The sequence below is a fragment of the Passer domesticus genome, chromosome 11, assembly GCF_036417665.1.
Source record: "Passer domesticus isolate bPasDom1 chromosome 11, bPasDom1.hap1, whole genome shotgun sequence".
Classification (NCBI taxonomy): Eukaryota; Metazoa; Chordata; class Aves; order Passeriformes; family Passeridae; genus Passer; species Passer domesticus.
In genome coordinates this window covers 2,543,247-2,687,425 of record NC_087484.1, presented here as the reverse complement: position 1 = coordinate 2,687,425, position 144,179 = coordinate 2,543,247, and the positions used below count along the sequence as shown (strand labels likewise).

The 144,179-nt window shown below is 43.3% G+C and overlaps 1 protein-coding gene and 4 long non-coding RNA genes across 15 annotated transcripts; 4 read left to right on the top strand and 1 right to left on the bottom strand.

Annotated features, from left to right (window-relative positions):
• The first annotated feature begins 21,456 nt into the window (after window positions 1–21,456).
• LOC135278387 (uncharacterized) lies at window positions 21,457–22,656 on the top strand. Its single transcript, XR_010345901.1, has 3 exons — window positions 21,457–21,690; window positions 22,279–22,330; window positions 22,430–22,656. It is a non-coding gene; the product is annotated as an uncharacterized LOC135278387 (long non-coding RNA).
• Window positions 22,657–61,259: 38,603 nt separating this feature from the next.
• Window positions 61,260–102,857, bottom strand: LOC135278594 (uncharacterized). The gene is made up of 4 exons (XR_010346047.1): window positions 102,763–102,857; window positions 69,634–69,829; window positions 67,126–67,354; window positions 61,260–64,983 (listed from the first exon to the last, which is right to left on the bottom strand). It is a non-coding gene; the product is annotated as an uncharacterized LOC135278594 (long non-coding RNA).
• LOC135278595 (uncharacterized) lies at window positions 66,555–69,255 on the top strand. The gene is made up of 2 exons (XR_010346048.1): window positions 66,555–66,859; window positions 68,753–69,255. It is a non-coding gene; the product is annotated as an uncharacterized LOC135278595 (long non-coding RNA).
• SLITRK3 (SLIT and NTRK like family member 3) lies at window positions 101,757–117,546 on the top strand. 11 transcript variants are annotated; one of them, XR_010346046.1, is made up of 4 exons: window positions 103,210–108,065; window positions 111,496–111,518; window positions 115,184–115,241; window positions 115,874–117,546. XR_010346046.1 is itself a non-coding variant. In XM_064385162.1 (2 exons), exon 2 carries the CDS (start codon window positions 105,024–105,026, stop codon window positions 107,856–107,858), a length of 2,835 nt encoding a protein of 944 aa, XP_064241232.1. In that variant the 5' UTR covers window positions 101,757–101,896; window positions 105,006–105,023; the 3' UTR covers window positions 107,859–117,546. The 11 variants fall into 11 exon arrangements, 3 of the variants coding, with proteins under 3 accessions (XP_064241232.1, XP_064241230.1, XP_064241231.1); XR_010346040.1 differs by lacking the exon at window positions 111,496–111,518; XR_010346045.1 differs by having other exon boundaries at window positions 103,210–111,518.
• Window positions 117,547–130,503: 12,957 nt separating this feature from the next.
• Window positions 130,504–142,068, top strand: LOC135278592 (uncharacterized). Its single transcript, XR_010346038.1, has 3 exons — window positions 130,504–130,885; window positions 140,829–140,954; window positions 141,813–142,068. It is a non-coding gene; the product is annotated as an uncharacterized LOC135278592 (long non-coding RNA).
• The last annotated feature ends 2,111 nt before the right edge of the window (window positions 142,069–144,179 follow it).

Below are 144,179 nucleotides of genomic sequence, written 5' to 3'. Positions count from 1 at the left end.
TCACACTTGATTGCTGTGCTGCACATGACATGAAAAGATTTGGTCATTTTTTGATAATCAGGTTTATCAGAATCCTGTGGGAGGATCTGCAGTCTCCAGTCCAATGTTGGTGAGTGCCAGAGATGCCAAAGGGCTCTGGCTTTGCATCTATGACACTCAGAGACAAAATTTGGGCTCAAAATAATTTCTGTGCTTCGTGCATCCTCTCCTGACATGGAGAGGATTGGAAGTCCAAAGGCCTCCACTCTCTTGCACTGTTTAGCCAAAAGATTCCTGAAAGCATAGTGGAGTCAGTGGATAAAAACACCACGACAAACCCATCAATATTCTCCAAAGTTTTATAACACTCTTCTAAAATAGAAAATAATAATAAATAAAGAAAATTAATTAGCTGATGGGCCAGATGAGGAATACCACATAAATATGTCTGTTTAAATCTCAGGGCTTGGACAGCAGTTGTTTCTGCTGCAAAATACAATCGTACGTCACCCCATGACATTTTGAAGAGAGTGGGATGGAAAGCAGCCTCTCTGCTTGTGCCAGACTTTATTTCATGTGGGCCCATTTCTGAGGGTGCTGACGATGGATTAAGCAGTGTTGACAGATAAATACTGATGTTTTATTTTCGTGGAGATTAGAGAGTGGCATGCTCAAAAGTCTGGTGGAGTAGATTACTTAATACACTATTACTTCTCACGGATTTTGATTATTATTTGGATTTTCCAGAGTCATCATCTTGTGTCTGCTGTTCTCACCCTCCTGTCAGCTCTGGCAAAAACTGATAGCCAGGTGATTTGTCTGAATAAAATAAGTTTTTCCCTTCTTAGAGTATCGTTTTGCTCCAGCCTCGTGCTTATGAAAAGCTGAGGAGTTTGGGTTGTGGTTTTGGGCCATGGAAGCTGTTCTGGACATTTTCAAGAATGTGTAGTGAAGAGGGACTATTTACAAGAGTACATTGTGCTTTTTTTATGGAATAGTTTGGGTTGGAAGGGACCTTTACATCCCTCAAGTCCAACCCCCTGCAATGAACACCTTCAAATACAGCAGGTTCTCACTAGCATCACCATTGACTTTTGTTTGGGTTTTCCCTTTCTGACCCTGCCTGAACAGAGAAAAAAATCATGCCAAAATATTGTGATAAAAGTGTTTGCCGTGTTCTCTTTGGTGGGAATGCTCACATTCTGAAGAAACTCTCCAGCTGAGATCCAGCCTTCAGCCAAATGGATAAACATTGGTAATATTTTTATCTGGTTAAGGAAATATTGATATAAATTTCCATAGGGAAAAAGAGAAAGCTCTGAATCTGTGCTTGTGTCTTTGTTGTCATCACAAAAACAATTCTCCTTCCAAATCTGGGGGAAGCAAGGCTGTGCATCCACCTCTGTGTAACAGGCCCAGGATCTCACAGGTGGCTGTGGAGGTATTTTGCTGTTTTACTTTTCCTGAGCTCAGTGAAGTTGATGGTTTGTGGCGATATTGTCCCTGCCATCCAAGACTTAGTATTCAAGGATTGTGCAGAAGGACTTGCCTCCAAACCAGGAAGATATAGAGAGCCAAAAAAATTGTAAATACAATAGCAGATGGTTTATGTCAGCTTGACAGCATTGTTTTTGGCCAGCACTCAAAGCTACAAACTTCTGAGCTGGAAGTTTGAGCTTTTGTTTGAAGCTGGGAGAGGAGGCTCAGGAATGCTCCAAAGCTGATCCGCACGGCTGTCCATGAAGTCAGAACAGTGCTCCAGGCAGGTCAGGGCCAGAAAAAGGTCAAGAACAACCCAACAAAGCAAAATCTAGTCACCCACAGTGATGGGAGTGATTCTGAAAATTAAATAATGGTGTGCAAAATAAAAGGAGTGGGCTGATCATGCAGAAATGCCCTGAGAGCCTTCATTTGCACAGATCTTTTGAGGCAGGATGGTAAGAGACTCCAACTCTAATCACACTTTTGCAGAGATGATTTTCCCTTGCTCCCACAGGATTAAAATACTTCAGACAGGCAACAAGTGTGAGTTGCTGGGGTTGGAAGTTTTTACAAGCACAGCCGTGAGCGCGTTAGATCGTTATGATTTATTGATGACCTGTCTGATGGAGACCTGAATTTCTGACATTTCAGCTTGCCACAAATATAAAAACTAAACCCAGAATGCTCAAAAAGAACATAGGTCAAGGGAAAACAACCCCCTTTACCAGCTGTCTGCACGGGCAGGTCTTGTAAAGGCATTAAAGGGCTCTGAATCAGGCCCATGCCAGCAATTCAAATTTACGGGTGGTTGTTACTGCAGCAGCAACAAACACAGCCTGGCTTTACTTGGTTTTGCACATCATTCATGCACAGACTGAAAAATGCCCCTGAAATTCCTCAGCTGGCACAGGAGCACCATCTCTCCCTTCCCTTCAGAAAGACAAGGCCATTAGAAACTAATGGGGCCTTCAGGAATTGGAGTTTCCCCCCATCCTCCATGTGCTCCTTCATCCCCCCACCAAAGGGGATTTTCTCTGCTCTGCAAACTCGTAATGCTCTTGTAAGTGACATTTTGCTGCCCAGCTGAAGCAAGCTACCTCAAGGAAAAGTGAAGACAGAAAATGGGATTTTATTTTCTTTTCCTTGTGCAAGTCCATCAGAGCAGTCCAGCAAAAACCTGGGATGAGGATCCATCAAGTTCCCCACACAGGAGGAACTTTGAAGGTACCTCAGGGAGTTTTTAACAAACATCTGCTTAAATTTATCATGTATACAACTCACCAGGAACTGAGCAGCATTTTCAGGCTGCAGTGAAATCCATTGTTTTCCCAGGGAAGCAAAATGGTATTAGAGTTCCTAACTGGGCCCAATATCAGCTTTGAGCAAGATAATCTCCAAACCTTTCTCCAAAGTCCATTCTAGAGCTTGATTTGTACTTCACTCCTCTCTGGTGAGCAGTGAGGTTCTGAACTCTGAGCTAATACCAATTAAGAGGCATGGTCATCAGGGGAGCAAAGAATTAAAAACAAATTGAGCTTTTCCAAGCAGAAATTTTTTCTTGGGTGAACCAGAAGAAACCAAACTTGTCTTCCACTGCTCAGTAAGAGACCCCCTAAAATTCTGAGACACAAATCAGTAAAATTAACATTTGCAGGTCCACTGCATAAATGTAACATTATTTTCAATTTCAAGTGTAAATAAAGAACAAATTAGCTCGGACTGTTGGAAATAGGAATGTGTCTGGAATTGTTGCCATTGCCAGGGTTTACTGACCCCTGCTCTGGAGCTGGAGTGGGAAATGACTGCTCAGGCTGTTAGAATAAGTTCCACACTGCAGGATTTGGGAATTCATTGTGTTTCAATTAATTCCAGCTCTCTAAAAATCTCTTTTCTTGTTTGCTTTATCCTTTTATTCTTATTTTTATTTTTATCGTGAGCCAGCAATTAATTTTTTAATCAAGATTCAGATAGAGTGTCATTACAACTTCGGGTCTAATAATGAGCATTCTGTGATTCCCAGGGAAAGTGGGTGTTTGCTTGGCTTTTTGTTCTTTCCCATTCACACTTGCCAGGTTAATATTGTGTTTGCAGATTTGCATTTGGACCATATTAGTGTGCAATCTTGAAGTTAAAGACCCAGAATATTTTGAATTCCAGTAATCCTCAACACAATAGGCTTTCTCCTTCTACTTTAACTAATTATCTCTGCGCAGCACTCCAGGTGAATTTCAACACAAGCACTCTAATAATGTAATTAAAAATGTATAAAGGAATTAAAAATGAATTTAAAGGATATCCTGCAAAAACTTTCAAACCTGGACTAAATTAAATGACGAGACTTAAGTCCCTCTGTTTTAAAGGACCTGCAGTTGGTAGATTAGGAATGCTGGGGTACCACCAGGGCCTCACACAAAACAACATAAACTTCAAATTGAGCAGGAATAAGGGAATCTTCAAAGCTCCTGGGTCTCATTCCCTTAAAGACTCACCTGTGCTTTGCAAATAGAAATTTTGTGCCAAAAAAACTTGCAACTAACAATGACATTCCCTAATTAACAAGCCTTTGAAGGTGGTAAGGGAGAAGCTGAGTTCCTGGTCTGTGGAAGCTGTCCCTGCCCATGGCAGGGGGTAGAAGAAATTGGGTTTTAAGGTCCCCTCCAACCCAAACCATCCCATGATTCCATTATTCTGATTCCTGGAGCTGTGTGTGAGTCCTGGGGCAGGACAGGGTTCCTGATGTTCCGCGCCAGTTTTGGGGGGATTTTGGGTGTGTTCAGGCAGGGCCTGCTGGCTGAGGCTCTCTCTCATGCAGCCAGCAGGATGCAGAGATGCTGCATGCATGAGAGCAGCACCACCAAATCCAGCCCTGTCCAGCCCTCCCATCATTTCCAGCTCTCCTCCACACATGCTCCAGCCCAGGCATGCCCCAAGCGGAGTAAAAGCATCAACCATAAAATCATTAAATCATTAAGGCTGGAAAAGGCCTCCAAGACTCCTTAAGTCCAACCTTTTCCTTAATCCCCCCCTGCCCACTAAACCAGATCACCAAAATACTCAACTCAACGAGCCATTCACTTCAGAGATGGATTTGATGACCCTGGTGGGTCCTTTTCCACTCAGAATCTTCTGTGATCAGTGAGTTACTCTTCTTTTAACACTCCCAGGGATGGTGACTCCACCTCTGCCCTGAGGAGACTCCTCCAAAGCCTAGCCAGTCCTGCAGAGAGGAAATTAAGATTTAGTTCATCCTGCCATCCTCTCCTTTGGATTCCCAGAGGGAGAGCAGGCCCATCTCCAGCAGCCCTGGAGCTTCAGAGGAAAACTCCCCCCTTGTGCACGATCCCAGCTCCAGCAGAAGCACAGCTGGCACTGCAGGAGGGCTGAGCCCCCATGGGATGGGACTGTGCCACCACCCTGCCCACAGGGCTCAGCTCCTAAACTGACTCTGGCAGTGTTGTTTTGTATTACTGCATTTTTATTTTTTTCCCTAATAAGGAACTGTTATTCCTATTCCCATATCTTTGCTTGAGAGCCCCTTAATTTCAAAATTATAATAATTCAGAGGAGGGGGTTTACATTTCCCATTTCCTGCCTTCCTCTAGCAGACACCTGGCTTTTCAAACCGAGACACATCTGTACAGACTTCCAGGCAATTTTCAGGAGCCTGGCTCATCCTGTGTCCTGGGGATGGCTTTGGGAAGAGCAGGCAGAGCATCCCAGGCTCTGCACATCCATGGGTGCAGGCACAGAGGTCACTGGGACCTGGGGACACCTTTGGTCCATCAGGATCCTGGTACCTGACTCTGATTGCTGAGGACACCTGGCTGCACAGCAAAGGCTCTGCACAGCAAAATAATTAAATCAGGACAGGTCAGCTAAGCTAAAGTGTCTGTTTCTATAACCACAGCATTATCAAATGCATTCCTCAATAAACACATCAACCAGCCCCCCTGAAGGCTCCTTTAATCTGCAATAAATCAGACAAGTCTATTTTGGACAGAGCCCTAACAAGCTGTCTCTGAGTTGTGCCAGACTTCTGTCTCAGGGCTGTGCACTCCCCTTCAGTGCTGTGAGGGCCTGGTTTCTGAACTGGGGACAGTAAATGACCCAATGCAGCATCATCACAGAAAAACAAATGTGCAGGCACTGGAATGTACCAGGAGACTGGCAATGATCACAAGCAAACATCTGTAATAAAACATCACAGTCAAAATGCACTTGATGTGTGCATGGAGAACAACATGGGTAATACTGAATGATATTTATCACATTGGACATCTTCATTTTGCTGTTGTTTCTCCCTTCCTTCAGATATCTCTGTGCATCCAGCTATAAATGTTGTTTATTTTTTTCCCCAGTTTTCTTTTTTTTTTTTGCAGCAAGTTATTTACTCTTCCTTTTGAGAATTTTAATACATGAAATATCTCTATAAAAATCATATTCCTGAAAGCCTTGCAGAAGAAATAACCCAAGCATCATGAAAAATATCTCAAGTCCAGAAATTCCCTCTGAAGCCACTCAAGCTTTTTAAAAATAATGATAGAAATTGTAACACTGTATGGAAACACACACACACATACAAGTTGAAACTCTTTCTTTAAGCTGTTTGCTTCAATTTGTTTGCATTAGTTTACAAATCAGTGGTTATGAAGATTTTGGTTTTTTAGCTCAGGGTGGTATCCAAGTAAGGTTTTTCTACCCAAAGGCACCACAAGGAAAATGCTTTCCCCAGGCTCCCATGGCACCAAGGCCAGTCCTTCTCACCTCAGAAAAATGGGAGCAGAAACCCTGCTAAATTCAGGGCAAGTTCTCTCAAAACAAAAGTGTTTTGCCACCAACTCCTTCTTTTTGTCTCCTGGGGGTTTTATTCAGTGCAGGGTTCCCTACACAAACAAAATGCCAGGACTTTCCAAAGGAAAAAGCATTAAAAAACCTGTCAAAACAGGCTTTGGGCAAGAATTTTAAGAGGCAAGTGCTTAAAGCCAACAGCAACTAATGGACCTGTAGAGGGCAATTAATTACCCTGGACTGTGTTTGGATCCCAGTTTATTCAGGACCTGGACAGAGTCAGATCCTGATTTGTCTCCTTTTGTTTCTCCTCTCACCTCTGGTGCAGGCTCACAGAGTCTTGCTCCAGGGTCCTCCTCTGTTTTTGGGGTTGGGACCTGGTTGGATTAGGAACACTGAGATATATTTAATCACAATCTCCTTTGGAGCAAGAGGATTGAGGAATATACAGAGATACCAGCTTTAAAATCCTGCAAATCAATGTTCTGTAGTGGATCTGTTTGTGTGGAGGAGTCCCAGTGTGGACTCACAACTTGCTCTCTCTAACAGCATTCCTGGCCTGGATGTTGATAATTGGCCCTTCCCACACAGTTTTTCCTGCTTGTGCCTTTGGAATCTGTATATCTTCTTCTATACTTCCCATCTGTACCCCTGCATAAACAAAACAAAGTTAATTTAATAAACTGCAGGTCTTTCACCTGAGAGAATCCACCCCAGCAACACAAGAGGAGCCATTCCTCACCTTAAGTCCTCCCTGAGGAGAAAAATCCCACAAGCGCTCCTGGAACTCTCTGTCATCAGATAAAATGATCCTGTCTCAGACTCAATTTTGCATTTTCGCTGGGAAAGAGAGCTCCAGATGGAAAAGCATCGCTAAATTGCCTTTCTTGGAATAATGATTGGGATAATGAGGCCTGGCCTCACCTGGAGGAGAATGCCCCACTGCAGAGATGTCAGACAAGCAGCAGGGAGATCTTGGAGCAATTTTAGGTTATCTACACACAGACAGTGACCTTTGAAGGCTTTGCCCACCGGGGAGAAGTTATGGAGCTAAGCGAGCAGGGAGAACACGTGGACCTGGAGAATGATTTCCTCTGGAAACAGCTCATCCATTACTGGCAAAATAGACTCACCATGCTCCAGAACATAATTCTGAGCGTGTTCACAGCTGCTAGGGAAGCTAAAAGTCAGCCTGCCACACGTTAAAACAAAGTGTGACACAGCTCTCCATCAGGAAAAGGATGAACCTGCTTTGAAGATGCAGCACAGGGTGATTGGACAAGGTTTTACATAACCTTCTGTCCAGGTGGAAGACCTGGGATAAAACCTGGAAGACCAAAAGGGGGCTGTGCACTGAGGGTTTTCCTGAAAATTCTATGAGGGATCCCCCTGCCCTTGCCGTCTCTCATCTGATTTGGTGCAAAAATAACAATTTTTGCTTGTCTTGGTACAGATTTCTACCTTAAAGCCAACGACAAATGTTGATTAGTGGATGAGCTGAAAGGGAGGGAAATCCCACTAAGGCTCTGTCTCACCAAACTTCCCCCACTGACAGTGCAGACATCTGCATTTGAGCTGATCACTGAAATTAATGACTGCTAAGTGCTGCAACTTACAATTCCTTGACCTATTTTAAGTGTCTGGTTTAGGCTGACTGAACTGATCCTGCAAAAAAAAAAAAAAATGTTTCTTCCTGTCATCTCCAAAGGTGCTGATAACAGAACATGCTGTGATACAGCACATGCTGGAGCTTTACAGCCTTGTTACAGCACTCACCAGCCACAGACAGTTCAAGGTCAGGATTTTCCCAGAATATCTGTAAATTTCTCTAATTTCCTTGGTTTTAATGTACGTGTTCCTTGCTGATGTACATTTACAGCCTGCATCTGGGTGCAACAGATCATTTTTCTCCCATAAAAGTCTCATCTGCCCAAATATTTTTGACTATGTTAAATGGAAAAAAAAAAAAAAAGGTTTTTGAGGAAGATGTGCAGAATATTTCTGCAGTTAAAAAATAATTAGGCCTGCAAACGGATGCAGGGTGTAAGAAAGAATTTAAGGCATGTAAGATCTAGCAGTTAAATAATTTGTGTAAAAGTGCAGGAAATGAATTTGTGGAAAATTCTCCAAACTTGACCAAAAGGGAAGTGCTTAATCCAACATAAAAGAAAATATTTGGATGTTCTAGAAAAGACAAAGGAAGAATAGGTTCTTGCATTATGAGAAAACAAAATAATTCCGAGCATGAAATAGCAGAGAGACTTATGGGGTTATCAGAAATATCTCCACAGATATACAGAGGGTGGAGATGTGAAAAGCTGAGGTAGAGACAGACCTGAGAATGATCAGAAGTAGAAATGTAGGTGGGATCTCTGCTCTTAGCTGTGATCAAATCTGAGCAAAGGAGCAGCAGGCAAGAGCTGAGGCTGCAGGATCCAGCTCAGCCAAACAAGGAGGAAGGATAAACACAAAAAATAATCAGAGATGGAAGAAATCAGACTAAAGTAGAATTTCTAGGACCAAAAAATTAGAAAATTGTGAATATCTGTAATTTTTTCTTAATTTTTTTAATGTGCGTGTTGAATTTGAGAGTATAATTGCTGGATGAGATCTGAGGGGTTGGTGGCAGAATGATCCCAGCATGGAGAACTTCTTCCTTCTCAGAGAGAACTTCTTCCTTTCTCTCATGAAGCAGCATTTCATGGTTTCTCCTCCCTGCTCACAGAGAACTCAGAAGAGTCACGATTATGCAAAGATACAGCACTTGCTGCTTGCAACTTTTATTTGTACACCAGGCATCATTTGAACTTTATTGCTGCCATTTCCTTTCTATCTCTAATACCAGGTCTGCCCTCAAACCCCCCAGAATCCTTTAAAACACACAGTTCATTAGCTCTGTTTTGAAAAGCATTGTAAACACCAAAAATACATCTCAGACAGGGATGTCTGGAATTGATAATGAAATTATGGCTCGTTCTGGGGCAGAGGGAACCATAAACCAGATATTAATGTGGAACTTGAGCCCTTGCATCCTGCAATATGAGGAAAACTCTTGGATAAAGTGCCATTAACAGCATTAATGTGTGGTTTCCATTTTAATTTCTCTGTAGAAGATCCTCAGAGCCATTCTGTTTATCCCACATCAGGATGTTTTGCAATATTGTTTATCCCCCATTAGGATGTTTTTCCCTCTTTTCAGCTTTGGAAGCCCCGCAGTTTGGATTGGATTACAGCCCCAGAAGAGTGGTACCACCCTGGTGGAGCATCAGGAATTAATTTCTACCCCTTGCTGCATATTTTTCTGAAGGTTTCTACACACTGCTATGTGTTTGATACAAATGCTCCTGGATAGGGGTACAAGGGAGGCACAGAACTAATTTTGGCCATGCTGAGTGAGCAAACCAGGAGGGAATTCACTCATTACCTGAACACGTCATTTCCAAACTGCTGGTGCTTCACCTGTACAAAATGCAGCCTTTGTGCTTTGTCGTTTGGAGAACAAGTCTGAGACAAAATTCGCTTTAATTGCACTTGCTGCTAGTGAGGATTTTACTTTCTAATGTTCCTGGAGAAGTAGGAAAAGATTGGTAATATGGCCAAAGTGAAATTTATTTTTGGAGATGCATGAGCTATAGATATAAACTGTATATTTAAGATTGCACATTTGTGTCTGTTTATCTCCCCAGGTATCTGCACTAATGGGCTTTTAGGCCATGAAGTATTTATAATGAAATTTAACAAAGAGATGGAGATGACAGAGAGACTGAATTCCTGACATTTTTGTAAGAGCCAGAAGCTGCAGAAGAGGGAGGATTTTAGTGCTGGCTCTGATAATAAAGATAAGTTCACCCTTTATTGGACACCTGAGAATTCAGGTTGATACCCCTGGATACTGCTACAGCCCTTGGGCTGTGCTCCAGGAGAATTCCCACTCAGGAATGGTGGGATGGAGAATGGGACCCAGAGTGGCCTTGGCTGACTGAGGAATTTCTTTAAAGTCAAGCATTAAAGCAACTTTAAAATTCTACACACTTTATTGTGTTTGACTGTTTTCTGCCTTGAAGTAACCTCAAATAAACTGGTGAAATTAATACAATTTCAGTACTAGAATGATGTTCAAAGTCTGGCTGGAGCACTTTGGAGGATGCTGGTTGCTTTTCCATGCACTTTTCCAGTGGAGTGTGCCTACATTTCAGTGAGAAGTGGTCAATGTCCCTTTTCACATCAGCACATTCCCACAGACTCACCATAGGGCTGCCACAGAAAGAAGTGGCTGGTCTCTATCCATGTTATTTAGTGCTGTATTCCCAAATATTTTTTTCTCAGTTAATCAATGTGTCTTACAACAGTGTCAGACCAGCCCAAATGGACGTGTCTGGCTCTGTGGGATGAGCAGTCCATGAGCCTGGACTCCCGTTAGCCTCCCAGGAATACCCAAATTTTCCTGCAGGGTCTTGCCAAATGGGAGAAACAATTATCCTTGTTTGATCCTTTGGTTATTATCTTACTCTCTGCACAGAGTAATTAAATCAAAGGCATCGTCCAAATAAATAAATTTCACGAGGTTTTCTGGAAAATCTCTCATTAGAAAAATGAGTTTGGTTGTCTCAGCTCATATGGCATCGATCACTGCTCTGCTTAGCAAAATAAATACAACTTGGGCAAAGTTGGGATCAATCTCTGCCCAGAAAAGATAAATGAGGCAGCAGCAGGGAGAGCCACTGCGAGCACATTTAAGTAATAAGACCCAGCAGGACCTGCCATTGTTAGGGCAGACGCCCTGAAGTGTCTTAATGTGATTATAATGTGGCTTCCTGAAAGAAACCAATTATAACTATCTTAGATAAAACATTATTATCAATATTCTGTGGGGCGAACTGCAAGCCAAACAATTAAAATTTTATTTTTCAACTTCTTTGCACGGTTTTGAAAAGCGTTCCCAAAGACACTTTGCCAAAAGCACCTTTTTTCTGGGTGCTAATAGTGAAAAGTGGAGCTGGTCCCTGGGCTTAGCACAGGCACAGAGGTCAGCACAGCCCAGATTTAATTTCCAAACGCGCTGTTAAAAATTTGTATGTAAATTCTTTTTTGCTCGGTTAGCTGGCTAACAAATTGAATGTTCCTTCCTGATAGCTTAAAAAGAGATTGAATGTATTTTAAAGGATATTTAGAGCTTGTTTTCAAGATGCAAACCCTTACTTGAATATATTAATTTTGTTTCTGAAGGTGCACTTGTGTCCTATTCTGTACTGCCAGTGAGGGGGAAAATGGAGAAAGGTTGTGCATCACTTTCATTTAATGAACATTTATCTCACATAGAAATCTAATTTATTATATCTGAGGGTACAGCAGGTTCTTCCCTTGCCACAGACATTGTTTAACCTCCTCGTTAGTGACTTTGGAGGGGGCAAAATGCAACCTCAGCAGCTCTGCAGGTGACACAGGACTGGGAGGAGTGGCTGCCATCATCCAGCAGGGCCTGGGAATGCTGGACAAACCAGCTGGGGCCTCACAAAGTCCATCAAAGGTCCGGTGCTGACCTCTCCAGTATGAGAAAGGCAAGGACACACTGGAGCAGCTCCAGCAAAGGGCCATGAAGATGATTCAGGGACTGGAGCAAGAGGCTGAGTGAGCTGGGATGGGCCAAAGGTTCTTCTCAGGGGTGCCCAGAGTTGGCCAAGAGCCCCCAAGCACGAGGTGAAATAGGAAGCTGTGCTTCAGCCCAAGAGAAGGAGGTCAAGGCCAGGATCAGCCCAGGATCTGCCCAGCAAGGTGGTGGAGTTTCCATCCTTGGAGATTTTCAAAGCCCAGCCTTGCTCCATCAGGGATTGATCTCTAGAGGTGCCTTCAACCTCAGCCCCTCTGAGAACCTGATGCATCAAAGAACATGAACCCCCAGAGTGACCTCATTTCCACGGGAGTGACTGGAAAAATATTTCGTATGAAATGTTTTTTCCTCATGTCTGATGGCTTTGCACTCCGTGTTTGCAATGAAACAACAGCCTGTGACTTACTGAGTCTTCTGCTTCCCCTTGCAGTTTGTGTAGCTTTGCCGTTTTCTCCCTTCAAGGTTAATTTGGCCTATTTAAGATCTTGTCTATTTTGCAATACTTTTTTTATCTCTGTTGCTGAACAGATCATATATTCTTAAAAGAATAACAAAGTCAGGAATTCAATATCCACAAGCTTTATTCTGGTAATTTTGTTTAAACTTTATATTAAAACCTGTCACAAAAGATTTAAAAATGCATCTGTGAATCATTTTTAGTTGGATATTTACTCGACGTGTATATATTTAAAGATTTTTTCATTAAAGAAACCCAGGATGACTAAACTTGCTGGATTATTTTTTATTAATAAATTTTTAGAGCTTACATTCCACAAAATTGCTGGGAGCCTTAACTCCTCCATCACCACCAACAGGGACCAGCTGAGCATTCATTTTCCCAGCCTGTGCAGATAAATTCAATCCACACCTGCTATTTCAGGTATAAATATCTGAAACCAAGGATGTTCTTGAAGTTGGCAGGCTCACAGCAGCAAAATGAAGCTGACACGAGTTCCAAACGACCAATGATTTAAAATTTGGAGGAAATAATAAGACAACTTATTTGCAGAGCCCATGCAGGCTGCTGCTGAGGTTTTTCACAGCAGGTTACTTATCAGCCTAATAGAAATGCTGACATGCACAACCTTAACTCCTGGATCGCCCAGGCACGGCTCTAATCCAATTGATTTGTGGTTGTTTCCTTGGATGAAGACATAAAGTGGATGTGTTTTCCAAAATATCCTCACTTCTTCTTTAGGACAAAGAGGCTGTCCCAGAGGTACCCGTGATTACATGATTCAAAGGGATTTTTATGGTTTTTTGGTGCCTGGTAAGTGGCAGTGTGTCATATTTTACCCCAGCTGAACTGTAGCCCTGGGAGTAATGACACGATTTTCAGCTGGTAATACCCTGCCCTGACCTCTCAGCAAAGAAGGATCCCCAAATTTAAGCACTTTTTAAGTTTACACTGCAATAGCAGCATTTTTTTTTTATTAAACTATGTCAGATAATTATGCTGGCTTGAAATTTTCAATTATCAAAATTAGCACACAACGTTTGCAGCAATGGCTATGTCACACTGCATTTTCTCCTCAAGTCCTTGTTTTCCAAACTGCAAAAAAAAAAAATCTATATATTCAATTTCTTCCTTATTATTCAACTTCATCATGCTGAGAAAAAACAATCTGTTATATTGCAGAGTAAGAACAGAACAGAAGAGTAAATGTAACAATAACTTTATTTAAATATACAGGGTTTTGCTGTTACTAAGATTTGTTCATCAGTGCCTGCTGGGTGGGGCTTGGAGCAGCCTGGGACAGTGGAAAGTTCCCTGCCCATGGAAAGGGGTTGGGACAGGGTGATCTTTAAGCTTCCTTTCCAACCCAAACCAATCCATGATTTCGGGGATGTGAATGCAATTTTGGTGATGCTCTGTCAGTCTTGGCTTCATTCAAGCTCTCTTTCACCTGGGCTCTGGGCAGGCAGCTCTTCTTTTATCCTGGGGGAGAAGAGTGGTATCTCTACATTATTCCAATTATCCAGAGAGATTCTGGCTGCAGCACGTGGCCCCACGGATAATTTTTAGTAGATATTCAAATCAAAGTTTATAAAATCTATCTTTTAATTAGGAGTTCCTCCACCTTTCTTAGCCTGAGCTGTACCAACCAGCAACTGATCCTGCACCACAACCACCACAGGATTCCTCTTCCCTGCCCAGGAAGGCTGGGATGGGGAATTTTCAGCAAAACCACGAGGATTTCTTGTGGCAGACAGCCCCTCACAAACTGCTGCTGCTGGTGCTGAATTTTGGGCCAAGCCTTAACAGGATCTATAATTCCAATATCTGCAAAACACTGGATGCAGGAATTGGTATGGAAACATGGGCTGGGCAGGAGGGGTCGTGTCAGGAATTCATGATGAGAGTTTACTACCCAGGTAACAAAAAAATGCTGCTGTATTGAGTTCATGGTGTCATTTTGGGTTTCCTGAATTAAATGCACAATTTGAAGCCAAGAGATATTTTACAGGCGGCGTTGCTTTCCATAGCAAAGAGAGATTTTATAGTCGGTGTTAGTTTCTGTAGCAAACATTTATGGGAGTCTGAAACTTGATACACAAATATTTGAACATTTTCCCACATCCGTATGGTGAATCACTTATATAAATACATTCTGCAGCCTTAGCAAGTAAGGATCCATTTCAGTAAATCTCCCTTTTAGAAAATCTCTGTCGTTCTCTAATCAGCTTTCTCTTCTTAGTTTTCATCTATGTGTACGTTGGGAAGCTCAGCCAATAACGAGTTCAGGAATGCAACTCGAAAATTATTTTCCAAAATAATTTTAAAATATTCTTCATCAAAACCATACCAGAGTCATAATCAATTTGTCTTATGGACTTTTTTCATTAAGCTGATTTTTATATTTGTAAATTACATTCTTGTTTGCTTCCCCTTTGAAAAGGCTTGAAATGAGATGCTTAAGGGCAATCAATAATTTAAAGGTGCAAAAAATTGTTTCACTCATCACTTTTCTAGGAATAAGGTTATTAATTTCTTTTTTATTTAATTTGATTTTATTTTTGCAAGTGAAGCTTGTTAAAACTGATGGGTCTGGACTGACTGCAGCTCGGAGATGTTTCTGTTTGACAAGATCAGTGCTGAGGAGAGGATTGACATTCCAAGAGTTTGGGGATCAAAGGGAGGGAAGGCAATCACGTAAGCCCCAAATTGGATTGCTCTGGCATATTTTATTTATGTAAACATTGCTCAAGGAATCGAATCACTGGTGCTGAAACTCCTGACTCAAAGGGCTACCTTGCGGAAATAACAGCAGATTACAGGGTTGGCAAAGGATAAAACTCTACACCTGCTCATTTGGTGCCAGAGAGGGAAGGAAAGGAGTAATATTGCAGTTCTCCAAAGACAGAAGTCATCAGTGGAAAGAAATGCACCTCTCAATTACCACGAGCAAGTGTGATTTGCTCGGGGAGAGCACAGGGGTTTGCTGTGATCTCCTTGTCAGAATAATCACAATTTGCCCAGCCTTGTGACAAGGTGAGGGGATCCAGGCTCTAATTTAGAGCTGGTGGAGGAGGCAGCAAACGCCAGTGGATCTGACTGAAGAGCCTGGCAGCTGGAGCTGGGGGAGCTGCACCCACCTGGGACAGCTTCTGGGGCTGCCAACTCCCTCCACAACCAGCGTGGAATTTCTGCCACGTGCCCACAGCAGTCTCACCTCAAATAGATGGGAATCATCACAAACAGCTTGAAAATTACAAACTGGAGTTGTCTCCTTTAATGAGAAACTCAAAAGCCTGTAAGAAATTATGTGTTTTCCTGCCCTTGACAGCAATTTTTCCCACAGCACTGTTTATTATAAATGCTGTTTAGAAACACTGGGTTGTGGTTTTTTGGTTTTTTTTTGCACAGGTTACCCCAGAGCAGACATTCACTGATGGGACAGTGTCAGAGAAGCCCTGATCTCACAATCAGCTCAGTTCCTACAACATTCAATTTTAGGGCTTTCTGTTTCTGTTTGCTGCAGTGCTGCTGAATATCCTGGATAACAACACCTGATTATAGCTCCCATCAGAGGAACACAAGGAAATACAGCTTCATTTTGCTGTTGTAACTTGGCAATGGCACATTTCCGTTGATGGCAGATTTATCTTTCCAACAGAGATAAAATATCTCTGTCCTAGGTAGAGCCAACACCTTCACTGAGACCATGCATTTCCTTCTTGGATCTCTGATGCTTTCTGGATTAAAACCTGGAAGATTTTTGGTGATGGCCAATTCATTGCTTACACAAAGTTGTGTACAGACTGGCAGTGTTTCAAAAAACACCTAGGGCAGGGGGGAAGCAGATCTCAGTGCCCCAGATGTGTGTGCCACAAAATCAGGCTTCCAAATAAATCCCTGTATCCTTCAGTACCTCACAAATTATCTATTGGTGCCTGTAGGAGCCCTTGACCGGGTAAAGATTTTCTGATCTGTTGCAAGCCTCGATGTCCTCATCCTGTTTTTCTTCAGGATGGTCTCTCTGAAAATGTGGGTGTTGCTCAGATAAGATAATTTATCTATTTCCCTTTTTTTCTGTCATGGCCCATGGTACTACAAAGGGTTGCTGAGGACAGGACAAACAGGTCCCTGTTTGAGGGGATCCCTCTTTTTTTCCTTTTTCTGTCTCCCACACAAAAAGGAAAAGCACTGAATATGTACTAAAATGTTTCTAAAGGCAGGCTGGGGTGAAATTTCAGCATTTAGTCCATGCCACTGAGGCAGGGGAGGAGGAAACCTCTCCCTGTGCAGGGTGACAGTGCCAGGCAGGCAGTGGCAGGACGGTGTCACACATTAGGCTCTGGCTCTGACCCCTCCTGACAGTGCTGTAAGCTGCTGAGGAGTTTTCCCCTGGAATCTAAGCACCAATTTGTTGGAGGATCCATCAATGTCACCAAGGAATTGCAGAGCAGCAGCAGCCACGGTCAGCGCTGACCCTGCAGGATTCTGTTCTTGCTGCTGGTCGAGGCAGATGTCTCACACACCTCAGCTGGCAAAAAACAGCCTCCAGACCAGAAATCCTTCCTCAAATTCCCCATGGTAGTTCCCAATTTTTATACTTAGCTTTTTTAAACAATGTAATGTATTCACAGAGAATGAGTGAGCAGCAGGTTGGGCAGTCATTGGCCTGCACAATAGAAAAATCTGAATTAATTTCTCCGTTGAAAAAAAAAAAGGCAGAAGAAATGAGATAACAACAGGTTGTTTAATCTGCTCTGCTTGATTTGCAAATATCTGGGGTGAGGAGCTGTGCTTCAGGTGTAAATGCAGTGCTTTAACTCCTAGAGAAACTTGCCAATGTGACAGCACGGCGTCTCCCAGGGGACAGCAGTGCCAAAGGAAAATCCAGCACTGAAGTGATGGTTTGGAGCTTTTTCTGTCATTATCACAAGCAAGGAGCACAACCACTGTTTTTGTCAACAAGAAGTCATTTTTTTCTCAAGAGATTTTCAGGCTGTTTTTGCAGATTTGAGGTTTTGATAGTTCAAATAAAGTTTGATAAACACCAAGGAGGAGTTTTCCAGAAGAGAGCTAAACCAGCCTGGCTCTTCCACGTGTTCCTGTTGACTCCCAAAATCTGACCTGCCTTTCCCAATTCCTGATGGTTATTGATGTCTAAAAACTACAAAAAGCCTTCTTAAAATTATGTCTGGGAGCTTTGCATGAGAATAAAAGGATAGGTACCACTGTAAAGTGAAATAAACTCATTTTAATGGCTCAAGGGCCAGCTGAAGGCCTCCCTCTTGTTTTAGGACATTCCTTTATCAATTACCCATTCACCTTCACACCCAGATTTAACTTAATTTAACCTAAATATTCTAGATTAACCTCATAAAATGTGTAGCTTTCCTGCACTTTAAATATCTTTATTGCCAACAGTAATGCAGCCTCAAGTATTTAAACCCTGCAGGAGTAAATTTGGACAGTCAGCAACATCAATATATCGACTAATAGTTACATTTTAATAACACTGGATGCATTAATATTGTCTTTAGTGATAACAATGTGGCCAAGAATAACATTTTTATTCCTTGCATGCAGCTTGGGAGTGTATATATAACACCACTCTCTTTTCTGATCTTTTTTCAAAGCCAAGCTTGCAAAATCCAAATTACAGACCTGGGGAAGGCAGAAGAGAGTTTTCTAATTTCAAGGCAACACCTGCAAAATTAATTGCACAACCTAACATATTCTTTCTTTCAACAACATGGATATTTACCAGTGATTATAAGAGAAATATATAAACCTGAAGAGTGATAATCATATTCATACAATTTGTAGTTGCCTGCCCTTCCATCCATCCATCCATCCATCCATCCATCCATCCATCCATCCATCCATCCATCCCTCCTTTGTTAACTCATTTTCTTCTCTATTCTACAGCAGTTACCAGTGGCTAAGAAGAAAAAAATTCCCAGGCATTGCCAAGCAATTCAGGAAGGGTGGTCAACACATCTGAAACACATTTACCATCTGGTGATTTTTTTTTCACGTTAAAAAGATAGCAGATGAGGCAATTTGGAATGCATTTAATGCTTGAAATTAGGGAAAAGATAGGAAATATATATTCTTTTTTATTTCCATGAGGCTTAAAGTAAAAGCCTTGAATTGGGAACAAAGCACTGATGTGAACCTTGGGTTGGGACATTTCGAAGTTTACTCTGAGGCACAGGTTGGGTGATCCATGTGAGGGATAAAACAATGAAAAGGGAAAAATAGTAATGAAAGCAAAGATTGGTTTCTGTCAATCTCCTGCCAGGGGCCTGGGGCTGGAATTAGCAGGAAAATTCATCCTGGATCCTGTCCCCAAGTTCCAGACACACATCCATGGCACCTGCTCCTTGTTCCCACCCAAACCCAGGGTGTCTCTGCCCACGCTGAGTAACAAAACCAACCAAGCCAAACTCAATATTTTGTCACCTACAATGGCTGGAACGAGGAAAAGTGATGGACTTTCCCAAATAATGGCACCAAGAGCAGGAGCTCTGTGCGCAGCAATCTGGGGGACACAAACACCAACTCCAGCTCCAGGATTTTGGAGTGGAATAAATGCAGGATTCATTCTTTCACTCTGCTGCTCAGACTTTCTGGTTTGAGGCAAGCAGGGCTGGCAGTTTTGGGGCAATATCTCCTGAGTTAGGTGGCCTCAAGTCCTTCAGCCTCAGGGTCTGAGATCCAGCTGGATGCTCCCTGTCACTCATTCTCCCTCTGCATTCACCCACCTTCTTTCATCGGACAAAAAAGAGACTTTCTCATCCCTACAATGCAATATTGCCTTTCTCATTTTGCAAGATTTTCCCTAAAACCCAGGATTTACAGGATTCTGTAAATTAACAGGCAGGAGGCAACAGTTTCTGTACATTTTCTCTGCAGCTGAATTTCTTAAGGATTTCCCACCCCCCCCCCCCCCATATGTTAAAAAGTTTCCAGAAAAGTCTAGCTTAGCCCAAGCAATCTCTAATTAACGTGCAGTGGGTTAACTTCAAGTAATTCCAGGTTTAACAGTCCTGTGAGCAATGCTGAGAAATTACAGTGGAGTTTTTTCCAGTAGAAAAGTGAAATAATAGCTGCTCTATAAAACCCCCTCATCTCCACCACTTCCCACCTCATTTGTTTAAAGCCTGGTGGTTTTATGGCTTGTCTGCACCTCTCCTGGAATGGGACTAATAAGAGGAAAAGATGTGACTTGTCCACTGCTTCCAGCATAAAAAAAAATCCCCTCGTGTTCCTGCTACAACATCCACAACAGGCACATGCCTTTAAAAAATACAACAGCAAATTAATCAAGAGCAAACACGAGTCTCTTCTGCCTAAGGGGTCTGTGGGAGATGGTAAAGAATCAAAAAGAAGGCTACAGCTGATTTATATTTCTTTATGATGATCAAAGGCAAATGGACTCCAATTCAGCAAGGAATATAAATTCTGTGTGAAAACTCACTTTTTCTGCTGCATATAAAATTGAAAAGCCTTCTCCACTGAGCTACATCTAGTTTAAAATCCATTAGCTAATACTGCATGCCCTAAGGTTAAAAAAGGAGCAAAAATCCAATGGTGGACTAGACTTTGCAGAGAGTTTTTTATGTGTCCCCCAAGTTTTAGGTGTCTTTCTTGCTTCCTAGCTGGAGACTATTAGATTTGGAGAAATCTGACTTGTTTGAACAACTGTTGTTGTCCAAAACTTTCTTATACACAACCAGCTAATGAAGCGTTTTCCTCTGTTAAAAATAAATCAACATCCAAGAGAAACCCAAAGCCACCAAGCAAAAAACCCTTCCCTGAAATGTGTGGTGGCTTTGGTGACTTTTGGATGGTGGGAGAGCAGAGGGCAGCCCTGAGCCCCCACAGGATCCCAGCTGCTGGAATTTGGGGGTGGATCCATTGGCAGGATGGTGTGATCTTGTTCACTGGGACTCTTCACTGGGATGGAGATTTGGATCCTAGATTAAACAGCCTGGAACAGCCAGCTCAGCTCCAGAGAAGTCAGAGTTCTTTTTTAGACTTCAGTGATTTTATGATTTTTAGATTTTGGGGTAGTGGAAGTATGCTACTAAACCTGATGATTAGAGAAAAATAAAACTGGTGAAATGGAAAGGTGCATCCTCCTCCAGTGCTGGATGTTGGTTTGGTTTAAAACTTTTATGACCAGGAAAACAAAGCCAAAATATTCCATAAAAGTTTCTACAACACTTTGAAAAAGTAAAATAGTCTGTCCAATCTTTCACTATGTTACACTTCCTGTATCTCTTCTCTTCTCTTCTCTTCTCTTCTCTTCTCTTCTCTTCTCTTCTCTTCTCTTCTCTTCTCTTCTCTTCTCTTCTCTTCTCTTCTCTTCTCTTCTCTTCTCTTCTCTTCTCTTCTCTTCTCTTCTCTCTTCTCTTCTCTTCTCTTCTCTTCTCTTCTCTTCTCTTCTCTTCTCTTCTCTTCTCTTCTCTTCTCTTCTCTTCTCTTTTCTCGCTTCTCTCTTTTTTCCCTTTTTTTCTCTTTTCTCTTTTCCTCCATATTATATTTTCTACCCTTTGAATACTTTCCTGCTCTATTTAACCTTAAACATCCAAACACCGATATTTTCTACCAACACTTTTTTTCTAGGACCACAAAGTCCTTTCTCCTTGCCAGCTTTACACCTTGTGCTACCCTGCAGTGTCTTGCAAGGCATTGTTCTACTCCAAAATATTTCTGCAGATTTGAATGACATCATTTTTAGATGGTACAAAAGCTATTTGAAGGGGAATAGAAATCATAGGAATATTTTTATTTAGCTTTTAAGCTCTCTAGCAACAGAATTGCTCTTCTCTAATTTTGTTTCACCACTAAGGTGAAACCTTAATAATCCCACATAAAAAGATTATTTTGGTTTAGAAAGAAGAGGGTTGTGAGGTTGTATGAGGCAACCTGCCTGAATGGGATTCAAGTCTTGATTGTTTTTCCCTATACACTGAAGATTGTGTGTTTGAGAATTAAAAGTTTAGGCAATGCACTAAAGAAGAAATTATGCTGAATGAGGTCAAGGGACCTTCAGAATTAGAGCTTCACATTCTAAGATATGAATGTTTTTCATAAACTCTCCCCAATACTGTTGTCAGTCCATTCTTTCTAAGAGGGTGACATTATCAGAAATCACCGCACTGCCCTTATTCTGCTCCCACCAAAATCAATTGGTTTTTCATTTGGTTGGAAACAACCAAGGAAAATTCTGGGTGCTCCTGAAAAATCACATCTGCAACATCTCCGGGGGTTTCCAAGAATTTATCCGTGCATCAGAGACTTGGTTTGGTTTGAAACCTTCAAGCAAAGTGAAATCCTTCTAGTGGAAGGTTCCCTGCCCGTGGTGGAGGTTTGGAATGAGATGATCTTTGAAGTGCCCTCAAACCCAAACCATTCTGGGATTCTGTGAAATTTATGAGCACAAATTCATTACATGTTTAAAATTCCTGTGCAGGAAACCATGGAAGGCATCCAGGCTGGACAACCACAGCCTTCAGCTCCAGGGTTCAGTTGCCAATTGCACTGTGCATATTTAATCAAGTGCACTATTGTTTCCAGTGCCTCATTAAAATTCCTCAACTAATTAAAAAAAATCATAAATAACTCTTATAGAATTGTTCTGTCTCTGCCAAGAATAATTAAAACAATTTAGCAGAATGAACCTCCTAATTGTCCGTGTTCAGCATTCCTAATTCACCATAATGCTGGATGCTCCTGCAGGGAGCAAGCCACTGACAAATCTCTTGTATTTTATATTTTGCTGGATGAAACCTGGAGCACTTTGCTCACATCTTCTCTGACCTTACTGGGATTGTCTCACACAGTTTTTCAACAAATTAAACACTTTAGTTTTGCCCAATCTATGTTTATAACAGATCAATTTCTCCATGAGATGTTAGTTGGTTCATTTTTCCCTCTTTCATTTTTCATGCTTTAGGAACAATGAAAATGGGAACAGTGACTGGATGTGGAAAAACAACCTCCTTTAGGTAAAGTGTTACCTTAAAGATACAAATATCTCCAAAAATGGGATATTCAGAATGTTGCTCTGGCTTTCAAAAGGCAAGGTATTGTCTAATTTTTATCAGGAGCCGTGGAATGCAGATCCATGACTGCTTAGGACATGCAAAGGGCGGTGAAGGTGGAATCTGCCAAGGCCTTGGAGGAGCAAAAGCTGCAGGGTTGGTGACCAATTTCCAAAGAGAGAATTTCCTGTAAGACCAGAGCTACTTTAACTTCCTTTTAACCTGTGCCTTCTCAAATGGCCCCTGACAAGTCTGCAACTGTGCCTGTAAATAAAACATGAACCACCTGAGGTCGGGAGGAAAATTATTGATTGCAGGGACTTTGTGTCTGATCCTCTTCCTGCTCCTTTCCAACCCCTTCCAAAAATGGCTCAGGCCACAAATCCCAGGAGCAGGAGCTGTGGTCAGCAAAGGGAAACCACTCAAAGAGAAAAGTGTGGGAGAATTCACTGTCCTCTGAGGATTTTGGACACATTTCCTCCTTTTGTTTGCCCTACCCAGGGCAAAACTGCCTTCCCTGGCAATAATTCTGCTGTTCTCAAATAGCCTAAATATTATATTATTTTAAAAATCATACAAACCACATTTTAAAGAACACAGACCTTGACCATTTATAAACATTTTTTGCTTGTAGGCAGCAATTTATTGAATACCTAAGATTTAATTTAGGTTTTTTTCATTTCTAGCCTATTTTCTCTCCTTTTCAAGGGACATCTGAAAATTAGCAGACTTTATCAGTGCAATCTTTCAACAATTTCCAGGGTGCAGAAGAATCCCTTAGCAAAATTATAAGAAAAGACCACAAAATGTTATTTTGTATCTAGATCATAAAATCAGTTTTTCATTGGTTTCTGTTTTTATTGCCCTTTTTTAATGATGATTTGGACATTTCTGCCTAGAAACCCTTCAGCTTCCTCAAGGTAATTTGGCATCACATTTTGAGGAATACAAAGTGCGTTCAAGGGCATCATTTAGGAAAATGTCACGCAATCAAGAGTCATCAAGTCCATCTCTCTTCCCTAAGTCCTGATCAGCTAAATATCCTTCCTTGTTTATGGAACTCCTACTTCCCAAAAATTCTGTAATGCCTGAGCAGAATCATCTTCCCCATGATTAAATCTTGATACCTCTTGTCCTGACACAACAAACAAGGTTTTTTCCCTTCTTTTCAAAAGCATTAAAAATAGTGATTCAGCATGGTTGTTCTTTTAAACGTTTTTTAGTTTTTGCCTGCTTTAGGAAAGGGTAATGCAGATGATGAATGGGAACACTCAGTGGTAGAAGAGAAATGATTTGCACTTAGTGCTTGAAATGTGTGAGTCGTAGCACTGTATAAACACCAAAAAAAAAAAAAAAAGATGAAATATAAAACACTGAGCCAGTGTTGCTGCTTTAACCTCTATCAGACATGCCCCATATTTTTTGCTACTTGTGAAGCATTTGCAAACAGATTTTGCATTTGCACTAAGACCACCTTTGTTTTAAAACTGATAATACAAATTAATTAATTTAGAAAAAAATCTGACATTATGGCTTAAATCCTGAGTGTCATCTCATGATGGGAATGTTAGAATCTGGAGGAGCTTTAAGCTATTTATTTTTTTGATTCTGAAGTGCATCCTCAAGGTCAAGCAAAACTTTAACCTTGACCTGACAGCTCTACACCAGGCTTTAGATTGGAAATTGAGATGTTTAAATGGTTTTTAACCAAGAGAGAGGAGGTTTAGATGGGATATTGGGAAGGAATTCCTCCCTGGGAGGGTGGGGAGGCTCAGGATGAGAATTCCCAGAGAAGCTGGGTCTGCGGAGCATGGATCCCACTGTTGCTTGGATGAAAGATCCTGGAGAACATCTTGGAGAAGATAAAAGCAGCAGCAGCCTCCCATTCATTTCTGGCTGCTTCTTGGTCCCAATAAGATTCTGTGACTCTGGGGCCAGAGCTCAGAATCTCACTCATTTTTACCCTCATTTCCCTGTTTGGCACATTTTTTCTCCAAAACCCCAATCTGGTATTTTCTCAAGGCCTTTAACAGAGTGGATCAACCTGGGGAAAGGTTGTAGGGAGAGAATTTAATGGCTCAGCCTTCAAACTAGGCTGCTTTTGTGTTGGGAGGGGGAGATGCAGATGTGCACACAGATACAACTTCACAAAGGGATGTAATCACTAATCTTAACAGAAAACCAGGAATATTCCTAACAAAGCTCTTTCTGTGCCTCAGCTTTACTATCAGTGAAGAGAATTTTTTGTTAGCTGTGTTAAGTTTAATCCCCTAATGATTAAAATGTATTTTTTCCTTCTTCTACTTCTACTTCTTTTTTTTTTTAATTTTATTTGAAAATAGGCCTCTAATGCTTGCAAATTCTTGAACATTTATGGATAAACCCATGAATCTGCAAACACTTGCAGATTTCCCCTGACAGTTTGAATTCTTATATTAAAACTCATCTGGTAACTGCAAGTGTCAAAATTATTCCTTGTGTGCTGAATCAGCCTAACTTTGTCATTGCATCCAAGAGAAGTGGAAAATTAAAGTGAATTTCTCTGCTTCATAGCTTGATACATGAAAACCCACTTACAAATGAACAGCACATACAAAATTATAATTTTAAATTACATTCATTTGTGTCCTCTGGAGAGTTTTGTGTGTCACCAGGCAGGAAGACACAATCTTCCTCTGTAACCACCATTATTTATTGATATTTTTTAATACCTTGAAAAAAATAATACCTGTGGTGGTAGGTCCAGGAATCATGTTGAATGTTTTATTAAAATTTCTAATGAGAAATAGTGAAATATCAGAAAAGAGTGAAAGATGGGGAATTTCCTCTCAGGAATTTCCATGTGAATATTCGTGATTCCTCTCTCCCAAGTTGTTAAAATTCCTTAAAATCTGACGTGAGTGAAAGATATTAATGTACATTTAATTAATGCAAATCAAATGCTTTTGGGGAATCACAAAGCTCAAAACAGTCAAATATCAGATATTCCTTTATTTGTGCTTCTGACATGTTGTGTATATGTTAATCTTTTATTCCCTGAACCATTTCATCTCTTCTCCTTATCTCTTTTTCCCAGTCTCTCAGATGAATGTGGGTGAAATAAAAGGCATTTTAAAGCATTGTGAAGTTTCCACAATAATCTTCCTCTGACCATCCCTTGGGAACCCTTTTTTTGTTGGTGTGTTCAGCAGTAGGGATAGGAAAGGGGGGAAAAACCAAAATAAAACAATTTTCAGTGTTATTTTTGAGCTTCTTTTCCCTTCCCCACTCCCTGGAGCCAGCTTGTACTTTGCCCTCTCTGTTCTTTCTCACTTGGCCTGAATCTCCTGCCATTTATCTTGGGTTTCCACCAATGCAAGGAGGCTGCCCTCTAATTCCAGCAGATTTGCTTTTGACCCAAGAAAATTGGGAAATCTCTGCACCAGAACCCGGGGCTTGATGATATTTAGGAATATTATTAATTAGAATTATTAGAATGCCAGCCCACGTTCTTCTGATGTAGAACAGATATCCCTCTCTTGGACCAAGGGTACTCCTGTGATTTTAGGGGGGAAAAAATTCTTCCACACTCCTTTGTTATGATTTATTGACTGGTTGTTTGTGTGGAAAACATCTTGGAGAAGATTCTGACCATTCCATTTTTCTCTCTGTGCCTCAGGATAATCTCTGCTCCTTCCCTGCTGACCCCAGGCCTCAGAGAGAACATGGAGGCCTGAGTGCAGCACCCCAGGTCCCCCTGGGTGTTTCTTTTTCACAGCACTCCCAACCAGTGTGAAACACCAAACAGCTCTAAAACCTTGCTTTTCCTCAGGTGAACCATTCAGGATGAGCTCCTGCTGGGAAGGAATTGTGCTTTGGGCTCTCCTTCAAAACCTCCTTGTCGGCTTTGTCTCCAGGATGTGCTTTTACATCCCGGCAGCCCCGCCAGTGAGGAAGCTTTGTAGATACTCTGCTTCCACCAAGCAATCAAGGTTTTTGAGGCAACTTTCTGGGGGATGATTGCCTCAATTTCCTCTCCTCAGAGGCCCTGAGACGGTTCACTGAGTGCTCTCATTAAGGCCTAAAGAGCAGAGCAGCATGACACTGAATTCGGGTTTTTGCTTTGGTGTTTGGGTGTAGACACCAGGTTCTGCCTGCCAGAGCCACATTCCCAAAGCCCAGCTTTCAGCAGTCCTGGCAATGAGGTGGCTCTGGCCATCTGAGGGCAAAATTTCTCAAGAAGAGGTTTTACAGTCCTGAAAATTCCCAGGGCACTCCAGCTGAGATTGGAGGGAGGCTTGACTTCCAGCCAGAGGGGAAAAAAAGCCCTACAAACAAAAAATAACAACATTTTCCAAGTATTATGAAAGCAAAAGGACAGTGAAGAGACTGCATTAAGATGTTTTTAGAAGACCAATTCATGCTGCTTTATATCTCCCCTCATTTTAGTGCAGGCACACAGAGAACCTATTTTACCCATCTGGTTGAGTCACCCTCCCTTAAATTGGGCTCTTTTTTGCTTGTCTTGCCTGGAAGTTTAGAAGAGGAGACTCCATTTGCTTGAAAATGCCATTTAAATATGTAAGAGTTTTATCAGCAAAAGCCTTCATTATTGGAAAAACACAAATATGAGCCACTAAAGAGACTCGGAGCGAATGCAGGAGGCAGGAGGTGAGGATTACTGTTGCTGTGCTATCAGTGATGCTGAAAGCTGGGGAGCCTGGAGGAAATTTAAATCGTGTTCTATCTTTGGCAGCAGACGTGCTGGGTAGGGCTGGAGCAAAGGTGTGCAGCTTAAAAGCTCTACAAACCCGTGCAGAAATGAAACCACCTTTCCTCCTCCGTGTTTTATGGCTGCTTCTTTCCACTTAATTTTATAGCCTGGCAAGGAAGATAATTCCTTGGATCTTCCCTGTCATCTCAAACAAACATTTTGGTTTTGTTTAAACTCATCCTAATCTAACACCACTTACTCTGGGTTTTGCCTCAGGGCTTTAGAGGTGTTTAGTTTTTATTGTTCTCCTGTTGTAAGCAGAAGCACAAACACATCTTAGATCATGGCAGGTTGTGTTTGACTCAGATTCACACACCCGTGAATTAGTTTGGGGCATTACAAGGAGAAAAGTGAGATTTAGGGCAAAGGGATGAGCAGGAGCAGGGACTTTCTGTCCCCTCCCTCTGCAAGACCTCAAACAATTCCTTTAAAATCTGCAACTCATTTTCTCCTAACGAAAAAAAAATCAAACCAATTACACCTGCAGACTATAAAGATTCTATATTCCATTATTACCAATATTTAGATGTGATGTAGCATTAAACTTACAAATGGGATTTTTTTTCATAAAGTATAAATAATTATCATTGCTTTACTTCAACTACAACATCTGTTAGTTCAGTTTTGCTGGTATGTTTTGCTGCCTTTTAAGCTGCAGAGTCAGAGAAGAGAGCAATTAAATGATATAATGTGCTTTATTTCATAACCTGGGGTAATTTAATGAAGAGTAAGAAAAAGAAAAATGAAAGTTGAACATCAGGACAGGAGGTAAAGAAGTATTATAAAAAAATCCCTCAGGGTATCTCATCACTTGGGTGTCTTAAAACTAGTCAGGAAAATTGACTTTAATGTCTATTCTAGGAAAGAGCCCTGAGAGTTTGCACAGGCTGGGCTGGAATAATCTCATCCCTTTGTTTTCCTGTTGTTTGTTGTGTTGTTCCCTGAGACATGACCATGCAAGTTCTTTCTGTTTGAAACATGGAAAATATCTGTCTTTTTCCCAAACATAATTTCCACCCCCATTAAGCTGCTGTGAAGACCCCAAGGCATGAGCAAGCTCAAGGGGTGGCCTAAAGCCAGCAGAGAGTGGAGAAATCCTTCCCTGTCTCCATCCTGGGGAGAACATATTTCCCAACACTCTCCTGCTGGAGCCTGCTGACTTTCAGAATAATCAGAATTTGTCTGGAAAATATTTCTAACAAAAAGCTTTGTAATCACATCTCTGTCTTGGTCATAGCAAATGATACAACAGCAGCTGTTTCCTCCCAATTAATTGCATTTAATGGTGCCCAGACTGGGATGCAGAGGCAGCTCCTTCAGATGAAGATGTCAAAACTAATGGAGTGAACTATCTCAAGGTGTGATTAATTCCTGGGCAAATATTTTTCTTTATTAGGCCGCTAATTAGATTACTTTCCGAATTCTCAGTTAATAAAAATATTAATATTTGATATTTATCTACTGGCAGGCACTAATAGCTGGTGTGTTAAAGCCAGCTCTCGTGGAGCTGTATTTTATCTGGGTTTATGAGCTCAGAGCCTTGCTGCAGTCGGGGTGGGCACGGTGCTGATCTCAGCACTGCACTCTGTAGTAGTCATAACACCTCCTATTACTGCACCAGGGGGCCAGGGAAACCAGAGCCTGATAATGCTGGGTGTGCTCTTACACAGAGCTGTAGAGCTCTACAGTAACTGCTCTGAAGCCAGATGCAAAAAAAAAAAAAAAAAAAAAAAAAAAAAAAAAAAAAAAAAAAAAATTAGAGAATGTGTAAAAGTCCCCACTTTGCAGGGAAAATAAATCAGCTTGAAGGAAGGAATCAAAATTTACAGACCAACACTCTGGGGGGGAATTCTAACCTAGCAGTTTACTCAGAGTTGTATTTACAATGAGGTTCCTAATAGTATATGGTGCTGGAGAATTGTCTGGGTGCAAATAAGAACATGCAGATAAAATCCAGGGTGTCTGTGAACAATCCTGAATATCAGGATCTCCTTGGAGGTGCCCAAAGGGAGAAGTGGGCTGGCAGAGGTGAGGGCTGATTCAGGTTCTTAAACCTGGTTTAAATAGCAGTTTTTACTATTTTTAATAAAAATTATTAATTATCAAGGGAAATTAAATAGTAGGAAAATGGACAAATGGCACTTGCTTCTGTTGCTTGTGAAATGAGATGGCAAAATTCTTAAATTTTTAGAAGGTTAAAACCTTTTGCCTTTTATGTTTAAAAGCTGCAATGCAATAATTTTTTGTCACCTGTGTCATAAGTTATGTCAATACAATATTTTCACCAAATCCTTGTTCAGATGTTGTCACATCTGAGGAACCTGTGAGCCCATGGAGATGTCAGGAGAAGGTGCACCCTGGTTTGCCATCTCTTCCAGGTTTTCTGTGAGGCAACGTTGGAGCAATTTCCATGTGGGAATAGCCAGAGTTGGACATTTGCACTTTGTAAAATTTTTACTCTTGTAAAAGCCCCTGCAGGTATCACTGATGGTTTTGGGGCTTTTTAAAAGGCAAATATTTAGGTAGCACAAGGAATTCTCCCAGCTCTTCTGTGGATATTCTGATGAGAAAGCCAAAAAGTGTTTGATATTTCTCAAAATTCCTGGGAATGCCCTCATTGATCAGACCCACATCTGATCATCAATCAAGACCCACATCAATCCCATCAACCCAATCTGAGCTGAAAAGCAAAAGAGAAATTGAGGCAAACAGCACAAATGGAAGACCAGAAGTACTAAGGGTAGGGGTTTTTTAACACTGCCCTATTTAAGTTTATCTAGGAAAGTTTAACCTAAAAAAACAGTTCACTGAGCTGTCAGTAGAATAAATGTTTTAGTGTTGTTTAGGAATTTCAGAATTAGTGTCAGCAGCTAATAAACGCTGAATTACATGTACTGAAATCAAGCTCTGTATAACATATATGTCAACTTTTGGGAGAAAAATCTACTTTAGATGGAAATTTCTCCTGCCTAGAACTCTCCTGATCACATGGGTCTCATTAAAACACAATTTTTGGGCTAATTTGCAGCTTGTGTAGGTCACCACAGCCTCATTTTCTTTTTTTTTATTGATAATCTGCTTTAGCTCTGCATTTTCAACACAATAATACCACATCAACACAATACCCCATTACATTTCATTATTCACTTTGCTAGGAACGTTAAAGAGATGATAATTCATTAATAATTATTGTAACAGTACTAATTAATGTAACACCACCAGCTGCAACCAAACACGCTTTTTAAAATCTGGATAGAAGAGAATCTGGGTAAGAATTTTCCTGTTACAAGGAGTGGGGATGGAAATATTTTCACAAAAAATATTCTTTCGCAAAGGTTTGACACGAGTTTGATCTAAAGCAAAATGCTGGAAGAGCAAAGAAGACAAAGAATCTGACCAAGGTGGCAACCAGCCTTGGTGGTGGCAGTGGACCTATCCAAATATACCCTGGGCAAAGAAAGGGCTCATTAGCTCTGAAAGGGGGAAAAGAGAAAAGGGAAAAGAGAAAAGGGAAAAGATTGACTCATTTCAGCTCAAGCCAAGGCTGGGAATGTGTGTTGGTTTTCCTAGGTCAGCTGCTGGGCTGTGGGACATGGTAAAGTGCTGCTTTGTGAGAAATTAAAAATATTTAGATAGATAGATAGATAGATAGATAGATAGATAGATAGAGATATGATAATATTGCCTCACAAAAGGTAATGGAACATTTAAAATCAGACCATGAAGCTGCAAGAATGGCAGAAAATGCAAGTTGAACCTCCCATGGTGGCTGGGATTTAAATGCCATTCTTTAGGAGTTACTGGACAAGTGCAAATAATCCACAGCACATGTCAGTCTGGAATAATTAGCAGGATGAAAGCTGATTCTGTGGTGCAGGAAGCTGAGGTGGAACTAAAATCAGGTTTCAGTTGTCAGGTGGCAGACAATGAAAATAGTTCTGAGGACATTTTAATGATAAACATTTGGGCCAGGATGAGTGGGGTTGATTGATGGCTTCCCAATGGACCCTCCTCAAAACCTCCAGTAATTCCAACATGGTTTAAGAAATTAAGTCTGGCTCTGCTCTTGTGTCAAGATAAAAAAAGGATCACTACATTTCAATGAAATTTGGAATTTGTCCTTGGCAGAAAATTTTAATGGCTATTTTGGTTTTGAATCCAAGTAAAACATTGATAATGCCAACAAAATCAGGCTATAATATTAAGATAGAAAAATTCAAGATCTATCTCTTATAGGAACATTCTTCACCTTTTATTCTCTCATGGCATTTGTGCCAGGTGACAATGCAGTGCCCACAGCCACGGACCTGCCATCCTGTTATCTCTTACAAAACATGATAACCTTTATTCTGAATGAAATTCATTAAAATGCACAGTTTAGCATTTTTGAACATCATTTTCTATATCAAATTGTTGTCTGCCTGTGACAATGAGAGAGTGTAGCACTGTGACACCCTGATTGAGTTAAAAACCCCATATTTCAGTGTGCTAGACCAGCTGCATTGCTATGAAATAATTTTTTCCTTGATACTGAAAACAGTAGCTCAGCTCCCCGATTATGTCATAGCCTGGTGTGTTGTGTCATTCTGTACACTGAAGTTTTGACATTTTCCATGTCAGATTTTCAGCTGATGAGCCCACACAATCATTTGGAGTGGTTCTGATGTCAAAGTTTAGTGACCTGCTGGCATTTGAGCCCTTGACCATTTCCTTCCATCCACAATAACCTCATTATGCCTCTCTTCAATCACCCAGAGAGGAAGGTAAAGCAAGGACCACATTTGCTGATAGAGCAGCCTGCTTTCCGTGGAGTTTTGGAATGATTTGATTTTGCACAAAGCTATATCCTCTCTGCACCTATCCATAATTAATGACAGTCAATTGCTCCTGGTTTTGTTCATGCCAAGGTTATTTTGGACAACACTTTGGTTCAAAAAGCTTCAGCAGAGTCCTGTAAACACTCACTGGGTCACTGATGACAAGATTGCTGTATAATTCTAATACATTATCTTCCAAGCTGTCCCCTGATGTCTCCTCTATGGCCCAAACACCGTTTACTTTGAGTGCCTCTATTTAGAGAAGGTCTCTGCTGTCCCAAAATTTAAACACATTCTACATGTATGGATTTAATTTATTCCCCTGATTGAAACTTTCCAATAAAAGCTGCTTTTTTGGTCACACAAATACCAGCACATCCAAAGTCAAATGAAGTTTGATGTGGGAGTTTCTGGATCGTCCACCAAACTCAGCCTGAGCTCGGGGACCACAGCCTGGGGGATCCCCATCCCTGAGGTATCAGGACTGGGCAGAGCTGTTGGAAAAAAGTCTCAGAGGCCCTTCCTGTGATGCCTCAGGTTTTGGCTTTTCTATGTTTCAGGTTCTGGGCTGCTTTAGTGTGCAGTTCTGAGCTCCACATCAGGGCATGGTGAGCTCTGTGCACAGAGCAGGGACACAAAACAATTCCTGCTCCAGCTGGGCACCAAGGACAAATGATCCCAATCTCAGCCCAGGAGCACAAAGCCCGTGGGCTGCAGAGAGAAAAACAAGCAGGGTGGGACTGCAGGGGCTGCAGTGGGATTGGACACTGAACTGCAATGTGCACATGGAGCAGAGCTGAGCCCAGGGAGAGACCCCGGCAGCGCTCGTGCATTTTGGGACCATTTGGGTTCATCCTGGGGGCAGCCCTGGCTGGGCTCTGCTGCTGCCCAAGGGGGATCCATGGAGGAGATCCTTGGAATCCATCCCTGCTTTATTCTGGAGCTCTGGCCAGCCTCTGCTCTAGGCAGCCTGCACAAGGCATCACCTGCGTGAGGTTTGCAACCCTCCTGGAAAAGGGAGAGGGACACAAACACCCAGGAGAGTTTGGAGGGGTTTGAGAGCCAACCCTCACATCCTGCACCATCACTGACCCCACTCCTGCCCCACCACCCTGCCCCGGTGCTTTTCTCCAAAAATGTGATATTTTCTTCATGTTGATACTTGGATGTACTAACAATTGGAATGACAGAGACCATGCCCTTTGTAGGGTGGGGCTAGAAAAATTGCATTAGGAATTAAATAATGTCAGGATAATTTCCTGAGTAAAGTGTTTTGTGCTGCCTGCATAAAAAAATCCCAAAGGGAGCTTATTAAGACAATATTTCTTTTTTTTTTAGCAGTAAGAATGTCTAGAAGCCGGAGTAGTTTATGGAAAATAGATTTTTTTTTTCTGAAGAAAAGGCTTTCAAATATGATTAAATAGACATGTACCAATATTGCTTTCAGGACAGGTGACCCTGGCTTGTGTTAGCAAGGACTGAATAGATGTGTCACATCTTTTCTTCCTTTTATTTACTCTATGACAGTTAATTTTCATTTTTATAATACCAACTTTGACACTTAAATCAATTCCTGTAGGTTGTATTTTGAACCTTTCCAATAAATTGAAAACTCAAATACACCTGATTTTCCCTGGCTGTACCATTAGTTTCCTGAAGTTGACTTGCAGGCTATTAGCTCAAGGGTGCTTTTATAATACAAAAAAGTGAAATTTTCTAAATTTTTAAGACTTTTAAAATGCAAGACAATAAATATAGCCAGGATTATTAGATTTTCAACAGGAAGAATTAGGAACTTGTTTATGTAACTAAGAAAATATAACTAAAAATGTATCTAATGGTTTAAAGAGTGGTTTAGTTAAAATATAATTGCGAAGTACAGAGGTATTTGCTATGACAGCTGCAAATGTCAATAAAATTTACAGACTATGCCTTTTCCTGAGTGACCCAGCCCATTCCAGGATCATGGAATCATTCAGGTTGGAAAAGACCTTCAAGGTGAGGTGCCACATCTGCTGGTTTTTGAACATTTCCATCATCTGTGTATGGACATTTAATGGCCAAATTCTTGCCACTGCTGTCCCCCATTATTGCCTGTTGAAATGCTTTTGACACCTCTGTGGATTCTTAGGGAACTTGCACAAATACTGTTGTATAAAAGCTTTTAAATATATTTTTAAATGTTATCAGTCTGCCAAATGCCCTTGCCCAGCAACTCACAGCTGACAACTCCATGGATTCCATTTCTGGTTTCGTGTCTTGTTTCCTTGGGCTGAGATCTCCCAGTGTGAGCCTTTTGCATTCCAAGTGAAATGGAAATAGAGATGCACAAATTCAGAGGAACTCTGAATAATTTCAACTTGCTACTGTTCCACCTGCATGTTTCAGTTACTGAGCCTTAGATAATAATGGAAACAGCACTAAGAATATTTTTTCATTGCTGAAGTGGAGAGAAAGGCTTGTCCTTTCCCCCGTTTCCAGCACAAAGGTCCCTGTCAATATCAGGTTGCTGCAGCACAGAACTGCAGGACCTGGGTGTAAGTGGGGATGGCAGGAACCCAGAGATGTTCCAGAGGATGTGCTGGGAATTGCATCTTTTGCTCTTTGCTTCTCCTTCAAATAAAAAAGAATATTTTCCCTTAATGGAACCTTGTCCTGTTTCCTCTGAGTTCTCTGCTCCTCAGTGCATCCCTACGAAAATAAAAGGATGTGCCCAGTCCTCCACCACCACTTCCAGCTGGAGGAAAGATTGTTCCTCTTCTGTTTCACACACAGATTTTTCAGGGACAACAAAATTAAACATATATTTCTTCATTTTTATCTCTGGATATAGGACTTGCTAATAAAAACCTTTTTTTTTTTTTTTTTAATCTTGCACACATAGTCATTTCCGTTCTGATTTATTGATCAGACTTGTTGTTAGGAAAATAAAAAAACAACCTTTTGCTTTTCCAAAAACACAGAGATAAATCCACTTGTATTACTAATATAATATTTTGCCAGTTGTATCTAATTATTTTATGAGAAAAAAGGTGATACAGTGTGTGGACAAAAAAAAAGTTCAAGATAAAAATTTTAAAGTTTTACTAAATGAAATGTATTCACTTTTTAAAAATTGAATATTAGACAATCTCAAAGTATTTAGAAGCCTGGAACAAGTGGAGGATTTCATTTCACAAGCTAACCTCCAGTTTTACTTTTGGCTCAAAAGGGTTTCAAATGTTTTTGTTAAAGGCAATCCAAAATTATTTCCCTCTATTTTTCAGAACTGGTAGCTAAATAAAAAATCAGCTCATACTATTCCAAGGTTATTTGAGGATTTCTTTGTGTTACTCTTGCGCTTCCAGTTTCATTCTCCTGGCTTGAGTAGCAGTTAATTATTTTCTCAAAAATCGAAGTAGACCTTAGCAACATGAAAGCAATAAAGAAATTCAATGGATTGCATTCGCTCAACAGGGTAAAAATTTCTGAAGCCTGAAAAGTTCCTGCCCTGGAGAGTGAAAGGCCACTAATAACCCCTTGTCCTTGAGAGCAGCCCTGAAAAGAAAGAGGCGAAAGCTCCACTTTGCTGTGAAGTGGGGTTTCATTTTCCAGCTCCTGTAGATATTGCAGCAGACACACGCAAGAAATGAAAGTGCTCCTGAGCCAGTTAACAAGGTCTTTGCAGAGGAAAGCACACACCCTTCATTATCCTGATGTGAGAGATCTTTATCCACTTCTTCTTCAGGGCTAGGAGTGAGACTTGAAGCCAAATAAAAATTAAGATTTGCTGGTGTGGTTGGGGTATAAAAGGCAAATTAAGAGTTGGTGTTTGTTTTGCAAGCTCCTGTTAAGGTTTATATCCTTTGTTGTAAATATTGTAATATTCAGCTGAAGTCTGGTCACGGGGAGGGTTGGGGGTCTTTCCCCATAAATTTAGTGAGCTGAAGATTGTCTTTATTCTGAGAAGTTTGTGATTCATTCCTAATGAAGGCTTTGCTTTGCTTGGCTCCCAGCCTAGGCTGAGGACTGGGAAATGACTTTGAATGAGCAGAAGTGCCATCCTGCATTTCACTAACTTACTACACCCTCCTTGATCCAGTGCCTTTTGTCATCTGGGGTCTCATCTTGAAGCCCTTACTAAGGGAAAATTCTCTCTGACTTCAAAGCTAAGCAAAGCCTTTATGAATAAATCACCTGAGGTTTTGGTGTCACTGATCACAGATGCAAACTTCCCAGCCCATGTGGGTTCAGGAGTGTGTTACCAAGCTTTGCTCTTGGCATCCCTAATTCCTGCTCCTGCTGGCTGTGTCTTCCCTAATTCTCCTTATCATCTCTGCTTGCCTTCTCCAGATTCAGCAAACTCGCAACAACCGGTTTAATCTCCGTATTTAAATATTTAAACCATTTGTCCTACCCAGGCTTTTCCTCTTATTATAAAAAATTACACTCACATAGGAAGTTAAAGAGAAAATAAATTCATTTAAGGGGTATTTTGCTTCTGTTGAAGCAGCATCTTGCTGTTGCTGACATGAATGAGTTTTATTGTCTGAGGTAGGAGGGAGATTCTTGTGGGTGTAATTGAGGGAGCCCAGGCAGTTTTCCCACTCAGAGCAGCTGAGGATGTTGTCCTCAGTTTTTAAGCCATGTGAAGCACTATTAGTGCCTGATGGAAATAACAAAGGGGATAATCAGGTGTGGGGTTGTAGACACGGGTAGAAAAGTCCAATGAGCTTTTTATGAAAGATTTCTTCAGATGTATTAATAGCAAAAGCAAATCACTTCATTAGAAGTGTTATTGCAGCAACTATCACACACCCTTCCTGAGCTGTTACAGTGCAATTATTTGAAGGCAAAAGCAAAGAGCTGCAAATTAACAAACTTCAATTATTGTTTTTAAACTTCAAGACTTTCTTCTTTCTTCTCTGAGAAACAAAGCAAATTTTAGAGAAGCTGACAGATCATCTTCCCCACACTCCAAAATCAAAGCTGCTATCATTTGCAATATCTAGAAAATGCAAGTGATACACAGACTTTTTTTTAATGTTTCTCCCATCAACAGTAACTTTCAAATTTCCAGTTTAGCAGATTTCTGTTTTCCTCTCAATTAACTCTGGCTTTTTCCAAGAAATTCATTTTTATTCCTTTGAAACTGAGGATGGATGTGTGTGTGCCTGGCCTTGAGAAGACGAGCCCAACATCAAAGTTCAGCCCCTGACCATGCCTCAGATTATTTTATGCGAATTAAAGTCTTCCCTTAGTCAGCTCTGTGAAAGAGGTTGCTGATAATTTTTCTTCGCCATGTTTTATCTCTTTCATCCAGTGCATGAGATTGGCTGTCAGGATATGTCCCATTAAGAAGCAGAGCACCCAGCACAAGAGAGCCTAAATTGCCATTCACACTTTCCAAAGCAGAAATATGAAGGGATTCAGCATTAGATTAATAAATATAATGTGTCCCAAAATGAGGGAAATCATCTCCACCGTAAGCATCTTTATTTTCCTTGGGAAACTTCACAGACACATTCAGAGTAGCTGATGAGCAATAGAAGCAGTGCTAAAAGACCAATAAAATACATGAAAATCAACACAGACAGATGCCAGCAGGTCACCTTAGATGGTTTTGTGTAAATTAAAAAGAAATATGAAACAATTTACAGCTGGCCCTTCTGCGAGACAGTTCTTTGGAAAATTGATTAGTAATCTCACAGGCTACCCTTTTCTTTGCCTTAGTATTTTACAGCTTGCACCATCCATCTGCCACCCAAGCATATAAGATCAGCAGCTACACAAATCAGTAGCTGGATCAGATCACAGCCTATTTGCTCTTTTCAAACAAGAAATGCAGAAAAATTCGGAAATTTGGGGTTCTGGGGTGGTGCTGGATTCCAGGACAGGCAGCACAAGGACTGATGTGCTTTTCTAAAGTACAACACCCTTTGCACAGCAATGTCCCAAGGTCTGAGAACTCAATATATTAAAAAATTACTGAGTTCCAGTTGCAAGCAAAGTATAAAATAAACTCTAATAGAGGCAATTTCCACTGTGAAATGTGAGCAAGCACATGTAAACAGTGATAGAAGTGCAGGCTTGGGTTTGTCTGAAATGAGATTCCTGAGGGCTCAATCCTGACCTTTCCTGGTTAAACAGATCCTGTCCTGACCATATTTATAAATATATTCACGGAATATATATTCATACTATTTATGTGCTCAGAGAATGATCTTCCTGTCTCAGAGACAGATTATCTGGCAGTGTTGCCACCCTTCCTCCCAGCCAGAAAAACCCAACCAAGCTGTCAGAGCACACAAGTCAACATTCTAAAATATTAATACCATTTTTATAAGTAATTGCTAATTAAAAACAACATATATCCACTGCCTGGTGTATTTAAACACTCTTAATTCTTGAGTGTGCAGAGTGCTGGACTTCTCACCTTCAGCCCTGTCCTGATCCTCCCAAAATCTGCAGGAGATGGGGCTGAGCTGTGGCTGCATCTGACACGTTCTCAGCTGAGTCCTAATCTGAGCTTGTGCAGAGCAACCTCCTGCAGCCTTCAATTACCTCTGCAGAACTCTGAAATTGGATCAGTGAGGGCTCTCCTGACGAGGAGAACATGAGGTGATTTTTATTGTACACAGCCAGCTCTGGAGTGCCAGGTTAGGCTGGAATCAGCTTTAATACTTATTTTTAATTATACCTTTGCAGCAAGGAGTGGAGATCGATAAAGCAGCCTCTTTTGTCTGAGATCCACAGGAGACAACGACCATCATTCCTCTAGGGAGCATTTCACGACCAAAAAATGGGGGAAAAATAGGTGTAAACCTGTGATTTCTCCTCTCAAAGAGGATGCAATGCATTTTCTCACTGCCCAGTAAATTTGGCTCATTTTTTAGCTATCACAAGTCCTATCACCACCTTTTATTTTCTGTCATGAGCAGAGTGGTTGAAGGAGTGACTTCAGAGCAGCCCCTCCTGCGTTTGCTTGAGGGGTGGCAGCAGCTGGGCTTGTACCTGCATTGGCCATTTGTCACCTTCATTCCACAAAAATCCCTCAGTGCCACACTGGAGAAACTCATCTGCATTCCAGGTGCACTCCTCTGAGCTGCCTTTTCTCATCCAACTGGGCATTTTCCACCCTGTTGTCAGGGGTTTATGGATTCAGCCACTTACAGGCTCTGGAAAGAGCTGGGCAGCAGAATCACCAAGTGCAGGGTGGTGGGAGATGCTGCTGCACCCTCTCCCAAGGGTCTGGGAATAAACTGAAATTACCCAGCAATTATCCACTCTTCCCTAGGGGAGGTGGGGGGAAATCCCTTTATTTCTATGAGAGCTCTGAAATGCTTTACTCATCACAACCTGTGATGCAAAGGCCTGGGAGGTACAGGAAGAGGTAACCCAGAGCCACAAGAGCAAACCTGCACACCTAAAAGAGGAGAATTCTTGGAGAATTAGAGCTGGCTATTTGTTCCTAATTATTCATCCTCTGATTTGCATTCTAAGGAACTGAATTACTGCAATACACGAAGGAAAAATGCTTCTTTGGTTGTGTTGTACTTAAAGCAGAAAACACCAAAATACTCTGTCCTGCTTTGCCCTCTCACAGTGGTGTTTGTCCATTTTTACTGATAATGAATAATAATTATTAATGTACTGGAAGGACTGTGAGCCAAACACTGAATTTTCCCTTAGAACTCTGCTTAACCTTGTAAATTTGGAGGACTTTTATCAGGTGACATTACCTGAAAGTCAGATTTCCTCACCTTTCCCCTCATGGATTTCAGTTCCCCCTTCGGTGTCTCCTTTTTGGGTGGCCTTTGCAGAACTTTTGGATTTCATGTCATTTTAAGCACAAGGCAGAGTCTAGCTGAGAAATATTTAATAAGAAATAGGCCTAAACAACAATTATGAATTTATCATAAGACTACCTGCAGCTTCAAATTTGAAAAGATCTTTCAGAAAATATTTTAAAATTTTCAAATATTAACCTTACATCATAATATAACTTCTATATTGATTTTTTGAAGGGTTCCCAGACATCTTCCTTATTCTTTCCCATATGCAAATTATTCTAAATACATAACACACTTTTTATTAAAAGATTGGGAGATTTTTCTGGAGCAGGGAATTTTATGCTCTGTGTGACCCACAGGGATCAGTGAAAAATCCTAAACATGCAGGGATTTCTTCTTTTCTGCCAACAGCTCTGTTTGTTTTCAGCCTGAAAGTGACAGCTGTACATCAGGAATTCTTTGTTTCAGGTATTTAACTCCTTCTTTTGCCTTCCTTCAATAGATTGTTGGAAAACCCATGGTATAAAACCCCATCTTTGGTTTAGATTCTTTCATGAATAAGATGCCCAAATGAACAGATCCTTTGTCAGTAAACCACGAAAACTCTCAGCAGTGCAGACACTTCCAGAAAAACTACTTCAGATTTATTTTGCCATCAATATCCCTCAAAACAATTTTAAAAACCCACACTTAAACTTTCAAATTAGTCTCTAATTGGAATAAAAGTCTTGATTGAGATTGCTAAAGAGAGACATTTTTCCCAAAGAAAATAGAATTACTGCTGCAATACTCAATGTTTGGGGATTTTCCTTTTTTTTATATAGTGAGCACTGCTCATTACATTTGGAAGTTTTTCCTTAGGCCAAGGTGATATTGGAAGATGCAGCTCAGCAGCATAAGGAAAAAAAATATATTTGTCTTTTTTTTTCCTAGGATAAGCAGAGGCCTGGATTTTTTTTTTTTTTTTTCTTTAGGGATAACAAAAACGACAAAAATTGATCCAAATGGAATTTTCTTATTTTCGGTTACACTATGTCAGACATTACCTTTTCCAATGGTTAATAAATCAAGGCCTACCTAAAATAAAAGCAGGCAAACAAAACTAAAAGCTCTTGGATGAGCTTACTTCACAGAAAATGTAATAAACACGTGAAATCTGATATACCACAAGCAAAATCAAGATTCATAATTTATTCATGGCTTCATCAATAGTTCCAAGAGACTCCCAGCACAGACAGATTTGTTATGCCACATTAATATTTTATTGGGTTTTATGGAAGGGAGGAAAAAAATGAACAAGGAGGATAAAATGATACAAATAACATTTAACAGACAAAAGAAGAAGAGGGGGGTTGGAATTACTGAGTTTGAGGAGAAATGAGAGGGAAATGGTCAAATTGCACTGGGTGGGGCTGGGTGCCAGCACACCAGGGGGTCAGACAGAACTCACTGAGCTTCATTCTCCTTCTTCAGCATCTAAGAAAGCCATCTGACAAATTTATATTCAGACAAGGGGTTGTTTAGGAAAAATGAATGGTCAGAGAGGAAAAAAGTGGTGAATCTGAACTTGGTTAGACTTTTTCTCAAGATAAATATCAAGTGAACGCCCAGAGCTGCAACCCAAAGTCCTGGAGCCCAAGGTTTTCCTTCTCTCTGCAGCATTCAAACCATAATTTCCTTGAAAATTGGGATTTTTCCTCAAAAGCACTCCCATCAAGGGCCCTGTCAAGGCCACGCCTGTCCTGCTCTCAGCACCTTCCAGCTGCAGCAGTTGTAGCTCAGCTGGTGACACTGCAGCAGAATATTCTGAAATATTCTCAATATGTCTCTACTCCTTGAAGAATCATGTCTCCTCCCAGCTTGGAATTAGCTTTTTTTCACTTTTTTTCTTTTTTTCCTTTTTTTTTTGGCAGAGAGCACGGTTGAGAAATGATGGATTATCATTTCTCATTTGGACTCCAAGTCCACGCAATGGCCAAAGGAAATAAGCAGTTTCTCTCGAGTGGCAGAAAGTGTATTGTTAAGGTGAAGGGAAAAAGCAGGAGACAAAATTAAAGTGATTTGTCCCAGATCCCACAGCCAGAGAGCTGAGCTGAGGCTTTGTGAGATGTTCACTCCCGACACCGACTGGGGGTGGACACAAGGAAAATCTTGAGAAATGGAGGCTTGGTGGAGTGAATTCAGCTTAAATCTGATTTTAAAGGCTGGGTTTGCTCCTGGTTTGTGGTCACATAAGGAATTATCCTGCTTGTGCCTGCAGTGCTGGGACCAGCACCAGGGCAGTGAAATCCCCCAAAAAGAAGGACTTCGAGGGGATGGAGCATGGCCAGGGAAAGGAATGGAGCTGGGAAGGGCAGGAGCACCAGAAGGGGCTGAGGGAGCTGGGAAGGGGCTCAGCCTGGAGAAAAGGGGGATCAGGGGGGACCCTGTGGCTCTGCACAGCTCCTGACAGGAGGGGAGAGCTGGGGGGATTTGGGATCTTATCCCAGGGAACGGGGACAGGAGGAGAGGGAACAGCCTCAGGCTGGGCCAGGGCAGGCTCAGGGTGGATTTTGGGAAAATTATTAATGAAAAGGGTTGTCCAGCCCAGGCACAGCTGCTCAGGGCAGTGGTGGAGTCCCCATCAGGGATTTAAGGTCCATCCCAACCCAGCCATCCCTGATTCTCTGAATGTGACCCACAGCACCCAATCTCACTGCAGAAAAGGCACCAAGGGAAACAGAGCTCGATTTCCTTGGATTCTCTGGGACACCAGAGCCATCCCATGATTTCCTGTACCTCTTGATCAATTCTCACAGCAGCTGTCCAGCTTTTTCTACTTTGGGGAGCTTCTGAACCAGTTCTTGGCTTCCCAGCCAAAGCTTTGCAGTTCAATTTCTCCCGGAGCACCAGAAAAAAAAGAAAGAGCAGTCATTTGCTGGAATCATGAGCAGCTAATTTGCTGAGTTTAGTGGCAGGAAGCCTGAAGATAATCAATCCAGTTCTTCTCTACATATATGAATGTAAGGCAGCGTGCTGAGGAGGGCAAATTACACTGCTCAAAACAAGATGAACAATCTTATCAGGTGAAACTCTGGATAAATCTTCACTGGCAGAACACTTTCCTCAGAGTATCTCCAGGTTCTAGGGAGACTTTTGAGTGGCTCACGTAGTCAGAACCAGCACAATTGGATAATTACTCTGATTTAGGATATGTTTATGTTTTTATCTAGAAGAGAGTTACATTTGCAGCACAGATTTCCAGATTGCTGCAGTTATTCCTCATCTGAGTTCAAGCAGTTGGACATAACTAAGTTTATATGGAAACATTTCACTGTTAAAAAATTCCTAATTCTTTACTGACTCTTCATTTTTCTCTATGTAAAAACTGTTTTTTTAACATTCTCTGGTACTTACTTGCATTAAATGTATTATAGCACAATAAAATCAATATATAATTGCAACATAGATAAATATAGATATAGATATAGATATAGATATAGATATAGATATAGATATAGATATAGATATAGATAAAATAACACAGATGAAATAAATATATAAATAACAACACAGATTTTGGCCTTCTGTGCAGCTAAGAACTCTCTTCTCTGTTTCATCCAGCCAGATCCACAGCAGATTGCTCAGATCCATCAGGCAGCAGAGGAAGTTTTCTCTACCCATCACATAGCTCAGACACTGAGACAGACAAAATAAATGTGAGCTGAGCTGGGCAATATAAAACTGCCTAAAATCCTTCTGGGGCTGTACAACTCCATAATTCTTCTGAGATTCACTGAGCAATCATTTCTCTCCTTCTTTCTCCTCTGAGGTGGGTTTAACTGACAGCACCAAAACTCATTGTCAGGAAGTAAAAAGGAGAAAACTCTACTGTGTGTTTTACTGCTGGGCTGTAGTTGGAGAACTTCACCAGCCCTGCTGTAAAATCCCCTCACTGGCTTCTGGGCAGTGAAATATGGACAGAAAAACAAACAAATACAGGAGTCACTTCCCCACAGATGACATTTAGGGCTGGGCTGGGGCTGTCAAGTGAAATCCTGAGCAGGGAATTGATTCACAGCTTCCCTCAAAATGCCAGAGAGCTGTGACTCTCCAAGGTCTGGAAAAAGAGGGTTTGAGGCAGTTTGTACTCCCTTGCTGTGTGAGGAGGTTTCTTCACAATTGTCCAGAAGCTTGTTGGGAATCCAGAAATATCCCATCTTTTGTTCTTTTGGAGCTCAGCCTTTGTACTCTGCTGTGAGCAGCAATTCATAAGAAAGCAAACAGACAAAGCAAAAACAATATCCTTTGTAAATTCCCCTGGCCAAGTTTTAGGCACCTACAAAGCAATGGCTTTATTTTTCCCACGCTGGGGATTTGTGTTCCGTGTTGGCACACAAAGCCAGGAGCACCAAAGGGAAGGTGAGATCCTCAGTTCAGGTGCTTGAATTGGGACAATTTTGCAATGTCAACACATGTTACTATTTTCACTGAAAGGGTCAAATGCTTTTTTAGAAATAAAACCTGAAATAAGCTTTGGTTGCAAAGTTTCAAATGAGCTCTTTTAAATTGAAAAACAAATGAAAAGGCTGCTCAGCCTCACCTTTTTGAGGGCATATGTGAGATCACAGCATTAGAGCACACTGAGAAAAATATTGTGGCCTACTGAACTTTGTGCAGAAAAACAGAAAGGAAAAGCAATATTATTCCAATTTATTGCACAAACACACCTGTGTGCACCCAAACCGAAGAGTAAAAACCAGTGTACCAACGTTATCCTCTCTAATTAGGGAATCGTGAATAATGCTGGCAATAAAAAAATGCCATAAAAGGGCAAGAAAATGGCATCTCTCATAATGAAAGATGTCTCCTTTGGGGTCACATTTAGCTTTTGTGGGCTGACAAAGGGATCAGTCTCCATGACATATTGTAAAGTGACTGTTCCTCTGATCCTGGAATGTCTTCTCCACTCACATACATATTTCTGGCTTGTTAGGGAGGCAGCCTGACAGTACAAAGGGCTGGATGTATGTCTGTGCATTGTAAGCAGAACTTGGAGATGCTCTGAGTCAGGGTTTTATAATCAGATGCCAGGGCTAAGTAACTGGTTATGTTCTACATCTTCCCCAAAATAATAAAAAGTCTGAAGCAGCTCTGGATGCAGGGAGGCTCTGCAAAGCTCTTTTGAGGTTTTTAAAATGCATGATTGGAAATATCTGCTGGGTTTTTTTGTCTTGTGTTCCTCAAAATCTGATCAAACGTTGAAGATGATCAAATTTCCATGGGGGAAGAAAGCACAAACTTCCGCCATTATCTCCTTTTCTGCTTCCTTATAAACCCAAACTGGATGGCATCCAATTTCTCCTCGCAACTGCCTCTGGAAATGAAAGAGAGCCTGAATAGAGGAGGAGATGAGCTGCTTTAAATGCTTTTTCATAGTTCTCACTGCTATGAAAGCTTCATTAAAAGCTGCAGCTTGCTTGTTTTCGAACTCTTCCGAAGTAATAAGCATATAATTGTGCTGGAAGCTGGAGAGGAGCGTGTCCCTGCAAGCCACTGCAGCAGCCTTTCCTTTCAAGGTCCTTCTGCATTTTCTTGGGGATCAGTCATTCCCATCTGAAGGAAATTTAGAAGAAATATTGTTTTTTTTTTTTAAAGAGGACATTGACGATTTGCAGTGTTGATATGTCAACAGAAATTACTTCCTCACGGACTGTTGACTCTCAGGGTGTCTTGTGAGGCATAGCAATTATTTTGCCTTTTTTTTTTTTGGTCTTCTTAACCCACATTCAAACTGTGTCAGGCACAGGCTCACTGCTGAGCCCTCTTATATTTATTTTGATTTCTTCAGATGGAGAAATGAAGAAGAAAATTTGTGCTACCAGCATTTTTTACAGTTTCTCCTAAAAAATTCAGCTGCAGTGCTGAGATCCACACATGTTCTGACTGATTCCATGGGATTTCTTCTGCTATCTCCTGTGGAGCAAAACCAACCTTGCTGCAGATGTTAATAAATGCTCTTTTGAAACAGCTGGAAGGGATTTTGGGAGCGTGGAGAGATGAATTTCATAACACCATGGGTGACAACAACATTCGAAGCCTTTAAATCACCCTCCACAATGAAATCCTTCAGTGGCAAAAATCCACTTCATGGATTCAACAAATTCAATCCAATATTTACTCATGAAATTCCACATTCAAAGTCCTGGGCTAGGGTGCAAGAAAACAGAGATTTCCACATTGATTGAGGCTGGATCAGAATCTTTTCTGATTTGTCCCAAAAATCACAGCCCCAAACATCCCAGGATGAAACCCAGTGTATAAGAAATACTGTATTGACAAAATTTTGGGTAATTCCCACTAAAAATGTAGGGAAAATTCTCAGAGTGAACTTAAATTAGCAAAAAAGTCTAATGGGAACACTGACAAAGCTATTTAGAAAGCCAGCTGTGGATTCTGTTAAAAGGAATTGACATTTATTTAGAATATACATTCCTGGGGAATATGTTTCCAAGCCATGCTTCATTGCCTTCTTCCAGTCTGCACAAATTTATTACCCAAAATAAAGACCACAGTGCCCAAAGAGTCACTTTGACTCCTTTCCATCTGGTTTCCAGTTTATTTCTAGGATTCCAGTGAAAATTCCCTCCCAGTTTACAATGAAACAGAATGGATTCATAAATCATAAAACACAAAACTATGACTTTTAATTTTTTTTTCCTCAGAGAATCTTGATAGCAGCATTTCCCAGCTTTCCCCAAGCTAACTCCACACCAGCATCTAGAAATAAGAAAGCATAATTACATTTGTTAATTTGCTTTTCACCAATTGCGAAAAATAACTCACAATAATAGAAGCAAAACTTATAGTGAGGCTGAAGATAACTCCAGTTCCCACTGAAACAGTGAAAATTTCCTGGCATATAAAATAAATATGAGTAAAACCAGTGGAAAGTCATTGCTTTACTTTATTTTACTCCTTCTTTTTAATCAGCGAAGATATTGCCACATAAAATTCCTTATTTTGGAATTTTATTCTCTGACTGAGAGGCTCTTCTGACAGAAATAATATTCCCAGCAAGTCAAACAACTTTAACCATTGTTTTTATTTTTACCCCATAGGTTGTACCATACCCCAGAGGAAAATGTCCCCTCAAGCCAAATCTTATTGGAGAGTTGAGCATGGAGGGTGATCCTAGAAGGAAATATTGAGTTCATTCTCCTCCCTCACCTTTTTTCCTCACAAATTCCTCATTTCCAAGCCATAAATACCCCGTGAGTTGCAACACTTGAGGTTCTAGGAGTAAATTCCAAATTTAGGACCTACTCAATCCACACTGCCCAGCCATGGAAGCCAACCCAGCTGGATGGGGAGCTTGGAAATGGACTCCTGAGCACAGATGTGGCTCTTTTCCTTTTTAAATTTCAAAATCCAGCGAGGAAATGAAGGAAATGTTTGCCTTGTTGTCTGTGTGCCACAATCTATGAGTTTTCATCAAAACCCTCCAGTATTTTCAGGTAGAGTCATCTGCAGACACTCCCAGAAGCAATTAACACAGCCTGGGTTTGTAAATGCTTCCTGCCCGAGTTTGTTTGTCCTGGGAGCTGTACAAATATTATTTGTAGGGTTCCTGGTAAAGCTGGGAATGCTTATCCCAGAATCCTGGAGCTGCCTGTGAGCTTGGGAAATGCTGTTTGGAGCCAGGATATTTTGCTGTCAGGCATCACTGGGGTGCAAGGTGAGTAAAGCTCTCACTTGACACTAAAAGGGGGAAGAGAGGAGAAGGATGCTCCAACTTTGAGTGGCTGAGATGTTTTTGTTCTTCTTCCTAGAAAAAATTCCACGAAGGAAAGAGCCTTGAAGTGCAGCCCATTCAGGGCTGGCCTGTGCAGAGGGACAGGGCTGGCTGTTAGAAATAAAACAAAAAGGAAAAAAACAACAGTGGAATTTTAGGCTTTTAGGGTTTAGGTGGAATTTTAGGGCATGTAAGTGTCCTCAGGCAGTGAAGGTCTTAACCCTTTCGTGCTGTCATAACCCTTCCCACAGAGACAGTGGCATCCACAGATTCAATATGAAAAAAGAAATCCAAGTGCTTCAAATCCTCCTAAGCAACAAAAATCAATTTAAAATATGTGACCCATTACCACAAGCTTACCAGCTTTTTTTTGTTTTTTAATTTTTCATTATGGGCAGCAATTTGCCAGTTGCTTTTCCTGCCTCTTGCAGCAGAGGAGGATGGGGTGCTGCAGAACCAGCACTTAGGCTTTGTGCTGAAATATTTATCAGTACAAGAAACAACGCACCACAATACTCTGGCTCTGTGTCACACTCATTTCACCCGTGCAGGTACAGCCTGTGGGCAGCTGTTACACCCCAGGAACAGATCAGCCAAAGAGTTGAGGGGCACTAATGCAAAGCTGCCCCTCAATTCTAATTCCCCTCCTAAAGAGGCTGGCTAGCACATTTTTGCCTTGTGCTCTGCATTTTTTGCTCTGTTTCGTGGGCTGAGCAGGAATTCGATGTGGCTACGTGTCACTTCAGGTGTTGGAGGTGCTTATTTGATTTATGTGTATTTTTGTGTAATGCTGGTGTTTCTGAGGAGCTTTTTTCATTTCATTTGTTGCCTTGCAAATTCATATGAATTAGGCAATTATATAAGTTACTATTTTGACCAGAGGGAGAAAGAAACGTGATAGGACAGAGCAGTACAGAAAACCAGGGCTTAGAAGTGGCCTCAGGCATATGAAGGTCTTAACCCTTTAAATGCTCTCATAACTCTTCTTTCAGTAGCAGTGGCATCCTCACTTGCAATATAAAATACACTGGAAAAAGAAATTCAAGTGCTTCAAATCCTCCTTGCTCCCACTTGTCAGTCATGGCTAATTTTCAGGATTATTGAGAGAAAAAATAAATTATTCTGTCCTGTATGTTTTCCTCACAAAGCTGCTGCATTGTGGGGCTTGTAGGAGAGCTCACTCCACAGCGCAGCAGGCAGAGCCAAAATCTGACTTTATTAAGATGAAATCATTGTCTGTAGGCAAAGCAAAGCCATGTGATATCTCCATCAGCGAGGCTTTCATATGCAGCTACTCAAAACCCTGGAATAAATGCAGCTGATTGAGGTGAGCCAGAGGCAATTCAGCCACCAGAGCCAAGCAAGAGGAGGATCAGAGAATGGAGCTCCCCTCATTAGCAGGGAGCTCCTCTGAGCTCAGGTCCAGCTGCCAGCGGGGAATGAGGAGATCCAGAAGTGGAAGGCGCTTTCTGAGCACTCAGTGTCCACAGGTCCAGCTCCCAGCTGGAATGTCTCAGCTTGGGGAGCTGAAAACAGCTGAGGGACAGTCAGGAAGTCCCAGGAGCTCCCAGTGAGGGACAGTGTCCCCAGGAAGTGACTGGCAGCTCAGCAAAGCAGATGAGACACTACAAAAATAAAAATGGAGACAAAGAGGGATGCAGGGAGAGCAGCTCATCATTCTCTTGTGAAATATCTCTGCTCCAGTTCCAATTAGCCAGGAGAGGAGCAGATTGCCATTTCATTTCAGACCTCCAGGCTGCGGGACAGAGCTGGGCCAATGTTTAAGCAAGACACCTGGCAAAGAATTTGAGAAAGGGAAGGGGCATCTCTGTGGCACACCTGCAGGTCGTGCAGATTAACCTCTCTGTGCCTCCCAGCACTTCCATTCAAAGATCATGGAATTATGGAATATCCTGAGTTGGAGAGGCTCCACCAGGGTCATCCAGTGCAGCCCCTGTCCCTGCACAGACACCCCAAAAATCCCACCCTGTACATCCCTGGGAATGTTGTCCAAACCCTCCTGGAGCTCTGGCAGCCCTGGGGCTGTGCCCTTCCCTGGGGAGCCTGGGCAGTGCCCAGCATCCTCTGGGGAAGAACTTTTTCCTGGTGAGAGAAAAAAGTACTTCCTTGTGGGAATGTTGGTGGATGGAAATGCTTCGCCAGTGAAATAACTTTTAGAGGTTCCTGCTCTGAGAGAGGTAAAGCCACTGGTGACCCTCACACAGCATGTGCTGAATTCCTGGTAACTCGTCCATGGGCTTCAGAACTCCAGCTTTGGGTCCCCAAAAATATCCAAAGCCAATCCTGAAAACTGAGCTCCAAACTACCCCTAATACACAGTTCTTGTGGAAGCCTTTGGATGAATGCAACCAGCAAAGCAGCACTTTGTAATATCCACTGCAGATTATAATGAATTCACTGTCAGGCCTCCTCTCCACTAATCCCTCCAGTCCCAGTCCACTCTAATCCAGTCTAACAGCTCCTTTTCTGGACACATGAAGCTCTTTTTAGCTGTGGTTATCTTCACATTACCAGATAATATTGGCTGAACCTCTCTTTTCTTCCCATATCCAAGATTTTGTCACTAAATGTAGAGAGTCGGAGTCCATTGTGTGATCCCCAGTGTCTCTTGTGTGCCCTGTCTGGGACAGTTTCCAAGCTGCAGCCATTCCAGATTTACCATGTCCAGTGACAAAAGGAATCCACATCCAGAAATCAGGCATTTCCAGGGTCTCTCTGCTGAGGTGATGACTGTGTGTGCCAAAGAGCCACATATCCCATCATGGTAAAAACAATTACAACAAAGAATGGAGTAAATCTAGTATTTAAAGATTTTTTTAATGGCAGAGGTCGTTGCATAGAGATTGGTGGGGACAATAAATTCCAATCCAGAGGATGGAAATGTGTCGAAAGCTCCAGGAAAATCTGCAAAACCAGGGTTAAAAAAATGCCATTTTTAATTACTATGGAAGATGGAGGCCAAATGATATAAATACAAGATGACAGGACAATAAACAACAGAATGAGAACCATGAAGTAATGAGGCAAAATATCCTGGCCAACATCACTGCAAAAACCAGTTTTAGATTGATAACCAGGATAATTTTAGTACCACAGCTATGGGTGGTCATTTGAAACCTATGATTTTTTTGATTGGATTGATGGGGACACTCTAAAGGAATTGTTGGTATTTTATGTGCTTTTAGAGAATTGGAAAAGCAGTTTATGGATTAGTTTGAAATAAAAAACTTATGGCAGATGAGTTCAGCTGCTCATCAGCTCCATGCACTCAATTATAATGCCCGCAGTGAGTTGTGTTTTATAATTTCCCTAATACATCAGAATTGGTTGATTTCCCTTCGTTTTCAGTGCTAATTTTGAGCTTTTATTGGATTATTGCAAAAATCAAAGCATCCAGACCCCACCATGTGTATGAAGTGATTTTATCCTCGCTGAAGATTTTAACATTGATTGGAAAAACTACATTTATTCTTCAGCATTAAATGCTTTTAAAAGTCTAATCTAAAAAGTGTGTCACTGACAACTGCACTATCTAATCCATATATTGGGTAGAGAACATCTGTGCATGTTTTCAACCAGAAAAAAACTTAGTTTTTTCCTTATTTTCTAATATTTCCATTAAAACTGTGCAGGGGATTGAGAGGCTCCTGTGGGATTTGGGTGTTGTAGTTTGGAAATGAGCTTCTTTTTATGATGAGAGATAAGAATAAAAAGCAGGTTTTTAGGGGGAAAGGAGAAGTATTTGCAAATCGTTGTGTCAGCTGGGTAGAAATCTTGCAAGGAACTTTGCTGTGCTGCTAATGATCTTTTTGGGGAGCTGAAAAGGAAAGGAACAGGAAGTTATTTCCTCCAACTGACAGTATTTTAGAATAGGTGCTGGTATAACCATGGGCAGAAAAATAGACTGATCAGGGAACAAGAGGATAATTGGCCAAAATCACCCAGCTGGGGCAACTCATCCCTTCAAGGGGCTGGAATATAAGACTTCTGGACTTGTACAGCTATTTCTATGTTAAAAGCTGTAATTTCCCTTGAAAAGGAGTGACAACTTCTCTGACTAAGCCCACTTTTATTTTCTCCACTGAGATTCTTCAGCCATTAGCCTTTTGTATTAACTTTTCATCAGTGAGGGCTTCTTCCTTAATTAGACCCAATATTTTGAAAAAAAAGTAAACCTGTTCCTCCATTTTTCCATGTCAGGATTAGAGTTTTGGCTTTAAAAATCGAGTTTTGTTGCATTATGACAATTCACCAAATATTTCTGAGAAGGTCTCTGTCTGTTAAGTGACTCTTTGACTCATTCTGGAGTAAGATCTCCAGTAGCAGAGATCTTCTAAAGAAGAGGCTTGAATAAACTTGTCTTTTTAGCTGCTTTTCTGTTGAGCAGCAGCCCTTAATCCTCTTTATCCAGCCCTTTTTAGAATGCAAGAATTCCATGGCTGACATGAAGACTTTAAATTCAAGCCCAATTTGAATCTTTGTGGATGCAGCAGGAACTGAGGAAAGGCGACGTGTCCAACCAAGACACGTCCCTTCCTCAGAGGGAGCAAAGGGTGACCAAAGATGTCAGTGACAAACAGGCAGATGTGATGGAATGATGTCAGGCAGGAATTCCATCCATATTGGAAAGGTGGTGCCTGCAGGACACACGAAGCATGAGCAGATGGAAGATGTCTCAGATCATGGAAGACCTTGGAATCAAATCCTACAATCACGGGATGGTTTGGGTTGGAAGGGACCTTCCAGGGTCACCCAGTGCCATCTTCAACTAGACCAGGTAGTTCCAAGCCCCACCAGCCTGACCTTGAATATTTGCAGGGATGAGGTATCTGCCACCTCCTTGGGCAGCCTGTGCCTGAGTTTTACCACCCTCATCTTTCTAAAATCATATCTGAATCGACTCTCTTCCAGTTTAAAATCATCGCCTCTTGTCTATCACAACAGGCCCTCCAAGCTTCTTGGGTAGAAGTTTAGAGGATGGTTCACTGTGTAAAAAAATTATATTGAAATCTAAATTCTATTAGTCCAGACTGTGAGCTTGCTAATTTTGCTTTATACCTCTGCAAGATTAATCTGTCTACAAAGTGGAGCCAAGTGACTTTTCAGATGCTGATAATCTATTTATTTATCCTCTTGACATAGAAACCAGAAAACCAGAGCCTCTGATAAATTTCTCTCTCACAGTGGTGATGGCTAATGGTCATTAATATTTTCTCCTCCAGCTGCACATGTGCTGGTCTTGAGAGGTTACTAAATGATTTTTCAGGGAACACTGAATGATTTTTCAGGAAACTGCAATATTCTTTACAGTTGTCATGCTTATACATAAGGATAAAGTGGCTAATCAAGCCTTTAATTTCGTGTATAACAGAGATACCCAATAGAACTCTATGAACAATGCAGGAAGTTATACTAAAAATGAAAAAATGGGTAATTTTAGTCATCTTGAGGTGAAAGTATTTCTATAATTAAACCTAACTCTGTAAGGTAAAAGATCACTGTAAATTCTTTTTAAAACATGCTTATTAATTCTTATTAATTAATAAATTAATTATTTCCTAATAGTCTTGCTTGTGTTTAATATTGCTATTATTATTACTATTATTGTTAACTCATTTGGCCCTTGGACAAAATTGTGATCCTTTCAAAACACACAAGAGACAGAAAATGTCTCTGTGGCTTTATGGAAATATAAAAGTAAGTAATCTGATCTATTCCTCTAAAATCTTGCTGCTCTCAAAAGACTTTTAAATCTATTTTACTTTCAGTCAATGCTGAACTTTGGTGTGACACATGAGTTTGCACCAATTCAGCTGAGTGGAAGGGAGAAGAGGAGGAGAGGATCAGCAGCAACCCAAAAAGACAAATTAAATAAGAATTGGTCATTTTGGGTAGAGCACCCATTGGGAGAGGTTGGCTGTGGAAGGGTTTACCTGCACTGAGCTGGGTTCAAAGTGAAACTCTGAGTGTCCCAAGTGTGTTTGATAACATCCACCAGGGGATGTGGGCATGGCACCAGCAGTGGGTGATTTTAACCTTGTAGAACACAATAATTAGCTCTCCCATTCCCTGTTGTCTTGGGCAAACAAATTGCTACCACCGTTTTCTGAGATCATGGAAAAATCCCTGCAAATAGAACATCTGCTTTTTGATTAAACACATGCAGAGATATTTCAGCGGATACCCATTAATCAAAGCTAAATTTTGTTTTACCTTATTTTTAGTTAGTCAGTTGTTACAAAGATCTAGGTTTTTTTCCTATTTATCAGTGATAAAAGAGGTACAGGGCTACAGTGTGGCTGGGGAAGGACCTGAAAACTATGAAGACATTATTTTCCTATATAATTCCCTCACTTGTAAAATTCATTTTGGTTTAATTTTCGAAATGGGTGAGCAGCTATTTGAGATAACACAGCCAGGACTGAGTGCCTCTAAACCCAGCACTTCCAGAGGTCCATCACTGCCAGCTTTATTAAGCTCAAAGCTGAGGAAAGAATGATTTGCTGCCTGCAGAGTCTATGGCAAAGCTGATTTGGGAGCCTTGGGAAGAGTCATATGAGGGAAGAGCTGAAGGAAAATTTTCTGTCTCCAGCTCTTCTGAGTTTTGGCAGAATTAGCTGAGGAGTCAAAGCTGGCAATGCTTTAAGTATGAAAGTGATAGAATGACCTAAAATGTAGGGTCAAAATGTGCTAATTAGGTAACAATTAATGTTGAGTGACCTCTAGTGGTGCTTTCCCACAGTTTATCCTCAAACGGGGATCCCTGACAGGACCTGGAGTTTGGGATCGATATTTAAGAGCCTCCTGCACCAATAGGATAAACAGTCTGTAAAAAATAGGGGTTGTTTTTCTGAGAAAAGTTTTGATAAATTGAAGAAGAAAATTTTTTTTTTTTTTAATAAATTGCTTTGTGCTAAAATCCTTTATTGTCACACCAGGCAGAGCAGCAAACTGGAACCCACCCCTCAACACAAGTTTTGATATAAAATTATTTTTTATTACCCCAACATTTGGGAAGACTCCAGCTGTCAGAGGTTCAACTGTGATTTTTTTCTTTGTGGTGATTCCATTCTCCATATTCCATTTTCCATATCCCACAGGAAGGCAGGATATTTATTTGCTAAGTGTCCATCACACACGCCAAAATCTGTGCAAACATGAGTGGCTCTGTTTCTTTCCTGAGCACCTCTCTCAGCATTCCCTGGGATTCTCCCACTGGCACTTGTGCCATCAAACCTCTCCTTCCAAAAACACACCTGGGTCCCCAGAGACGTGCCAAAGGATCTGCTGGAGGTGACCTCTTCTGATGAGAAATGAGAGCAGGTCCCTCACTACTTATGATTACAAAAAACCAAAAAATAACCCCATGTGGTGGTTCCTAAATGGGGAGAATGTGCCCAAATCTCTGGACCAACAGGTCCACCTGTTGGTGGACCCTCAGGTCTCACCTTCCATGTGAGATGTTCATATAGGTATTAATTCCTAAACATTTCAAAGTGATGTTGGGAGAGGCTGCAGCCAGACAGGCTGATCCCAAGGCCATCCTTGGAATTCCATGGACACCTGGAGTTTGTTCTGGTGAAAAGAAGGCTCAGGGAAGGTCTTATGGCTCTCAGCCTGACAGGAGGTTGCAGCCAGGTGGGGATCAGGCTTTTCTCCCAGGGAACAAGTGACAGGACAAGGGGAAATGGCCTCAAGTTAGGCCAGGGAAAGTGCAGGTGGATATTAGGAAAAAATTATTCGCTGAGTGGTTCAGCACTGGAGGAACAGGCTCCCCAGGGAAGTGGGAGGGTTCAAAACCTGGGAGAGTTCAAAAAACAAGTAGGTGTGGCATTTAAACTCAATACTTTTTAGTGGGTGTGGTGATATTTGTTCAATGGTGGAACAAATCTTGGAGATCTTTTCCAACATTAAGAATTCTATGGGATCACCTGGAATGGCCTCACAGCAGACAAACTTGCTCCCCAAAGAGACAAACAGATATTAAACCACAGGAAGGAAAAAGGATTTGCTCAGGATGACTTTGTGCAGTGACGGGGATGGTGGGCGTGATCCAACGTGGCAGCACCTAAGCACAAGCTTCAGTTAAATCCGGTAAATACGATTTTTTCAAATCTTCCAGAACACCAGTCAGGTAATAAATTAATCCCCTTAATTTTCCCTAAATTCTTACCTCGGGGTGAATTCTGAAGCGCACCCCGAGCAGAAATTCTCAACGTTTGTTCTGGATGAGCGATTAAAACAGTAAAACACCTGACGAGGGCCTCGGGCCTCGGGAGCGGCACGCGAGGAACCCAAAACTGTAAAGATTTACTGTGCTCACAGCTACAGCCCCACAGCCCCGTGAAAAGGCACAGTAAAATATACGAGTTAGTTCTGCTGAGCAGAGCTGCAGCCTTTAAATCTGCACAGGTTCTGCTTTCCAAAGACGTAAATAAAAGCTCCGATGGCTCCCTCAGAACGCACCAGGCCTCGCTGTGGCACAGGGCCTGTCCTGTAGGTGATCATTTCCATAACATGGAAAAAGTCACTTTTTATTTGCATGCCATTGATGCAGCAGCTGTTGATGAAGATTTACGGTGCAATCTCAGCTGGTGATGGTTTCCTTCACACCAAGATGGGAGTCCAAAGACACTGGTGGGATATATGACAGAATTATTTTGTCTAATGGAAAAAAACATTCCTTTTGATGGCAGTCCTAAATTATTGACGCCTTAAAGGCAAATCGTTTCGTATATTAAGGATTTGAAAATTTGGTGATTAGTAGAGTAAACCTTGAGTAGGGAGGGCAAAAAACCCCTGTGTTTAGTCCATTACTTAATTCAGCACTGAACTTGCAAGAATTTAATCCTCTCTCTATTTATTTCTTTCTCATGCATGTCCAGCTCCTTCTATGGGCTGAATATATTTGTTTCTTCCTTAATTAATATTCTTTTAGCTCTTTAATTTTGTGATACCCAATAGAACTCTATGAGCAACACAGGAAATTTTACTAAAAATCAAAAAAATTATAATTTTAATCACCTTGAGGTGAAAGTATTTCTGCAATTAAATCTAACTCTGTAAGATAAAAGGTCACACCATAAGGTCTTTTTAAAATATACTTACTAATTCTCAATTATTTCCCAGTAGCCTTGCTTGGGTTTAATATCACTATTATTACTATTATTAACTCATTTGGCCCTTGGACAAAGTTGTGATCCTTTCAAAACACACAAGAGACAGAAAATGTCTCTGTAACTTTATGGCAATATAAAAGTAAGTAATTTGATCTATTCCTCTAAAATCTTGCTGCTCTCAAAAGACTTTTTAATCTATTTTACTTTCAGTCAATGCTGAACTTTGGTGTGACACATGTGAGTTTGCACTTAATCCATTTTGTGGTGACCCGCTCCTTTATTGCTCTCTGCTCCAGCGTGGGAGAAAGATGGTTAAACACCATCAGGACCTAATGGAAACGCCTCAAATGAAATTTCATTTTTCAGAGCAAGGCAGGGCAGCTCTGAGAGCAAAATTTGTTTCTTGGCAAAGGAGAGAGAGCTGCTCTTTGGAGGCACTGACTGCAGGCAGAAAGAGGCACGAGGAACTTAGGCAAGGGTTTAACTTTAAAAAATCCATAATCTGAATCTCTTGGTTTCGCTTGGGTGATGATTTAAGTTTGCAATTGTGTGGCAGCCGATTCTCAGGTTTGTGTTAGGATCCAAAATGAGAGCTTTCAATTAAAAAATCTTCAGCTTTGGAACAGCTCCTTCTTAAGGTTGCCACTGTCTTCTCAGCCTGTTTTGTGGGGTTTGATGTCTGGTTTTTTTAACTCACAAAAAAAAAAAAAGCACTGAATAATGCTGTTTAAAATATTTTTTTAAAAGCTAGAAAAGATAAAAAGCAATTTATGAGACTTTCCAGACATATGAAAAGAATGGAAGATTTCAAAACCTTCTTATTATGAACAGTATTTTATGCAACTGCTGTTGAAAATACATTTATGCAAAGGAATTTTTACTGGTTAAATAAAAATACAATTTAAAGATTTATGCTGCAGTTGCAGTGCTCAGTCTTGGGTTTTCCAAAGGCAGCAAGATGGATTCTGAAGTCCTTATAAAGCCTCTGCAAAACATCATGTGCCTGCCACAAATTCCTGCTTAGAACAATTTAAGTTGCAAATAAGGAACCAGCCCAGAAATTCTGCATTTTTGGCTTGCTTTAAATGACTTGTCCTTGTTGTTATGGTAATTCTATGAAAAAGACTTTCAGAAATCAATTTGTTGTTTGTGTATAATTCCCCAGACTGAGAAAGAAGCTGCTGGGTGTTGGGTGGATGAAGGAACTGCCGCTGGTGAAGGTGTTGAGCTCAGTTTTTAAGCCTATTAAATGTGGCAGCATTTAAAAACCAATAATCTTGGTCACACCATGTTCACAGGCCAGGAGGGAGTGATGATGCTGAGGGCATGGATTGGATCATCCCAAAGGTTATCACACAGCATTTGTCTCAAAAATGAGGTGCACAAATCCCAGGAAGGGCCACTGGAGATTCTTGGTGTGGGAAATTGATTTGTAGAGAGATTGTAGAGTTTGACAGAGGGTTTACATAGTGTGTATTTGTATGTTAACTTTGAGATAAGAAATGTTGACTTAGAAAAGTTAGAGAATAGGATAGATATTGTTGTTGAGAGAGAAATGGAGTTAGAAAAATGTTTTAAAGGATGGTTTTGTAAATAAGATTAGATACTTTGGAGAAATAGAACTAGGAAACATGTATTGTAGCAGGACCCAAGAGGAGTAATTTTAGATTACTTGTTTTAAGGTATTTACAGGATATTAAAAGCTGATAAGCTAAGAAACTTTTATAGTGTTTTGCAATTAAGAAATAGTTGGCTTCTGATTGTGATGGTGTGAATTATGACACCTGTTTTGTCTCACTCTTCTCATAAAACTGAAAATAGAATAAAACTTTTTAAAACACATCTTACTTGCCTCATCTCTAGGTTAGAAAAAGGTATAATCCAGGTATAATAAACCAATATCAACATATCAACAATAAACGACCAATAGCTTCACTGGTAAAGCTGTTAAATTACAAAAATCAAACAAAACTTGGAGCCAGGTTGAGAAGCAGCACAATAATGCCAATGGCAAAGTTGGATTTACCAAGCCAAAAACTGTGCTGAAGGAAAAGCAGCAAGAATATTTGCACTTGTTAGAGGTATAATTGTAGAGAACACAGGCAAAGGCACCGTGGAAAAGCAATAACAGGTGTTGGAGGAGTGGGACTGATTGTACATGTGGAAGTCAGGGCAGGTGCTGCACTCTGTGTGCCCATTAAAGCCCCCAAAGCACAGGATTTACCTCAGAAATTGGCAGAGGCAATAGACTTTTCCAAAGTGTGCTTGTCCAAAGCCTGGCAGCACGGCAGGAATCAGAATTTTAAAAACACACTAATTCTGACTGAACTCACACATTCGTGCCTATTGAAGTAGGCGAGATTACCCTGGGGGGAGCCAGTTACCTGCAGGATTTCAAAGACGAATGGATTGAATCCTGCAGAGAATAAATAGTATTTTCTGGTTTTTGGATGACATACTAATACCTGGGAGGAATTCAGACGAGTATTTACAAAACCTTGAGGAAATTCCAACATGTTATAAAGGTATGCTTTAAAGCGAACAAAAATAAGATTGTAAGCATGAGATTTTTTTTTTTCCCAGCTTCCTAAAACCAAGTTCCTTGCCTAAGTTTCAGGAGTAAAGGCTTTAAAAAGGAAAATAAAAACTATGGAGCATGCATAAGTGCCTCAGTGTTATCCAATTTCTGTTGTTTTTATCCATGTGAAAGGTTTCTTATAGAAATTCCAAATTATCATTGCTAATTAGGTTGCTGTTTTCCTGATAAAGGAAACATAAAATAGATGTGGAACATTAAAATAATTTTTTTTTTAAGGAAAAAAACCCAAGAGATCTATAGCATCGTATAATTTGAGGTCATTCAGGAGAACCTTAATCCACAATTTCCTGAGGGAAAATGGGCTGTTGCTTCATAAGACTCTCGCACTTAAGGAAATTACCAGTGATGTGCCTTTTAGATCATTATCAAAATCTGAAAATATGTCTACATTTTTTAAAGAAAACTTGCACTCCCATTTAGGAATTAATAAATTCTAGGAACATCTCTTGAAAAGTATCTTGATGTAGATAGAAAACCATTGGTAAAAAAGAGGGGTGACTAATTTACATTTTTTTGGGGCAGCAGGCAGTTTTGAGGATCAATACTTTTATTGTTTTAAATATTGTAAAATTCCCTGTGGACCATAAAACAAGTGTCCATCACATCCCTCCTTCCAGTCACCAACAAATTCAGCTGGAGACAGAGAAGAAAAGGTGATTTGCTGAGGGGAGTCCTGGATTTCTGTGTGTTTTTGAACAGCATCATCACAGGAGATATTCAAGATCCAGCACTTCACTGAGCAGCGTTAGCTGGACAGGAGATGCTGTTTTCCAGGAGGAGCAGCTCCAAGGAGCTTGTGAACATTTTTACCAGCAAAATTATCCCAGTAGCATTGTGGAGAAATAAGAAGGACTGAAAGAAGAAGCTCTTGGTGCAAATTTTGATCAGGGCACCTGAGGCCTCTGGAGCCTGCAGGAACAAGGGCAGGACGTGTTTCTCCCACTCTCTTTGGACTGCACCTCCTGTGTGGGGTCACCTGGACTTGCAGCACTGTTTTTATGGAGGATTTCTCTGAAAATCTCTTGCAAGACCTTCTGGGGGAGACAGTGGCCCCAGGAGCACTCAGTGTGATTCTGCCTTGCTCCATCCAAGTGCAAGTCCCTTTGGTTTTGTCCATTCTCTCCCCAGACCCAAGAGAAATGGGGTACTCCATATTTGAGTACAAACTTGTGTCCTGTGTTCAGTAACAGGGAGGAAAAGAAAACATTATTGTCCTCAGTTAATTGCTTCTTTGTGACAGGCACACTTCAAAGGCACTTTAGTCTCAAGTGCATCTTAGCAGAGAAAAACCCATATTACCGCTTTGAACCCCCACTATTTCCAGCCACGGAGCTGAATGAATTCCACATAACAGAATCTCCACGTGTGGATGTGGAATGTGAAATTATTTCGGGGTTTGGTTGGGGTTAGGTTTTTTGGTTTGTTTTGTTTTTTAAAGTACTGTTTTAATGAGGTGTTTAGTTTAGCACATTTGGCTCCTCCAAATTACCTCAAGGGGATTCATATGTTAACGAACTCCACAGCTGTTGTTTGTGAAACCAGCCTAGCACAAGCAGAGCATGTTGTGCAAAGATTTAAATGCTCTGCTGGAGAGGTCACTGCACTCCTTTGTCTGCTGTCAGTTATTAATAATGAGCCTACTACTTAATTTTAAACACTGGGTTAATTTTTTTCAGCATCGAATTTCAGAAACGAAACCAGGTGGGTTTGGTTTGGGATACAACGCCTGGGTCGGCAGAGGGAAGCTGCAATCAAAGGATGACCTCATTTTTGATGAAACATTTCGGGGTGGGGATGATTGGTGATGAAGTTTCAGGCTTTGGAGGTGGCCTGAAGAGGCTGCATTGAGCAGAGAGAACGTTTGCAATGATAATTGTTTTATAAACATGCCCCGATATGCTTCAAAAGCTTTAATTCTGGATTTCTTAAATTAGGCTGGCTTTGCTCCTGGCAAGCAATAAACTGTTTTCATTTTAGATGTCACTTTACATTTAAGGAAATTAATAACTGGGAAAGAAAAAAAATCCCGTTTGCTAAGTAAGGGCAGACAATTGGTTTATTTCAAGTATCCTGTTAAAATCCACAGCTCTCCTCGCTGGGTTTTAAGGGCCAGAGTGACAGAATTTATATGCTAGAAGAGTAATCCCAGTTCTTACCATCTCATCAGAAGCAGGATGTGCTTTTCCTGGAGCCCACCTGGCCACAACCCAGAGCTGGAAAATCCAGTGGGCAGCAGGTTGTTCAGAAAACATGGGTTAGGGGCTGCTGCTTCCCAGCCTGCTCCCACATAGCACAGTCCATGGCATTTGGGCTCGTAGATCATTTCATCATTTCAATATTTCGGTTTGATTTCCTCCATGTGCTTTATTACTGAAAATAATAAATGATTTAATAATGAATCATTAACATCAGAGCAGCCTCTGCTGGCTGGTGGAGACAGAGCTCTGATGCACATCCCCACAGGGGATTTCATTTGGACGGACCAGGCTTTATTCCCTCCCTCAAAGGTATCAGCATTTAAGTGCAAGGAATGATATTTTGCCTGGAATTTAGGCAGAATACAAAATAGATGTCCAACGGGAGCATTGCCAGATTCGTGCACTCCATATTGGATGAGATCAGGGCTTCTGTCAAACAAATGCAAATGTGGTGTGACTTTCTTGCACACAAAGCAAGAATTTCATCTGAGCCTCCATGACATGGCTCTGAAAACATAATTAAGCTCAGACAGCAGAATAAAACCTTTGCCTTCCTCAAGATAGAGAGATTACTAATTATTGTAAAGTGGGTTTTTTTGGTAAGTCAAGTTTTTGGAAAGATTTGGCATTGCTAGAAGAGCCCTTCTAGAAAGAGAATAATCCATGTCAAGTGAAAATACAATAATGCTTTCCCCTATTCCTTGTTTTGCTATTTTGCAGAGGGAAAACTGAGGCACAGTGTCCCTGAGAGCCCGTTCTCCCAAGTTAAAAAGCTTGGGAACAACATGGGATCAGTGCAAGTTAATTTTTAAGATTATGGGATACTTTCCATCCGATGCCACCTGAGAGGGACGGTTGGGATGACATTTAATGTCACCTACAGTGGCTGCTCAGCAAATGGTCCTGTGTCCTCGAGGCAGGGGGGTGAACTCAGCCCTTCATTTAACACAGGCCATTGAAAACCAGCCATGCACAGGCTTCTCACTTAAGCAGATGAGCTGGATGCAAACGGATAAACAGGATTGCTGATATTGTGTTCACCCTCTCCCATTTGCAAGCCCCATTTCCAAATGTCCACTGAATGGGCGTAGATGGAAAGGGGGAGAATTTTGCATGATTTTTATTGCTAACTCTGAATAATGGAAGTGCAGCAAATGCAGCATTTGGGCCATTCTTCGGACCCTGTGAACATTCAGTTCAAAAATATTTGTAACACAGTGAATACGAGGCTGTTCCCTTGCTCAGCATGGAATTAGAATGACTGCCAGTTGGGAATGAAGTCACCTTCCATTTCAGGATCTTTCAGTGAAAAAGGACGAGTTTTCCTGTGGATCTGGATTTGTCATGTGTGTTCCTGAGGAAATGTTAAGATACTGAATATTTCAGGAAGGTGGAAGGCTTGGAAATACATTTACATTTACAATGCACCCCAGCCCAAACCTCCAGAGAACAGCCCTTGTCCCCACTGTGACTTCGCTGTCTTCCAGGACGTGTCAGGATTTCCATAGGGAGCTAGGACTGGGAATGGGTCAGCAGAAACCACAGCACCCCAATACCTCCCCTTGTTCATTTATGGATTCCCCACAATATGTATTAAAAGAGATCAGAAATTCAGGAGGGGATGGATGGATGGATGGATGGATGGATGGATGGATGGATGGATGGATGGATGGATGGACAGCAGGTACTTGAGGTTCACTGATATTCCTAAAAGTAGAATCCCCTGACCAATATTTAAGTAACAAAATGAGATGTTCCTTTAATGAGTAATTCCAATTTTCTAGATATTTCTCAGATATTTCTAATAACAAAAAAACCAAGAATCTAATGACATGTGAAGATGTAGCAGGTCCCATGGAGGGTAACTTTGTCAAGTCTTTTGGAAAGGAAGACAAATAGTGATAAAGATGCAGACTCACCTCACTTGTGGCCATTTCACAGAGCAACAACACACACAGACATCTCCCCATTGATAAAAACCCCATTTATATAACCCTTGTTAGCCCCCTTTAAATGCTCCCTGACACATCCCCACTGATGCAGTGCCATTTCTGATAACAGCCCAACTCTTTTCCTGTATCAAAATGCACTCATTGTGCAGCAATTCAAAGACACGGCTCTTCCTCTTTATGAGCTCTGAAAATATCTCATTAAGAGTTTCACAAATTACCACCATCACTTCTGCTGACGCGCTCGTTCGTCCTCGGATCCAAAAAAATGCGGTTGACAACTTTAATGGAACAAAGCAGGGCTTTCCCAGGCTGTGATTCAGCACTCAAACACCTCGGTGTCATCTTGAGCTTGGAGGTTTGATGGAGCCAAGGTGTGAGGTGCCACTTGAGACAAGCGAGGGAAGCGTGGGGATGTTTTTCCTCCCCTCTCTCGGATCTACCGTTTCAGCACTCTTCACCATCTGGTGGAACACTTCAGAGAAGAAAACAGTTCTGCAATATCTAATTTTGCCATGTTTTTGGAACATCATTATAATGATCTTTGTGTCATTTAAGTGTGATTACTCGTCCTCCAAGGCTTTTCCTGTTTACGCTTAAATAGTACTGGAGCATGGCCAGATACGCTTGAAATGAAATGGTACAAAATACTACATTTTTATCATAAAGGCTTAAAAGCAACATTTACAATTAGGGGACTCAGCCTGTACTTTGCATTCCGGTAGGTTTTTTTGTTTTGATCTCATTGTAGTAGTAGATAAATAAAATTAATTAAGCAAGCGTAATTGCCGGTTAAATTTTACAAAATCCCGAAGAAATGGAAGGCCTAATTCAAAGTGGCGGTAATGGTGTAAATAATTAAGTCAAATTGTTTTCATTTTCATGCTGCATATTGTTTCCTTCAGCATGTAATGGTACAAGGCAAAGTGAACGCAGTGCTCGAACTAGACAAATAATGGATAAATTTATTCATAAATACTTTGTGGATTGTAATTAGAAGTTCACTGCTGCAGTGTCTATAGCACCAGTCTATTTTTTCCTTCAGTTTCTGTAAATATTTGTCTGGGTAAATTTGTGCTTTGAAGAATGTAGAGAGAAGGAGAATACATCACAAAAAGTGTTGCAAAATCATCTTTGCTGCTTGGTTTGAGTGGCATCCAGGGTCCCAGCAGCATGCAAGTTCTGTGTCCTTAGCATGGCCCAGGTGGTCCTGTGCCTGCAGCAGGCTGAGGGAGGCTGGGAGCTGGGTGTGAGATGAGTTTCCCTTCTCTCACTGCTTGGTGCCCCAAATAGAGCATTTCCAGCCAGGAGATACAAATTACCTGGGGGATCCTGCCAAAAAACCCACTGGACGTCAGGGCTGCAGTAGAGATTGCCTGGGCATGGGGCTGGGCACACACAGAGATGGTGCAGAGTAAACACACTGTGGGAGGAGAATGGAATTGTTTCTCTTCAGGGCTGGGGAACTTCTCCTCAATGAATTCTAGGGAGAGAATAATCCTTGTTTTGATAATCCAGGCTGGGTGGAAGCTCAGAAGATCCTTTGGGAGTCAGTACTCGCTGACCCCCAAGTCAGTAATCTTATGATTACTCTTCTCTGCAATGGCCTGTAGGTCTGAACAAAAAAAAAAAAAAAAAAATCACAGTTTTTAATGTGCTAATGATGCCCAGAATGGCTCTGAACACAGGGCAGCAACCCTGACAGGAGCATTTGGGCACAGCTCCCCATCAGCAGCTCCTGGGTGAAACCCGTTGCTGTAACCAGCCCTCAGCTCGCTCTCAGCATAGCACAAATTTATTAAAACAGCAGTTTGGAAAATTCAGGGACACAGAGGGCGAAACCTACAGGATAAATCTGCCATCCAGCACACTCTCAATGCATTCCCATTGAGTAAAATCAGGGATTGCCTTAGGATTACCTGCACTCCCTAAGGTTTGAGGGACCTTATTCTGCCCCAGTGCATCCACCTGAGTACTGTGAGTGTTGCTAACCCATGGAATGAGTGGCAGAAGAGACTGTGGCACTGCTCAGAGCTGGCACGTGCCAACACCTCAACCACCCGAGCACAGAGTGCAGCACCAGGCACTGCAAACAAATCCCTGCAGAGCTCTGCACGGGGGTCAAAAAGACTCCTCGAGTGTGCTGGTTCTTCCAGCTGGAGGGAGAGCTGAAAAATACCGTGGAGCTTTTGTTCACCTCTCGCTGCAGTGGAGCAGAGCTTCTGCATAGCACTACTGGCCTCTGCTGCCAGCATGGAGAGGAGGAGAGGAGAGAAGAGAGGCTTCCCACACCTCTGCCTCTCCGGAGGGCCTCCTGATCCCTGACTACGAGCTGCAGGAAAACCAATCTTTCATCTTTACCTTATTTTCATGCTTACAAATAAAGGTCAAGGCTCCCGTGCTGTAGCTGGCACTGAACGAGCTTTGAACAACCACCCTGAAATGTGATTGTAATTAGTTTCCTTTCAATCTTGATGTGAACAGTGATCTTAAAATGCCAGGACTGTAGCAGTGCATATGATTAACAAGCACACAGAAAGGCAGTCTATGGAAAAATATGGATAGAAATGAACAAAATGCAAATGTTGCACTGCTTTAAATTTTATTATCCTCCCAGCTCTTCATAAAATACTGTAGACATCGTTTGATTATATTTTTAGTCTAGGGAATTAATTTTTAACTAGGGAACTCGTTTCTGTCTTATGATTACTCTTCTCTGCAATGGCCTGTAGGTCTGAACTAAAAAAAAATCAGTTTTTATTGTGCTAATGATGCCCAGAACTCAAATTAATCTCACTTAGGTGTGTGCCATGCCATGCAATATGTGCCAGAGCTGCAGGCAACCTGTGCATCTTTTCATACCAGTGATTTCTGCAGGAGCCAGGTGTGAAGTCTGGCCAGGGGTAAGGCTGTGTCCTCACAGTGTCACCACCTGGGAGACTCCTTGGAGGTGGCTGATTCTGTGCAACCAGTGGAGGGGAAGGAAAAACAGAGCCAGTGATATTTCCTGGTCACTCCTCTGACTTCACTTCATTGTCTCAAGAGTAACTCACAGCAGAGCCCAGGGGAGGGTGAAGAGGAGTTCTGAGCACTGTGCTCTGGTCACATCCACTCACAGCCCCTGGTCCAGCTCCTGTCTGCACCCAGGGATGGGTGGGAGCTGCTCCCAGGCAGGCAGAAATTCCCTCACCCAGCCAAAAAAGGACTTCAGGGCTGCTCCTCTGTTGGAGCAGAAGGAATGAGAAGGAGAGAGAAACAGAAAAAATTACATAGGTAATATTTTGCTTGAGAAACTACCAAGCTGTATTTTCTACCTGGAAAAAAAAAGGTGGCTTTTTTGCAGCTGCCAAGTAAATTCACTTTGTCAAAACACAGGTCTTCAAAAAAAAATAAAAATCAGAAGAATAGAGCTAGGAGGCCATGGTGGAGGCACAGAGGAGATAAAACAGAGAAGACTCTTCAGAGGAGGAATGTGTTTTAACACTCTGCAGGTAACTGTGGCTCTCCTACCCTTCAGGCTGACTTGTCCTGCAGCATCCTGACCCAGACATGCAGCAGTGTGTCAACCCTGACATTGTTCTGGGAGCCAAAACTGCACTCCAACACCTACCCAAACCATGTTTATTCTCTTCTCCAAACAATTTCAACTCAGATACTCCTGCTTTAGAGTAGCATGATACCCTGATACAGCTGAGAGAGCCCTCACTCAGAGTTTGTGGTACCCAACACCTTGAGAGCACAGCTCTTGCTCAGTTACCTCATCCCACTGCCTTGGGCTCTCACTCTCCACACTGAAATCCACTTCAAATGGAGTGCTGAAAATCCAATTGTTTGCTGTCAAAAAGTTTCCATTTTGTGATGAAAGATGTGACCTTTCTTTTCGGAGTGATTAGTAAACATGAGGTAAAATGCAGGAGCACGCCAGTGTTAACTTGATACTGCCACAGGCTCTGTGCATCAAATATTTCTGCTTTATTCTGAACATCCTGTTAATGAGAAAAATATTCAAATCAAAGAAATGTGTTTCCTTCAATTCTCTTCACAATGCAATTTAAAGCTTCAGAATAGCATGCTCAATTATGTCTGTCTTATTCCTAAGTTGGTGGGGGGAAGCATCAGAAAATTATTAAGTAAACCTCTTTAAACTGTTAAGCAACATCCAGTATTAATTTTTTAATCACTCCTTTATTATTTTTCATCATGTAAGAAATGAATAGCATGCTTACTCAAAGGATTTCTTTTACAAAACTCTTGGAACACCAAATTCAAAGTCAGGCAGACTCCAAAGGCACAATGCCTTGGGAGATGGGCAGAAACCTTTCCTTAAAAACTGCTGGAGAGGCTGCTGTGACCAGGAGCAAGGAGCAGCATTTTTTCACATGTTCTGGCACTTCATGGATGTCTGGTAGAGGCTCACCTCCAGACTGAGCAGCAGGGATGTGCCAGTGCTGCAGAGCCAGCAGCAGGTGGGGGCTCCTCGATGCTCAGCAGCTCCCCAGGGTGGGCGTGGGCCCTTTGGGCATTGGGTTTGTTTCACCCAGAGCTGGTACTTCCCCTCAGATAGGGATTTATTCATCCCAGCTCCCCTGGGCTGCTGGGCAAGCCTCCCACGCTGCCATCCCACACTGCATTCCAGGGAATCTCGCCAAACCAGGGCTTCCCCTCCTGGGGCTCCGCTGTGATTCCCTGTGGGGTCACCAGCCCACACCCAGCCCATGGACACGGCAGCAGGAGCTGAGATTGCTGAGGCACCCACCCAGCCATGCCCACATCTCCAGGAGACTGCCCTGAGGAGGCCAGGACACTCCTGAGGCTTCCAGGGAAGAGTGAACACCATCAGCACAAACCCAGTGAGAGCAGGGGCTCACCCAGGAGTGTTTTGGGGGCATGCAAAGCAGGTCTGCTTCCCAAATCTTCCAAGAGCCATGAGGAATTAATTTCTCAAATATAATACATGCTTCTAGTATCAGCTAAGATGGCACATACCAAAGGAAACAGATGGTCAGTGTTGTTGCTTTCTCCTTCTTTGCACGTGTTGAATTTTCCATATTGACTCTGCGTAGGTTGCATTATCCATAGGCTGGATTTTAGGAAAGGTTCTTCCCCAGAGGGTGCTGAGCACTGCCCAAGCTCCCCAGGGAATGGTCCCAGCCCTGAGGCTGCCAGAGCTCCAGGAGCATTTGGGCCACACTCTCAGGGATGCACAGGGTGGGATTGTTGGTGTGTCTGTGCAGGGCATGATCCCTGTGAGTCCCTTCCAACCCAGGATATTCCATGATTCTCTAATAGCTTTTTTCCCTCAGCATCCTTTGGGCAGAGTGCTGAGACCACCCACAGGAGGCTGGGGACATTTCAGCCGTGAAATGAGCCTGTGTATTCCCCAGGTGCACCCTCCATCATCAGCATTACTGCTGGCATTTACTGCCATGGCCATAAAATGCATCTGCACAGAGGTTGTGAACTGCTGATGGGACACTGAACCACGAATGCCTGACTGAGAAGAGTCTTGAAAATTCCCTCTGGAAGTCTGGGAGGACAAAGGACCATGGATGCTATGAACTGCTGACACAATAAAAACTTTTTTTTCTTTTCAGAATCCTGCAAACTATTGGTTGTCTTGTTCCTCATAAGAAGGAGAAGCTTCAAGTCCACGTGTAAATTTGTTCACACTTCAGCAGCCAGATTTTCCTGGACTACCTTCACCAGCATCCCTGAAACCCTCTTTAACACCTGGAATGAGGATCTCTCATCCTAATTTCTGCCAGGACAAATTGTGCCCAAACACACAGTTCTGCAGCTGTCTAAGTCTGGCCTAGGGGTTGGAAATTGCCATCCAGGTCAGGGCTGATAATTATAAAAATCCATCTATGGCAAGTTCTGCACCTCAGCTGCCTGGCTTATATCTGATTTTTTGTCTCCATGAACACGCACTTATTTCCTAAACCTTTTTTTTAGAAGTATTACCATAAAACAGTTCCTTCAAGAGCAATAACAAAATCCCATATTTTCAAGTCCATCAAAAAGATTTTGTCACACTGCAAAATAGAGGTGTCTTCAGAGATAAACCTCTTGCTCCCTAAAACAGTCCCTCTCTAAACATAAATACAGAGTCCAAACACCTTCTCATGTAGTTCACAATTCATCTCATATAAAAACTGTTTACAGCAATTCCATCAGCTGTCAGTTGACAGCACTTCTGTACCAAGTATGTGATTAATCCCTCATGTGAAAGTCATGAGTTATGCCAAAATAAATGACAACCAACCTGTCTCACTACTCACAGCAGGGAGGAAATGCTGAGAAAGAGGAGCTGGGCACAGCAAAACCGTCGGCAGGACGAGGACCAGGTACAGCACAAGAAACTTTCAGATTTCCTCTGGATGCTGTTCCTCAGTGAATTCAGATCCATCTGTCAGCCTCATTTGGGACCACGCTCCCTGATTCGAGCTGATGGCAAGGATCTGAGTCAAATAAGTGAATATTTTTGCTAAATGTTGTCTGTCACATCCTGTTAGTCCCGCTGGGCTCCCCGCCATACGATGTGGTGTAACGTCGCATGATGCAGCAGGGATGATTTCATGTGACATGACAGAGCAACATTGCTGCAGCTTTTGGAATAAACACCTGCTTTTAGCAGTTATTTCATCTGCTGGAAGTGGTTTCCTAAAACAGATAACCTGGGTCCTGTTACACTGCACTTTGCTCTTTGTATATCTCTGATACCTTCCATAATGCTTCAGTCATTTTCTTTTATTCCATAAGCTATGTTACCTTATAGGGTTGGGTTTTCATGGTTTTTCTTTTCAGAAGAAGTTAAAAATAAACTTTAAAAAACTGGGAGAAAAGGTACTCTAAACCATGATGGAGACACATGGAAAAAGTTCTTATTACGGAAGGAAAACACTGACTCTATTAACAGCAAAGAACATATTTACCCACAGGTAAAAATAATAACAGGAACAAAGTTTAGAAGACTTGTTTTTCCTTCAGAAACTTCAGCAGAATGTTATAAGTGAAATCTGGGTAAAAATCTTCTCTCCTTGGAGAAATACGGACACAGAAAAGGCAAACATTTAACTGTTGATTTTGTACTTGCAGATGTAGGTTTTATGAATGGGAACATTTGCAATTTAAAAAAAAAAGCCAAGGTTTGGGTCACCCTTTCTAGAATTCTGTTTCATTATCCTTGACCTGACTGACAGAAATATTAGCAGTGGGGAATAAAACTGCTGGTTTAGTTATTTAAAAACTGAAGTAATTTATTCATCTTGAATAGATTCTCTCCTTCCAAAAATCCTTCCATCTGCATGTGAATGCATGAGAGCTAATTAAATTGGCAGCCATGGCTCTGTACTTCTCATTTGGAGGACCTTCATCTCAAGCTAGAAGAGCTTCATCCTCCAGGACCTTGTTAGAGAAGAGGGAAAGGGAATCAAACACAAGTGCAAAGTTCAAAACAGGCATGGATTTCAGAAAAAAAAAACAAACCCAAAATAATTAAATTTGGGGCCCCAGTCTTCTCAAAGGGAATAAAACTGGTCCCATGAAGCTCCAGAGATGGTTTCTGTACGCTGGAGCTGGCAGAGTGATTTGGAATGTTCTTTGTGTACCTGGCACTTGTGATGGAAAAGCCACAAAGTCACTGGGCCCCTGTCAGGATTCCACCTGTCCTTCCTACCCCTTGTCCAGGACAAGATGCCACCTTGCTGCATGGCAGGTAGGCCTAGAATTAAATTTTGGAGAGGCATCACAAATCTTGCCCTTTGATAAGACAAGTGGAAATGGCCCCAAATTGCACCAGAGGAGAGGGGTGAGATATTGGGAAAAAAGTTTCTTTAGAAAAAGGGTTGTCCAGCCCCAGCACTGGTGGAATAACCACCCCTGGAAGGATTTAATAGATGTGTGGAAGTGGCATTTCAGGACTGGGTTCAGTGGTGGCCTTGGCAGTGCTGGACTTGGACTTCTTGATGGGTCTCTGCTAAAAAAATCCCTGATTCTGTAATTCCATGGTTCCATGAAACATGGGCTGCGCTTCTAGTCAGCAAGGAGGAGAGGGCCTTGAGCCCTGCAAGGAGGGAGGAAAAGGTTGATTATTGTAGCAAATGTGTACTCCCACGGGGACTGTGCTGCTGTGTCACCCTGTGGTGGCCCTGGGGACCCCAGGGTCCCTCCCTGAGCTCAGGCAGCCCTGGCAGGCAGCAGATCAGGGCTCCTCGCTGGAAACAGGAGCCACACTGGGATGCATTTTCTCCAAATGCAAAGCACCTTTTGACCTTCAGTAAAAATTAAACACTCGGAGGGATTGGGCAAAGCAGATTTTAATTTATAATAAATCAAGGCCGCCGTTGCCTCTCTCTGTACAAAGGCCCCGAAGAGCTCCCGTGCTACGCGAGCCCTGCGAGCTGGCAATGTATTTTAATGTATTTATTTGATGATGCATTCATTCTTTCATTCATTCATCTATTCAGTCATTCATTCAGACACTTGTTCATTCATCCCTGTCCCTTTGCAGGAAGAGAACATAAGCCAGCAGTGGCATACTTCTTCACTGTCCTGATTTACAGCCACGGCTCTGAGTTGGTATCAATAAATCTCTTTGGCCCTCCTCAATCCAGCATTATCCCTCATTAGTGACTGGGATTTTAAAAAAGGGATTAAAAATAATATCAGATTATAAATAGATGGGAAGATATGTGTATTGGTTGCAGTGGTTTGATTAAAGTGCTGGGTTGCTGATGGTTTTTTTCTCTTTTATTTAAGATCTCTGATATTCACAGCTCTCTGGACCTTGCAATTATTTTCACAAACAGTCCCTGATGTTTTATTAACTGTCCCAATAATTTTATCTATCAGTGATGGATAATAAGGTCCCCACTGCCCTCCCAGTGGTTGTTGATGTTGAGGGGAGCTCTGCTGATGCTGGCTCTCACCTCTACCTTCTTTGCCTGTGGGAGATTTTTGGTGTTTTCTGGCTCAGGGAAATATTTATTTAAAATTATTTAAAAATAACCTTTGTGGGGCCATCCCAGCTCTGGCTGTGAGACTGTGTGGGTTGTGTCTAGAATTGCTTCCCCATCACTGCTCTTCTCAGCCCAAACATGCACATTTTATCTGCTTCTCAGTATGCCTTAAACATGGGAATATTTTCTCTGAGGAGGGCTGAACTGAAGGGGAACTACTCTTCGAGTTGGGATTACTCACCCTCTAATAGCTGCTGGAACAATTTTTCTCCCATATCTCTGAAATACCCTTAATTAATCTTGCTGACAACTTGCAACATAATTGTGTCCCTAAACTGTTAACCTTGAAAAATATTTGACAGTGTATTACCATCTCAGAAACTTGTTATCACAGGGAATAGAGTAAATCCATAAATATCTGGGTTTCTCTCGAAAGTCACAGAATAATTCTTTGTTGTCAGTCTTTTTTTTTTTTTTTTTTTCTTGTCCCCTTAGTTTTATTTCTGACCTGGTGGTGGGAGATGCAGGAGAGAAAGAGGGCAGGTTAGGAAAAACAAACCAACAGCAGTCTGGAAGAAAAGGTGGTTATATATTATGCATAACATAGTGGTTTTTGTACAAAGGAGCTGTCCCTTGCATTTCTTCCTCATTTGCATGTCTTCAGGGCACCAGAGGACAGAGACACTGGATGGCACCAGCTGCCATCTGCAATCGGGTCACAACTGGTGCCTGGTAAACCAAACAGACAAAAACACAACCCTGCAGTCCAAGGAGTGCAGAGCCCGGGCTGGCCCATCCACACAGCTGCTGCTCCCCAAATATACAGCTCCTGCTGAAGCCTTCAGTTTTGGCTGTCATAGTTTCCAGATTCTGCACTGCCTTAGTGTGTGACTCTGAATCCACACCCAGTGCCAGCAGCTCTCCTCTCGGCTCAGGCACACAGAACAATCCTTTTCCATCCCAGAACCAAGGACACCGCTGCAGCTTCAGCCCCAAAAGTGCAAACAGCAGGGGATGGAGGAGAGAAATCTGGGAGAGTGGGAGTGCAGGACCTGGGGCTGGAATTGGACAATGAACCCAACATGGAAATGGACCAAAACTTATAAAAGGGTGAAAACTCCTGACTTGGGGTCCGTCTTGGATCCATCCTGGGTGTAGCCTCAGCCAGGCTCTTGTGCTGCCCAAGGTTCATCCTTTTAATAAATCCCTGCTTTATTCCTTTAACCCTGCCCAGCCTCTGTTCCAGGCAGCCTCTCCAGGCATCACTGCTTGGAGGGAATGACAAAGTCCCCCAGGCTGACACCGTGCCCAAGTGCCACATTCACTGGGGCTGGGACACCCAGAGGGGTGAGGCACCTGCCCTGCCCTGCCACCAGTGACCTCAGGAAAGCTACGGCACTCCTGGACACCTGGGTAACTTCAATTAAAATCATTAACAATTCTTCTGTTTGGTACAAGCTCGGGAGCTCTGTTCTGTTTAACAGCTGATGGTAACAGTGATGGGCCTCTCCCAGGCCTGTCTGCTGTTCTTACTACGCTGCCATTTGAAATCACCAGGCAAAAAAAAATAATCAGGAGCTTAAAAAAGCTAAAGCAGACAGGCTGTTTCAGATTATTTCAGTATGTGTGCTCGCTGCACCAGCCAAATGTTCCCGTTAAAGCCATAGACTGATTTTCCCCCTGAAAATCAGGTTATAAACAAAAGGATTAGACAGAGACCAACCCAGGCAGAGAATTTAGATCTGGGTTCAAATATGAGCTGGAAATGACGGAAACGCTTTGGTTTGAGGCCTTTTCTATTTTAATAATAGTTATTTCCAAATATATGTATCCTTTATGTATTTTTATATCAGGGATTAACTGTGTATCTTGGGAGAAAACAGAAAAGGAGATCATTATTTTACAATTCAGTTTGGAGGAGTTGGACAGTTGGGATCGGTAGGGAGAACAAGCACAGCTGCATTTCTTATAATTTTCCCATTAGAATATACTACTTTCCACACTGCTGCTCCCTCATTTTTGGTGTGTTTGTAGGTATTATTCCCATTTTTGGATCTAGCAGCCCAGAAACATGAAAAGAAGGAGTCTGGTTTTCACTAAAGGAACACTTTCTCACTTAATTCGAACACTCATTCAGTTTGTATTTGCTAATCTTCATATCAAATTTTTAACAAAACAAAAACATGCAGCTAAATGACATGTTTGCGATGTTGCAATGTGCATTCCCAAAAAAAGAAACTCAATATATATAATATATTTATAAAACAGTACCTAAAAGGGTTCCAAGAGAGATTTTGGGCAAGGGCCTGGAGGGACAGGACAAGGGGAAATGGTTTCCTATTGGCAAAGGGCAGGATTAAGGGATATCGGGAAGGAATTCTTCCCTGTGAGGGTGGGGAGGCCCTGGGATGGAATTCCCAGAGAAGCCGTGGCTGCCCCTGGATCCCTGGGAGTGTCCAAGGCCACTTGTATTCCCGGGACAGTGGAAGGTGTCCTTTATGAAGTGCTGGATTTCCTCCTCAAGGGAAAGATTTGTTTGGCTCACTCCTTTTCACACACAAGAACACTTAAAAAGAGGTTTTTACTTCTCACTAAACAAAAGTACTAAAAAGAAAAAGAAAAACCCCTGGAAAAGCTTTCCAGATGTTTTTACTCATTTAAATTAGCTTGTTCTAACGAGAGCAATTCCATCGGCAGCACCACACCAATCCAACCAATTTATTCACCCCAGGAACATCTTTATCCCAGGAATCTGTCACTCTGCAATTCCAGCTCCTTTGGGAGGGTTTAGGTTTTTGCACAGTTCTGTTTGTCCTACACGTGCCACAGCTGCCTATTGAAGCACCAGCAAAAGCAAAATCTTTGGGGAATTCCCAACAATGAAGTTGAAATCTCTTTCCTGGTTAGTATTCAGCCACACTGTAATACTTAGCAGACATTTTCCCTTCTCCCAGTTTTCAATAGGCTGCATTTATCAGCATGGAGTAGCAATCAACATGTATTTGCTCATGTATTTATAAAAGTCAGCTGTGTGCTTCCACGTTATTTCAATTCTGCCTTTAAAACCCCTTTGCTTTGTTTGTCTTCAGCAGGAAAATTCTGGGTAGATTTGATGTGTGTGTAGTTGGTGTGCAATAAATCCACGAGTATTAGCACAGGTATTTCATTAATAGCTAAAGTGAATTATTTATCTAGCCCCTTGTTCCATTCCCAGATTTATTTAATATTGGCATTATAGTATTAGATAAGCTATCTTTAAAAGAAAAAAAAAAGGATTGTTATTTGTGTCTCTGCACTTAAAATGACAGTTTCCTACTGGGAGATAAATTCTAATACCACTGGATTCTTGAGAAAATCATATATTCTGCAAAGCTCTGAAGGTGATCTGAGATAATTAAGCTGGGAATGGACAGCATTTCTAAAACTGTAAGGAAGAACCTTTCTGGATCAAAATGAGCAGAACAACCATGATTTACCCTCAGTGACCAAATCACTGATGTGATTGTTTTGTCCCTCCAGCCATATTTTTCCAAAGTAAAAAATGCAAAAAATGCCCTATCCTTGAGGAAAGCCTCGAGGAATTTGATTTTGAGAAGCCACAATTTGATTTTTTTAGTGCTGCTTTTCTCAACCACTTGATTGCAGCTCCAAAGGGTTTTGAAAGGCAATTAGAAGACACAAGGCTTTTAAAATCTTATTACCTACCAAAATAAAATAAAAAGGCCAGCTCCTACTCCCCCATTCCACTTATGCCACAATCCCCCAAAGTCCCACCACCAACCTTCCCAAACACACCCAACTGCACCACAGAATGGGGAATTATGGTCACAGACTGAGGGGAATTGATTTTACTGGAAATGGAAGGGGGTCTTAAGCAAATTATACAAGAAATAAAGGCCCACTTGGCTGAAAAGAGTGAAAAATATTGGAGTAGTCATGCACAAATGTGTAAATTATGCACTGATTTATCTCCACTCTTTATCTCATTGGGTTGTCTCATCAAATAGTTAAAATACTGACTATTCCAGACATTTATACCAAGCCACAAACTCTTTTTTTTTAAATAATATCCAGTTCAGAAGAGCACTTTGGCACTTGCCTGGACCCCACTGTCTCCAGCTTAATGGGCATTAAGTGTCCCAGTTGAGTTTCTGGAATAAAACCCATTGATCTGTGTCAGTCAGGATCCTGAAAACTGAAGACCTGAGGTTTCAAATCCCAATCTGCTCATATGCATTAAAATAAGCTGGAAGTCTTCACTGGACTTGGGCTCAGGCTCTGACAGCCCCAACTCCAGCTAAAATTAATTCAAGTAAACCTCAAAATAAAACTGAATATTTCCCTGGCAAGACAAAAAAACTGAGGTGATGATTATGATATTGTTGTTATTATTTTCATTTATCATTATTTTTGTTGTTATTATTGTTGTTGATATCATTGTTACATAATCCTTTCTCTCTGTTAAGTGGAATATCCATCCTGCAGCAGCAGTTGGGGATTTCTGTTTCACAAATCAAACCCCAAATGCAGTGAAATGGAGCTGGTGAGAGCTCAGGAAAATGATTCAGAGTTGAATGGATTCATTCAGGATGCTTTCCCTGTTTGCTGGCAATATGGAACACATGGAGATCAGCTGAGCTATAATTATAAGACAACATCAAGAATGGTCTAAAATTTCCTGTGGCAAACACCCCAAGGAAGGGAAAGATCCTTTTGGGGACCACAAGTAGGATAAATGGGATTAGAGGGGAAATGGGATTGGATATTAAGAATATTTTCCCAGCAGCACAATCAGCTAAACTGAAATAGTTCCCAGGGAAAGGAACAGAAATGGGGCTATTTGGGGTCTCTGATGTTGGAAACACAGAGTGGAGAACAATTTTACCTCTGCCCAGAGGTGTGGGGGCACCCTAGACCAACCTCACTGAATCCCTGGCCTTTCCAGCTGCCTGGGTTATTTGCAAGGAGTATGGATCAGATCCCTCATTCCTGCACTGTGATACCTCCATTCTCCATGGCAGATCACAGCAGGTGTGCAGAATTAATGAGACAACCATCATTAAATTTAAATTAATTTCTCTTTTTCAGATCTAGAAAATTCCCACACACCAAGTGGGGTTATAAAAACAAGAGTATATTTGTTAATGTTCCTCAAGAAATGCTTCTCCACAGAGGCCAGAGTCATAATTAAAACTACTTAAAACCAATCCCTCGAGATTTTTCCATACATGTTTCATGTCCCAAAGCAATTAGAAATATAAAGTTATTTAAAGTAAATCTGTCAGGAGGAAAACTGGACTGGTTTTCCTGCTCAGATCCCAGCGGGACAGACTGAGTCTGACTCCAACTGTGTCAGCTCCACAGCACAAAGGAAAACAGGGATGAGAAGGAGAGCTATGTGACACAGAGGTGGGCGAGCTGGAGGAGGAATCTCCCACTCGGCTGAGTTGTCCAGAGCCTAAGGAACAACAGAATTAAGTCTGGCCTTTATTAAATCCCCAGTCCTGGCTTTTAATAGGATCAGCCTGTGCTCTTGATTCCCAAAATCTGAATTCAGCCCTGTTGCTTTGTGTGGCTGTGCTCAGCCACAAACCCTGAGCCAAAGCCTTGCACTCCTTCCCCTGCCACTGCTGACAACTGAGATGATATTTCTTACTGGCTCTAACGATGCAACCCTCCCCAATTCCCTCGTTTGGGGCTGACTTCATTAGTGACTTCCCAGCACAGCGTTTTTCCGAGTCAATAATTACATTTCCATTTTAACAGCAGGATTGCGAACCTTGACATTGGGCTGTGTGGAAACAAGGCTTCAAAAATCCTGGGATATCTCACCACCTCAACCTGCATGTCCAGGGGGAGAAGCAAAATGCAGCTCTTCTTCATGAACCCGGCACCAGCCTCTGTAGAAGCCCAGGGAGATTTAACTTTGTCATGATCCCACAAAATTTTTCTTATTATTACATTCTTCTCTCTTGTCTCTCATCCTTCTGCCTCTCCAGACAAAGCAAAGTGTCCCCAGGACAGGAGCAACACAGAGGTACAGTGAAGAGCAGGTGTGATTTGGCACGGCCACATTTCTCCTGAGGTAAAGGAGAGCAGGAACAGTCCCAAATTCAGGTGAGATTAAGAAAAACCAGAGGCAGCAGAGACAAAAACTATGGAGTAACAAAGAATATGAGTTTTGTCTCTTGGAGACACAGCCACCAGCAGCCTTGAAGGTTTCCTGCTCAAATCAAAACTCCCACAATCTTCAAGTGAGGCCAAGGATAAAACGTCAGTCCCAGCAAATTACATTACTTCTGTTGTTATTAAATCTTAGCAAGTTTGAGATGTCTGAAGGCCCAATCCACACAGGTGTCTGTTTATAGGTATGAATAATAAATGCTAGATAATGTAAATTATGTATAGACCACCAATTCATCCCAGACAAAGTGAATTATTGAGCTTTGTACGAGCTTGGTACCAAGGCTTGGCAGTGCCTCGTCCTTGCACTGGAGGACGTTCCATGAGAATGGAGCTCCTCAGCTGGTCCAAAAGGACTGAAAGACGACTTATAGGGTAAAAAGAAACTTGAAAAAACCTTGAAAAAGGCTGGAGATTTGCTGCAATGCTGTATCCAAAGGAAAGTAAACACACATGGCTTCGTTACACAGCTCACTGCACCCAGCCAGGGAGATGCAATCCCTTTTCCCTGGCCACATTCTCCATCTCATCAGCGCTTTCTGTCCAGGAAAGCCAATAAAATAAGAATGTGTGTTGCCAAGGTGAAGCTTCAAGAGTTACAATTTTAAATTTCCTATTAGGGATAAGGTAAGATTTACAGGTGATATACTGATTTATAAATATGTTTAGACAGTGAGTATTTCTGGCTTTAGGCTGGAATCAGAAAGCTCAGTTTAAAGAAAGATTTTTAAAGGTTTTGTGGTACATAAAATAAATCCAACTTATACTTTCAAAGATCAGTCTGACTGTATAAAAGATGATGACAGCGACAGTGGGAAAAAATGTTTCTTATATCCACAATGCTCCATTATTTTCTCATTAGCTTGAGTTTTAAAGGGAATCATATTAGTGCCTCCAGAGGATGAGCTATATAAACAAGAGCTACAAATTTATCTGTGCATTAAAAGGAATGCTATGGTAACAGGTCTGATTGCTTTGGCTGCAGTTTCAAAACCTACAGGGTGTATTATCCCAAGATAATCTCACCCTTGGGTCCTTCTATATATTAGATCTCCTACCTCTAATCCTGGGAGACACAGCCTGGCTAATAATGCTCCCCCTGCCTTTGGTTTGTCACAGCTGAAACCTGCCTCTTCCACCTTCAGATAACACATTGCCTAAGCCATTTTATTTTGATCATTCAGAGTCATTGGTTTATGGCTGGAGAAGGTGTGAAGATTTATTTCCTTGGGCAGCAGGGAAGATTTCCTGCAGCTGGTGGAGCAGGGGCAGTGCCAGCCTGGGGGGCCAGTGATGGATAATCAGGGCATTGGGCACCCCAGGCTGGACTTGATGGCCTCCACAGAATTCACAGAAACACTGGGTTGGAAGAGACCTTCAAGACCATCGAGTCCAACCCAGCCCCAACACCTCAACTCAACCCTGGCACCCAGTGCCACATCCAGGCTTTGTTAAACACACCCAGGGATGGTGACCCACCACCTCCCCAGGCAGCCATTCCATAATTTTATCACTCTTTCTGTAAAAACTTTTTTCTAATATCCAACCTGTATTTCCCTTGACAAAGGAGCTCTCGACAGTTCATAGGCTCAGAATTCTCTGGATTGGCAGGGGCACACAAGGATCACCAAATCCAGCTCCTGGCTCTGCACAGCACCTCCCCATTAATCCCAGCATGTGACTGGGAGAGCTGTACAAACACTTCCTGAAGGTTGAGCTGCAAACCACCCGACACAAAATTCCTTTGGCCACATCTTGGCATTCCAAGCCTTGCTGGGGTTCCTCCCCACCCACCAGGGCACGGGCATGACTTTGGGCTGCTCAGGCTGTGCTGTCTTTCCACCCATCTGTGAGAAACTCACGTGGGGTTGGACTTCCGTCAAGAACTTGCATTTTTAAATCCTTTGTTTGAAGTCTTGTGGCTGTAGATTTACTGGATTCAGGATGATTTCAGCCTGCATCCATAGCTTTCAGGTCATCACAGCAATCCCTTTGAGAATCCCATCAAAGTGTGAACTGCAGGTGGGGAGGGATCCTCAGGCTGGTGGCTCTGTGGTGGGCCAGAGTTTGGAGACGTGCACGTGGATGAGGACACAGGATCCAGCTCTTGGCACTGCAGGTGAGGTGGTCTCTGAAAGGCTCAGATCCCCTAACACAAAAACCTGGGAAGCTGAAGGCATTATCCACTCTCCAGGCCCGAGCCTTTCAGCAGCCAAAGCCCTCTCAGAAGAACCTGACACCTCCCAGAAGCTGAAGGAAATCAACCTCTCAGCACATCCCCTCCAGGCTGAATCAGCCAACAGCTGCTTTTCCTGCTTTCTCCCACTCATCCACAGCTGCCCTCCCCGTGTTCCCTGCAGCACCATTATTCCTGTTAGTGATTTCCCTGGATGAGCTGCAGCACGCTGGCACTGGGGAGTGATTTACAGGTGATACTTTATAAAGAGAAAATTCTGCTGCTTTTCAACCTCTACAACAAATCCTGAGGGTTAGCAAAGACCCCCCAAGGTCTCAGGCAGCTCGGATGGCTTTTATATTCTCTTCCCAAGATAAATTGCTTCTGAGCATGCCTTCACCTGTCACTTCTGCTGAGACACTTGTGAGTGTCATAAACTCCTACATCTTCAAGCCAGCTGTTGAGAGGATCCCTATTATTATCACGACGTTGTCAGCGACAATAACAACAGTTAATAAGTGATGATAGGGACATAAATGTCTGGTTCCTGTGTACAGCTTGTCATTTGCAGTCAAATCTAACACTGCTAAAGGAGCCTTTGGAGTGAGTGCTGAAAAAAGGGATCTCTTCTGGGAGAGGGCTCTGTTAAAAAGGCATCCATGTTTAATTCCACTTAATCTTTTCCAACTTAAAGGCGCTCATAAAAAAATCAGCCTGAGCCTGTACACGTGTGCAGTAAGGATTTCTGAATTTAAGAGGCCTGCCCTAGCCTTCAGCAGGGTGACAATGGAGGCTTGGACACACTGGCTTGGGCAGTGGTACCCAAATCACACCTGGGGACAGAATCAGGAGTTTGGACTCTCAATTCAGAGGCAAACAACACAAAAAAAGGAGGTAATTTGTGCACACGTTGCCTCTGCTCTGAACACAAGATCACATTTTTGCAGGATTTTCTCATTGTGGCAAATTTGTTTTCTGGTTTGTATGTGTTAAAATCAGGGACTCGCTGATATTTGTCTCAGCAAATTGTTCATGGAGTGGTTTTTTGCACCTCTCATGCAGAAAAAAAATTAAAAGTGGGCCTGAAAAGGAGTTTCTTGTCACACCTGAGGGAGACACATCCCTGCACTCTGCCCTATCCTGCTCCTGGGCTTTACAGCTCTTCAAATATTTCCTCCTGGAAATCTCCCTCCCTTACAAACACTGTGTATATTTTGTCTCTTACAATGTGTTAAACAGCCCGTGTAAGAAAAGTGGATGAATGATTGATCCTGTACAGGGGAGGATGGGGGAACAGAGAGGGTATTCCATGGTGTGATGCAGCCAGCTCACATTTCAGTGGGATGCCAGGTGGAGGGAACCCCGTGGTTCCTGGCTCAGGGCACTTCAGGTGGATCTCAGGCACTTTTCTCTCTCACTGTGGTTACCTCACTCAGCTTTTGAGCCTAAGCTGATAAAAAAGCTTCTACAAATTATTTAAGTGAGAAGTTCAGCTCTGTCTTCAAATGGAAACTGAAATTCATTCCTTGTAAATCTAAGCCACGGGGAGATCCAGGTTTCCTGCTTCATTTTGATCTTTTGTAGGATTCATTGACTGTTTAATTTTTTCCGGTAAATTATTCCTTTTGGCTGGGAAGGGAGTCCTTTTTCTTCCACATCAGTCTGGATTTTCCCACCTCAGATAATCTCATCAGATAATTTCATTCCTGCATGACTTGAGTGCTTTGTACCTAAATATTGCCTCCAACTGACCACAGGTAGATGATCAAGCAAGGCAAAAAGTCAAGGAAAGCCATAATTCTGTCCACTTGGGGAAAAAAAAGCAACTGCAAGACATGGATCTTCCTCCTTTTGTATCTTTTTCTACCTTTTTAGAGTTCTTTTTTTGTGTGTGTGGATGAAGGTCGAAGCCCATTTTGTCCAACAGTGCAGACTTTTGTGCTTTGTTTTGTGTCAACTTCATGTTATCAGTTCTTTTCCTTTGATTGAAGTGGAACATCAAACTGAAAATCACTCCTTCATCTCTTACACTGTGAGTCAGGGAGAAAAATCTTTACACTTTTTAGGAAATAATTGGGCAGTGCTGCAACAGGACCTCCTGAGAAAATCGTGGTAACAGCCTGTCATGGGCTTTGAGAGCAGAAAGGAGAAAATTGTTTCATGAAAGCCTTTAAACAGTTGTATCTGCAGCCTTCAGGTGAGCGAATTTCATGTGGGCAGTGAGGAATAAATCAAGCTCTTACATAATTTTTTCAGTCTGTATTGTTCCTGTCCCGAGCTCTACAATTTTGCAGATCATTTTGAGCATTTCAAAACTTGAATCTTATTTTTAGCCCCTAAGATGTAGCTTCTACATAAATAGTTGTTGCTAATGTATTATAAACTAGGATTAGCTTAATTAGGGACTTCACAGGAAAGTAATGACTATTTAAGCCCTGAAAACAAGCTAATTATTTTGTATCACATTGTTGCTAACACTGTCTTCAGTTCTTCTTAAGGTGACTGTTCAAAAAGATGCATGGCAGACATGCTAATTAACAGACTTCTAGCCATCATGTTACCAGTTTTTGTAATATATTAAAATTCCTCCTTTATGTAACACTTCAGATATATTTTTATATATATATACGTGGCTGCTCAGGTTATTTGACAGCCCAATTCAGTGCTTTTTTGAGGTTACATCACCATCAAAGTTGCTGCCAGAGCTGCACAAGATCCAACAGTGATTTCCCCCCACCTCTGCTCTGCTGGAAAAGCCAATATTTTCAGTATTTCTGCCACAAATTTTCATAAATTCCTTCTATTTGTATTACTTCATCACAAGCCATTTGAAAATGTTAAATAAATCCAAATTAATAAGGAGAATTTGAGGATCTGAGCTCCCAAGGGGAAAGACCCCTTTAACAGCACTTAAAGCCCCTCTGGATCATCCCTTCCCAGTTGTCCTTTTCCTGCCTCTCCACCTGTTGGGGCTCATATTAAATACCAGGAGTCAGGGATAGGAAGCCCATAAAATCCCCATGTTTTACAGAATATAATGAAATTTAATTTATGGCAGCTTTCTGTAACTAGTGTTTGGAATAATATAGAATATCCACCATTTAATTCTTATTGTGGTTTCCCCCTTTTTTGCAGATGTTAGTTGTCTTTCCTTTAAAATAATATTTTATTTTTCAATTCTGTTCTCACCTTTCATATTCAGTATTTTTTTTTTTCACTGTGGCAGACTCTGCACATCCCATTCCTTCAACTTCCCATGCATTCCCACACATCATATCCATATCCCGAGCTCCCACTGGTGGGTTTGCAATTAGTGACTCAGTTTATCCTGCCACACCACCTCTCACAAAGAGACAACAAAGGGTTCCTGGTTAGAGCCCTGATTTCCATAAAAGAGCACTGGAACTGAAGCAGATGAATTCTCAGCTCTGCTTTTAACTGGCCCTGGCTCTGGCTCATCCTGAATTTCCCATGGTGTTAGCCAGTGGAAATCCTGCCTTGGAAAGAGAGTAAAATGGATAAATGCAGAGATAAATACAAAGGTGCATGGTTTCAGTAAATACAAATATCTCTGTTTCAGCCTGAGGAATGCAATCCCACAGATCCTGCTGCAGAGCAAGGGGCTGGCAGGACATGATCACACTGTGATCAAGCATCCAGGCCGTGAGTGCTGCTGGGTATTAAAACCCAAATTATTGACCTTCATCAGGCAGTGGCTGCTGTTGGGGATTGTCAAATCCAAATTATTGAGCTGGTGTCTTTCACAGGGTCCCTAGGAATGAAGGCCCTTCACTGAGGACAGAACATTCCAGCTCTGCAGTGTCCCTGCTCCCGCTTTTTCTCCCTCTGAAACTTCCCGTGGTGTCATCTGATCTAATCATGGCTTGGTAATGTTGGCTCCAGAAGAAATCTGCCATAGAAAATGAGAGCTCCCTACAATTCCTGCTGGAAATGCCCAAGAATTACAGCCCAGCCAGCACTGAGCAGCTCCAGCTCTGTGGAAAGGCTCTGAAGGGAGAGAAATTCCATTTTTATTTTCATCTCCTGTCAGGGGCGTCCTCAGGATTATCCCAAGCACTTGAAGGAGTATTAAAGGTAGTGGGGGGGTCACAAAGAATCTTTTTTTTTTTTCCTTCTCAGAGCCACAGCCAGGCAGCAGTGACACCTTCTGTGGCACAGTGGGCACAGGGACAGCCCTTCTTTGTACCCCGAGGGCAGTTCTTGAGGTAAATTTACCCTGAGCTCAATTCTTGAGGTAAATTTACTCTGAGCTCAATTCTTGAAGTAAATTTGAATTCTTGAGGTAAATTGAATTTACCCCCGAGCTCAATTCTTGCAGGTGAGAGCCCCTGGGCAGCCCTTGGTGAAGCTCTCAATGCAGGACTCTCCTGTTTTCCACTGACATTCCCATCAGATGAGTGTCACTGTCATTTATTGCTGTCATAACTGGATTATTCATTTGATGCTCAATATTTTGACCCTAAAGCAGATCTTCATGTCTTATAAATATCATCCCCAGCTCTGCACCCTGGGGAGCCCTGGCAGAGCACCTTGGCCATGGACCCTCCTCAGGTGTTTCCACTTGATGAAACAATTAATTTTTTTTTTGAGGTCTCTAATTGACATTGTGATCCCAAGAGCATAGTGGGAGTTAAATATTTCCTTTTTACAATTGCACATTTCACATGCTGGAAGCAATTCCTGGATTATATCCCCAGGACCATATTCTGCACCAGAACTGAAACTTTGTGATGGAAATTAATTACGTTTTTGGTATGTCTGAATTACAGATGATCAAAAGAAAAAAAATCAGTTAAAATGTGGTTTTTGGAGAAAAAAAAACAAGTGGTGCTGTGATCTCTTTTGTGAAAGAACTTCTCATGTCACCATAAAAGTTTGTTCTCTGCTAAAAGTCCTGCATGGCAAAACCATGGCTACAGAATGTGGCCTTTCAAAAAAATGTTACAGGAGATGAAAAATATCACATCAGCTTTCAGAAGAGAAATCTGAAAAGAACTTGGAAAAATAAAAGCATTTCCAAGTCAAATATTTGAGATGAAGTGTTACCCATGGGAGCTTTCTTCATAAATACATAAAAGCAGCTTTTGGGGAATGCCCATAATTGCTGCATTACATATTCCTGCACTTGGCAAACTGATGCTTGAGTTTGAAAATAAATCAATTTGGGCTTCTGCAAGCGAGAGGAAGAGGCAGAAAATATGTTTGTGTTGGGCTGCAGTAATTTTTGGAGTGCATCAGCAACTTTGGGGGCTTTAATAACTTCACTGAAAAGGGCTTTTGTCCCCGAGAACAAGTGCACCCCAAAAGCAGGACAAGGAGGACACGAGGGAGGCAATTCCACGGGGTGTGGATGTGCTGCCGAGCTCTGCCATGCCGTGGGGTATTTATAGATCTGTGGGGATGCTCTCCAGCTGAGCCAGGGTGGAACTGGGGCTGGGCACAGCCCGGAGGGGACACGCAGAGCTGATGGGAGGGGAAGGCAAGCAGAACAAAGGAGCCAGAGACAAGGTCAGGTCCTGTGGCCCTGAGGAGGAGCAGGTGTGGGCTGGGCAGCACTGAAAGAGCAGCTGGATAAAGGACAGGGAGCACTTCAGGAGTTACTTCAAAGGAAAGCTTCTCCTCTCATCCTACAAAAGGTTCAGCGTGCGCAGCCCTGAAAGGGAAGCGCTGGGAGCTGATGGATGGGGCCAGGAGCTGGGCAGGAGCTCCTGACCTGCCCCACTTCCCCCACACCTCCCTCCTGCTCCTGGAGCACCCACAGTGCTGCTCCTCCCCAGCTCAGCCCACCTGGGCTGCCCCAGTTTGGATATTCCCTATTCAGGGATATTCAGCTGCTCTGAAGGGTTGGGGTCATGTCAGCCCCAGCACTGCTTCCCCTCGGGAGCTGCAGCTGATATGGGTCATGTCTGGGCAGGTTTTGGGGGGTTGTGAGCTAATCCTGCTATTCTGGAAATATCCAAAGGGTTTACAAATGGATTCTGACCTGTCCTGTGAAAGGCTCTCGGAGTGCCCAATGTTTTCCCCATTAACCCAGCACATCTGAGGCATTTAAACTGCTTGGCAGACACAATTAATTGATCTTGCTGCTGTTCCTTCATTGGGTCACTCAGGCAAATTCCAAACAGAAAAAAATATAGTTCCCTGCAAGACTTTCAAATCCAATGCAATAGGTTTGGTTTTGTTTTTGTTTTTTTTTTTTTTTTATGATGTCCTGCCAGACTTTGCAATAATTCTGCCCTCCTCCTTCCAAATCTCCCCGGTTTTGCTAATTCCCTTCCAGGCTGGCGTGGCTCATCCTGGTGCAGGTGCCAGGAGTCTCTGACCATGTGCAATGTTAAGGTTTCTCATTAAATCTTCCAAAAATTAGATGCAGGGTCATACCTCAGTGAGAATTCTGGGAATCTTAAATAGAAATATTAAAAGCTACTGATAACAATAACTATTGACAACCAGCACAACTGATTGTATATTTGTTTACAGTTTTATACATATAGTGAACTTTCCAGCTCATTTATTGGCTTTAGTGACATGAATAACCGAGGGCATGATTTATAATGATTTGTCATCTGGTATTAGATTATAAAAAGTTTAATTAATTTTTCATTAGCCACAGTTAATGATGGGCTTGTTAAGCATCTCGAGGTGAAGCCAAGAGCTATTAGCTGTATTAAAGACCAGTTTCAATAAAATTACTCCTTTTATAATCCCCAGAATGAGCTATAATGTTATTTTCCCCTTTCAGAAAACTGGTTTAAGCTATATAGACATATCAAAATCTATACAGAAGACAAACTTTGAGGCAAACTGATCATATAATAACAATTATTGACCATTTTTCCACCAATTAAAATGAGATCAAATTTCTTGAGTATACTTAAAAATCAACACATTGGTTTATCATATAGCAAAGAACTGAATTAGAATGAGTGAGTATTTGCAGGAATCAGCTGCCACAGGACTTCTGCTTATTGTCTCAACTGTTTACCTAATTAAAAGATAAATTCGGGTTTGAAAATTTATTTGAAAATGTAATTTGATTGAAGAATCCCTTAGTTCTGCTCTGGGACCTGAGCTGGGTGTGCATGGCAGTGGTTGTTAGGGAAGGATCCGTGACTCAGAGAACTTGCAGAAGAATAAGAGATACCTGTGAGTAATCAACATGGAAAAATGTGTGGGGGAAAAAAAATGGAAATTTAAATTATTTTTCCTAGCAAGCTTTCTTTTGATTTCCAGAAAAAGGGAATACATTAAAACTGAAATTAAAATCTTAAAAATAAGTGTCTAAACATAGAGTGCTGCAAGGTGAACAGTCTTAAAGCTTATTTTAAACAGGTGGGAGGACCAGGCCTATGGAAATCACTGGGAAACGTGCACAGAAACTCCAAATCCTGTGGGTTCGGAGCTCAGAAACTTCAATTTTAGCAACCCTTGGCTATAATCTACATTTGCTAGAAATGTATTTAACTTCTGCAAACAGCTGTATGAGGGTATTGGGGTATGGCTCTGGCTGGAAATGCCCCTGGAAGGGCAGGGGGATGGGGCTTGGAGCACCCTGGGATGGTGGAAGGAGGATGATTGGATGGTGCCTTCCAATTCTCTGATGCTATTCCATGATCCTGTGATATTTCCTGAGATTGGGAACCTCCTCTGCACAGAGCTGTGCCTGTATCTGATGGAGTTCTGGGTGCTGAGAGCTTTAGACTTTCTGTGCTGACAGACTCTGGCCCCCCAGGAGAGGGGGTCACCTCCACCTGAGGCTGTGGAGAAGCTTCCAAAATTGACTGATAGTGCTGAGATTGTGGGTGTGGAGTTCGAGTGGAAGTGTGTGGTGTCACAGGGTGGAAAATTTAGAGTCTGGGGCTTAAGAATGTAGTAATATATAGAGAGCAGGATGGAGGTTTTAGGGTTGAGGCTTCCTCTTCTTCATGGGTTTGGGTAGCATTTTGTAATTGGACAGAAAAGTCCACTTTGTAGACTTCGAGTGATTATTTATTGGGTTAAAAGTTATTTTAGGTGTCATTTCTTGATTAGACAGTTTAGCCTTAAAAGACCTCTTAAAGAAAGATAGCCATTTTGCAGCTTGTTGGTAGAATGCTGTAGAACTCACGCCTTGTGATACAGAACAAAGACAAATAATGAAATACTTTCTCTAGTGCCTCAATCCCGACCTCGACAGAGGCAGGAAAAAGAAGCCGAGAACCAGCAGGTACCCAGCCATGGAATCATTTATTGGAATTAGATGGGCTTTAAGGTCCCTTCCACCCCAAGCCATTCTGGGACTGTGTGACACAAAGCAGACAAGCAGCAGTATGTGGAGGCTCGGTGACCTTCCTGGTGGCCCGGGCTTCCCCCGGGAGGATGCTGCTGGCAGGTGTGCTCAGCTCCATCCCCGACAGGCTTCACCGACAGCGAGAGCTTTAAAAGCTCAAAGACAAGTGTAAGACCCTCTCAATGTCTTGCCCGAGGCAATCTGTTTCCTTTCGCAGGGTTGTTCAGGAAACAGGGCTGCTCTCAGCACTTCCAGCGGCGCCGCTCGAGCAGGGCACGATTCTCACCCCAGATCCGTGCAGAGATCCCAGAAAATCTGGAGGCTGCTGCAGACCCATCCCAGCCATGTCTCCTGCACATTCCAGCCTCTCTGCCCTTCTCGGATCATGCAGAATTCCCAGAATCACTGGGTTGGAAGATACCTTCAAGGTCATCGAGTCCAACCCAGCCCCAACACCTCAGCTAAACCCTGGCCCCCAGTGTCACAACCAGGCTTTGTTAAACACACCCAGGGATGGTGACCCCACCACCTCCCTGGGCAGCCATTCCAGAACTTTATCACTCTTTCTGTAAAAACTTTTTCCTAATATCCAGCCTGAATTTCCCTTGGCACAGCTTGAGGCTGTGTGCTCTGGTTGTGTCAGTGCTGCCTGGAGAAAGAGCCCAGCCCCAGCTGAGCACAGCCAGCTGAGCTCTGCCAAGCCCACCCTGAGCCCTTCCTGATGCTCTGTGCAGATCCTTCACCTCTCCAGCATCTGTGTGACCAAAGCCCACCCCAAAACCAAGGGCAGGAGCCACACCTGGGTTCCTGGTAGAACTGGAGCCTGCAGGACCTCGGAACACCAGACACGGGGTCCCCTGTGGCAGAGCATCCCCATGCCTTCATGTTTCCAGAAGTCTCCTGGCCAGGACACGCCCTGCTTAGATTTGCTTCTGAGATAACCATCTTCAAATTATTCTGAAATGATTAAACGTATTCGCCCATCTTCCCTTTGATATTTTTGAGCTAATGAAAGCAATATATCAGTGTTTGGCCAATACAAACATGTAATCAGTGTAAATTAAAAAGCACAAAGCACGAGTGGAAAATACGGAGTCTGCTCCTCACAGCTTTTCAGCACACAGGTACCTTGGCACAGGTGAGTGGAAGGAGCAGAAGCTGAGGTGCACAAACTGCCCTGACCCTGGCCTGTCTCACCATCTCTGTACTCAGTGACACAGCCTCTAAAACCCTCCTTTACCTCAGGACCTTGCAGGAGTGGAGGTGTTGCTGAAACTCTGCAGGATTAGAGGAAAGTCTTGGTGACCTGTCTCATGAAAATTATAGGGTTTTATTGCTCCTGTTAGGAACAGTGGGTGTCTATCATTTGTTAATCAGTCTTTACTGAACACTACAGTGGAAAGGAAGAAATTGCAGATTTCACAGCTAAAAATAGGGGGAAATGTAGATGGAACATCCTGGGTCCTACTGAGCTCTCACAGACCTGGAAAGGGGATGTAGATGAAACGACCTCTGCAAAAGCAGCAGATCTTCACCCTCCATGTATCCTCTCCAAATTTCCCTGTACCTCTGCACCCCACAGCTCCCATGGGGAAGTTTTTTCTGGTGCAGACGAGTAAATTCCAACAGCTCTGGGGCTGCTGCAAAGAGAAATTGCTGAAGCTTGGTGGAAACAAATTCCAGCTGGTTCTAATGAAGTGGTGTTCTGTCCAACAACGCTGGGCAGGAGCTGTGCCCCTGTGCCCATGCAGGGAACAGAAGGATGCTACACGACAGCTTAGGACTTAGTGGATGGCACAGATGTCAGACACAAACTAGTACAATGTCCTCGGGGAGGGGGAAATCATTTTATGACCTATAAACCACATAAGAGAGCAAAATCAGAGGCCGTTGTGGGTGAAGATGGAGGAAATGTGCACAGCCTAATGTGCTGTCTGCATATTCTGAACCGGAGGACTGAATTTAGCAGCCCTGCCAAAATGCCAGCGAGGAGATTGGAAGCATGTCCCCCAGAGCTGGGGATGTGTTTGGCACTGCCCCTCTCACCCAACCCAGCAGCTGCTGTGCCCAGGGCCCCTGCTGGGGACAGGGCCACGGTGTGCCACGGCCAGCACCTCCCAGAACGTGCCAGGGCAGCGAGGCATGGGAGGAAAAACCCCGAGCAGCAGCAGCAGCAGTGCTGTGGGAATCTGTCACGGTGACACCGGCGGTACGGAGAGTCCTGCATGGTAATGATTGGTTTACAATAAAAATTACTTCAAATGCTGCATCAGAAAAAGGATGGTTCAGTCCATCAAATCGCTGTCAGCTGCAAATTAGGCTGCCCATCCCTAGGCAATGGAGAACATAATTGGCTTTGTCCATGGCTGGGTTTATTTTTATCTGTTCTGTTAAAGTCAGGCTCTTGCCTCACTCGCACTGGCACAAACAGAAAAAAAAGGCCTTGGTGCAGAAAGGCTTTTTTGCTCCTTCCACCTGCAATAAATGGGGCAAGTTACCCTTGGATTGCTAAAATTAGCCAAGGATTCTTTGAGGGACTACTTTGTGTCAGAGCCAGGTTACCTGCATGGGAGAAAGTAGGAACAAATGATATTTTGGTGAAAACAAATGGACTTCCAGGAGCCTTCGACAGAAAGCACCTTCCAAGCCAAGCAGCCAGGGCTCCAATCCAGTCCTCAGGGTTACACAAGAGAGGCTGGAGGAGGTGGGAACCTTCCCCAGTCCTGTGAGAATCACAGCACCTCCAAAACCTGCTCTGATTTCCTGCAGGCACGATGGAGATGCACACACCTCCCGCCTCCCTTCCCAGGACTGATCATCCCCACACCGCCAGGCATTCCTCCCAAAAGTGCTAATGTGGGACTGAAATAACCACCAGCACACTTCCCCGGGGCTGGAGGAGGAGCTCAAACCCCTCACTATTCCCAAAGTGCCAAGGATCCTGGTTTTTGCTGCTGGGAGCACCTGTGCCACAGGCTGGGCATGGAAGGAGTCTCCATCCCTGGCACCACTGCCAGACAGTCGAGACTTTCCAACTCCCCCTCAAATTCCTGCCTCTGTCTGTAAACCCCAAATATCCCTCTCTGCTCCCCTCCCCGTGCACAAATTGAAGACCATGCCCTTCCCTGGGTGGCTGAGCTTTGTGAACACATTTCCCTGACACTGCAGGGTACAGAGAGACTCCAAAAGGGAGAAAATCCACTGAAAAAAAATAAATATAGCTGACTAAGTAGGAGGGGGAACAATGTCTGTCATCTTAACCTGTCTGTCATCCTAACCCAGAGAATTCTCTGCTCTACTTACTTGGCTCTGCCTTTATCCCCCTCCAACTTCAGGGCATTTGAGCAGCACCTGGTTACCTGGGAAATCCTCTGCTGTGCTAAAGCCTTGTGAGAAATAAGAGAATGCAGGCAGAAGGAAGGTTTGGTTCAATTTCATGATGCACCAAGTACAAAAGATCTGTCTGGGAGTAACTCCTAGGATTGTGCTCATCAGCAAAGGCCAATAATTCAGAGTGACAACAAACTGGAGACCTCTCTAAGGTACAAATGGCTGGAAAGAATTAATAATTATTTACTGTCCACCTACTCCTCTAGGTTTGTGTCCCAGTTTGACCACCCTTGCCTTGCTGTATGTGCAGAAATTATGGCACTGCCAGGAGCTGCTGCTACTTGAAGTATGAAGCAAAGAATAAATAAAAAAAATGCTTAAGAAGATGCATTAAATAATGATCAAGGCTTATAAGGAGCTAGTGAAAGGTAACACAGTTGTTATTGTCATTATTGTTGTTGTAGTTGTTGTTCTTGGGGGTGGTGATGATGATGATGAGTGTTGTCGTTTGTCATTATTATTATTAAGTAATGATAATACTTATAAATTATAATACTTATTAAGTAGGTGAAAATCACACAAAACCAGAGGTTTGCATCTCATCCTGGGCTGGGATGCAGCTCTGTCACTAACCTGGAGCCTTTATATTATTTCTAATATAAATTATTACATTTATAATTTAAATATTTATATTTAAATATAAAATTATAAGACTTTATACTTTTACTATTATAAAATTATAATTTCATATAACTATTAAAATAATAATAATTTATATTATTCTAAAATAATTGAAATAATTCTGGCACACCAAAAATCCAGCTGTAGCCTCAGTAAATCCAGCATGCTGAGGAATCCCAGGCCAGGGGCTCTGTGCTCAGGGCTGCTGCAGATGGGCTGGGGTGGGTTTGCCCTGATAAGGCTCTCACGTGACGCTGCCTTTGGGTTGTCAGCGAAAGTCCTGCAGATTAGTGTCCCCTGAAATCTCCCTAAGCAGCTCTAATGCCCTCAAATGTGCTTGGGAAGGCTGCACGAGACAAAACATTAATTATTTGTGCAAAAATAGAATTTCTTTTTATGATTCCGATCACCGTGCGTTTCTCCGCCTGGGATGCGCCGCTGAGAGCTTCACTCCTTTCTCTAAAGTCTGGAAAGAAATTCAGAATGTGACCCTGCTCAAAACTGCAAAATGAAAAATCAGAAGCAAAAGATTTTTACCTTTCTGTGTAATTGAATCCAGCTGGCCTCCTCCTACCCTGCCTTGCAGCCATGTACAGATATGCAAATGGAGGGAAGGAAATGGTGCTGCTTGCATCTGCATTGCACACCAAAAAACCAGACAATGCCTCTGTTCTCACAGGCTTGCAGCAGTTTTGCCATTCTGCTGCTTTGTTTTTTTGATCCAGCTCAACAGTACAATGTATTTTTGTTATATGTTTAAAATGAAGGAATCACTCTCCACCTGGGTAATCCTGGTGTTCCTTTGACAATCTGAACACTTTAACTTCTACAGGGTTTTCAAGATGGAGAAGAGCAAGGAGAGGTGGGAATGGAGCCCTGGCAGGGAGTTCCAGAGGACCTCATGTCCCTTGTGTATTTAAACTGGAAAATTGTTCAGGTTTGAGGGACTCTTCAATGGCCTTCACGTAAGGCTGGCCCCAAATGGCTCCATCAGGAATGAATTCTTCCCAAAATAACCCTACTGCTTAAATGGCAAAATAAAAGATTACAGTTTAAACAGCACAATTTCACAACTTAACAATGCTATCTTTAAATATTAAATAAGCAAGAAAAAAGATTTTACACTAAATCCCACCTAAAGTCCTGAAGAAGTTGCTGAAGTTTATGGTTTAGTAGCTGGGATCCAACCCTAAAACCAGTTAGGGGATTATTTGGGGCAAATATCAAGCATCAGATATTGGATCTGCCTCTATGGCTTCTTCAGAAAAATAATGAAAATGGCCTGTTAAAATTAGTAACCTCTGGGAGAGCTATACTAAGAATTGAGCTGAATTTCTTAGGCCCTGATAAGGAGTTGTAGGTTTGAAGAGGGACAATCACAGGTAGATTCACACACTCTGGTCACGGGCTGGAAGCTTTTGTGTGTAATGTTTTTGTTTCTCCAGTACCCTCTATAGAGGGAATCCTTGGCACTCCCATTGCGTAAATTGCTACTATTATTATTATTATTATTATTATTATTATTATTATTATTATTATTAATCCTTATGTCAGAATGTTTCCATCTTCAGAGTAACCTCTGTGGGAAAGTGCAGAAGCTTGCTGGGAGGTGAAAACAGCTGCTGTAAACCTATTTTCATTGATTTTTTTTTTTCCTCCTAAAAGGGTTAACACAGTAAAACACAATTAGCCTTGAATTATCCTGGATTTGTTGGATGTTTAGCTTGAAACATTAACATCAGCTCGGCTGCAGTGGCATCATTTCACTTCAGCCTTTCGCTTCACCCCCTTGGTTTGGCTCAGCAAGGAGGGAAGGACAAATCAGACAGCACCAGCTCAGAAATATGCTCAGAATTCAGCAGCCTGATTGCTGCTGACCACCCAGAGGACAGCTGTGACACATATTTATGGGCTTGATTGTAAACCAATATCTGTTCCTTTCATTTATGAGCCCATTACATGTTTTATTTTGACAGTTCCACCGCCGTGTTCCCGCCGTCTTCTGGCCATAAACTGCTCACAGTGGGACGTGGAGCTTATTATTTGGTGTGTGGGCACTGAGAACCCCACAAGCTGATGAACTATGGACAATTTATTCATTGGATTTTAAGCCCAGGTAAATCAAGAGCTAAAAGGAAGCCTCGCTCACACTCCCTGGAACTGCAAACATTTGAAACTGTGAAAGTGGGAAGGAAGTTATGGATTTTACATTCAAACATTACACTCATGCCTAATATTTTATCTCTATCAGGAATCCCAGTGCTCAGAGCTTGCTGTAAATCTGCTTTTTTAAGATTTTTTTCCCAAAGTTCTGGTTTATGGAAGGTGACTTCCCAAGGAGCTGGTACTTCCCAGCTGCAGCCAACCAGGGGGAGATGGATGGTGCAGAAAGAGAGAAAATGAATGGAAAATAAAGACCCTAAACACAAAAACTTTGAAAACTTGAAGATGTGGACAAATAATTGAAGCATGCAGGTGTGCAAGCTTCTTCATGCCCAGAACATGAGTTAGCCATGTTGATCTAGAAACCTTCAATTCTTTCTTGTTACATTTTTTATGTCATTGCTTCTATTGGAATCTGGTTCCAAATCTGCTTTTTACTAGATTTTCCTCCTGTGTTTATTGACAGTATGTTTATTTTAAGGAGTGTAGTATATGGTCACAAACAATTTGTCCCTCAATATGAACAGACAGAGGATTGTGGGGTTGTGACCTCCTTAGCCAGTCTCTGCCATCTTCTCCATCAAATATATTTTATATCAATCTTTCTAGATCCAATTTAAGACCAATTTCTTGTTCTGTCTCTGATGTTGTTTGTAGAGACCAAAGTGTTCCCTTTATTTTTCAACATAATTTTGTATAATTCAAAAGTATTGTCATTTTCCTTCCACTCTTCCATTCAGAACTATCCTAATTTACTCTTTCCTGAGTGAGTCTGACTTCCTAGAACTCTGATTCTCTTTGTACATCCACATGTAATGACTCCCTGGATGCAGTGACCAAAAATGACAGTTCCTAAAGTTCCTGGTGAAAGAAATTTGGCAATTTTGTGAAATTGCCAAAAACCTCAGAATTTGAAAAAGAAAACCAGCAATTTTCTTCTTCAACAAAATTATACCAGAGAAGGAAACAGGGAACTCCTGCATGTAAGGTAGACAAGATATTTGATTTCTGATGGCAATTTCCAGAAGGATTCCTGGCTGGTGGGAAAGAGGGAGAGTTCTCTTCCAGAGGTCACTTAGAGCTGGAGGTTGAGGAGGACACTCAGGTACCTCAGCTCCTTCTGGCTCTCACCATTTCATAATTTTAGCATAAGAAAAATTATATCCTAAGTGCTTGCTAATGAGTTAATGCACCATGCACTGGAAACCCAAGTACTGCAGCGTTTGGTGTGAGGAGACAGCCACAAGTTCAGGCCCCAGATCTCTCTGGCCATTTTTAGAGGTGCATTAGTCCACAACTTCCATTAGGGATAAGTGAAATGGGAGTGAGTCAGCTCATCCTGAACTTCCCAGCTGAGCCCATTTTGGATGAAAGGTCACCTTCTGTCATTGGGAGCAAACACAAAATTGGGGCAAGACTTGCAAGAGCGTCATTGTCACCATCCCCTCCATGGCTGGTAAACTCCTGATTCTATGAGATTAAAATGATTTCATCTCACTGCCTCTGAGCAATCTGCTCTGTCTCCATGTCCTGACTGTCCTCAAAGAGGAATCCTGGAATCACAGACTGGTTTGGGTTGGAAGGGAGCTTCAAGATCTCCCAGTGATCTTTATGTCCCTGCCATGGCAGGGACACCTTCCACTGTTCCAGGCTGCTCCAATCCCTGTCCAGCCTGGCCTTGGACACTGCCAGGGATCCAGGGGCAGCCACAGCTGCTCTGGGAATTCTATTCCAGGGCCTCCCCACCCTCACAGGAAGGAATTCTTCCCAATATCCCATCCATCCCTACTCTGGGTCAGTGTGAAGCCATTCCCTATGTCCTGTCCTTCCATCCCTTCTCCGAAGTCTCTCTCCATGTTTCCTGCAGCTCCTCCAGGCCACACTGAGCTCACCCCAAAGCTTCTCCTCTCCAGGCTGGATAATCCCAATTCTCCAGCCTTTCCTCCCAGCAGAGCTGCTCCATCCCTCTGACCATCCTGGAGCCTCCTCTGAGCCATGCAAGGAGTGGTGCTGCCAGGGATCTTAGGAAAAGCAGGAGAGGGGGAAGTGGAGAAGTAACAGCAGTAAACAGAAAATTCTGGCACCACTGACTGAACGGAAGTGGCACCACTGACATCACTAAAAGTAGGCTCAAGTCTGATCTGAAAAGCAATTTAGAATATGAGCTTTTCTTTCCAAATGAGCAGTAAGTGCCTTCCTTCACCCAGAATTTGGTGCTTTCTATTACATTTTAAATTGATTGGCTTTATGGCCCAGTCCTGGGGAATTGCCCTAGCATGATCTCGTCTGGCTCGTGTTTCTAATTCTGGCAACTCTAAATCCAGATGCCCTGAAAATCCAGGCTGTTGCTTACAGCACATACTGGAGGTTAATCTCCATTTTTGTGTACCCAGGCAAAATCCAGCAATTGGAATGTATGGAAGATTAGCCCACAAGGTGAAAAGGAAAGGAAGCCAAAGAAGAAATTGCAATTGAAAATGTCCACTTGCAGAGTGTGGAGGTGTCAAAATAAACCACAACCATTACTCCACAACAAGAATTCAAACAGGTTTTTTTCATTATCTAAGATTTTTCTAATAGGAACAATGAAGTTGCCATCTGAAGGTGTGTTCTGTCATCAGGGTCTGTGGGCAATGGATGGAGAGATTCAGAAAACACGGTTCCAAGTCTGTGCTCTTCCTCTGTGTGGTCCATGTTCAGCCTCATTTAGGACATTAAAACCTCCACATGGGCTGCCAGGTGACAAGAAGCCTCTCTACTGAATATAAAGGGTTAAAAATGTTGCAGGACGTTGTTGTGATGGAGGAAAGGAGGTTGTGGACTATTCTCCCACGTACCAGGTGACAGAACAAGAAGAAACAGCTTTTAGTTGTGCCAGGAGAGGTTCAGATCAGGTTTTATGGAAAAAATTTTCACCAAAAGTGTTGTGAAGCACTGGAAGAGGCTGCTCAGGGAAGGGATGGCATCACCATTCCTGGAACTGATTTAAAAATGTCTTGATGTCCATTAGGGACATGGTTTAGTGCTGGGTTAATGGTTGGACTCGGTGATCTTAGAGACATTTTCCAAGCTAAGTGGCTCCGTGATTCTGGGATGTGGCTGCAGAACTGCCTTGTGAAGGATGGGAAGGGCTGGAGGAGCCCTCTCAGGGCTGGGGGCTGGCTCAGAGCTCTCAGTTTGGGTGGGACACATCACCCTGGGAGCATTATTTGGCCTTGGATCCGTGCATGAAACTCCAGCTGCTGCCAGAGGAAGCTGTGTGTGCCCACCCAGGGCTGTGAATCATGCCAGGAAGGGCTGAGGAGGAGCTCATGTATAAGTGGAGTGTGGAGGTTTTTTTGACACTGGCTATAATAAATATCAGCACATTTAGGAAAAAAAAAATTTGTGCGCTTAAAGGGAGAAAAGAAGTTACAGCTGAGTGTGGTTCACTAGAAGGAAATACCCAAGGCTGTTGAAACATTAGATAAAAAACTGATCTTGAAATGTCAGTGAGTATAACAACTGTCAATTTTGCCCAATAAAATCTCCCTTTTATTTAGCCTACTTTTCTCTTTTATTTTTAATAGCTACCATTAAAAATGCTGCACTTACAATTTGCTGGTATTTGCTGTTCTGTTTTAATGCTGTCTATTAGTCCTTCCCTCCTTTCCTTTTAATATTTACACATATCATCAAATGCTGGGCAAAATTTTTCTGCTGGAAAAAAAATAATGCCAGGAGTGTAAACCAATTACAATTAACTTGCTACTGAGGGCATGGCTGGGCTTTCTGTGCTGCTCCAGTGTCCCATTGAGTTTCAAGTAGCTGAGGACACTTTTATATTATAAATAATCCATGTTAATTTCATTAGGTGTATTTTTATTTCTTAACTTCATCAGAAAATAGCATAATTGTCATGAAAAAAAATCAAGTTATGCCTTAATAAATAACTATTAATGAGAGAGGGCTAAGAAAAAATTGTGGCCAGGAGCATCAGTTTGACATAAGCTACTCCAGCCTGAAGGATTCCAGCAGGAAAAGCCCGGTTTAAAATTCTTACACTTCCTCCATTTCATGTGCACCCAGCAATGCTTATGCAGCTCAGATAATCCGTGCCTGTACTTTATGTATGGCGTGGCAAATGCCAGCAGTGTATGGAAAACAGGATCCAGCCTGCAGCAGAGCAGCCAGAACGGGATGAAGGGAGCTCAGCAGCACCTGAGCCTTGGGCTGAGCTCTGCCAGTGCAAACAGGACCCTCCAGCAGTCAGGGAACCTCTGCAGTGGCTTGAGGGGGACAGCAGCACCCCCTGCACCCAAATGGGGACCCCTTGCAGTGACCCCCAACAGCAAGAGAGGTCGTGGTCACTAAAACACCCCTGGGACAATGTGACAGAGATTATTTAACAGAAATACTCTCTTCCAGAGAAGGGCTAGAGGTAAATTCCAGCTGATGGTTCTGTTTCTCTGCCCGTGTTTGATAAATTAATTAAGGAACACAGAGGGAATAAGAAAAGTGAAGCCTCATAAACTGCTTCACTAACTGCTGCACAGAGAAGACTCTCAATTCTCATTTTCCTCTATCAACATTTTCAAAAACACTAACATTTCTTCTTCTTGTTAAGTAATTTCTAGTATAGAATCCCAAGAATATTTGAAAGGGAGAGGGGAACTTGAATACTGAATATGAAGACACTGTGCAATATGGAAATCTCATGGGGACAAGGAGAGGGGTCATCAGGGCAGGGAAGGAGGTTAAGCTGAGCTTTGAGCCCAGTCTAATGGCATGAGCCTCTTGCAGCCCGTGCAGCTGGGAGTGTTTCTGCCCAGGGCCACTCTCTGTGTGATGGAGAGCTCAGCTCTGTGTCCTGCACAGCCCAGCACCCTGGCCTTCCCGAAATTCCAGGATTCCCATCTTCCACTGAGGAACACGGCAGGGAGAGCCATGGGATATTCCTTCTGAGCCCTGGGCCTGCTCCTGGAGCATGGGGCTGGCAGCTCTGCCAGCCAGGAGATCCCAGCAGGGATCAGGGATCCCAGCAGGGATCAGCACACCCTGCTGGACGTCCCCTGCCACCCTGGGCTTCCCACAGCTTCTCCTGCCCCAGAGCTGGCAGCTGGAGGCCATCCCTGGCTGCCCAGCAGGGCTTTTGGGCAGAACTGCAGCTGGAGCTGTGTCTGAACCCTCCCAGCACTCAGACCCAGCACCCCAAACTACTCCTGACCTTAACAACCCCAGCGAGCTCCCATTTGCAATTACAGCAGAGCTTCCCTCCCCCTTGCACTCTTTATTGCTTTTGCCCTTGCCATGGATTGCTGGGGACAGAGAGACTGTTAAAGCTCAGAATATTTCTTTCTGGACAGTCAGGGCGAGCTTTGGGAGAAAACTCCCTCTTTTCTCTCCACCCCTGGCACTTCTGCTGGGAAGGGGAGGGAAGGGCAGGGAGGGGAAGGGGATGGTTCCCACTGCAGGCTGCTGGAGCACTCCGTGCCTGCTGAGCAGCGACTGCAGCAGGGGAACGCTCTCCTCTGGTGGAAACAGAGCCTTGTAAGGATATTTCTGCAAGGTACAATAATTGCCCAAGCAGCCACCTTTAAGCTGGGTCTCTCTCCCTTATTCTCACGATAAGGAGGGGAAAGGTGCATTTCAGTGATGACAGCTGAGGCTGGCAAGAGGCAGCCAAAGGGCACCTGCCAGCTCCCACCCTGCTGACAGCACCCCCCCAGCTCCAGGATGGGCTTTGGCAAGGAGATGGCTCGCTTGCCAATAATAATAATTATCATTAATAACCGAGTGACGTCCTAATCTTGGTTACATCAGCCGTACCCTTCCCCGGAGCTGCTGCCAGTCACACTCACACCGGCCTCCGAGCAGAGACAAGTGCCGGGAGCTGCTGTGGCTGGAGGGAGGCGCAGGGGATGGCCCGCGGTGACTTCTGCCTGCTGGCTGCGGGGACAAGGGGACACGGCCTGGACAAACCCTGCGAGAGCCGCCTTTCTGTGTCGATTTGAGTCTCTCAGCCCTCTGGGGGGCATAAAGGATGGGAAGGGAGGTGCGGGGCCGTCCCCTCCCTCCTCCTCCCTCGGGGCATCCCGCGGGGCTGTCCCAGTGTCACAGCGGGGCAGGGGCACAGGGGTGTCCGTGTGTCCCGCGGCGGGATGTCCGTCCGTCCATCCCCGCAGCGCTCCCCGCTCCGCATCCCATGGCCATCCCTGCCCTCTGCCAGCCCCTCCGCACAACCCGACGGCAGCAGCCCAGGCGAGGAGAGCGAGCGATATTCGGGGGCATTTGGGGGAGATGCAAGGTCAGGGCTCCCCCCGACCCTGCCCCACGGCGGGCATCCATGGGGAAGGGGCGCTGCCCCCCAAACCCAGCGGGGTTTGCTGCCTCAGGTCTCTTTCCTGAGTTGCTGCCAAGCCCGCCGCGCGAGCTTGTTGCGAGAACAAACTGTTGTGATTCCCCCTTTGGGCCTTTTTCCCCGCCTCCCCCCCATTCCGAACGGGGGGTGTCAGTGCCGAACCCCATGTCGCTCCCGCGTCAGAAAATGAATGATGCAGCAATTTAATTAGGAGGGAGCGGTGCGTCCATATTGCACCGGTGGAGGAGAGCTCGGCAGCCGGGCGAAGATGCCGCGCGTCCGCGGGCGCGGAGGCTGCGCCCCTGCCCGCGCAGAGCGGCCCCGGGACCCCGCGGAGCCCCCGGCACCTCCCGCCCGCACCCGCGGCTCTGCCCCTGAACTTTTCTCTCCCGAGCCGCGGTTCCAGTTAAGTCTCTCCCGGCCGAGCCACCGCGGGGTGCGGGAGGGGGATCCGCGAGTTCCGCGGGGATCCGCGCGGATGCGTGCGCGGGACCGGGCGGGTGCGGACAGCGGGGATGCGCGGAGCAGCGCGGGGCTCGCCCCCTGCCCTGCCCGCAGCCCTTCCCTCGCGGCTGGCCGAGCCCCGGGGCAGGCAGAGCCCGCAGCCCCCCGAGCCCCCTGCGCGCCTCGCCCACCAAGTTTCACCCGCTGCGCCCCCTCCGCGGATGCGCCGCGCCCCGCGCAGCCCCGTTACCTGCGGCCCCTCCGCCTCCGCGCACACGCCGGGAGGATGCGGGAGGTGCCGGGAGTCTCCCCGAGGTGCTTGGCTCTGCGGGAAGCTGCGGGATCCCGGCGAGGCTCGGGGCGGGAGCGGCCCCGGGACGGGCGGGCAGCACCGAGCGGAGGAGGCGGTGGATGCTCGGCAGCGGGACCCCCGGGATGCTGGGACCCCCGGGATGCTGGGACCCCCGGGCTGCTCCCCGCCGCATCCCTCGGCTGGCACTCGCAGTCAGAGCAGCTTTGATTTCCTCCCGACTTGGGCTTTTTGTTCCCTGTTTTCCCCGTTTTTTTGCTTTTTTTTGGAAAGGGGAGTGGGGGGTGAGTGCAAATTCTGCCCCATCCCGGCGGCTTTTTTCCCTCTCTGATTCCTCTTTTTCCTCCCCCATCTGCCCGTTTCCCACTTCCCATCCTCTCCGCCAACCAGCCCCCTCCTTCCCTCTTAAAAAAAAAAAAAAAAAAAAAAAAGAGAGAAAAAAAAAGGATAGGAAAAAAAAAAAAAAGGCAAGGGAAAAAAATGTGTAGTCAGGGCTTCCCAAATGCGCGCCCCCGACCTGGAGCCGAGCGCGCCCCCTCCGTTTGTTCCCCTTCTTGAAGCTGATTTTCATGACGTGGAGGAGCCTGATCCAGGGCAGGAGCGGCAGCGCACACACACACACACACACGCACACACACACACACACACACACACACTCGCACACACGCGCACGGCCCCGCAGCGCCCCGCACCCCGCGCAGCGCCGCGCACGCAGCGCACCCGCGCTCGCCGCCGCGCCCGCTCCGCGCTGCCGCTGCTGCCCGGAGAAGGCGGCGGCGGCGCTGGAGCCTGCAGCAGCCCCTCTCCTCCCTCCTCCATTGAGTGTGCCAAACAGCAGCTCTGCATCCTAAAAAGGATCATTGAGGGGCTCATTGCATTCCCAGCACGTTTCAGGCTTGCTTCTTTTTTTTTTTTTTCCCTCTCCTTTTTTTTTTCTCTTTTTTTTTTCCTTTTGCCTCAGCTTCAGCAGGAGTAGAGAGAGAGGGAGAGAGAGCCACAGAGAGGGAGAGGCAGAGACAAACCAGCAATCTTTAAACTCGAGCTTTCTTTTTTTCCCCCTTCCTTTCTTTTGCCTTTTTTTTTTTTTTTTGGTAACGATGTGCTAAAATCTCTCCTGCAAACCGGTAAGTACAACCTTTCTGGATCCTTTTGTTTCCGCCTAGGGTCAAAGACACCCCCCTCTTCCAAAAAGAAGATATAATAATCCTCTTTATTTATTTTTTTTATTTTTATTACAGCCCTTGCAGAAGAGAAAGAACTTAAGTGGCTAATATTTTGCAAAGGAGACAGAGAGATTGATACTGCAATATAGCTCTCGTCTCTCTCCCTTCTCCCCAGTTAGATGCTGGTTTTAATTGCAGAGGGTATTTCTCTTTTCGTGCTTTCAACCATCTCCTCTTTCCCACAGGGGAGGGTTTCATTTGCAAGTTGATCCTAAGGATTTCTGTTCCTCTGGCATTTCTCTCCCTTAAATGCATCTTTCTGCTCTTAAGTTTACGGATGGGGGGCAATTTTTTCTAGTTCTTACACGAGGAAGGCAAAAAGGACCTTTTTATTGGGAGATTGAGACTAAAAGCAATGATCGCTCCGAATCATTCTAATGGGCATTTCAGGGATTCAAGGAAGGCTGCATCACCACTGCTATTATTCCCATCCTTAGCGTTTCCCTGTGCCCATACATTTAAAATATCTGGTGAAAGGAAGGGTGAAACCATATGTTGAAGGAGCTGCATCTCATTAGGGCAGTATTATTTTCATCTGATTGGAGAAGAATGGTGTCTTCATTCGGAATCGTGTATAGTAGGATAGAGAATTTATCGGCTGGTAAGTGTCAAGGTATTTTTTTTTTCTTCCACTTTCAGCTTTTTAACCGGGTCTCCTGCTTGGTCCTGGGGGCACAAAATGCCCTAATCCAAGGCAGGCTGAGCGTTTCAATCCTAGGTGCCTCTTCAGCTGTCACTTCCCTTTAGATCTGCTGATCGCATGGGCATGTGCTTTAGAAAGATTAATCATCTCTAAATGCTTTAATCAGCTAAAATGACTAATATGTGGTGTGTATTTATCTGATAATATACCAGTTGCATTAATTCACCGGCGCATTTGCGAGGGGAAGATTTCCTTCCCAATCGGGGTCGTTAACCATTTGCTCCGGTGAAGATGCCGTGGGGGTTTCTGAGGGGAGCCGTTCTGCCAGGGACATCAGCACAGCTCGCACATTCCCTGGAACTCGCGTGTGGAACACATCGAGCCGGGAGGGAGGGAGATCGGAGGGCGGAGGTTCAATAACTTTGGGAGTTTGCATGGATGAAGGATGTGGTGCGACACTGGGGAAATGTGCCCACACTTGGTGTGTTTTCCCCCCCGGAGTCGAGGCGGGCTGTGATGGCTCCCGGGCTAAAACTGCACCCGGGGATGAGATCCGGGCAGTTCCGAAGCCTGGGAAACGTGGAGAGACGCAACACGTTCGGTGTGCTCGTGGTGCCGTGTGGGGCTGCATGTGCTGTCCTCTTTATAGGTGGCATTTACCACGGGGAGGGGAGCGAGGCAGGCTGCTATCGCGTGATGGAGCCCTCTAACATCTCTCAAGTATAAATCAGGGCAAGGCTCGCCCAGCCGACACCCCTGGAGTTGGTTGGGAACGTCTGCCCAACAATTGCTGAACTTTCCAGGAGCCCGACATGAGTCCAGCAGGTAGGGGCTTAGGAAAAGGAGAGGGGCAGGGCAGGAATACTGAAATCTGTGTTTCTCTTCCCGTTGCAGTTTTGTAAACATCAACAAATGATGAAACCTTCCACGGCAGAGACGCTTCATAAAGGAAGGATGTTGTGGATAATTCTTCTAAGCACAATTGCTCTAGCATGGACTACACCTATTCCCTTGATAGAGGACTCGGAGGAACTGGATGAGCCCTGCTTTGATCCATGTTACTGTGAAGTGAAGGAGAGCCTTTTCCATATACATTGTGACAACAAGGGATTTATAAATATTAGTCAAATAACAGAGTCATGGTCGAGACCTTTTAAACTTTATCTGCAGAGGAATTCCATGAGGAAATTGTACACCAACAGTTTTCTTCACTTGAACAATGCTGTGTCTATTAACCTTGGGAACAATGCACTGCAGGACATTCAGACGGGGGCTTTTAACGGGCTCCGAGTTCTGAAGAGGTTGTATTTGCACGAAAACAAATTGGACATTTTCAGGAACGACACTTTCCTGGGTTTGGAAAGTCTGGAATATCTGCAGGCAGATTACAATGTCATTAAACGGATTGAAAGCGGGGCATTTCGAAACCTAAGCAAATTGAGGGTCCTTATCCTAAATGACAATCTTATCCCCATGCTTCCCACCAATTTATTTAAGTCTGTGTCCTTAACCCACTTGGACTTGCGGGGGAACCGCCTCAAAGTCCTTTCGTACCGCGGGATGTTGGACCACATTGGCAGGAGCCTGATGGAGATCCAGCTGGAGGAGAACCCGTGGAACTGTACGTGCGAGATTGTGCAGCTCAAGAGCTGGCTGGAGCGCATCCCCTACACCGCTCTGGTGGGGGACATCACCTGCGAGACCCCCTTCCACTTCCACGGGAAGGACCTGCGGGAAATCAAGAGAAGCAAGCTCTGCCCCATGCTGTCCGACTCCGAGGTGGAAGCCAGCCTGGGCATCCCTCAGCTGTCCTCCAGCAAGGAGAACGCGTGGCCTACGAAGCCTTCCTCCATGCTGTCCTCCTTCCATTTCACCGCTTCCTCCGTTGAGTACAAAACGTCCAACAAGCAGCCCAAGCCCACCAAGCAGCCCCGGGCGCCCCGGCCTCCCCCGACCCCCCGTGGCCTGTACCCCGGGCCCAACCAACCTCCCGTGGCTGCCTACCAGACCCGGCCCCCCATCCCCATCATCTGCCCCACCGGCTGCTCTTGCAGTTTGCACATCAACGACCTGGGCCTGACGGTCAACTGCAAGGAGCGGGGATTCCACAACATCTCCGAGCTCCTGCCCAGGCCCTTGAACGCCAAGAAGCTGTACCTGAGCGGGAATTTGATCCAGAAAATCTACCGCTCCGATTTCTGGAATTTTTCCTCCTTGGATCTCTTACACCTGGGGAACAACCGGATCTCCTACGTGCAGGACGGGGCGTTCATCAACCTGCCGAACCTCAAGAGCCTGTACCTGAACGGGAACGACATCGAGCGGCTCACCCCGGGCATGTTCCGGGGCCTGCAGAGTTTGCATTACCTGTACTTTGAGTACAACCTGATCAGGGAAATCCAGCCGGCGGCCTTCAGCCTCATGCCCAACCTGAAGCTCCTCTTCCTCAACGACAACCTGCTCCGCACGCTGCCCACCGACGCCTTCGCCGGCACCTCCCTGGCGCGCCTCAACCTGCGCAACAACCACTTCTTGGCGCTGCCGGTGGCCGGGGTGCTGGAGCACCTGCACGCCATCGTGCAGATCGACCTGAAGCTCAACCCCTGGGACTGCACCTGCGAGCTGGTGCCGCTGAAGCAGTGGCTGGAGGCGCTCAGCTCCGTCAGCGTGGTGGGCGAGGTGCTGTGCGCCAGCCCCGAGCCGCTGGCCCGCCGCGACCTGCGCTCGCTGGAGCTGGCCGCGCTGTGCCCCGCCGCCCTGCGCCCCGCCGCCGCCGCCGCCGCCTCGCCCCCCGCCGCCGCCCCGCCGCCGCCCGCCGCCACCGGCGCGGCCGCCTACGAGCTGCCCCCGGCCGCCGCGGCCGCGGCCGTGCCGCTCTCCGTGCTCATCCTCAGCCTCCTCGTCCTCTTCTTCTCCGCCGTGCTGGTGGCCGCCGGGCTCTTCGCCTTCGTGCTGCGCCGCCGCCGGCGGAAGCTGCCGTTCCGCGGCCCGCGGGCGGAGGCGGCGGACCTGGGCGCGGTGCCGCTGCGCTGCCCGCGGCTCTTCCCCGAGGGCGGCGGCGGCGGCGGCGGGGGCGGCGGCGGCGGCGGGGGGGGCCCCGGGGAGCGGTCCCCGGAGAAGGCGCCCCCGGCGGGCCACGTCTACGACTACATCCCGCACCCGGTGACCCAGATGTGCAACAACCCCATCTACAAGCCGCGGGAGGAGGAAGAGGCGGCGGGCGGCGGCGGCGGCGAGGCGGCCGAGCTGCTGCGGGGCGGCGGCGAGCGCGGCTTCGCCCACCCCGCCGCCCCCGCCGCCGCGCCGGAGCCGGGCAGCAGCTACCGCACCTTGCTGGAGAAGGAGCAGGAGTGGAGCCTGGCCGTGTCCAGCTCGCAGCTCAACACCATCGTGGCCGTGCACCCCCAGCACCCCGCGGGCGGAGGGCTGGCGGCGGGCGCCCTCGGGGCGGCGGCGGCGGGGGGAGCCCCGCGGGACCGCGACCGCCCGCCGCCCTGCGCCGTGGGGTTCGTGGACTGCCTGTACGGCACCGTGCCCAAGCTGAAGGAACTGCACGTCCACCCCCCCGGCATGCAATACCCGGACCTGCAGCAGGACGCCAGGCTGAAGGAGACCCTGCTCTTCGCGGCCGGCAAGGGCTTCCCGGACCACCAAACCCCCACAAGCGAATACCTCGAGTTAAGGGCCAAACTCCAAACCAAGCCGGATTACCTCGAAGTCCTGGAGAAGACCACGTACCGGTTCTGACCGCCGCCCCGCCGCCCGCCCGGCCCCGCCGCCCGCGAGCAGAGGATACAGCTGTGCGCTCTGCCCCGCCAGATGTGCGCGCTGCGGGGCAGGGCCCTTCTCAGATCAGTAATCGACGAAGTGCCTTCGCAGACTTTTGCCAGCAGATGTTAATCAATCATTATTTTTTATACTGAAACTGAGACTTTGACTGTGCCATGTCTAAAGGTATATTATTATTATTATTATATTATTATTATTATCGGGGATCTTTGTATTGATCCTGATCAAGTAAATTCTATGTGTGTCTCTTTCTCTCTTTTTTCTTTTCCCTGTTCTTTTGTTTTCTTTATTCTTGTTGTTTGTTTTGTTCGTTGGCTCTTTTTTTTTTCCTTTTTTTTTTCTTTTTCTTTGGCAGTAAACTTCCTTGATACTTTCCCTTGGAGGGGAGGGGGAGGGAAGATGGCATTTTCTGGCCTGCTTTATTCTTGCCCATCATGGCACAGATTCTGTACATTTATTTAAAAGAGGAAAAAAAAAATAATGCAAAGAAGCAAACGAGCGCAGTTTGCTGCATGCCTGGAAACTGCAAGAGGGAAGGGAGGGGAGGGTCTTGCTCGAATGTCTCACTCTTGTCTCTCTCCCTCCCTCGCACGCACACTCCTCACCCTCACCCTCCGCCAGCCCAGCCCCTGCAGGGGGGCTCGGGGGCCGCGGGGGGAATCCCGGGGGCAGTCCCGGGGGCTGGGGGAAGCCACCCGGAGCCGAGCAGCCCAAAGGATGTCACCACGTGGCGCACACACCTAGGGGATGCTCAGTGACACTTCATCATGACGCCATGGGTTTTTTTTTTTGTGTGTTGTTTTTTTTTTTTTTTTTTTTTTTTTGAGGACATCCGCACTTTCCTAATAAAAGCGACATGCAAATATACAGAGATAAAAAAAAAAAAGGAAAAAAAAAAAGCTAATGGGCACCTCTCACTAACAGCTTTGTAGGAAGCACTTTTAATGTTTTCTCTCATGCACCCATACACGCACACACGCACACACACACAAAGGTACAACAATGTGCATATATTTATTCTGTAATTTCAAGTGAATATAAATTGTAAAGGTAATGTTAAATCATTGTACAGTGATGCGTCTGGTATAGCTTTCCTAATAAAACGTTTTGAAAAAAATTACAGATATATATATATATATACAGCCCCATATATATATATATATATAGGAATACAAAGCTTGAACCTGAAACTTCAGCTTCCTCCACAGAGATTTCCTTCCCCCCCATAACCTTGAACGCTATTTTATTAATAACAGTTCGATGCACTGTGATGTTAACAGAGAAAAAAAAACAACCCTGTACAGCGTCTCTTGCCAAGATACCACCCGAGACTGCCACAAATCCGATTTGCGATCTGTATCCCTGCCGCACTGTCCTGACAGTTAAAAATATCGGGAAAACTGGGAGCGCATCCCGCCGGAGCGCTGCTTCCCGGCCTGCTGGAGGCACCGGGAGGCATCGCAGGGATGTTGCCGGTGCTGGCAGCGGGGTGAGCACTCAAAGAGCTCCCACCCCTCCGGATTAAACTGCATTTCCAGTTTGGAATGGGGGGATGCCATCTGGGAAAGCAAAGCATCCCAGCGGGCGCGCCGCTCCTTCTCCCGCTCCAGGTGCAACCGGAGGGAGACCAAAGACCATGGGATTTCCCTGCCCGGGCGGGTCCCGGTTGGTATCTTGTCCACTTTGGTGTCTTGTCCCCGGCGGTGTCCCTCTGTCCCGTGTCCCTCTGTCCCGTGTCCCTCTGTCCCGTGTCCCTCTGTCCCGCCGCTGTTGTGTCCCCGCGGCTCCCGGCCCCTCGCGGCCGCCAGGTGGCGCCCCAGCCCCAGCGCTGAGGGGCGGCGGCGGGGCCGGAGCGCCCGGGCTCGATCCGTGCTCGATTCATGCTCGATCCATGCTCGATCCCAGGGTTGATCCCGGGATTGATCCCGTACCCGGCCCTGGGCTCCATCCTGGATTCCATCCCGGGCTGGAGCCGCTCCCGACGCCGCTCCCTGTCCCCGTCCGCCCCGCCGAATGAACCCCACGGGCGCCTCACCCGGGGCGGGCGGGGCCGCCAAGGGCAGCCCCCTCAGCCGGGCGCTGCCCTGAGGGCACTCAGAGAGTGGGGTCAATCCAGAAATCCCCCATGTGTCCATCAGCACCATTTGTCTGAACAGCGGTCAGGGTGGTTTATCCGGGTGAATCGAGGTTATTCCCTCAAGGGTGCTGCTGGAAGCGCTCCTGCCGCTGTCCCGAGGGGACCGGGGTCTGTCGCCTCCTGGCAAAGGGTCACATTGCCAAGGTCACCCTCCCCACCATCTGCTCTTCCTTGGGGAACAGCTCGGTTTCACCCCGCACAATGTGTTTTAACAGAGATAAACCCATAAATAACTTGTTGTCCCCACAATGTCGCTATTTAGAGCTCTGGGCAGGATGCTCGTGGTGAGCTTTTTCTCTTGGAGAGTCATTTCCCCAGCCTTGGTAGCAGCTGTGTGTGTCTGGAGATGGAGGGACAGCTCCGAACCTCTGTAAATCTGGCATCACCCTCCATGCTATCAGTAAAATTATTACACATTGCAATTTCCCCTGTTGAGTTGAGATTGTGTTTCCTCACTGCTGCCTTCAGCTCTGACCCGTTGGGGTTTGCTCATTTGTTTGTTTTGTGAGTTTTTAATAGATAGTGGAAGAGCATGCACGTGCTAAGAGTATTAAACATGCAAGTGCAAAGGCCAGATCCTTCTTATCATAATTGTAATAATTACATTGATAAGCCTACATGCAAGTGATGCGTGGAGCTGTATAAATCAGGTTAAAGTACAACCCCCAGTGAGAGTGGTGCTGTATACATTTGGCAATGTCCTCGAAGCCCCAAGCGTTCATACTTGTATCCAAATAGAGTAAAGCCGGTTGCAAATAATGTTTATATTTTAATTAAACTGCAGAAAGGCAAGAGAACTTCATCCTTACTATAGGCAGTAATCTCACCTGTGGACGGTGAGCAGATCTATTTATTCAGTGGAAATAAATTTGTTCTATGAGAATGGAATTTTGTATTAAAAGAGATAATTTTTGGCTTACGTTGAGTTATTTTTCTTTCCTTGTGTAGGAAACTTCCTTTCCCTTGTGTACTGAGATGATTTGGGGATGATTTGCTCTGGAAGTGTTGACAATGTCTAAGTGTGATGTCTAAAGGGTGTTTTGATGAGTTTAGTTTGCTTTTTCATTGTGTTGAACTGAGGCTGAGTGGGTAGCAGCATTCCTTTCCCACCGCAGGAAAGAAAGTGGATCCATCAACTCTGACCTGCAGTGGGTAACACTGCATGCTCCAACCCAGGTTCCTCCTAATTAATATAGAGTATTAATGATAATTCTGTCTTTATCAGCAGTAGCATGGGTAGCATTAATGCTACTGGGAAGGAATCAAATAAAGTCAAATGCTCTGCAGTTGCATTAGAGCTGCTTGATGGGATGCTATGTGAAATAAATATTTTTTAGCTGACTTCATGGTTTAGCTGATTTCACCTGGTGTCAGCCTGAGCAGCTCAGCCTGTGGTAGTAAAACCTTCAGCAAGTGTTTGGTTTATTCCCTCACTGACCATTGAAATTCTTCCTACAGGTGGAAAAGAACAGCAAGGCCAGGTAAGCCCCAGTCCCAGCCAACAGCTGCACACAGGGAAATGGAAAGGATGATCCTGGTGCTCAATTATTGGTGCTTTTTTGTATTTTCTGGATATTGTCATTGACGTCACCATCACAGTGTACCCTAGGTTAAAAAATTTGTTTGGAAATGGCTTCATGGATCTCTTGAGTGTATCAACAGCGGTAGAAAGATGTCAAATGTTATGGTATGAGTAATAATGTGAATTTTGGAAAGTCTGTTGCCTACTGCTTTTGAGTGTTATTGGAGAGTGAGAATCTCATTTCTTAGGAGCTTCAGTGAACATGAGTTAAGCTGTGGCATTTCCAGATTTTGCCTTTCTAGACAAAACCACCTTTGAGTGTGGCAGCACAGCTGACTTGGTTTTAAGCTAGAAATGTGTGGGTTTGTCCAACTTGTTCTCGGAGAATTTTGAGAGGAGGGAAAGGTCCCTCCAAAATGTGAGGCTGTTCTCCTGAAGCACTTGGGTATGCCAGCAGCACTTGATGATCTCTGTGCTGCTTCCACTTGCTTCAAGTATCCACTTCACACGAAGAAGATGTGATGGTTTGGGTTGAGGTTTAACAGAAGTGTTCACGTGAAGAGCAGCATGTAGAATTTGGCCCTAAGTGTGGGAGTTCGTTGCTCAGGACATTGCTTTACCATGGGTGCGACTCCGGGCAGCGCTCCAGCCACCCCGGGGTGAACTTGTTCCTGGATTGCCCTTCTTCCAAAGGCACTCGCTTTTACAACGTGGATTTATGGACACTGGGAAATCAGGCTGCTCTGTGCTGCACATTCCTGTTTTCTGAGTTTTTCCAAGGCTTGGTTTTCAATCTGCAGCTGAGGTTCTCAGTGAATTTATGTATGTATGTATTTGTGTGTAACCAATTATGTATTTGTGTTGTACACAGTACAACACCGTTTTTCTCCATGGGGGAAATGCACATTGACCCAGGATGTAGCTCACAACAGCTCTTTGTACAAAAAATCCTATTTTTTAATTCTGGTGTGAGTGGAAATGGATTTTTTTTTTTTTCCAGTTCTTGAAATATTTCTGGTTTGATTGGGCAGTAGAAGGAATCAGAATGTGCTTGGAACAAACCCTTGAGTGGGAATGGAGCGGAGGCCCAATTCTGCTCCCTTGGAAGCCAATGTTGAGACACCACATTATGCTCAGTTTTAGTCAACAGACTTGAATGAAGAGCAAAATCTGATCTCAGAAAATTACAGCATCTATTAAGTGGATTCAAGTATTTTGAGACAAGTACTCCATGGGACTGTTTCAGAATGAAATGAGTAATGGTACAGAGGAAATGGGTTTGCCATCAATTCAGTGATTCTTTGACTGACCTCGCTCACAAATTAACTGAACAATCTTTAAGGCTTTAGATTTTAAAGACAAATTTGTTTATCTCTAATGTCATTGGTGACCAACTAGCCAGGAAGATTACTAATGTAACCATTGCAAATTATTTGGAAATAATTTATTAGTATTCCTTTTTCTCTTTGAGGGCAAGGATATGGAGGTCCCTTCCAACCCAGGGCATCTGTGTTTCTGTGATTGACAGGCTCTGACAACTGTATTTCCTACAACTTCTTTAAAATGCCTTTTCCTTGATCCTTGTAGTTTCCCAGTTGTAAAATTCTGTCCTTATCACATTTTTGTTTAGGGTGTTGGGGCAGTTTGGCAGATTTCTATGAAACTATTGACTTTGCTCAGAGAGCAAAGCACAGAGCACCCCAGGAGGCTGCTGGGGTGACACTTGTAGGTCACTTTTGATCCCTGTGGAAAGATACATAAACCTTTGGTTTTGTATTTGGAAACACTTCCCTGTGGTGGCATTTTCTCTGCTAAATTGTTCAGTATTGTGTTTTTCAGGATGGTGTCAGATGGATAATTTTTGTGGGAAGATGAGAGGAAAAGGCTCAAAGAGCAGAGCTGTAGGAATGCCCATATTCATGCTGGGTGGTCTCTGTAGGGTGGGTGCTGCATCAATCCTGATATTTTTGAATGTTAATGGTGTTGATCTGGAGTGTAGGGTTTTTAGGCATTATTTAGAGGTGTGGACTCTAATAGTGCAAGACTCAGCTGTTGGGTGCCTTAAAAAGAAGAGATACGAACAGAGGGCAGAGCAAATATAAAATATTCACAACCAAGTCCTATGTCCTATCCTGAATCTTTAATGTCCATTTACTTTACTTTTTCCACTAGAAATTTCTAAATCTCTCAAGAATATCCTATATGTTCTGTAAATCCTGAAGAGATATTTCAGGTTAGCCAAGGAGTGACTCTCTCTGTACTTGGGAATTCCAACAAATGCCACTGCCTGTGGAGGAATATGCTGCCCATGGCATGTGGCACAGTAATTTGGCTTGTCCTTGGAGCATGGTGCCAGGGAGGGAGGTTCTCTGCAGTCATCGGATTTTGCAGTAGGGCTTGAATGATTCCAAGCAGGAATTCCTGAATTGTGATAAATCGCTTTTGGAATGGGAAAGACTTCATTTGTGCTGCTACTTCTGGTGGCACTGCCATCCCTGCCGGTGGTGGTGACTCTTGGCACCATTCCTGAGGAGGGACTCCTGTGACAGTAACCTAAAAACCAACCAACCAACCAAACAAAAAGCTGAAGAAATGTTTGTGACTTTCTGTCCTACAGGGACCTTATCTGAAGTCAATGACATTCCCCAAATGTTACAGTGGCATTAATATACTGCTTATGGGGCTTTCATGCATTTTTTTTGTTGCTTTCCTTTGCCTTTCCAGAGACAGTAGGTGGATTACACCTTAAAGAATTATAGGAATGTATTTGTTGATCCTTTTTTCAGGCTGTACTTGTTTAAAACTAAGTCAGTCCCAGCAGTAACTGTCCTAAACTGAGTTTTATAGAAAGATACATAAACCTTTGGTTTTGCACTTGGTCTCTAAATTATGTGTTTAAATATATATATAAAATGTCCATTATCTGAATAACCCTTGAACTAAAGGCCATCTTTGAACTTTGGAGGCTTTGTAAATCAAAGTTTATTAATGGTTTGGTTTTATGGGTTTTTTTTTGTTCTGTGATTGTTCAGTTTGATTTTACCACTGGTACGACCAGAGAGAGGGAAACATTGCAGTGTGAAAATTCTTATAATAGGACTTTCATTCTTGTGCTTCTTTTCTTTGGAGAGTGAAGGAGCTCTGCTCCAAAGAGCGTAGGAATTGCCACTCAGAGCTGAAATGTCTTCACTCTGCTGTGTCCTGAGAGTGCCCAACACAGTCTGACTCACAGAGAGATGCCAGAAATCCCCATTAGTGAGATTTCAGGGTTGGATGGGACCAGCCAAGCTGCTCCACCTGAGAAATCCAGTCCTTAGGGTCCTACACCACTGGAGCCACTGGCCCCACGTGCACTGGGAGCACTGAGAAAATTCATGTTGTGTTGCTTAGGTGAAAAACAAGCTTTACAAAAATTAGGCATTGGTAATGGATGCTTTTCAGTGAAGTTTGTCTGTCTTTTTAGGGAACCCATCCAGATTTCTCTGGTGCTGTTAAATTGCCATGCAAGGGCAGGACTGATCAGTTGTCCCCAAAGCACTGCTGGAATAAATCTGTAGCTAAATGCATTCTTCTTAATCAGAGAGACATTTCCTGTGGCATCACTTCTGTTATGTTTTCTTGCAGTGACCCAAAAACCTGGCTGCTTTGGAAAGTGGATAGTATTGGCAAGCAAAGAAATATGGCAAGTAAAAAGTCTTTTTCAGATCCAGTTGATGTCAGTGTTTTCTTCAAAAAAAGGGCAAGTCACAGCCCTGAGGGGTCCTGAGGAGGAGTCAAGGAATTGATTAAGGCAGAGAGTAATTGTTCAGTCCATGCTTAATTCTCTCCTTCAGTTTTAAACCAATGAAGAATTGTGGATGGATCTAATTGAAGTAGATAATTATATACATATATATATATATATGTATTCCTCCTGTTAGCAGTGGGGGGCTGTGACACTGCAGCCAGGGAGGCTGATGGAAGGAAAGGCAATGGTTAATCTGTGACAAGTGGGAATTTTGCCAAGGCTGACAGTGAGAATGGCACCTGAAAGTCAAGTGCCTCTCACTGGCTTCGAGACAGCCAATAACAACATGAAATTCTTGTTGCAAACCCTTGTTTTAGAGCAGGTAACAAACAGCTCCCAGCCCCTATTTTTCCTGCCTTTAGCCCAAGCTCTCACCAGCCTGCAGGTCACTGGCATTCCTAGAATTACTTTTACCTGTCTGCATGCACAGATGGTCCTTGGGCTGAGGACACTCCCTGACCCCTCTGTTTGTGCCTGGAGTGGAGACCAACTGAAAACACAGTTCTCTCTGTTGGGTTTTTCTGTAGAGTGGTGTATTGCACCTCGAGACTTCCCTCTGCCCCGCCTGGAGTGCCCTCAGCTTGCTGGCAGCCTCGCCAGGTTGGCCGTGGTGGTGTCACAGGCCTTTGCCAACCAGAGCCAACCAGAGTCTGTCCAAGCCTTCAGAGCACAAAGCCCTGATAAGAAGGATCTCTAACAGGTACGCATCAGGGAGAAGGAGGAGATGTTCCTAAAATTAGTTGCTGTCAGCTCCAAGCAGGAGTGAGTGCCTCGTGTGTCACAGAAACGCTGAGTATGTGCTGTATATACTGTGTGTAAATCTAAGTATGTACCTATAATTACACTACGAAAGTGTAAAATTCAATCTTTGCAAACTTCTGGGAGATTCAGGAACATGGCTTGCTTTGGACTGTAATTAAAATGTGGGCATTTTGGTTAAAAATAGCTCCTTTCTGACCTACATTCTCGATGTAGGTCAGTGGAGGCACTTCTCAGACATATTAGCATTTTGGACACTTAATCTTAGCAGCATATTGCCTCTCCTAGAATAGGTTAGGGGAGGCAAGGCAGGAGGAATTGCTGCATCTCGAGTCACCCAGAGAGGTTGCCAAGTTTCTCAGGCACCAGAGAGGCAGAATAATGAGGATTATATTTAATTCGGGCTGGAGAGACAACCGTGGGGTGTTGAGCAGAGGCAGCTCAGATCATCTTGGCTCTGTGGGGGAGGGAGAATTTATAACTCTAGCTGGCTCCAAAGCAAGCTGTGTGTGCATTTGCGTGTGTATGTATATTTATATATATGTATATACAAATCTGGATGTGTATATAACACCCTGTGTATATATGTATGTATGTATGTATATGCCTACAGTGTACAAAATGTGTATCTATAGAAATGTATACATTTATATGAATTTCTATTTCTCTATATAAATAGTCATGCAACTAAGGGAAATCACATTTCCACTGCGTGTCCTTTTCTGTAACACCCCCCCAAAAAGAAGCTGCTTCCATTAATGTCATATTGGCACAAACAACTTAAATTTTCTTTTCTGTTTAGAAAGGAGTGGTGCTTAGTGGCTGAGCACAAGCCTGGAAGGTTTTTACTCTTCCAGAGGACTTCCAGTAAATCATGAGCTGCTCCAGAGCTGTTCCATATTTGTGAAATAAAGGGGTGGCCAAAATGACTCAGGGCTGGTTTTGTAGGGGTTGTTGAGTGTGCATTGGAAACCTCAGCTATGCTCTCAGAGTTTTGATGGTGAAATATCTGCACTGCTAATTACTCTGGTTGCTGTTAATTTCCTAGCAATTGGCTTGAACAGGGGAAAAAAATTTCCTGCTCTAAAGTAAGTTATCTGAAGTCTGATTATGTTGCCTCAGTGATGTATGGATTTCCATTTAGGGTCAGGATGTTGGGCTGTAAATCAAGAATCTGAGCTCAGTGAACATCTAGTTTGGGATGTGTCTTTTCTGTTCTAATTGATTTTAAATAATTTCAATTCATCATCAGAATGAGCTATACCTTAATTCATGATAAGCTCAAAGAATTTCTCATTCATATCAGGGTGAATTTTACACTTGACTTCGGTGGGGCTGAACGAGGTCAGAGCGTTTCATTCAGCACTGGCATAAAAACAATCTTGTAGTTGTGCAACTATTAATTCAAATTGTAATTTTGTAATAAAAGCAGCCTAAAAATGATTTGCTAGTTATGTATTCTATGGTTGTAGCACCTTTCTATGGATAAGATGTGTTGGAGTTGGTGTTGGTTTTGATTTTGTCTTGCTGATCCTTACTCTGCGTTTGGCCCCGAAGCCAGAAGCAGCTCAGCCTCTGGAATACCAGGCCATAACATGCTGCATTTGTACTGATCCCTCAGCATTCCTTGAGCTGTGTGCCCAGAGTGCTGCCTGATTGCTGAATTGCCACATGCATTGTGCAAATATTCCAAGAAATGTAGGTCAAGGGAGCGTGGATTTGTCATGGGGATTTTGGCTCCCTGTGACAGAGCCCTTGTCTGGTCCTGCAGAAAAACCTCCTTGTGCCTCCACCCTGACCATTCCCAGGCTGTCCTGGTCCTTGGAGCAGAGTGGAAATGTCCTTCTGCCATCATTTGGAAGCTGGGATGTGATTAGGAAAGAAAAAAGGGTGAATGGATTATTCCTTCCCAAACCCTTCACTTCCTTCAGGGAGAAGACAGAGAGACAAACATGAAATCATCGTGGAAATCAAAACAAACACCCAGAACATATGACATTGAGTGAAATGTTTCTCCTGAGCTTCTGGATTGTGCTTTGCCTTATTATTTCGTCTGGGGGAAACCAGCACTTTATGGGAAAGTGCTTCCCAATCTCTTTTGCATAAACGTTACAGTGAAACTTCTGTGATGTATAGCTGCCTGTTCAAGAAAATGGGTCATTTCCATACAAATGTCATATTTCTATGCAGAAAATATGCTGAATTCATACCCTATCTCCTAGTTAAAGCAATCCCTTTGCTGGTTTTGTGATTTCAGCATATTTGCCTGGCTGGAAACAGCCAGAAGAGGAGAAGAAAAAATTATTATTTTTTAATTAACTCATGCAGGCCTAATGTCAGACTAAGCACTTGAGTGCAGCATCTCTGGGGCACATACAGGAATATCATCCTCCGATGGCTAATTATTTTTTTTGATCAGGGTGAACCACAAAAGCTCAGAGAGCTGCTGCTTTGCTCAGAGTCTGGAGACTTGGGGAAAGAAGTTTTTCTGATGTGACTGTTAAAGAAGATGCCTGGATGTCCATGTCCTCAGGGGAGCAGCCCTTCACACAGGAACCCACAGGCTGAAGGCAGCAGGGGAGTGATGAGCTTTGCAAATCTCCTCACACTCTGCAGCAATCTCCTCCTCGCAGGATGAATTTCATCTAAAATGAACCTGAACTCCTGGCACTGCTGCTGAAAAGAAACAACAAACCCACCCTGCCTGTGGAAAGCTGAATTTTGCATGCCACTTTATATTTGGGAAAGGAACAGTGGATTTCAGGATGGGAGTTACAAACCGAGTGGATGCTAGAGATGGACAACCAAAGAAAAGCTGTGAGCCAAAGCCTGCAGTGCCTGGTGTAAATCCTCAGAGCCCCACTGCTCCCAGCACAGCCTTGCTGCTCAGGTGACATGAGCTGTTTGGTACCTGCTTCTGGAGCTTTCCAAACAGCCATTAGAATGTCTTGAAATAATTCAGATGAATCTACCCAACTTCTCAGCTCATGCGAGCTTCAGCCAGCAGAGTTCTTGGGCTGCCTCACTCTGCTGGAGGCATTTTTCTTCCTTTCACCCATGGGAATGTAAAGAAGTCACTGCTGTGGGATGGCCTTTGGTGGCAGAAGTGTCCCCAGGCCCCTGGCTAGGCTGTTAATTCACAAGGGGTTTTCAGGCTCCTGTTCAACCTCTGCACGAGCTTCTGCACCCACCTAAAAGCTGTTCCTGTCCTTGTGTGCTGGGAAAAATATCTCTAAGGAAATCTCCCTTTACCAAATCCTGCTTAAACCAAATAAAAATATTTCACAGTAATAATAAGTATAAAGTTCTATATAACACATTTTATTAATAAATCAGCAGGTATTGACCACCAAGGTCTTGTATGGAGTATAAGACACAGCTGCCAATTTTTCCTCTGACAAAATACTTTCCTCCTCCTCCCCCGGGGAATCTTTTAGGTGCAGACTCATCCAACTTTGATGAGACACAATTTGTTCCCAAAGCAGCAAATGGGAACGGAAAGGGATCCTAAGAGATTCGTGTCTCAAGGAGAGCAAAACATTCCCAGGAAAAGGCTTCTCCCACCTGGAGCTTTGGGGAATTGTGTTGTACCTAAACACCAAGATATTTAAAATTAATTAGAGCTTAACTGGAATTAAACTTCTGTTCCCAACTTCCTGTCTCCGTGGGGAAGACAGTGAAAATTTCTTTTCTCATAAAAATATTATGGGTAAAATGTGTGTTATTCAATTTCCAGATCCTCTATTTAATAGGACTTTGCAGCTATACAAAAAAGGGAAAAGTTTGTTACTGGTATTTCTTTCTATAGGAAGGGTTTTAAGAATTAAGTAAAAATTAAACAAACAAGAAATTACATTATTAATATCAAAATAATTATTGGCATATAAAATAGTGCACTATGGTAATAAATCACTGACAAATCTGGATAGAGATGTGTTAGGATTAAGTTCTGAACACTTAAGGCTATGGTTAAGTTCCTGAAGATTTTTCATCTTCAAAAATTCTCCAATGAAAAATGTCTGCTTTTAATTGGAAAACAAAATCCTCAGACTGACTTTTTTTATTAATATTTGGTACCTGAAAAAAATGTGACTCCTTGAATGTAACTTCAAACAAAAACCTTTTCAACGTTGTTTTCATCTTAAGAAAAACCCTACATTTTTCATCTGAAGGAAACTCTTTTGAAGCATAGAGAAGCTTTCTGAAAATAATACTAATTTAGAAGAAAGTATATTTTTAACAAAACTTTCTACTCATAGAAAGAGCAATTCTTTTTTTTTTTTTTCTCTTTTATTCCAAACTTTTCTGTGCTTTGGTTTGTGTCAGTTTTGTCTGTAGGGAAAAAATAGTACTGTGGAAAAAAAACATCTCAAGTATACAAAGGTTGTGTTTTTGGACTCAAAAATGTTTTCTAAAAGATATTACACATCTTAAACTTCAGTAATTGATTGCTTTAAGAGATAAATAAATGTTGTATCCCTGGAAGCGTCCAAGGCCAGGCTGGACAGGGCTTGGAGCAGCCTGGGACAGTGGAAGGTGTCCGTGCCATGGCAGGGGTGGAACTGGATGGGCTTTAAGGTCCCTTCCAACCCAAACCATCCTGCTATTCTGCTATTAAGGATATTCTGATATTAAGGATTCTCTGCTATTAAGGATAAACAGAGGAATGAAGAATTGAAGAGAAGAATAATTAAAGTGGTGATGGCAAAGGGTTTAAAATGTTTAAAAAACCCTAGGTTTCTACTGCCAGAAATGTGGGTGTAATCAACAGGGGTTTGGGAATGCCTAATCCTTTGGAATTAATATCCAATAATTTTCTCACTTCTGGTATTACATTAATCCAACTGCAAACTATGACTGAGTTCATGATCTTTGTTGCTGCCACCTTGTCATTACTAAAAGTAATATTTGTAGCAGATGAATAACTGAGAATAGGAGAACCTGGAGAAAAATTGCAATTACTTTTTCTTTTCAGGGACAGGCAACACCACACCCAAAAGCTGTTCTATGTATAATCAAATTAATAAAGTAACTGTAAAATTGAATTATTAATTATGGAGAGAATGGGGAAAGAGGCCAAATGTGTGTCTTTAGTTGGCCCTGTAATATTCAGCTATGTATGGGCAGGCCCTTGACTGGTAAACACCAGAAATAAGATATTTTTCTGAAGTTTGACTCTTTTACACATCCTCTTTTATTTCCACAGAAAAATGTCACTGCAATATGAGGAGGATGGTCTCAGTGGCCTAATTTATATTTATTTTCACTTTTGTGCTACAACTCTTGTCCTGAATAACCCAATGGTCCTTGAAGGAGGACAAACAAACAGGTTTTCATCTGTTTATTTGTGCGTGAAACAAAAAATGTGCAGAGAGGCTGGAGCTGTGTGTGTGCCTAGGACAGGGCTGGCAGCATGATGTTCATGGATAAAGGAATTCTCTCTGGCAATGTCAGAACACTCAAATTAGCCCCTGGGAAGACAAAGGCTGTGCTGTACACACCTGCAGCTGTGGGTAAACGAGAGAACAATGGCCATTGTTCAGTTGTTAATGCACTGAATTTCTGTCTTACCTTCATTATTGGCTGACTTTCAGTCCCTGTAATTAATGTGCCTGGAGTGGGTGGATCTCTTTACATTCGCTTGTTTCTTTTCACAGCTTAATCAGAGCAGGAGAAAAACTTAAAATTAAGATTCTCTGTGTTTTCCAAGTTTCCCAGTGCTGTGGTGAGTTGGTTGGAGAGAGCCCAAACAGGGAGATGAACTTCTGGAGATAAATTGGTATTTGATCCTGAAACTTTCCAGTTGCCTTTTTTTTGGGCTGGTTTCCAACTCTTCTTCCAATTCTTTGCGGCACCTTGTAAGGAAGAAAGGAAACTCCAATATTCAGGAAGTCCCAAACTGTGGAGCCATTCAGCTGATAGCCAGGGCATTTCCTAGGAAACTCTGCCAGGGCCTCACCACCCTCTGAATAAAGGATTTCTTCCCAATATCTGGCAAGATCTACCTTGAGTTTCTATAGGGTCAGGTGAGGGTAATTTAATGCAGAACTTACCTACAATGGTTTCCTAACATTAAAATGCAGCATTTTATTCTGCTTTAAGAGTGAAAATTGATCACAGTCAGCAGTACAAGAAGGGAAATAACAAAAGCTGTTTCTACAGTGGTTTCTTCAGTACAGAAAACCTACAGTGGCTGGTAGCCCACAGAATTCCATCCACAAGAGCACCCTAACAGAAAAATCAGGCTGTTTTTAGTGCTCCTGTTTGGCTTTAGGCAGACAGGGAGGATGCCAAGGCCAGTCTCAGAATCCGGTGAAAAATTGCTGTGGACGGAGACATTGAGTTCATATTTAGCAGTGCATGAGAAACATCCACATTCCATGGGATCAATCTCCTTGGATCACCTGGAGCTGCCTTACTGGAGAGAAGACCAGATAACAGAGAGAGCTCTTAGAATGTGTTGTAACAGAAGTATTAGAACACGTTTCTTGTAGTGTTTTACCTCAGTAACAAGAAGGGAGGAGTCTGCAAAGAACCTGTGGGCCCTGCCCTTGATGCAGCTCCTTCCCTTCCTTGCAAGCAACCTCAGCATCCTCAGCAGAAGCAACCTTAGCCACTGTCATGTTTGTTATGGCTCTACATATTTCACATTAAGTGTTATTTACTGTAACTCTGCCCATAAAGGACTAACAGCATTATTGGGAGCTGTCCTTTGCATGCCTGATGTCAGCTGCAGCTGCAGATCACATTTACAACTCCAAACACATGCAATGGAGAGTCATAAATTATACAGGAAACAACACAGAGTAATGAGAGACGTGTCAGCTCGAGTTTCTCACTGCGGAGGCAGCACTGTGGCAGGCAAGATTTATTTACTATTCCAGCCACTGGCTTTTTTGCAGTCAATAGCTCGTCACTTTTAGTCTGCAAATAGGCATAAAGATGTTTTGCAAGAAGGAAAACAAAAGACAGCAGAGCTGCTTGGACTCTGGGGTGAGTTACTGGAATTTTGGAGCTCCAGGTCTCACTCTGTACCAGCCAGTTGGGAAAACTCTGTAGTTCTTGCATGTCTCCCTCTCCTTATCTATTAGCACAAAAAAACACCAAATAATGTATGGAAAGCATAATGTGAAAGCTGGGAATTAGTCCCAACTTCCCTAAGGGGACATGCTGGTCCCCAAGAGACAGATCCAGGAATCCCATGGTCCTGAGTGCTGCCAAAGAGCAGGAACAGCAGTGGGGAGCAGAGAGGAGAAACTTGAGCAGGGACTGGTGACAGCAGCGCTGTGGTGGCTCTGCAGAAATGCAGGGAAATGTCCTCCAGTGAACGTGGTGAGAAAGAGGATAGGGATTTCTATTCAAACCAGCTGGACTGGGAAATAAATAGGGAACAATGTTCTGGATCTAATTTTTTGCCTATCTTTAGGGGTTTGCATTGTGTTGGGGTGCAATGGTCACACATGAAAAATTCCTGGCTTCCAGCCTAAAATTTATCAAGGTGAAAATATTTCCTTCCACCTCAGGTGCAGGTTTTACTTGGGCCAGTATTTCTGCATCAGCTTTCCCACCTTTTCCCACCCTATGGGATTTATCTGTGCAGCAGCTGAGGGGTTTTTAGTGGTTAAAGAGAAGGTCTGGGCCAGCACAGGCACCTGCAGAGCCATGGCACAGGGACAAGGATGGACATGGGGATGTGCCCCAGGGTTTGGGGACAAGGATGGACACAGGGATGTGCCCCAGGGTTTGGGGACAAGGATGGACATGAGGATCTGCTCCAAGGATGGGCACAGGGATGTGCCCCATGGCCTGGGGGTGCTCCATGGGGATCTGCTTTGCCCCAGCATGGTGGAAGGCGCTGCTCATCTGGGAGCGAGCAGATCCCATCCCTGTGAGTCAGGGCAGATCCGTGTCTGCAGGGAACACTGCTCAAGCCGAGTGCAACATGCATGTTTGGAGGCTAAACTTAGTCCTCAGTTACTGGGAATGTCAGCTTGCATCATCAGTAAACTCGGAATGGAATTAGGCCAGAAGGGATTATGGATAATGTGTTTTATTTTGAATATTTTATCCAGGCAAATCTGAACTGAAAAATCACAAGAATAGCCTTTAACAAGAGGAACAAAACCATAATGCATTGCCTCTTTTCGTGTTTATTTGGGAAAAAATAACCACCTAAGGCTGGGAAAGAATTCTTCTGATTGCTTTTCCAGGGCATGGTTCCTCCCATGACTTTGTGTGGGCACATCCCTGTGGACACAGAGCCCAGCAAAGCGAGCTGGCTGCTGCATAGAAATTCATGGAAACAGAAAGATCCTTTCAATGAAAGAAGTTTCTTTTCAGCTACTAAAGCAGTTTGCAACACTCAGAAAAAGCACTGAAATGATTTCCTCATGGACTCCCTCATCATTTTATCATGTTGTGTCAGATTGTGCATGTTGCTGAGGAAAAGCAAAAAAGCTCCCAAAAGTTATGTAGGCAAAAAATCCTTTAAATTCATTGCTGTCTTTTAAAGGCTAAAAGTCCAAAAAGTCAGGTTTCAGTTGGGTTTGTCTCTTTTGTAAGAGTATTTAGTATTATTCAGTGGACTTTCCCATCTGCTGGGCTGGAAAATCTCAGTAGAGAAGGTGGATTTGGGTGTGATCAGAAATTCCAGTGAGGGTAACTACAGTCAGAGGAAGGGCTGATGCTGCATCCATCATGAAAGCTTTATTTTAGCAGCTAGAATAGAAAACATGCTGTGATTCAAGGCATGTATTCAACAGAAAAATGTATAAACATACACAAAATAGGGAAGAAAAAATGAAATTTTAGTTCATGCAAAGTCCCTGCATTTGTTAATATTTTTATCTGAGTTTAAACAATAAATTGAGACAACTTGATTGACTTGACCTTGACTTGGAAATCCAGAATATTAAAGCTTCCAAGAAAATAATATCACATGTAAAATCTATGGAGTCCTTTGGAGCATTTGGATGCTCTAACTGTGTACAAGCTGTTGGATGTCACGAGTTTGTGCATTATTAATAAAAGTTGGAGCTTTGCATCTTCCCAGTTATAATTACTTCTCTAAATATCTCCAGGAAACAGAAGCATAAACTAGCAAGCATTTAAAAACCTTGGGTAAGCATCTTTTGGAGAAAGTGCCTATAAAATGACTCATGCTTCTGTTTACAGTTTGAAATTGGTTTTCAAGTCATAAAGTAAGTGCAAGGTTCCAAAACTGCCCAAATCAAGGCTGTGGCTGGGAGGTCACAAGTCTGAGTTGAGAGGATCTTGCTGACCTAGGGATGAAAATCTCCACCAAGATTGATGGATAACTCTTGGTTATTGATGAAGCTCAAAAAAAAAAAAAAGAAAGTATGAATCACCTGTTTCAGGAAAAGAAACTACATAAACTCCATATCAGCAGCAGCTTTTAAACAAATAAAAAGTCACCCCTTCAAAGTCACTCATTTTTACATGTGAACCATGTATAAAAGCCCCAGTGATTTAATTTCTATACACATGTCTATTATTAGATGTAAAACACACATTGCAATCATTTGTGAGATGTCCTCAGGACTTCCAGAGCTCTTGAACTCTTCTCCGGGATGATCAAAATCTGTTAAAAATATAGTCTGGCTCATGGTAACCACAGAGACACAAATTCTGCTCCTTGGCCTCTGATGAGATTTGTCATTGTTACGTGAACTCCCTGACTGAGGATTTTGTCTCCCTAAATAAAATCCTGTCTGGGGCTGATCATGTCCTGTTTTATTGCCTTCAGAACCATGCTGTGCACTCTGTATTTTCCTTAAAGGAAAATACTTATGGTGGTTTGACTCTTTCTTAAATATCACAATAGGGAAGTCAAACCGACTTAATTTCTTTTTTTAAATAGATTTATTTTTAATTCCATCAACACTTCTCTCCATTGGGTTGTATCCGGTACAACAGAATGGTGATACAGTCAATATAAAGTTGATAACAGCAATTCCTTTTTAATTTATAGAGATGTTGCAGACTTTGCTGAAACACCACCCTAACGAGCTGAGTTACTTTGATGTTCATTTTCAGGAGATGTGACTTTGATGCAGAGCTCTGAACTGTCAGGACAAAATTCCCAATGTGCAGGTCTGGGTTATAAACAAGAATTTGTTCCATCAGATGCTCACTCCATTTACAACCTTGTATTGTTGTTTAACATTTTTCCTGGGAATAAACAGATGTTCAGCTGTGGTTGGCCAGAAATAGAAAAGAGTTATGAGGAAATTGATCCTCCACTTGAAAATTATACTGAGGAAACACCAACAAAACTCCACCTTTTATGCAAGATAAGCGTGCCTAGAACAAAACACACACACAAAAAAAAATCCCAGATTTTAAATTAAAAATTTATTTTAACACAGACTTAAAATGTGGCAGTGATTTAACCTTGAATTTGGGCACATGGATTTCAGCGCACTTGGTGGAGATATCTTGGGTTTAATTATATGTTTAAAAAGCATATTCTGCATTTAAGTACCAACAATCATTTGCTTGAGAACTCTCTGAATTTTGTGTAAGTGCCACACAAGCACAAAAGTGAATGTAAATGAGGTTCTAAAGCACAAGATCAGATATTTCATTCAATGAAACACCCCAGGGGTGCAGAATTTGTGCAAGTACAGATGCATTGAGACAGGGATATGAGTGGGGCTTTTCCAGCTGCAGTGATGACTTTTGGGGGAACCCAAAAACACATAAAGGCTAAGCCTAAAGGATTTCTAAGTTTCCAGTTTCAAACTGAAGATGTAGATCTGGACAGAGAAGAGTAAAATGTCAGGCCAGACAGTCTAATTCTCCCAAAGTTGAATCTCCAGTGTCTCAGTCAGGGCTGGCTGTGCAGGGAGGACACAGGGAGTGCTCCTAACATTGAACAATAGCTGTATGATGCTTCCATATTGCAAACATTCCTTCTTCTTCCTTTTTAATCAGAAGATTAAATACATAAAGTTTTTGAAGAGACATCAAGAACTTAATCCTTTTGGAGCTGACAATATTTTCTTTTGCTAATATAAGACCCAACTATTTGCATTTTTCTCAATTATTTTATTCATTCTGGCAGGGTAAATGTCCCTAATAGCCACCCAGGAGTTATGCAATTTACAGAGTAGATCTCCAGCAATGTTCCAGCTAAACTGAGGATGATTTTCTGAACGCCAACAGTGCACACCTGAAAAACTGAACTGGCTCCTCATTTAGAGCAGGAGCTGACCAAGCAGCCACTTATTAAATCAACAGAAATAACTCTCCCACCCCGGGCTACAGACCATGCTGCTCTGTTTGCATCTGCTGTTTTCCCTTGTTTCCAAACGCCTCAAATGCCAGCTGAGGAGCAGACTTGATCCTGCTCCAAGCCTCCAAGCAGGGCTCCATTCCTCATTTTGCTCCCTGTAGCAATTCCTGCAGGGGAATTGTGGAATCCTTTGAACCCCTCAGGGAAATCCCCAGGGCCTTGCCCTGGAAGAATAAACCATAGAGCCTCCACCTAGGCTGAAGGAAAAGCCTTCCCCATGGAGCCTCTCAGCACTGATCCACCCCAGTTTGTGTTCCCCACATGTCCCAAATTCTGGTAGTTTCTCCTTTCCCTGTTTCCCCACTGGATGTGGTATCCCTGGTGGCTAGGACATTTTCCCTGTAGGGCAGTGGCCTTTGCCCTGCCCTTTGTGCCATCCCCGTGCCCTCTTGGCTGAGCTCTCTTGGCTGAGCTGGCTGTGCTGAGTGTGCTGTGTGCACTTGCCTGCTTTGCCTGAATGCCTCCCCAAGTGGCTTTTCCACAGGAAATAGGGAGCAGCTTCCACCATCTAAACCCCACGTTGCTGCAGGGAAGAGCCGGGATCCTGGCGCAATCCACACGCACGAGGAAACCCTTCCTGCTCCAGGAACTGCTGGAGAACTGCTCCACCAGAGCTGGGGGGGCCAGGACAGACAGCTCCTGGGTGTTGGGAAAGCCACCACCCTTGGGGAGGTGCTGGCATATTCCCGATTAAGGAGAAAATACACAGTTTAAAGGTATGGCACGGGCAGGTGCAGATCTGGAGGATAAAAATCCCATCCCAACCTGTGTGGCTGCTTAAGGCAGGTGATGGAAACTTCAAGAGCAAGCTGAAGGAATGATTTCAGATATCTCCAAGACTTCTCTCAATATTATTTGAGCTTTAAGCAAAGCATGTGTGGCCACACAGTCCTGGTTAAGTGTGGATAAAAGACAAAACCCCACCAAGAGGTTACCCCTGCTCAAACTGAAACTATCAGAGAATCCCAGGACGGTTTCGGTTGAAGGGAGCTTAAAGGGCATCCAGTGCCACCCCTGCAGCGACACTTTCCACTGTCCCAGGCTGCTCCAAACCCTGTCCAGCCTGGCCTTGGGCACTGCCAGGGATCCAGAGGCAGCCACAGCTTCTCTGGGAATGTGTGCCATGACATCCTCACCCTCACAGGGAACAGTTCCTTCCCAAACCTGACGTGGACCAAGGAGAATGACATTAAAAGAAAATCAACTGAAATGGGAGTAGTTGAGGAAAAGTTTTGTTGTTGTCTCCTGAATGGCAGATGAGAAAAACAGGAGGGTTTTTTTTCCCCATTATCCCAATGATTCTCCACCTCAGCTCTTGGAACGTGGAGGGTAAATTAAATTAATTTAAATTAATCAGGCACAGTTCCTCTCCTCTCTGACAGTGCATCTAACTAGCTTTGACTTTCACTCTTGGGGTAGGATTTATTTTGGAAAACTAGGAAAAAAATTGTCTGCATTATTCTTCAGACAGGAAAAATTACATGTTAAGAACCAGCAGTTCATTGTCTAAAAATAATTTACAATTACATAATGCTTTCCTCTTTCAGAGCAAGATTCATGGTAATTAGGCTTGTTAGCACCTTTTTTTTTTAGTTTAAATTTAGCTTAGTATTGGTCAAAAAGTTGTTCTGGTTCTTTGTCTGTGTGATTTGAAGAGGTGGCCTGGATCAATTTCCTTCTGTCCGAGTACCTGGAATGTCATCATCCCTTGGAGGTAACTGATGCCTTTGGGGAGGGATTGCCCAGGCTGGAGGTGGAAGCCACACCTGAACTTCCCTGCATTTCCAAACCATCCTTCCCAAGGCAGGGGTCAGGCAGGGGTCAGGCACGTGGTCCCTCTGCTGTGCTTTCTGTCACATGTAGATTCATTTGTTTCATTAAAGTAGTTTTGGGACAAACTACTGAATATTCAGATGTTTTAAAATGTTTGTATTTACCCTTGGAAGTGATGAGGTTGTGCAGTTCCCCCAGCAGCCAGAGTGTTCAGAGAGGATGTCAGGACAGGCTACAAGTCCTTTTAGTCCCAGGGCTAGACACAGGCTGGGGTTTGAGCTGAGCTAACCACCAGGAAATTCCATGTGCTGATTTCCCCTCACCCTGAGGAAGCCAATTTTTCACTTGTTCTCTTCACAGTGGATGGAAGAAAGGAAAGAGAAAGCAGCAACTGCAGGAAAAGAAGAGATCCATCAATGTCACCGTGGCAGGGCCAGGTCACTGCATTCCAGAGTGTGACACTACAAACTGGGGCTGCTCCCTGGGGAGTGAAAAGCAGCTCAGTGAAAGCTGTCAGCTGGGAGCTCCAGCACTGCGAGATGGAAGTGTGAGGAATATCTGAATCCTTACCTGGAGCAAATTGGAAATGTGAGCACAAGGGTAAGCCCTGTGTGTGAGAGGCAGGAACAGGGACAGGCAGGAGGTCGGTGACATCTCTCACTTAGTCTGAGGCACAGCAGGAGGTTTCTGACACTGGGCTGCTCCCGCAGAGACCCAGCAGCAGCAGCAAGGCCACAGAAAGCTGTGACAGCAGCCCTGGTGTCTCGGTTTGAAAAGCCAGGTGTCTGCCAAGGAAGGCAGGAGCATCCCTTGAAATGGAGAATGTAAACCCCCTCCCTCTGAATTATTATAATTTTTGAAATTAAAAGCCTCTCAGGAAAAGATGTGGGAATAGGAATAACAGTTCCTTATTAGGGAAAAAATAAAAATAAAATAAAAATACAGTAGTACAAAACAAACCATTGCCAGAGTTTAGGAGCTGAGCCCTGTGGGTCAGGGTGGTGGCACAGCCCCATCCCATGGGGGCTCAGCCCTCCTGCAGTGCCAGCTGTGCTTCTGCTGGAGCAGGGATCCTGCACAAGGCTGGGGTTTTCCTCTGGAGCTCCAGGGCTGCTGGAGATGGGCCTGCTCTTCCTCTGGGAATGCAGGGCAAGAGAAAGCTGCTCCTGTGGGAATGCAGTGGGCAAAGGCTGCTGTGCTGTCCCAGGCTCAGATTGTATCCAGGTAGGAATGCTTGGCTCCTCCCCTGGGCGGAGCATCTCCCCATGGGATGCTGGAATTTTCTCAGCCATGCAGGGACACTCAGTGGCCATGGACAGCGGAGATCTCCTGGAGGGAGGATTGGCTGTGGGAGAGATAAAGAAAAAACTGCCCCATGAACAGCAGAGAACTGCCCAGCTCTGACAGATGGGAATTGAATACACACACCCCAGCCACAGCTTGCATTGCCAACCCAAGACACCTGGAAATCAAGAAATCAAGAATCCATGGAGCAAAGGCACCATGGAGGAGTTGCAGCACAGGTGACAGGAACTACTTAGCTAATCATCTTCCCAGGAGGAGGGGAGCTATAAGCACAGGAGCCCAGGAAATAATCTCATTTGTGATGAGATTTCCAGCCCATGCAGCTGCAGCTCCTGGTTTGAATGGAGTATTTTAATTCCCAGTAGTTTTTTCCAACAACAACTCAGTAAGTAGCCAAACTAAATACTAAATATTTCCTTCTCCTTTCTTCTGTTTCTTGTTTAAGAAGACCATGGTACAGTTTGGGTTGGAAGGGACCTTAAAACTCATTTTTTCTGCCCTCAACACTTTCTCAGGGTGCTCTAAGCCCCATTCAACCTGACCTTGGACACTTCCAGGGATGCAGGAGCAGCCACAGCTTCTCTGTGCACAGACATTCCCACACTTAGCTAAAAAGGACCAATTTCTCTGTATTTAACTCAGTTTTATAAGGTTAAATGCCCTTAACCACAAGTTAAATGCAGTGGTAGCTGCCAGTGTGTATTGATCTGGCTGCTGAGATTAGTTTTAATTAGTTTTAATTAGTTTTAATCAGTTTGATTGCTGGTGCACAGTTCAGTGTTGATGGCTCTGGGTTGTTCTCTGAGCCAGCACAGCCCCCTTGGCTCAGCACTCCTTGCTCCACTCTGCCTCAGTAAAAAAAAGGAATTTAGGAAAAACCATGAGGTTTTCAGCAGTTTAAGGCTGGAGTCCATCTAAATATGCTCCCATATTTGAGCTGGGATTTCAGCAGCCACCAGTGGAGCTCTTGTGACAGTTCCTGCTGCTCTCACTGAGCTGCACCTCTGGTGACATCTCAGGGCTTGTGCCCAGGATCTGTTCTCCCACTGGACAAACAGGAAATTCACCCTGTTACCTCTGTCTTGCCTTTTCACATGTTCTGAGCATGTTAATGAGTTCCTTAGAGGTTGTGGTTAATTCACTTTTAACAAATCAACATCAGCTGGACGTTATTTCTAAAAGAGGTGAAAACATGCTAAAAAAAGCCCACAACCTTTTTTTTTGTTTCTTTTCCTTTTTAGGAATTTTAGTAACCTGTAGGAAACTCCATAGTTCATCTCAGGAGAAAATTGTTCTCTGTGTGTAAAGTGCTTTTCAAGGAATAAAAACCATTTCTCAGTGCTTGCCCACTGGTGTAATAATGCTGTAATCTGTGCTGGGTGAATTGTCCTGAATTGGAGATTTGCTTCACAGAGTTCTTAAAGGGTCTTTGATTTAAACCCTGAGATTAGGGGGCACGATTTCAAACCTGAATTATTTATAAGTGTTGATAATTGAATAAGTAAGTGGTGTAATTTATGGAGCTTTCAAAGCTGTCACTTGTGTTTTAATTTTGCCTGTGGGGTTTCTCTGTGTCTGGATGGGCCAGAGGAATTTAGAGGGTGGAGTTCACCCTGATCATCCTCTTCTGCCTGGTGACAGTCACAGGATGTGTTCTCCTTGGATTTTAGCATCAACACACCCCTGCTCAAGGATCAGGAGACTGAGGGAGCAGAAAAAATGTGTAGAAAAAGCCCTATAACCATAAAAACATTTCCTGGTACCTCAGAAACCACTGCCTTCCAGGGATGTAATGCAGAGCACCTGCTTCACTTCCAGTCCCATTTAGTGCAATTCCATTCACACACAGGGACTGGAGCAAACAGCTTGGAGGTGAAAATGGCAGAAAAATAAAAATTATTGCTTATACAAGGCAAACACCTGGGTGTTTTAGTAAAGCTGCCCATCCAGACTAATATCTGCATATTTTTTTTCCTGTTTCTGTCAAGAGCAGGAGTTTCCCTGAGCAAAAAGCACAAGTGCAGCTGATGCAAAGAGGCAAATCTGGGGGTGTGTATCCATCTGAGCCCAGGGCACATCCCTGCACTTGTTCCAGCCATAAACAGCTCCCAAATATATAAAGTAACTGCCACTGCAAGTGACTCTGTATGGAAAATATTGCGTGGACTTATCCATTGAATTCTTTCAACACATTTAGGGTCTAAAAAATAAATAAATGAAGCCAAACCCACCAAACCACAGGTGTCCAAGTGCCCTCAGAGCAGAGAAGTGCCAGGATGAAGGTGCTCATTAAATCAGCCAGGAATGATTACCTGTCACAGGGCTGGGCCACTTGGATTAGCAAGGCTTCGAGTTTCATTAATTGAGGGTTGCTTTTTGCTCTTATTAGTATTGTTGTCTTGCTTGGAATCCTCTGCAATGATTGATTTGCAATTATAGAGGGCACAGAAGATGGACTTGGCAGTCAGCAGTGCCTGACTGATTAAACAGGTACAGGGAGGGGGACGAGACACCTGAGGGACCACACTGAAACAATTCTCTGGAATATTGTCTCTGGAAAATTTTCCTTAGGCCTTTGTTTAATTTCATAAAAGTACATTGTGGTCTCTAGAGAAAAAATTGCAACGGTGCATCAAACCTCTTAATTATCCAGGTAATTAGAAAGTCTTCCATCAGTATTTGTCACACTTGAGCCCCCAAAAGAGAGTCAGTGTAATTCTCTGTGTGTTTATTTGTTTAAGGACTTCTTTAGGCATAAACATTTTAGTGGTGATGAGGTGATGTAGTGATTACTATTTCTATAATGAGCAAATAATCATATATTATATAACTATATATTAATAACTATCTCAGGGTGATAAACATTAAAATTAATGTCTGTGTAAAGTTGAGAAAAAGTGCTGCTCTCCCTGTGTGAGAATCATGTCTGGTAAATGTCACACAAAAAGAGAGACAGACAATTCCTCTTCCAAATAAAGATTATGGGTGGTTTAAATATTTAAGCCAAGAATAATTTCACTCTTTTCTTCCTTGGGGATAGAGAAGCAGACTCTGGACTGGCTTGGCCAGCAAGGCTTCAGGTGTGACTCCTCCTGTGGTCCCTGGGTGTGACTCCCCAAAGGCTTCCCTGGGCATCCCCTCCTGATGGATGGTGGGAAACGTCCTCAGGGATCTTGTCCACAGGCAGGTGAGTGCCCACACCACCACCAAAATGTGCTATTTTCTCTCATCTGTCCAAAAAATAGGATTTCCATGCTTTGTTTAGCAGTAAAGATAAATAACCCCCAAAGAAACCAACTGCACCAGAATGAACAACTTTGTATTTCCTAAACAACATCAAAGGGTCTCCCACAACCCAGGGAACCAATCAAAATATTACATTTCTTTCCTTTTGTGGTTAATAATGCTCATTTTCCTCTTAGATTTTGAATATTTCTACCTGGCAAATGCTTCAGACTTGGAAGTGCCTTGAGTTTCCATCAGACATCACTTCTAAAATGAAACAATCCTAAATAGGATGCAATTGTGAGTTAAAGCAGATTTAAAGCAGGGAGCAACTGCAATGAGGCTGATCCTCAGATTTGAAGGTTATTTTCAGCTTCATTAAACGCAGAGCTTACAGGGATCTGCAGGAACCCAGCCTTGCCCTGGAAGCACGGAAAATTGCTTACTTTGAGATGCCAAAATACCTCGGTGTTTATAAATTTCAAAGGAATATAATTTTATCCACTCACTCAGTGGAGTTTTAAGTAGAAACTGGTTTTTTTTGCCATATTTTTGTGTGGTATTTGTGGTGTTTAGCAGACATGATACTCACATAGGGAGAGTGGAACAACTTTTTCTCAACTTGACAAAACCAGACAATTTTAAGGGGGTTTATCATTTCAGGTGCTATAACTGCAGATAGATATTAATATATAGTTATATAATAGATGATTATTTGTTCATTATGGAAATATTAATCACTACATCATCTGCATCCCTGTGGATGTTTCCCACCATCCATCAGGAGAAGATGCCCAGGGAAGCATTTTTGGCAGCATCAGGGACCACAGGAGGAGTCACACCTGAAGTTTTCCTGGCCAAGCCAGTCCAGAGTCTGCTTCCCTGTCAAAGCTTTCCCCAGTGCTTCCCATAGAAATAAAAAAGGACTGAAATTAAGCTTGGCTTAAATATATGAAATCCCCATAATCTTTATTTGGAAGTGGAATTTTTTGTCTCTAATGAACAGGAAAGGTAAAATGCATAAAATTAAATTAACAGAAGGAATGTTATTAATGGAATTGACTTTTGCTGTGTGTTTTGCTAACAGCTGGAAAGAGGAATATTGATCTGTTCTTGTTGATTTATCTTGTACAGATAAATGCACTCATCTCTGAATCTGTTTTCAACTCCAACTTCCCATTCCTTGAAAATTTAGCTGTTGCTTTATGCAGAATTTGCCCCTGGAGATGTGACAGCCTTCAAATGGAATCTGCACCATGTTAAGGATCACATTTTTACTTAAATCTGAGCTCACCTAAGCTTGGTTTACTCCAGAGCTGCCACTCAGCCATAGCTTCTCTCCTCCTGAGGTGATGCCAGCAAAGGGCTCCAACCAGCTCTTGCTGCTTTTCCCCAGCAGGCAGAAGCTGCCCCTGGTTTGCAAAATGTGATGGAACAGATTATTTCTGGATTGTTTCAGCCTGCTCAGAGCCCTGGGTGTAATCAATAATTTGGAATTTTTTTGGTGCCTCTTTGCCCAGACCCATTTTCTGGGATATTTTTTTCTGAGGGGAAAGTTTTACCACTGGGTAGGTGTGGGGTGAGGGGTCTGTCTGATGGAGCTCCCTGCCAAGAACTGTGGGTATATATGGAGTGAGCATCATTAGCAGCTAAATTGTTAATTAATTAAGCAAGAAACATGTGGGTGGACACCTCTGCTGGTGAGCCATGGGGATTTATGGCTCTTTAGGGTGTCCCTCCTGTGTTTTGGTACCTCTTTGTCGCCCCAGAGCTGGCAAGGAGGGCTCACAGAAGAAGGTCTGTGCTGGAAGAGGAGGAATGGGGTAAAAAGTGCTGTGCTCAGCCTCTTCCTCTGGCAAATGGATATTCCTGGCTCTGCTGGTGGACTCTCCACAGGATCTGAGCCTCCTGGATCTGGGCTAGATCCAGCTGGAGTCAGGAAAATCGTGGTTCTAAATTAGCCCTGTGTGTGACTGCACTAAACACACACATCCCACACACCCCACTCCTGCTCCTCGTGTCTCCTGAGCCTTCTACCTGCGCCTTGTTTTAGTTTTTGTTTTCTTTGCAAATTTGATGGCTGTGGGGGAATTCGACTTGAGACACTAATTATGCACTGTCAGGATATAATTACTAAAGAAGGCAGTGCAGAGCATGATTTGGCCCAGTGAAACACCATGAAGTTAATTTGGTTTGCAGGACTAAAATCTGAATTAGCTCACATTTTTCTCATGATAAACAAGGTCTGTTATAGAAATAATCACATTTATTTCCTGGCTTTACTAAATATTCCTCCTATAGACTGCCTCAGCATTGAGGTTTGAAGAGTTTTAAAATGCAAAGTGTGAGCACACAGCTTTACTCTGAAGCATTTCTTTTCCCAGCTCCAATGCCAACTTCATTATCTGTCCCTCTGAGTTGTCCCCAGCCTGCTTTAGAAAACACCCGATCTGATGATAACAGAGCTGGCTCTTGCATTTACAATTCAGCCACTGAGCAAGGAGCAGATTTTCTGGACAGCTCTTAATGACCTTAAAGCCCTTGGGAACTTTGATATTCCCATAAAAAGAGGAAATATCAGGGCAGTTTGGATTTGTGAGAGGATGGTGCCCTGGCAGCGTGCCAGGCTAGCCCTGCCGGTCCAGGCAGGGGTGAAATTGCTGCCAGGACAGGAGGGAATGTCTGATCCCTGTGCTGTCAGCCCAGTCTGATGGGATTTGGGCATTTTGAGTGGGAAATAATAATACACTAGGAGGACTATTACCATCTTTGCCAGGTGTTACGTGTGAACTGAAATGCAGTGACAAACCTCCTCCCGTTTGCAGAGGTACCCTAAAAGAAATCACTGTGACAAACTACACAGCTTGTGCAGATATCCTTGCACTTAAATTTTAGAGAAAAATGTGAGTTTTAAAAAACTGTCTATACATCAGCTCCCAAGTTATTCTTTGCTGCCAGCTGAAGAAGCACTTGTGCAAACGAAGACACGTTGTAATAATAATTTATTCTGGTAGTAAACCTTCCAAGCAGGAAGACCTTTTGCATGCAAAACACATAAAACCCTGTAACTGAAAAGTGAGCATCAATATTTTATGTAACCTGGTGTCACTTCAGTCCTCCATCCGTTAGGCACAGAAACTTGGGGATATTGCCTTGATGCTATTCTTTTGTTATGGGGTTTTTGCATAGCCAGAGCTCTGAACATAGGAACCTTTTGGAGGTAAATTCAAGGTTTTTAACATGAATAATTGCTTTCCATGGATATTTTGGTTCAGTGCTATAGCAGAGAGATGCTACCTCAACAGTAAAACTCTTGAGCTGTGCTCATCCCTGAGCAATTTTACATGTGACATTTGCTGTCTTCACTTTTGGAATTTTAGCTGCCACTTCCAAAGCATTATTGACACAGGGAAAGCAAGCAGAGGAAACAAAGGAATAAAGGATCCTAGGAAAGTTTGTCTTGGAGGAAATAATTGTGGCACATTAGTGTGGTTTAATTGCTGTGGTAATTTAAGTGACTTGTGTATCTTTGCTGTAATTATGGTGTCACTAAAGCTGTAAATCCTATAGAAAAATAAGCAAATAGTGCCTTATTGAAGCAGCAGCTTAGGCAATTATGGGGCTCTCATTGGAGAGCAGTGGGATTTAATAAGGGCAAGTTTCTGACATCTTTTGTGTTTGGTTTTTGCTGTAGTGATTCGGGGTGCAAAGGGGTTGTTCCAAGGAAGTGGAGCAGAAGTGCATCCACACCATCACAGAGAGGTGTTTGTATCCCTGGTGGAGCAACTAAGGAACACAAACTCCCATGAATTGAGTGATATATTTAATAGTTTGAGAAATTCAGTCAGTTGTTGAATGTGCATTATCTATGTGACCATTAGAACACCAAAGGGAGGGAAAATGTAAGGAATTCTTTTTCCTTTAGGTGGGAGGGAGTTCAGTCTTTCTGGAATATCTTATAAGCTAATGAGTTATTACCTTCCACTAACTTACCTTGACTCTGTACACAATTTATTCCAATCAGATAATTTTTAAACTTTCAGACAGGAGTTGATATCTGTGGCTTCTTCGAAGACTCAGAGTATGAGTGGTGTCTTCCCTGGATATGTTTCACCCATATTCCAGGAACCACAACCAGAAAGTAACAAGAGTGAGTCCCAATTATGGTTTTGTGCCCCAGAGGGGCTGCTCTGGGTTTTGGACATTTGAAGGAAGCCCATTCTAAATTTGCTTTCACTGAACCAAACTCTACGTATTTTCCCCTCTGTGCTATTTGGATTTCAATGAGCTACAGCAGGGCTAAAATGGAGATTTTATGGCAAACACACTTCAAGAAACAGAACTGACCTCGGTGCTCTCGGCCCTAATTGCCCATAATTATACAACAAATGAGAAAATGGGGCAGTGTAATAAGATGCTGGAGTGAGACTCAGGAATTTCTGTGCTCTGCCTGTTTGCCACCATCAGATATTGTATTTCTGCTGAAAGGAAAGGGAAATAATTGCCTAAATGCAGGCTAAGGAGTGGAGTGGAGAAAGCTGTAAAACAAGATAACTGGGAAAATGCAGAAAAGGGAAACAGCACTTGTGTTCCAGGGAAAGCTTCAGGTCTAGCAGAGTGGAGCTATTTAGGTGGCAAATATCTAATGGATTAAAGTCTCCTTTTCAAAGGCAGCTGCTTTATCTCACAGCACACAGCTTCCACGGGCCCTGAAAGCCTTCAAAATGCAGATTCAGGGTTATCGTGGTGCTTCCAGTGCTGCCCAATTTGCCAAGGTATTGTTCCCTACGTTCAATAAAGACTTGAGGCTCTCCTGACACCAGTCCTTGGTGCCTTGGACTCTTGCTGCGAGCAGAGGGCTGATGGGTGAGGTACCCTGGGACGTGTCACACCTTGGGGACACTTTGCATTAAACATTTTTTTGAGGATTTCCGCAGAGTTTTTATCAGCTGTCCCCCTTTTTAGCTCCTTGCTTGTTGTTTTTAGTGTTGCTTGCTCCATGATCAAAGTATAAATAAATGGAGGTGTTTAAATAATTTGTTGAAACCACATTTTGGTAGTCTCAGCTCCAAATCTCTGCATGGATTTCCATCCTCATGGTTCAAGCCTGACCAGGGCATCTCCATGATCTAGGACTCCTAAAGGCAGCTGAAATAAATCCATATAAGTGTGTTTATATAAATAAATGTGTGCAAATATTGAGGAGGTGTCACTCCTATGGAGAATCTTCCAGTTAGGAGCAGAACTGCTGAGATGTGATGAACAACACCCACAGCCTCGCTGCTCCCTGGGGCTTTGAACAAAGTCTGACACTGTTTGATGCCTTCATTCCCACTCCCACTTGAATTACAAGAAACTATAAAAATATCATTAAAAACCCCCAAACAAATACATCTTCCAGCTGTTGTGCTTGGAGAGAAAATCTTGGAACCAGTGTGATGAGAATCTGTAAGGTTTTGTGGCATCTAATGGCATGGCTGAACATTTTTTCATGGACGATTGGAATTCTTTATCCCAGGGATATAAAAAGTGTATCCTGGGTGCAAGTTTAGAGGTCACTAGGTGTTGGAACCCTGGATGCTGAGAATTTCAGACTTTCTGTACTGACAGGCACTGACCCCCAAGAGAACTCTGCACTGACCTGAGGCCATGAAGAAGCTTCCAAAGTGGAATGATGGAACTGGAATTGTGGATGTGGAGTTTGAATAGAAGTGTGTGATATCACAGGGTGGGAAACTTGGAGTTTAAGGGTTTAGAACACAATAATATATATAAAACAAGGAGGAGGCTTTAGGATGGAGGCTGCTCCTTATTCTTCACCTTCTTCTTCTTCTTCTCCTTCACCTTCTTCTCCATGGGTTTGGGTGCTTTTGTGTAATTGGATAAAAAGTCCACATTATGGGGCACAGATGGTTGGTTATTGGGTTAAAAGTAGAAATAATTGTGGTGTCATTTCTTAGTTGGACAGTTTATCCTTAAAAGGCCTTGTAGAGAGAGATGGGCTCCATTTTCAGTTTGTTGGAGTGAAGTGCTGCAGAACTTGGGTTTGTGAGAGACTGTGACATGGATAAGAACTAATAAACATCTGAGTCCCAACAAGAAATCCCATCTTGTGATTTAATCCCTACCTTGGCAAAAAGAAGTTAAGACTCAACAACTAGGAGTTGAAATTCCATGGAGGTGACAGTGGCAATGAAGGTTAAAGCTGTGAATTTTGAGTTTTCCCACATCTTGGATGGTGTTGGGATGAGCTGATGGGTTCTGCCTCAGCAGTGTCCCTTGCCCAGCCCTCCTGGGCACTGCTCCCTGAATTACCACACAAAAACAGGTGTAAGGAAATCACTTTCTTGGCACTGATGTTGTGTGCGTCTCTCAGTTGTTATTACAAATATCTGAATATTAAACATGCACCCGAAGCTCCTAAGCCTTTAATCCTTTTGTTTTCCTACAATAGCCATCTATTATTTTTTTACTGGTAAGAAATGCAAAGCTGAATAATATCCAGCAATATCATGTCTAAATAAGCAAAAAGCTGGCGAGGAATCAAGAGATAATAACGGTGGCTTTGCTTTGTTTCCTGCTCAGGAGCAGCAAGGAACTCAGGAATTGGCTGTTGGACCATCTGCAGCAAGGACAGGGAAAGTCATGGGAGCAGCAGAAAAGCTCTGACAAAAAAACCACAAAGGGTCAAAGCCCTGATTTCATTAAGCAGCTCCTTTCAGAATTATCTTTTCCTCTCTCCAAAAGCTGGGGCACAATCTGTCATTTCAGCTTTTGTTCAGTAAAAACATGAAAAAACTCAGTGGAATAGGGTAGGAATGGTGGATAATGAAGTTAGGACTTTATAAGGTGCATTTGAGTGTTATTTACTAATTGGAGGTTTTTATTCCTTTTTAGTTGTTGTCATTGCAGATCTGTAATTTCACCTTAACATGCTTTCTTTTAATTATTATTATTATTGTAATTATTAAGCTAGATATTAACCTTCATTTGAAAAAAACCCTAAAATTTCTGTTTTTTCTGGTCATAAAAATATGCATATTTACAAGCCAAGAAATTATGTGTCCCCAATTTATTGTTTTTTTTTTTTTTTTCTTAACCAGCATTACAAAATCCATCCAAGGCTATTTTGGACCTGCCTGATGTATGACTCAAGGATCTTTGGAGCTGGCAGACTCCTGGGTGTCCTGGTGGTCTGTGCATATGTGTCTCCAAACTGGCATAGAGAGGTGATTGTGTCAATATTTATTTTGTGTTAGTGAGTCTTTGGACAGCCTAAATACAAAGGGGTGATTTGGGCTCTTAAATCCAAGACTCTCATTTGTCCATATTTGAATTATTTAAGAGTATCTGCTTTACTTAAGCACACCACATTTGAATTTATGCATTTCTAGAAGGCACAAAATTAATGACGTGCCTTGGGAGGTTTAAGAATTTCCCCTGTTTTTAAGGAATCAAAGGAGAAGGAAGGACATTTTTTGAGGGATTTAAGACATGATACATCCTTTCTTAACCAGTTCTTCAACTTCTCACCAGTTAGGTTTCATAAGAAGCAATACCCATATTTTTCTTAAAAACTTTATTCAAACTTAACTTGAATATTAACCTTGATATGTCCTGTGCAGAAAATGTCCCTGCTGTTTCTAGGTTTGCCAGCAGGAGTGGAAATTCCTTTCTGCTGGTACGTTCCAGGTAGGAAGAAACATGGAAAAAAAGTCACATAGAGCTGAAGAAGCTGAGAAAAGGATGATTTGGAAGTAAACCTGACAGTTGTTCCCAGCAAAAGGACCCCAAAACCACCCACAGCAGGCTTGGTCTGAAAAATCAGCAAATTGTGAATTCAGATATAAAGGAGGAAGGATAATTGCTAATTTACTAAATGTCTTTCTGCTTGTTTGGGATTTTTTTCAGCTTTTCTGTGGTCGGTGTTTTCATCCAAATGCAAATGAAGAATTCCTTTCTCTCCATTTTGCCCAAAGCAGAGCTGGGGGGATGCAGCTGAGAGTCACTTTCAGCTTGGTGCATTATCTGGAGCCAGCAATTAGCTGGAAGCAAATATTAATTGTCTTTTTCCCCTTCATTTACAGGCAGTGAACTCTATCCTGGAGTGAACATTGTCAGCTACAAATGCCGGGTTCAAATCTCTTGCTTGTAGGACATTTTCATTCTGGAATATCCCTGATGTTCTCTTATTACAGCTTAAAAAAAATCAAAAAGCACATGATAGATTTTGATCAAGTAATAATGCCAGGCACATTTTGATATTTCCACATATTTATGCATGAATGGCCAAAAGAAAAATAATTCTCCTTTTTTTGTGCCATCTTGTAATTTCTTTGTCAGTTGAGAAGGTAGATAATAAATATTGGCAATACATAAGACTTGGCTGTACTAAGAGCTACCCTTTGCTATCTTGAGCAGCAGCAGTTATTAATTTTCAGACATAATCAAGTGATTTATATTCATGATTATGGTTCAAACCATCCTGACACTTGTTCCTTCTACATCTGACGCCTTCTCGCTTCGTGCTTTTTGTGTTCAGCAGCAATTAAAATAAGAATGAGAGGGTTTGGGGTTTTTTAGGAGTGTTGTTATAACATTTCTCCTCTGATTTCAGGTCTTACCCACTGAGTCATCACCTGAGCAGTGTGTTCTGCACTGACTTCCAGTAATTATTTTTGTGTTTTAGAGACTCACAGAAAGTCATTTCCTCATTTGCACTGAGAACTGCAAAATTTATTCTTCTTTCTGTGTGCCATAGATCCATTGGAATTCTTACCTTGTTCATCATTATCATGATCACTGGTCTCTAATTACCACTGGCCTCTAATTTGACCTAATAAAAATTCATAAATTCCACTGGCATTAAATTTTAATGTTCATCACCTCTGCCATACTTTGTTGGATCAAAAGTGGTATTGGAATGAGGATAAAGATCCATTGTTTAGACATAAAGAAACATATTTATCTAGAAAAATCATTTCTACAGAATGTCTATTTGCATTTCTTTGAGAAGAACTGCACATACTTCGAAAATGAACTTCAAATATGTTCTGCTTTTCCACAGCAATGAAATGACTCAGTTGATATTATTTCTCCGTCTGTTTGGTAAACAAAATCAAAATATTTTGGTTGTCAATTACTATAAAATGAAAACTGCTTTTGTCTGAGTCGGAGCTCACAGCATCTGATCTTGAATTGTGATGTGCTTTGGGAAAATGACACAACATGGGATGAATCCAAATTGTTCTCTCCAGAGTCTCTTTGGGGGAAAATCTGTGTTCGGTGCCTTGGTGAGGCTTCACAGCTCCTTGCCTTGCTCAGCTGAATGTCTGGAGGAGATTCCAGGCCTCTAAAAACAGCTCAGCCTTTATTCTTGCTTGGATGTGGCCAGAGCTAGCCTGGAGAGCTCCCAGTTTGGAGAAGTGGGATGGCAGGGTGGGTTCAGCCACGCAGAGGAGGAACGTGGGGATTACAGGAGTGTGTTCCCACTGGATCTGTGCCAGACATCCTTCCATGATAGCAATTGTGGTCCTGGCTGGACTGGAAATGTGCCAACAGACTTACAGAAACTAAGGGATGTAACTCTAACTTATATTTAATATTTGACACCAAAACAGTGAAAAAGCAACTCTTATTAATCTGTAGACAAAGCATAAGCCATTTCTATATTTCCTAGCATGGTCCTGTAGCTAAAACCTCAATTTTTAGCTCTGCTGACTGAAGGAATGTCAGGTAGCTCACTCTGCCCAGCTAACGAGCTTTGCAAGTTGTGTGTGATTTAATTAAAAATGGACCTGTTCAAAGCAGAGATAGATTTTCTTTTTAAATTACTGCATTTTTAACAGCACCTCATTTCCTAGATTGCTTTCCTGTGCCATTCTCTCAGCCCAGCCTGTACCCCTGGGTTTCCAACAACTCTTCTTCCCAGCTTTTGGTCAGAAAGGAATCAGCTCTGAATTCCTGGAAACCAAAGCAGGAGCCAGCAGAGACCATGCTGCTCCAGCTCCTCACTTAATGGAGTTCTCATTGTCTTTATGGCCTCTCGGTGTCCCTGGCTGAGGAGCCTTCCCCATTCCTCCCCTTGGAGCTTTATCTCACCCCTTGCCCTGATCTCTGTGGAATAACAAAGCTCACCCAGCTGGGAAGCTGCTGGGAAACCCTCCCTGGAGAGCTGGGTGTTTCTGGTTGTGAGCTCTGGAGCGGCAGGGAAGCGTTCCCTGGGTGATGGATAACAGAGCTGTGTGGCACTGCCACTTCAGGAAAGCACTTAAGCAAATGGTTTTATTGATGGCAGGGAGATTGTTAAATGGAACCCTTGGAATATGCTGTGTTGGACCCAGGGCTTTCTTGGAACAGTCAGATGAAATAATAAACTTTAAAAAACAAATATCCATCGAACAAACCCCTCAGGCTTCCCCAGCCATTGTCATCCTCTTAATCCACACTGAACC

Bases quoted from the DNA above. Each gene is read 5' to 3' on its own strand.
- SLITRK3 (XM_064385162.1), top strand. From the start codon at position 105,024: ATGATGAAACCTTCCACGGCAGAGACGCTTCATAAAGGAAGGATGTTG.